Source organism: Onychostruthus taczanowskii, unplaced genomic scaffold (assembly GCF_017590055.1).
Source record: "Onychostruthus taczanowskii isolate IOZ18803 unplaced genomic scaffold, ASM1759005v1 scaffold192, whole genome shotgun sequence".
Classification (NCBI taxonomy): Eukaryota; Metazoa; Chordata; class Aves; order Passeriformes; family Passeridae; genus Onychostruthus; species Onychostruthus taczanowskii.
Genome location: NW_024499151.1, coordinates 365,795 through 502,283, shown reverse-complemented (window position 1 = coordinate 502,283; position 136,489 = coordinate 365,795). Strand labels below are relative to the sequence as shown.

The following is a 136,489-nucleotide window of genomic DNA, read 5'->3' as shown; positions in this document are numbered from 1 at the left end:
GCATCTCTGAATCCTAAAAATGAACCCCAAAAATGAACCCTTGGCACTTTGGGCTGACAGCTCCCCTCTCCTGGAGCTTGTGCCTGCTGAGGAAAAGAACAGCCTTGGGGTGCTTTGGTAAAAATTCCTTATTTTCTTGGTAAAAATCCTTTATTTTCCTGGTAAAAATCTTTATTTTCTTGGTAAAAAATCATTATTTTCTTTGGTAGAAATCCTTTCTTCTCCTTGGTAAAGATGCTTGATTCTCTTTGATGAAGATACTTTATTTGCTTTGGTAAAGATTGTTTGTTTTCTTGGGTAAAAATTTGTTATTTTCTTTGGTAAAAATCCTTTCTTTTCTTTGGTAAACATCTTTATTTTCTCTGGTAAAGATTCTTTATTTGCTTTGGTAAAAAGTCTTTATTCTCTTTGGTAAAAATTCCTTATTGTCTTTTCCTTTGTCATGGAGTGGGGATTAACAGCAAGAACTGGAGGGGTCCTGTAGGGTTTTTACATCCCTGAACCCCAAAACTGAACCCTAAAAATGAACCCTGAGCACTTCTCCTGGAGCAAGTAACTGATGAGGAAAAGCAGATTTGTTTGGTAAAGATTCTTTATTCTCTTTGGTAAAGATTCTTTACTTTCTTTTCCTGTGTCGTGTCTTAAACATTTCCAGCAAAGAAGCTTCTGCCATTTCTTATGAGTGACCTATTCCAACAGTCAGTTCTCACAGTGGTGAGTTTTGCTCTTTAGTCTGAATGGAATTTCCTCTGGAGAAGCTAATGCCCATTGGTTCTCATCCTGCCACGTGCACCCTTGTGAAGAACGTACTACAGATTTCCCTGTAGAACCATCCAGATATCAGAAAAATGTGATTAAATACTATCTGAGCCTTCTTTCCACTAAAATTTATCTTCTCCAAACCTTTAAACATCATAGTGGCCTGTTTTCAGTCTCTGTCTTGAACTGCAGGAAACAAATCTGGACACAAAGTGCAGCAGTAGCATAAAATTACTGAGTACACTGGATTCAAGGTGGATGACATGATCAGACCCCAATCTCTACTGGTGCCTGTACTGGTGCTTACCGGTGCTACTGAAGCCATACTTCACTTCAGATAGAGAAGTTCATATGCATCTTTTTAAAATCTCATTCAGCCTGTCACTGCCTCCCTGAGTGGTGGCTGGAGTACTGCCTCTCTGCCCATTTCGGTGCCAACTTCAATCAAGTTTGTTGAAGGTGGATTCAGTTCCATGATGTAGATTGTTTATAAAGATATTTAACAGCATTGGCCATACTACCAACTTCTTGGGAACTCCACATTACAACCAGTCTGACTTGGAGCCATTACACCCACTGTTTGAACTGCAGCCACTTTTTGTCCTATCTTGTGTTTCATCTATCCAGTTTGTCTGTCTCACTTCTTCAAAAAAAAATTTGAGGTAGACTGTGGTGAACACCTTGCTAAAATAAAAGGAGGATGACCTCATCCTTAATCCTTGGCTTTCTGCTTGCCACTAATTTACAAATTTCCTGCTCATGACATCTTCTGCCACTTGTAGCACCAGGCTTGCTTTTGCTTTCCTAAGAGAACCTCTGCATGTCAAAGAAGTACCTATGTATTTCTTTCTGGGAATTATTCTGCCCCCTTTCATTTTTGAACTTGAGTTCTTTCAGTAGCACATTTAAATAAGACTGTTTAAAAACACTTAAGTGTTGTTTTTATGTCTATTCCTATTCCCACCTAGGAGAATGGACTACTTTTGTACTGCAGGAAGGCTGTCTCTGAAAATGTCTCAGTACCCTTCCAAGCAGCAACTTTATTCTCCAAGGAAGTCTCCTACGGGATCCTTATCAGGAGTTCCCTGATCAAGTGGAGCAATATGTACTATGCCAAATTCATTCATTAGATGATAGGAAGGTAGATAGCATAAGATAAAATATTTTACTTGATTTAGTAAAATTCAAAGGAAAGAGTAAATATTTGCCCACATTTAAGTCCCAGCACTACATTTTCTTATAAATCACCGTGCAATCAAATACTTGATTTGAATGAGAGAGAAGTCACTTCAAAAAAAGCATGCCAAAGGCCTCTAAGTGTCAAGTGAGTTGCAGAAAGTAGTACAAAATAGAAAATATACACAAAAATATAACTTGATCTGGATGTCCTCTCTTTGTAAGCTATTCAACTTCAGTCAGATCACTTTAGATCACTAACAAATGTCAGTACAAAATAATAAATCTAAGCAATTGTTTGAGTGACAGCCAAGCAGTCATACATTACTTTAAGACATAATAGGATATTAATAATTTAAAGCATGTTAACATTGACAAACTGTTTTTTAAGAAATTGAACTCAATTAAAAGAGAAACATGGTGAAGAAAAAAAAAAAAAAAAATCATTATTTTCTTTTCCTTTGTTATGAAGTGGGGATTAACAGCAAGAATTGGTGTGGTCCTGCAGGGTTTGAACCCAAAAAATGAGCCCTGGGCACTTTGGGTTGGCAGCTCCTGTGTCCTGGAACATTTACCTGCTGAGGAAAAGCAGGTTTGTTTGGTAGAGATTCTTTATTCTCTTTGGCAAAGATTATTTATTTTCTTTTCATTTGTTATGGAGTGGGGATAAACAGCAAAAACTGGGGGGGTCCTGCAGGGTTTGAACCCAAAAAATGAACCCTGGGCACTTTGGGCTGGCAGCTCCCTTCTCCTTTCTTCACCTACTGAGGAAAAGCAGATTTGTTTGGTAAAGATTCTTCATTTTCTTTGGTAAAGATTCTTTATTTTCTTGGTAAAAAAATTCATTATTTTCTTTGGTAGAAATCCTTTATTCTCCTTGGTAAAGATCCTTTGGGGAAGAGATTTTGTTTTCTTTTCCTGTGTTGAGGAGTGGGGATTAATGGCAAGAATTGAGGGGGGCCTGCAGGGTTTGGGCATCTCTGAACCCCAAAACTGAACCCCAAAAATGAACCCCAAAAATGAACCCTAAAATTTAACTTTAAAAATGAGCCCTGGGCACTTTGGGTTGGCAGCTCCTGGCTCTGGGACCATGTACCTGCTGAGGAAAAGCAGATTTTTTTGGTGAAGATCGGTTTGTTTGGTGAAGTTTCTTTATTATCTTTGGTTTTAAAAAATCATTATTTTCTTTGATAAAAAAGTTTTTATTCTCTTTGGTAAAAAATCCTTTATTTTCTTGGGTAAAAATGCTTTATTTTCTTTTCCTTTAGTTGTGAGGTGCGAATTAAGAGCAAGAATTTGGCATGGGGGGTGGTCCTGAAGAGTTTGGGCATCTCTGAGCCCCAAAACTGAACGCTGAAACTGAACCCTAAAAATGAACCCTGAAACTGAACCCTAAAAATGAACCCCAAAAATGAGCCCTGGGCACTTTGGGTTGGCAGCTCCATTCACCTGCTGAGGAAAAGCAGATTTGTTTGGTAGAGATTCTTCATTTTCTTTGGTAAAGATTCTTTTCTTTGGTAAATATTCTTTATTTTCTTTTCCTAAAGTTTTCCTTTGTCGTGGAGTGAGGATTAACAGCAAGAATTGGGGAGGTGGGTCCTGTAGGAATCTCTGAACCCTAAAAATGGGGTTTGGCCGCCTCAGAAACCTGAAGTCATCAGGGCGGTAATTCAGATTATTCCCACCAAAAAATCCTGCCAGGATGCTTTTCTCTGGCTAAAAAACTAAAATTAGGGCAGTTGCAGTCCCTGAATTAATCACTGTGCAGATAAACTGGAGGAAAAGCGATTAAAAGGCTCAGAAATTAATTTTGCAGTTGATTTTGTGTTGTGGCTTTCATGTGCAACATCTGAAAACAGGACCTGGATCTGATCTGGTTTGATTTTGTGGTGATAATTCAGATTATTCCCACCTAAAAAATCAGATCATTCAGATTTTGTGGTGATAATTCAGATTTTCCCACATAAAAATCAGATAATTCAGATTTTGTGGTGATAATTCAGATTATTCCCACCTAAAAATCAGATAATTCAGATTTTGTGGTGATAATTCAGATTATTCCCACCTAAAAATCAGATAATTCAGATTTTGTGGTGATAATTCAGATTATTCCCACCTAAAAATCAGATCATTCAGATTTTGTGGTGATCATTCAGATTATTCCCACCTGAAAATCAGATAATTCAAATTTTGTGGTGATCATTCAGATTATTCCCACCTAAAAAATTAGATAATTCAGATTTTGTGGTGATCATTCAGATTATTCCCACCTAAAAAATTAGATAATTCAGATTTTGTGGTGATCATTCAGATTATTCCCACCTAAAAATCAGATAATTCAGATTTTGTGGTAATAATTCAGATTATTCCCACCTAAAAATCCTGCCAGGATGCTTTTCCTGGCTAAAAAAAGCTAAAATTAGGCCAGTTGCAGTCCCTGATTTCATCACTGTGCAGATAAACAGGAGAAAAATCAGATTTAAAGGTCAAAACTTAATTTTTCTGTTTATTTTGTGTTGTGGGCGTCAGGTGCAGCATCTGGATTTTGGAAAACAGGACCTGGATTTGCTCTGAGGCTGATCCTGCTCCGCTTCGGTCACCCCACAGCAAAATTCCTTTAAAAAGGGGTGGGCACTGCTTGGAGCTGTGTTCAGGGAGGTTTTTATCATAAATAAAAACAGTTCTGGAATATTCTGGAAGGTCTGCAGGGGTTTAGGGCAGGGTTGGGGCAAGGCTGAGGGGAAAGGGGATGAGCAGGGCTGGAATTGCAGCCCTTGGGAATTCCAGGGAGCAGAGAGCCAGGGACAGCTCAGGGCTGGGGTTTGGGGATGAGGAGGCACCAGAGAGGAGGAATTCCCCACAAATTCCCTACAAAATTCCCTTCCAAAGGGACAGGAGAGGCCTCAGAGTCCCCAGCTGGGATGTGGGATCCACCTGGATCACCTGGGCTGCTCCTTCCCTCTCCTTGGGCCAGCTCTGATCCCATCCTGGCACAGGGATCCCATCCTGGCACTCAGATCTCTCCCTGATCCCATCCTGGCACAGGAATCCCTCCCTGGCACTCAGATCTCTCTCTGTGTCCATCCTAGCCCTAAAATCTCCCACCTCATCCCATCCTGGCATTCACATTTCTCCCTGATCCCATCCTGGCACAGGGATCCCATCCTGGCACAGGGATCCCATCCTGGCACTCAAATCTCCCACCTCATCCCATCCTGGCACAGGAATATCTCACTGGCACTCAGATTTCCCTCTGATCCCATCCTGGCACTCACATCTCCCACCTGGTTCCATCCTGGCACAGGGATCTCTGTCTGTGATCCCATCCTGGCCCTAAAATCTCCCTCTGTGCCCATCCTGGCACAGGGATCCCATCCTAGCACTCAGATCTCCCTCTGATCCCATTCTGGCACAGGGATCCCATCCTGGCACTCACATCTCCCACCTGGTTCCATCCTGACACAGGGATCTCTGTCTGTGATCCCATCCTGGCCCTAAAATTTCCCTCTAATCCCATCCTGGGACTCAGATCTCCCCCTGAGCCCATCCTGGCACAGGGATGTCCCTCTTTGATCCCATCCTGGCACTCAAGTCTCCCACCTGGTTCCATCCTGGCACACGGATCTCTGTCTGTGATCCCATCCTGGCCCTAAAATTTCACTCTAATCCCATCCCGGGACTCAGATCTCCATCTGATCCCATCCTGGCACAGGGATCCCATCCTGGCACTCAGATCTCCCTCTGTGTCCATCCTAGCCCTAAAATCTCCCACCTGATCCCATCCTGGCACAGGGATCTCCTTCTTTGACCCCATCCTGGCACAGGGATCTCCCTCTGTGATCCCATCGTGGCACTCAAGTCTCCCTCTGTGCCCAACCTGGCACTCAGATTCCACCTGGAATCAAAAGGAGCCGAGGTTTTGATGGGAATTTTCCCCTCCCTGAACCCCGGGGCTGATCTGTGGTGGGACAAACCCAGCAAGCTCCAAACACTCCAGAAAAAAATGGGAATTCCTTTAATGGGAATTCTCTTCCCATTAAAATTATTCCCATTAAAATTATTCCCATTAGAATTATTCCCATTAGAATTATAACTGTTAAATTTTTTCCCATTAAAATTACTCAAATTTAAATTATTCCCATTCACATTATTCCCATAAAAAATATTTCCATTCACATTATTCCTATAAAATATATTTCCATTAAAAATATTCCCATTCTAATTATTCCCATTCAAAGTATTCCCATTAATATTATTCCCATGAAAATCATTCCCATTATTCCCATTCTAATTATTCCCATTCTAATTACTCCCATTCAAAGTATTCCCATTAATATTATTCCCATAAAAATCATTCCCATTCACATTATTCCCATTAAAATGATTTCCATTCACATCATTCCCATAAAAAATTCTTTCCATTAAAATTTTTCCCACCTTTTTGAAGCCCAGTTACAGGTGAGGGTTTTTCAGAGTTCCCTGGAAGTGCAGCCCCTGTGGGATCCTCCCTTAGGATGGGATTTCTCTCCCCTTGCCAATGGGAATCTTTCTTCCTCTTAAAATTCAAGCTCATATATTGTTCCACATTCCCCCAAATCCTGGAAATCCTCCAGATTTTTCCCAGCCTGTATTGGGATCTGCAGAGAATTTTCATCCCAGTGACAGCAACACCAAGGCACAGGGATTTGGACAAAAAAAAAATCTGATTTTTCTTCCCTAAAAATCCAAAATGTCTCCGTCTCTGGGTATCCAGGATTGTCCTGAGTTGTCCTTGGAATTCTGGTGCCTCCAGATCTTTAAACTGCCCTGGGAAATGAGAAAAATTAGGATCTGGATGTCTTGGAAATTCCTGGCTTGACTAATTAATTACTTTAACTCATTAATTCCTGGTTTAATTGAGCTCCTCAGCTCAGGAGTCCCCTAAAATAATCAGATTGTTGGAGAGCCCTGAAATAATCGAGGTTTAATTGAAGTTTCTGTGATAAACTGGGATTGGATCATCCCCTGGATCAGGAATCTCTCCCCTCACCAATGGGGGAATTTTGTTTCTCCTTAGAATTCAAGCTCATATTTTGCTCCACATTCCCCCAAATCCTGGAAATCCTCCAGATTTTTCCCAGCCTGTATTGGGATCTGCAGAGAATTTTCATCCCAGTGACAGCAACACCAAGGCACAGGGATTTGGACAAAAAAAAAATCTGATTTTTCTTCCCTAAAAATCAAAAACTCTTTCATCTCTGGGTATCCAGGGTTATCCTTGGGGTTCTGGTGCCTCCAGATCCTCAAATTGCCTTGAGAAATGAGAAAATTCAGGATCTGAATCTCTTGGAAGTTCCTGGTTTAACTGGCAGACACTTCCTCAGCTCAGGAGTCCCCTAAAATAATCAAATTGTGGCAAACCCCTGAAATAATCATGTTTTAATCAAAGTTTCTGTGTTAAACTGGGATTGGAGTGGGGAAGGGAAGTAGAAGTGGGGAAAAAAATGTTTGGATATTTTGGATCTTAATTAATAATTTAAAAATCCAGCTAAAAATCCACTTATTCCCAAGGAACTGCTGCTGGGATGGATTTTTTCCCTTCCTCAAAAGGAATTTGAGTTCTTATAGAATCATAAAAATCCTGGAATGGGTTGAGAAGGAAGGGATCTTAAAAGTCATCCCATTCCAACACAATCCTGAGCCCCACAGCACATTGCTGATGCCAGGGATCACCTCAGGAAGGGGGAGTTTTGCTGTGGATTTAAATGGTCTCAGGATTTCAGGATTTCACCCCAAAGAAATGGAGACAAACAAAAGATATTGGTTCTTATTTCTCTGCCCCTCAGTTTTTATCCAAGCAGAAGAGAAAGTTCTGCCTGCAGGAACCTGCTGAGAAACCAGGCACTAGTGAGGTGCCTAAAGCAGCATTTTTCCAAACATTCATGGAATCAAGGAATGGTTTGGGTTGGAATGGACCTCAAAGCTCATCCCATCCCACTCATTCCTTGGGCAGGGACACCTTCCCCTGTGCCAGGCTGCTCCAGCCCCAGTGTCCAGCCTTCCCCTGGGAATTGTCTCTCTCCAGGTTTCCTGGGGCTCCTTCAGGCCCTGCAAGGCCACCCTGAGCTCAGCCCAAAGCTTCTCCTGTGCAGCTGAACAATCCCAGCTGTGCCAGCCTTTCCTGCCAGCAGAGCTGCTCCATCCCTCTGCTCATCCTGGAGCCTCCTCTGGGCTCTCTGCAGCAGCTCCAGCTCCTCCCAGGGCTGGGATCAGCAGAGGGATCACCCCCAGAGCTAAGGGATGATCCAATCTCATTTTCCCAGTGCTCAAATCCCAGGACAGCATCGGGTTTAGGCCTGAGCAGAGCCCAGCTCTGGGTATCCAAAGCAGCAGAGAATCTGAAAAATAGAAAAGATAAATCCTGAGCCATCAGTCCCACAGGGAAAGGAGCAAACCCACCCAGGACAAACCCCAAAAAGGGATTTTTGCAGCAGAAATTCCCCTGTCCCCAGCTCTCCCCAGCGATTTCTCAGCAGTTCTGTAAATCCAAGGACGACATTCCTTGGTGACTTCTGGCATTATTCCCATAAAAATTATTCCCATTCACATTATTCCCATTAAAATAATTTCCATTCACATTATTGCCATAAAAATTATTCCCGTCTTGGTTTTTGTCCTTCCCTGCCTGTCCCACTCTCCCTTCCCATCAGTGCCAGCAGTTTTAATCAAGGGATGATCTTTGGGGTACAATTTCCAAGTGATGGGGGGGCTGAAATGAGAAAAGGAAATTCCCTTAGTATGTGGATCTGTGTCTATCCCACTTATTTCTGGGAGAAGCTGCTGAAAATTTAGGAAAATCATTCCACACCTCCTCCAACAGGAGCCACGTTCACCTCCCAAAACATTCACAGCATGGATTGTCCTCTTGGGAAAGAAAAAACTCTGGTGAAGAACGGGAAGGGCTTTTAGGGCCCTAAAGGGAATGGGGTTTTTCCCACTGTTATCACAAGAGGATCCTAAAAGCAATGGGGTTTTAAGCCCCATTATCACCTCAGGATCCTACAGAATTTGGGATTTTACCTACAATTATCACCTGAGGATCCTTAAAGCACCGGGTTTTAGCGATTTTCATCTGAGGATCCTAAAAGCAATGGGGGTTTAGCCATTATCACCTGAGGCTGCTACAGGATTCGGGATTTTACCCACTGTTATCACATGAGGAGCCTAAAAGCAATGGGTTTTAGCGATTATCATCTGAGGATCCTAAAAGCAATGGGGGTTTAGCCATTATCACCTGAGGCTGCTACAGGATTCGGGATTTTACCCACTGTTATCACCTGAGGATCCTGAAGAATTTGGGATTTCGCAGTTATTACCTGAAGATCCTAAAGGATTTGGGATTTTACCAACTGTTATCACCAGAGGATCCTAAAAGCAATGGGGGTTTAAGCTCCATTATCACCTGAGGATCCTAAAAGTGATTGAGGTTTGGCCATTATTACCTGAAGTTCCTAAAGGATTTGGGATTTTATCCACTGTTATCACCTGAGTATCCTAAAAGCGATGGGGGTTTAAGCCCCATTATCACCTGAGGATCCTAGAGGATTTGGGATTTTACCCACTGTTATCACCTGAGGATCCTAAAAGTGATTGGGGTTTAGCCATTATCACCTGAAGATCCTAAAGGACTTAGGATTTTACCTACCACTTTCACCTGAGGATCCTAAAAATGATTGTGTTTTAGCCATTATCGCCTGAGGATCCTACAGGTTTTGGGATTTTGCCCACTGTTACCACATGAAAGTCCTAAAAGTGATAGGGTTTAGTCATTATCACCTGAGCATCCTAAAGGATTTAGGGTTTTAAACTCCATTATCACTGAAGATCCTAAAGGATTTGGGATTTTAAGCACCGTTATCAGCTGAGGATCCTAAAGGGGCTGCAAGTCCTTGGGAGGTTTTTCCAGGACCCCAAATAATCCGATTTTTGGGGTTATTTCTCTCTTCCTTCTCTACCTGGGATGAGCTCCGGCACTTCCCCTGCAGGGATTTGGGCACTTCCCAATCCTTGGGAGTCAGGGAATTCCCACCACCTGTCCCACCCCATTCCTGGTGGCATTTTGGGTGATTTCCCATCGTGTGAGAGACACCAGTGCAGGAAATCAGGACAAAATCATCTTTTTCTTTATTTTCTGCCCCTTTTCCTGTGCAATGTTTCATTAAAAAAACCCCAAAAATTAATTTAATTTACAGGATTTTTTTTCCAGCTCCGGCAATGATTCCAAAGCAATAAATACTCGCAGGGATAATTCACCAACCTGATAAAAACACATTTCTGATGGTGTTTTAAGCGTGTTTTGCCTCTAGCAGTGAACCAGCAGCTCCGTGAATGAACGGGATTTGTAGGATCGGGGATTTTTTGGGCATAAATTAAAGGAATTCAGGTGCAAAATGGAAAAGCCTGGGCAGGGAATATTGTTCAGGCTGGTTCAAATTCACCCCGAAATTGTTGCTGCTCTCTCTGGCGCTTCCAAAGCTTTCCTTGGTTATGGTGTGGGGAAAAAATCGGGATTTTGTGCTCGAGGGATGCCGTGGAGGATGGAAATTCCCTTGGGTTTTGTTTCCAGCGGATGTAAACTGGTGTCAAAATACAAATTGGGGAAGTTGTAACAGCGGTGGCGATTCCCAAAAACGATCCCAAAACCCTGTCTGAGCGCCCGTCTGAAATTTAGGGATGCTAAAAACCTCATTTTGGGAGAAGCAGCATCAGCTTCGCGTGGTTTCCATTCCCAAAAGCTGCTTCATTCCCGTTTTTTCCCGAGCAACACGAGGACAATCAGCATCACTGAGAGCTGCTCTCCTTATCACGCGAAAATAAAATTAGAAAGGAGAGGATGAAGAGAATTGGCTAAAAAAATACAGAAAAAAACTACAAAAAAACCACTAAACTGGAAAAAAAAAATCCAAATAAAACCAAACTCAGCCAGGTGCGGGCGGTGCTAATGGGGCTGTAAAATAAACAGCTCGATCTGCACCAAAATATCAAAATATCCTCCCCGCGGTGCTCGCCCTGGCTGCTCTCTCTGATTTAACTCCTCACCTTCCCTCGCCAAAGCTTCCGTGCAGGGAAAAAGAAAATTATCGCCTTTAACCCACATTAAACCCTAGTAACGCCGGGAATTTATGGGGGAAAATATAAATATTGTGGATTTTCTGTTAAATCGTGGCTTTTTCTGGGTCTCCCCACGCGCGTGGGGCGCGTTTGTGTTTATTTCGTGTTTATTTCGTGTTTATTCCGTGTTTATTTCGTGTTTACAAGGAGCTCGAATTAAGGCGAGATGCAAAGCGGGGAGTGAAATTCAGCTCAAAATATTCATGAATTTAAATATAAAATCCTCCCCAGCTCTTGAGTAAAAAAAAAAAAAAAAAAAAAAAAGAACCAATTAAACGCTATTTTTTGACGTTTTAGCAGACGGATGCGCATCAGTAAAATAACTCTTCTTATCTCTGCCATGCCCGTAAAAAGTTATCAGCCATTAATTCAGCCCAGATGGGTTTTAAACTGTGGTTTGTAACAGCCGTTCGCCTGGATATTTCTCATTTTTTCCCCCCCTTAAAATAGAAAAGAAAATTAAATTCGGCAGCGAAAAAGTGGAAAACACGGGATTAAAAACAAATTCAAATAAAGAAAAAAAATTTAAAAATTAGAAAAAATTAGGAATTTGGCGCGAAATAGTTCAAGCACCAAATTCGGCTGCTTAAAAACAGGGACCTGTTGCAAGTGCGGCGGGCGGACGCTTTTTTTTGGGGGGGACAGAACCCGAAAGTGACGCTGGGCAGTGCCAGGATGGGCATCCCCGGGTGGCCCCGCCGAGGGACAGCGGGACGGGGGCACCGGAGCCCGGGGGATGCGGGAAAAGCTTCGCTCCCGCCGGGAATTCGGGACCCCGGCGCATCCCTGTGCCCGCAGCACTCTCCCCGCCGGTTTAATTAGTTTTTGTTTCAGTTTAATTGCGTTAAAGCCCGCGGCATCAAAGGCAGGGGACTCGCTGGTGCTGCGACCCCAAAGCGGCACAGCCGAGCATCCCCCGGTCCCCGGGGCTCCGGGGGGGCAGGAGGGACCGGGCTGGGAGCAGCTCCCGAGGCTGTAGTGGCCGCTCGTCCCAAATCCCAAATTCTAGCCCCAAATCCCAAATCCCGGAGCGCTGTCCCGGGCATGCGGGAGGTCTCAGTCCCGTTGGGGACAGGAGGGGCCGTGGTGGGCGCAGCTCCCGAGGTCGCAGCGGCCGCTCCCAAATCCCAATCCCGACCCCAAATCCCAATCCCAATCCCAAATCCCAATCCCGATCCCAAATCCCAATCCCGGGGTCCCCCCCGCGCCCCCCGCCCCGGTGCTGCTCGGCCGGCGGGCGGCGCGCGCCCTCCAGCGGCCACGGCGGGAACTGCACCCAGCGCGCCCCCGGCGCGGCTCCCCCGACGGGAGCGGCCCCGGGGGGACCCCGCGACCACCCCACCCATCCCTTCATCCATCCCTTCATCCATCCCTTCATCCATCCCTCCATCCCTCCATCCCTTCATCCATCCATCCATCCATCCATCCATCCATCCATCCATCCATCCATCCATCCATCCATCCCTCCCCCGCCGCTCTGAGCTGCCGGGGCTGGCGGAGGGGGAGGCGGCCCGCGGGTGGCCGCGGGGAGGGGCGGATGAGAGGGGTGAGAGTTGGCGGAGGGAAGCGCAAAGACAGCGCCGAGAGCGCGGCGGGGACGGGTCGGGATCGCCCCATTCCCGGTCTGGGTTCCGGCAGTGGCAGGGGCGGGGCGGGATCGCCCCATTCCCGGTCTGGGTTCCGGCAGCGCCAGGGACGGGTCGGGATCGCCCCGTTCCCGGTCTGGGTTCCGGCAGCGCCAGGGACGGGTCGGGATCGCCCCATTCCCGGTCTGGGTTACGCTCGCGGAATCGGCGAAAAAAAAAAAAAAGAAATTAAAATGATTTTTTAAAAGCCACCAAAACCAAAAAACCCCAGCCCGACCCGGCAGCCCCGCCTCCACCCAGCATCCTCGCTACCGGCTCCGCGGGCTCACAGCGACCGGCGGCTGGCGACCCGACCCGCTGGTGGCCGAGCTGTCCCCGGCGGTGCTGTCCCCGCGCTGGGCTGTGCAGAGGAGAGGGAGGAGGAGGAGGAGGAAGGCTGGCAGGGATGGCCCTGGCTGGGAGCGCCGCCACCGCCCCACCGAACCCAGCGGCGCCGGGCGCCCCTCGGGGCCGCGCTCTCGTCCGGGGAGCGGCGGGGACACCAAACCGGCGGTGGCCGTGTCCGGGACCCCCCCCCACCCCACCCCGGTGTCGCCGGCAAAAGCTCCGGAGCAGAGAGCACCGGCAGCTCGCCCGGGGAGACGCGGGGGCCACCGGGGGAGGCGCGGGGGCCACCGGGGGAGGAGCGGGGCGGTGTCTGCGGCTCTGCGGGCACCTTGCGGGCAACCGGGGCGGCCGCTCCGTGAGCCACGGGCTCCCGGGAGCCTCGGCGGGCGGGCGGGCACGGCCGGGGGGTCGCAGGAGCGGGGGGCGGGCGGCTGCTACTCTGTGTCATCATAGAACACTGTTCAGTCATGTAATACCAACAGATGAAAATATAGCTGCGGAGCCGCGGGGCCCCGGGGGACGAGGCGCGGTCGCGGTGTCCCCGCCGAGCCGGCGCTCGCTCCGCGCCGATCCCGGGAGCCCCCGGCCCGCGGCCGCGCCCCGGTAGGGCCGTGATTGGCCGGTGCCCTCCCCGTATGCAAAGCACCGGGGGAATGACATTCCTCCGCACGCCTCCGCCGCCCCGACTCGCTCCCGGCCACCTCCAGCCAGCCCGGCGGCCGCCGGCCGGGCGCGCTCGCACCGCGGCCCCGCGCATCCATCCCGCCGGGAATTCTCCGTGCCCGCGGGAAGCTGCCGGCTCTGGAAACGAGCTCGGGCCGAGCGGAGGCGGGAGCTGCTCGCTAAAGCCGGCCGGCAGCTCCGGGGCTGGATCGCGGCCGCTGCTTTCCGCCTCTGTCGCCGCCGCGGGGTCACCCCCTCCCGCCGCCGCCGCCTCGTTTTGCGGAAGGAAAGATTGCACCCGTTCAAAAGTAGAGATTTCGCTGAGTGGGGAGGGTTTTTTTTTTTTTTTTAATTTTTTTTTTTTTTTTGGTCGCTCTTAGAATTTTTCTTTTTCTGCTGTCGCCGGTGGTTTTTGGGTTTCTGTGTGAGCGGCGGGCTCCATCCCGCAGGACGAAGGGGAGAAGGAAAAAGCCGTGTTTGCCAAAGCAGCCTTCCACCTGCTGCGGTTCAAATATTGTTAAGCAGCCGGTTCCTGCGGCCGAATTAGAGGAAGACTGCCTGAGATACTGAAAAAAAAAAAAAAAAAAAGAGAGAGAGAGAGAGAGAGAGAATTGGCAACGAGCGCCGAAGTTGTTGCAGACTGTTGGTTTGACTGCTGAGGAGGACGTGAGTGGGAGAGAGAGAGCGCTGTTGCACACACAAAACCACAGAGAGAACCCACAATTTAACCAACATCCCCAAGCCCGAGTTTGCAGCTGTTGGATCTCTCAGCTCCGGCGCTTGCGATCGGCTGTGACTTTTCTTTAAATTAATGAAAGGCGTTATACCAAAGATAGAGATCTGAAGCTTGAATGTCATGCACTGAGCTTTTATTTTCTTTTTTATTTCTTTTTTTTTTCTTGTTTTTTTTCCCCCTTTTTGCGCAAGAATGATTGAAAGGTCATGACACGAGCGCTCTTAGAGCAACGACAAGCAAACTACTGAAGCTCATTTTCAAGGCTGCTTTAGGAGAAAAAAAAAAAAAGAAAGAAAGAAAGAAAGAAAAGAAAATCTCGCGGAGAACATTAATGGATTCCGGTTGTGTTTAAATTCTCTACAGATTCTATTGTAAATATTTGATGAAGTCCGGTAGATGTGCATGTGCGTGAGTGTGTGGCCGTGAATTTATACGCATTTGTAGCCAGCCGACCTTTGCTCAGCAAGCCGAGCCCGCGATCCGCCTCCTCCGAAGAACAGCCCCGAATTTCCCTCCAAGAGCGATTTTTGCCTCCAGAAGACGCCGGCTCCTTTTGGTTTCTCTTGGGACCGCAGAGAAATCACCTGGAAGGACCTGGAGAGCGCAGGCTCTGCTCGTCTTTCCGACCGCCTCTGTGCTCGCTCTCCTCCCCTGTTTTTACTTCTCCCGGGCACTTTGGGATGAGCTTTGGCCCCGCTCACTTTCCGCGCCCCGGCCGCGGTAAAACCGCACGACCCTCGCTCTTATCGGATTAACGGGATCTGTTCCGCCGGGCCAGGAAGCCGAGAGTTCAGGCTATCAGCAAAAAAAAAAAAAAAAAAAATATATATATAACTGGGGGGACTGGCGCAGGACCACCTTCTCGGCGGGGGCTCATCCCGCTCCCGTTTATGTCGGTCCCCAGAGCGCGGCTCGCCGAGGAGTCGCGCTCGCGTGGCCGCTTTGTAGGAACTCAGTGGAGGTGTTGTGTGGCTCTAAAGGCTTGTTGTGATGCGTATCCCCGTAGATACCAGCACCAGCCGCCGCTTCACGCCGCCCTCCACCACGCTGAGCCCGGGGAAGATGAGCGAGCCGCTGGCGCTGCCCGGCGCCGAGCACAGCGGGGCTTTGCCGGGGAAGCTGCGCAGCGCCGACCGCAGCATGGTGGAGGTCCTGGCGGATCACCCCGGGGAGCTGGTGCGCACCGACAGCCCCAACTTCCTCTGCTCCGTGCTGCCCACGCACTGGCGCTGCAACAAGACGCTGCCCATCGCCTTCAAGGTAGGTGCGGGGCAGGGGTGGGTGGGGATGGGGGGAAAAAAGCGGGGGAAGGATGCGGGGATGGGGGCTCGGATCTGCTCCCGGCTCGTTCCGTGCTTCCCTCCTTCCATCCTTTACTTTCCCTCCTTCCTTCTATCCTTCCCTTCCCTTCCCTTCCCTTCCCTTCCCTTCCCTTCTTCCTTCCATCCCTTCCCTTCTCTCTTCCATCCCTCCTTCCATCCTTTTCTTCCCCTCATACACAAGAAATTTGCATGGCTACGGTTTCAGAACTCACATTTCAGGTTTCATACAGAATTTTAAATGTGTATGCCAAAGTCTCCTATAGATGCTGAGTGAAAACTCCACTAGCTCTTTTTGATCTCTTTTAGCACAGAACATGTCATCCTTTGCATGTTATTACCATATCACTAGCTTGCCTTCCTTAAATCTTGCTTCTTCCTGATATACTGATATCTTATTCTATTTGTGCTCCATTTTTTAACCTTGTATCAGCATTTCATAGTACCTATATTTACTTAAAAATGCTTTTTCATTTTGATTTCACCATAAGATATCCTAATTTTAAAGGGTTTTGTCTGTTTTTATTTATGTCTTTGCACTTTTCTAAACTTTAATTTTTCTTGCCCACATTCCCTCCTTCCATCCTTTACTTTCCCTCCTTCCTTCTATCCTTCCCTTCCCTTCCCTTCCCTTCCCTTCCCTTCCCTTCCCTTCCCTTCCCTTCTTCCTTCCATCCCTTCCCTTCTCTCTTCCATCCCTCCTTCCATCCTTTTCTTCCCCTCCTTTCTTTCATCATTTCCTTCCTTCTATCCTTTTCTTCCCCTCCTTCCTTCCACCCTTTCCTTCTTTCCATCCCTTCCCTTTTTCCCTCCATCATTTCCTTTCCCTCTTTCCTTCCATCACTTCCCTCCTTCTTTCCATCCTTTCCTTTCTCTCCTTCCATCCTTTCCTTTCCTTTCCTTCCTTCTATCCTTTCCTTTCCCTCCTTCCTGCCACCCTTTCCTTCTTTCCATCCCTTCCCTTTTTCCTTCCATTCTTTCCTTTCCCTCCTTACATTCTTTCCTTTCCCTCCTTCCTGCCACCCTTTCCTTCTTTCCATTCCTTCCCTTTTCCCTTCCTTCCATCCTTTCCTTTCCCTCTTTCCCTCCATCCTTCCCATCCTTCCCGCTCCGGCCGCGCTCGGGGCAGGAGCGGGGGCAGCCTGGGAATGCCAAGGGCCGGGAAAAGCTCCCTGCAGCCTCTGCCTCCCTCTCCTCCCCACTCGGAACTCCGGCAGTGACAGGCGGTTCTGCTCAAGGGGGGAAAACAGAAATAAATACATTTTATTCCCAAAAGCCGGCCCCGCGGAGTTTGGCTGCCCTGGGAGCAGATGCCGCAGCTGGACACGGGCGGCCCAGAACTAAAGGAGCCCCGGGATCCCCCAAAAGTCGCCCAGGGTGGTGGCCATCCTTTCCTTTCTCTCCTTCCATCCTTTCCTTTCCTTTCCTTCCTTCTATCCTTTCCTTTCCCTCCTTCCTGCCACCCTTTCCTTCTTTCCATTCCTTCCCTTTTCCCTTCCTTCCATCCTTTCCTTTCCCTCTTTCCCTCCATCCTTCCCATCCTTCCCGCTCCGGCCGCGCTCGGGGCAGGAGCGGGGGCAGCCTGGGAATGCCAAGGGCCGGGAAAAGCTCCCTGCAGCCTCTGCCTCCCTCTCCTCCCCACTCGGAACTCCGGCAGTGACAGGCGGTTCTGCTCAAGGGGGGAAAACAGAAATAAATACATTTTATTCCCAAAAGCCGGCCCCGCGGAGTTTGGCTGCCCTGGGAGCAGATGCCGCAGCTGGACACGGGCGGCCCAGAACTAAAGGAGCCCCGGGATCCCCCAAAAGTCGCCCAGGGTGGTGGCAGGTCCCTCTGTCCCTCTGTCCCTCTGCCACACAGCCGCCCGCAGCCCCGGCCCCGCTCGGGACGTGCCGGGTTTCCCCTGCCAGGGACTCTCGGAGGGACAAAACACCACAAAACAGCCCAGCGACAATCCCCAAACCCACATTTCCTCTTTTACTGGCCCGGTTCAACAACAGCAAAAGTCGCGGCCTAACCCGGGCACCCCGCTGGGGAATTCTCCCCGCCTTTGCAGAGTCCCTTGCTTTATAAACCCAAGTAAAATCCGGGAAAAGAAGGGCAGAGGGAATGGGAGAGAACATCCCGGGCTCCCTCCTGCCCCGAGCCGTGCGGGGGATGCTTGTGGCGCTTTCCTCCCTTCCCGTTACCCGGCTCCCAGGAAAATCCTGCTCCCTTGGAGTAAAATCCTCCTCCCTTGGAGTAAATTCTTCCTCCGTTGGAGTAAAATCCTTCTCCCTTGGAGTAAAATCCTCCTCAATGGAGTAAAATCCTCCTCCCTTGGAGTAAATTTCTCCCCCCCTCGCTCACGCTGGTTTTTTGACCCGGGACTGTGGCTGACTCCCTGAACTCGCTGTTTTCTCTGAAAATTGGCTCCCGAGCGAGGAGGAAAAGGGAATTCTTCTCGTTATTCTTCTCGTTATCCTTTTATCCGAGCCGGGAGCCGCACGGACACGCAGCTCCTGGGAGCCCCGGGGGTTGATTTAGGATCGGGATTTGCCAAGCCCGAGCTTTTTTTTTTTTTTTTTTTTTTTTTTTTGCGGTCACTAAACCCCGGCTGCTTCGGCATAACTTTTTTTGTGTGTGTGTGTGTGTTGAAGGCCACCAGACTGGAGCCTTTGCTGTGTTTTGGGGAGAGGAGAAACGAGGGAGAAGGGAATCAGCCCAGCTTCGGGAATTCCAGCTGAGGAGAGAAAAGTTTTATTGTGTCTGCTCTCGTTTTCCGCAGATAAGAGCGGGGCAAAGGGAGGAACCGATCACGGGGTCACTTCCTAAATTCCCACATTTAGATTAATTATTACACTCTTCCCCACGCACCGGGCTCTTAATTAGCCGGGAAGTTTTCCTGCTGGAAAAATCCGGGAGTGAAAGGCGCTCTGCCCCGCCGGGAAGGGAGATGAGAGAAATCCCGATTTTTCCTGGGGGATCCCAGGCCGGGTGACATCCCGGAGGAAGGACAGCAGAGGTGGCTCTTCCCTCTCCTGCCTGATTCCCATCCCATCCCTGGGAATGCCGCGGTGATGTGGAAATCGCCCCTGGAAAAAATTCCAGGGGGTTTCAGAGATGCCCGCAGCCGCTTTCCCTCCTCTGTCCCCAGCAGTCTCAGCGCTCATCCCGCTCCAAACGCAGCTTCTCCAGGAGCTTGGAAAACTGGGATAATTCCACCTGGAAATAGTCAGGAGAAAAATTAAAATTTAAAAAAAAAATTATCAAACCCACCCGAAAATTAGGAGAAGGTTTCCTTAGGAGAGCCTGGAAGGGTGGGCTGGGAGGCACCTGCTGCCTCCGTGTTCTTCATTTCCCCCCCCAAATTCTCTCTCTGTTCATGGCTGAGAAATAAATCCTGAGAGGATTTGCTACATCTCAGTGGTTTTCTACTAAATATTAAGTATTTGCAAAGCCATCTTTAAAAAATCTGGATTTTTCAGATCGTTTGGACCAGGGGGGAAAAAAAAATCACTTCGGATCATTCCTCTGCTGCCAATATTTTAGTTTGTATCTGACAAAATGCACTGGGTTTTATCGAGTATTTGTTATTTTTATTCATTGTAGGAATAAAAAGAGGCAGGCAGAGAGGTTTTCTCCTCACATTTAGAAAAATCACTAGAAAAATCTGCAGGATTGGGATATGAGTTCAAACCAAAATGATCAATTTTCATTGTTTTTTCCTGAATTTAAGAATGATTCTGAGAAATTTAAAAAATAATTCACAATAACCAACAAGGTGCCATATAAATTCATTGTCCAAGTGCTGTTAAGAATCCAAATCTTCACTTAAGAGGCCAATTTGGATTAATTGATGCAGGAGAAGTAAATTTAGATACCCCACAGCACTGCAAGCCTGATATTTTTCTTGCTCCTCGGGAAATACAAATTTTAGAGGTAAAAAGTACAACCAAGTCCTTGATAACTCCAGTAACCAGTCACAGCTTATCTGTTTAGTCTTTTTTCTAATGTAAATATTTGTATTTCTGTTCCTATTGTCTGTGACTTTCGAGCTCAGTTTCTTTTCCGGGCTGGGTCAGTTTTTTACTCATTTTTAAGATTTTTCTTCCCGTTTTTTGTCGCCGAGGTTGGGATTTGAAAGCTTTAAAATATTTCTGTCAGAGACAACTGGCCCTGGACCCATGAAAAACTTTGTGAAAGCTTAAAATCCGGGCATAAATTCCCTTAAATTCAATATTTGCATGGCAGGGGAATGCCCTGATTTTCGCTTTTTCCTGTTTTTGTTTATGAGATGTGGATGTATCAAAGTTTTTGCAGGATTTTTTTAAGAAGTGGCTGCAGGGTTGCTGATTTTGTGAGGATTTCCAAGCTTCAACATTTCCAGCAGGGCCTCATTTCTGCCAAAATCAGGGAAATCTGAAAAGCCGAGCTGAGTGCAGGCCCAAAAAACCAAATTACAGCACGGAGGGGAGAACAAAAACCCAAAAATCAGGGCCAGGGAGGAACGGGGAAAGAGGAAGTAAAAATCAAGATGTAAAGAGGGAATTTTGACCCAGAGATTTTAGCTTTGCATGTGGAAGTGAAAATCAGGGTTGGGGGTGAGCAAAGAGAAAGGACAGAAGTGAAAAGCTCAGCCTCCTGTGGATAAAAAAAAAAAAATAAAAAGCTGGGAAATACCTGAAAATGGGGAATTCTCTCGTATTTTGGGAGGTGGTTGAGGCTGGGGAATAAAAGTCAGGGCTGGATGGAGTAAAGGAGCTGCTGATCCTGTTTTTAAAGAGCAAACAGATCAGAAAAGAGAAATAAAATCAGGTTGTGACAAACTTCAGCCAATTGTAACTGCCTGGACTGAAGTCAGAAAATGTTAAGAGGAAGGAAAATCTCGAGCTGCAACTCAGAGGACGCAACGCAGGGCTGGTTCCTCTTCCAGAGGGCAAAAGAGGAATTAAAAACGAGCTGGATTTTTATCTCTGGGTTTGTTTTTTGGGGTTTTGGGGGAGGCAGTGCTGTGGAATTAGCAAAACAGCAATAGGCTCTAAAGAAAATCAGACAAAATAATTCAAGCTCTGATTTTTGGCAGAGGACATGGAGAGAGATCCCAGATGTCCATGGAGTTCCAGCAGGTTGAATTTGCTTGGGGAATTCAAGGAGCTACAAGAAAAATCAAATTTTTCATCATCAAACCAGTGTGAACAGTTAAAAAAAAATCAGAATCTTTACATTCAGAAATCTTTATATTTCTCATCAAAATCCCAGCGAATCCTGTGTTCTTAAAGGTTTGATGGACTCTGACACCAAAGAGCACAAATATTTTGGGGAAAGAGGAAAGTCCTTAGTTCAGGTCATGATTTCCATCTATCCATTCGAGAGTGAGGTCTGAAAATTATTTGCTTTATGCTCCTGAAAGAAAGAAAGGAATTGTTCAGTAAATTGGGATTAAACATTTGATTGAGGCCTGATTTTCCACGGCCTTGCTCTGGATTTCTGCTTGGGCAGCTCTGTTAAGAGCTCCTGATATAAATCAAACCATTGGGTGCTGCTACTTGAATTTATTCATTGACAATTACAGAGATTTTGGAAAGCTCATTTTCTGTATTTTTCATCTCAGAGCATTTTTCATTTCACGTCATGCTGGGTGTTTCAGAGGTGCATCAAGGAAGAAAAATTTCTGCCCAACCATTGGGAAAAATCAGGTCTAAAATGGTAGAAATCCACAATGAGGAGTAAAAATAAGATGCATTTTAAAGAATATAAGTTATGGTAATACAATGATATTTTAAAAACTCACTATCTTAGGTCCTTTGGTTCTCCAGGAAATGGGGAGAAGAATTTTTTATCCAGGTTGGAACACATTTTAGCGCAGCAACAAATCAACCACCACGCTACCATTTAGCAGCGGGCATGTGTGGAATTTATCATTTCAGAGCTCAGAATCTGTAATCAAATTGAAAATCCTTGATTAGAGAATGACGAGGGTGCCAACACTTGGGGGAAGAAGAGAATTCCCATCCCAGCAGATCGGGAATAACTCCCAACACCCGCTTGGCCCACCCAGATTTTCACCGCGGCTTCTTCCCCTTGCTTTGACTTCTCAATGAAACAGAGGAAACTGAGGGTTCTGCTCTTGCTGGCACAGGTGGTGGCCCTGGGGGACGTTCCCGACGGGACCCTGGTGACGGTGATGGCCGGGAATGACGAGAATTACTCGGCGGAGCTGCGCAACGCCACGGCCGCCATGAAGAACCAGGTGGCGCGCTTCAACGACCTGCGCTTCGTGGGCAGGAGCGGCAGAGGTACGGGGGGTGCTCCAGCTCCATCTCCTGCCCCTGGACAGGAGCTAGGAGTCGTTATCCACCAGGGAACGCTGGAAAATCCAGCGCAGTTCCATTCCAAAGGCGCGGGACGGGTTTCCGCGTTTCCGTCCGCGTCGCTCTGATTTTTAAGCGGTGAAATCCCGTTGGGGAAAAAAGATGAAAACCCACCCAGAGAGTGACATTTTGACTCTGGTAGCCACCCTTGCTAATTTAGGCAGCACAATGTTACCCGTGGTTAGGTTTAAGTGGCAGATTTTCAATTTAAAATGAGAATTTTCATCTTGCGGTCGTCTCGGGGCTCCGCAGCACTCTCTGCAAAAACTGATTTTTGCAACAGAGAGAATCAGGCTAAAATACAAATAATTCCCACTTAGACCTAAAAATTTCACAGGTTCCTGACCTGCTGAAGGCTCTTTCTGTGACCTTTTTTCCTCTCAAAATTCAAGTCACGGCAGTTGATGTCTCCTGCAATATGGAGAGGAGAGACCAGGCAGGGCAGAGGGGTTCAAAATCTCATTTATCTCTGCCATAACCAGTAGTTACTGGTAGAAATAAAAAGGCTTTTGGAGCATAAATAACAAATAAGAGTTGAAGCTGAATTAGAGTGGAATTATATAAAAATATTAGGAAACTGCAAATAGCACCTGACACGTTGCCTGTGAGTGGGCAGGTGCACAAAGTTTGATCCCAAAAAAATTAGCAGAATACCCTTTAAAACCTCACTCCTTAATCTTAAATCCCATAAATTCCAAGACAAGCACTTAAACAAATAGGATGGTGAGGGGACTTTAGGGAGGTTGGGTCAAGCCCCCAAAGAGAAGCCAGTGAGTTGGGGCTCAGAAAAAGCTCAGGAGGAACAGTCTCAAGGTCAGGGATGAAAATCCATCACATTTCCAGTATGAATTCAGGTGTGAATACGGAATTTTATGAATACTTGTGAATACGGAATTTTATTCCGTATTTTCCTTCTGTTTGTCTTTAAAATTGGAACGGGGCGTTGCGCTATTCTGGCATTATTCCACAACAATTTAGTGACAGGGCAGCACCTCCTGAACTTCAGGAGGTCTCATTTTGGAGCAATTTGTGCTCTGGTGTCCCTCAGAAGTCAGGGAATGCTGCCCCTTCCTCACCACTTTCCCCTCCCTCTGTTCCCATGTGACACCCGAGCTGTGTCCTGGTTCCACACAGGGATTCCTGATTTTCAGGAGAGTCCCAAAGCTGACCCACTTCTGGCTTTTATTCCAAACGGGAGATGTGTCAGGCTGGAGAGCGAGGAAGTTCTCCTGATTATACACAACAGCCTTTCCTCGCCTTTGAAGTGAAAAGCACCCGTGGACACCCTTCCAACACAAACAGCGCCACAACACCGCGAAAGCGCGGCCCTGCCGCAGCACTAAATACATTTTAGGAATAAAATCCCCATCCAGTTTTCCTCTGGGTGCTGCAGCGTTTTTAGCTGAGGGTACAGAGGCAGCTGCCTCTCAAATTGTGTTGTTTGGGCCGTCTTCAAATGGAAAACACCCGCAGCTGAGAACGTCGCCTTGTAATGCCAGCGAGGAATAATAATAGGGTAATGCAGAGCAAATTATATCCATTTACTGAAAACATGAGAGATGCTGTAATGTCTAAAAGTATCAGTCATTAAACGTGGTCATTTGGAATATTAAAGGTACCACCTTTTCAGTAAATGGAATTTGCATTATGATTCAGAGCTGACTGTTTAGAAGATTCAAATGAATAGCTGGCAGAGTGCTGGAGAAGCTCATAAAAACAAACCTGTAGTTCAGTTCCTGGCCATGGTAATGAGGCTGGAAATCATAACAGGCAACTGGGGGAGCCTCAAGGTCAAAATCCAGCAGCTGGGACACAACAGGCCCTATTTCTTGGGAACAGGGAACCCTTTTCCTGCTCCTTTAGCTGCTCACACACCAACCTGGGCTTTCCAGGTGTGCTATCCAGACCCAGGTGCTGAGGATCCTTTAAGTGGATTTGGGAATGCTGCGTGCTCTTAGTCAGGCTCCCAGGTTCAACATCCTCACCTGCCCATCTTTGGGGCGGTGACTAATGGATGCTTTTGTTTACTCCTCCGCCAGGGGATTGTTTTCCAAAGGTGGGGATTGTTTGCCTTTGTGCGGGATTTGGGAGCTGCTGTTCTGCGGCATTTGCACAAAGCCTGCAGCAGGAGGTGGCTGCTTCAAAGGGCACTGCTGCCTTTGATACTTGGCTGCAGGAAAATGAACCCCGACTTTGTTTGCCATGGAATATTTGAGCTGGGATCAGCTCAGTGCCACCGGTGATAATGCGGTGCCAGGGGCGTTGTGCGAGCAGGGACTGAGAGTTCACCTCGGTTCAGGCCACAATGGAGGCTCCTTCTGTCCCTCAGGGGATTTAAAATCCTTGTTTTAAATCCCTGATGGAGAATCAGGAATGGTTTTGAGTGGTGATCATCAGATCCCCATTAAAATCCCCTCAGCAGTCACAGCTCTGTCCCTTCCGAGGAGGAAATTCCCATTATTGACACACTTCATAAATAATTTCAATTTCTTCCGTGAAATGCAGCAAGACAGTCTGTATCAAAGATTATTTTCCGTGCTTTCCTCCTGGTTTTGAGAGGGTCACAGCGAATCCCCCTGATCTGGGGGCTGATTTCCCCTCATCAATATTTGGCACCAAATATCAGCCAAAGTTTCAGCCTCATTCCGTGCCCAGCACTCAGGGTTTGCCCTGTGCTGCTCAGCCTTGTTTTGAGCTAAAAACCCAAAACATTTGATTTTCTTCGCACCCAAAATAGAAGTGAGACTGTCACAGGTTACCCAAAACTCGGAGATGTGATAGGAAAGCAATTTGGCTTTTTCTTCCTCAACCAAAGAGATTTCCATTGGATTTGGCTGGGATCCAAGGCTCCGATTCCTCAGCCCAGTTGGAGAATGCTGCTGGGCAAACCTGCCCGTCTGGCTCGGGAGTCATTTCGGGAAGAAAAATGTCCTTTTAAAACTCCAGCCAATCTCAGCCTCCCCCCTTGGCCTGATTACCTGCTTAAAACAAAATTAATCTTGATTTTTCGCCCTCCGTTCGCGAACATTCCAAGCTTCCAACTGGTCCTGCTGCAACGTATCCCTGTTTTTTTAGTGGATAAAGAACCGGTTTAGGTCACTCTGATGAAATGGATCTGATGCAAAAAGCCTGACATTGTAGAAGTTCATTGGCTAAAATTAAAAATAAATAGTTATTTTGGAGAGGGAAAGCTCTGTGGCTTGGGGAACATGACATATTTTCCTCATGGAATCATTAATCCCAGTTCCTATCTTCTTGAAGAGGATGTAAGATTCCAAAAATCCCAACAAATAAACATGTTTTCCAGATGAAAATGATTATTAATGGGTTATCCTAAGAGTAGCTAATGGAGAAGTGTCTTGGCTTGCTGCAGGAGATCTCAATCTAAACCTGAGAGTTGCAGCTCCAGGAGAGTTTTAAAAACTGCACCTTGGGAAGGATGGAAAATTAAATCCATGCGGATATTTCCTCAGGATTAGAGGAACTGGAGTAAATTTTGTGGTATTTTTCAATTTCCACAGAGCCAAAGCAGGTGTAGCTTTGTAGAACACGAGAGGTTTTTACCAAGCACAATTTCTGCCCTCAGGACTCTTCCCTCTTGATATCATTCCCAGGGAAAAAAAATTCACTCTGAGACAAAAATCTCAAAAATACTCAAACTCCAAAAATTACTGGCCGGGATTCCAAATCCAATTATTTTTATTGGTCTCCCCAAGCCAGAATTTTGCTCCTTCTGTGCAGGCTGTGTTATTTGAGCACTCGGTTGAAACGGGTTTTATTTTTTTGACTGAAATGCACTCAAAATTATAAAAGTATGTGCAAAACAGAGGATGCTGCCCTTCAGCAGGGTCATAAAACCAGTATTAAGCAGGCGTCCAGGTTCTGATCCAAGCCTTTGGAATGCTGAAGGGGACGTGGGATCAGATCCTGGAGTCACAACAAGCAGAGTTTCCCAGATGGGATGAAAATAGGAGAAATTAATCAGCAATCAACAGGAAAAAAATGTCAATTGATAGAGTTTTAAAACAAGTATTTATTTGGAGTTTGGATTGAAAAGGATGTGGCATTTGAAGGATGCTACAGCAAGTGGAAGGGAATGGGAATTTTCTTTGGCTTTTGGGAAGAAATTGAGGGTGGGGAGGGGCTGGGATGGATTTCCCAGAGCAGCTGTGGCTGCCCCTGGATCCCTGGAAGTGTCCAAGGCCAGGCTGGAGCAGCCTGGGACAGTGGAAGGTGTCGCTGCCCGGGGAACTGGATGAGTTTTATTGTTCCCTCCAATCCCAAACCATTCCATGATTTCATGACTCAGTGAAAGGAAGGGGTGGTGCCCTGGGTGTGTGTTAGAGGCTCATTGTGCTTCCATGACTCTTCTCCAAGGACTCTTCTCCCTCCATTCTGTGCTGAATGGTGAATTTCCCCCTGAAAACCAGAGGCCAGGAGCGGTACATTTATTTTGAAGTGATTTAGGGTGGCTTGGTTGTGTCATTAATTTGAGCCAAGATTTCTGTGCAATCCCAGTGAGGCTGAGCAGCAAACCCAGCCCTGCAAGGGGATGGAAACCTTGGCAGGGAAGTAGTGGAAGGAGGGAAGGAGAGGAAAAGCCTTTCCCAGTGCCTGAGGTGCCTTGGGCTTGCTCCGAGCAGCTCGGGTTGTGCAAATCTCCAGTTGTGGAATTAACCCCATGGATGGTGCTGCTCCTCACAGGGGTTGGACTCCCAAAAACCATCCAGGCTGGCCTTTGGCAGGGATGGGATGGCAGGAGAAGGGAGAGGAAAAGCCTCTCCCAGTGCCCAGGGTTCCTTGGACACACTCACTCCAAGCAGCTGGATTTAGGAATCCCTGACTGAGGAATGAACCCCATGGATGATGCTGCTCCTCACAGGGGTTGGACTCCCAAAAATTATCCTGTGGGATGAGGCTGAGCAGCAAACCAAGCTCTACAAAGGGATGGAAACCTCAGTGCCAGGAGAAAAGGAGAGGAGAAGCTTTTCCCAGTGCTCAGAATTCCATGGGCACTGCTCGGAGCAGCCAGGGGTATGAATTTCCAATTGTGGAATCAACCCCATGGATGATGCTGCTCCCCACAGGGCTTGGACTCCCAAAAACCATCCTGAGAGATGAGGCTGAGCAGCAAACCCAGCCCTCCAAAGGGATAAAAAGCTCAGCAGGGATGTGGTGGCAGGAGAAGCAGGGAAAATCCTTTCCCAGTGGCTGAAGTTCCTTGGGCTTGCTCTGAGCAGCCGGATTCAAGAATTCCTGATTGAGGAATTAACCCCATGGATGATGCTGCTCCTCACAGGGGTTGGACTCCCAAAAACCATCCTGTAGGATGAGACTGAGCAGCAAACCAAGCTCTACAAAGGGATGGAAACCTCAGTGCCAGGAGAAAAGGAGAGGAGAAGCTTTTCCCAGTGCTCAGAATTCCATGGGCATTGCTCGGAGCAGCCAGGGGTATGAATTTCCAATTGTGGAATCAACCCCATGGATGATGCTGCTCCCCACAGGGCTTGGACTCCCAAAAACCATCCTGAGAGATGAGGCTGAGCAGCAAACCCAGCCCTCCAAAGGGATAAAAAGCTCAGCAGGGATGTGGTGGCAGGAGAAGCAGGGAAAATCCTTTCCCAGTGGCTGAAGTTCCTTGGGCTTGCTCTGAGCAGCCGGATTCAAGAATTCCTGATTGAGGAATTAACCCCATGGATGATGCTGCTCCTCACAGGGGTTGGACTCCCAAAAAAACATTTTCTGAATGAGGCTGAGCAGCAAACCCAGCTCTCCAAAGGGATGGAAAGCTCCATGCCAGGAGGAAAGGAGGGGAGAAGCTTTTCCCAGTGCCCAAGGAGCTCCCTCACTCCGAGCAGCTGGATTTTGGAATCCACAACTGGGAAATTAACCCCATGGATGATGCTGCTCCTCACAGGGCTTGGACTCCCAAAAAACATCCCATGGGACGAGGCTGAGCATGCCTACAATGGCTCTGCCAGCTCCCAAAAACCCCTCTCTGCCTCGTTACTAAAAATTTCATCGCGGCGAATAAACTCCCGCTCCGAACGCGTCAACAGGAGAAAAATAATGGCAGAGGGCTCGGAGGACTTCCTGTCTCCGGGAGCATTCCTGCTGTAAACAGTGGCCATGCCAAGTGCTGAACCACTGCCCTCAGTCCAATAACAATAAATCTATTTTTTGGTTCTGCTCAGCTCCGCTTGCACATTTTTGCAGCGGCGAGGATGAGGCAGACGCCACGCTCGGAGCGTTTTCCCAAATTTTTTTTCTTTGCCCTGATAAAAGGGCTTCCCAGAATGTTGTTTAGGGAAAACAAAGTACCTCTCTAGATGAAAAGGTTACATAGTTTCGAGAGATCTGTTTGCCCTGCAGCTTTTTTTCTTGTCGGTTTTATATTTGTTTTTAAATTTGTTTTTATTTTGCTGTTTGGTTTTTGGTGCCACCCTTCAGAACTCCTGGAGTTCTGGTCAAAATATACAGATTTTTGTGGGTGTGTGTGTCCCCATATCTCAACTCCAATAAGAGCAACTATTTTGTCACCAAAATAAAACCCTGCTGGGAGATAAATCAGACTTAGGGCTGGCCAGAGAACTTGAGCAGGAGTGAGGATGCTGCAAATCAGTGGCTCACAATCGCTGTCAGGAGAGTCTTTTCCAGCACAGTCATGTGCATAAACCCTCATCCAGCTGAATCAGTCTCTGTTCCCTTCCAAAAACACTTTAGAAGCAGAGAAAAAATACTAAAAATAGGCTTTTTGAATATTTTTTTTATTATGTTAACACTATGTCTCTCCATCTTTTTTGCCCCCATCCTGCTCCCCAATGTTTTTCCCACCATATTATGTCCAGAGAGTTTTCTCAGCCTCTCTGAATGATTTCCTTCATCTCTGCTCCCTTTCCTCCCTCTCTGGATGATATTTCTGGGAGTCCCCTTGGAGAGCTGCAGCCTCTGGGCACAGGGTGGGAATTCCTTGCAAACTTTTAGCACCAGGGCAGCTCTGGGGCTCAGAAAAGGATGCAAGGAAGGATCCTAAATTCCTAAACTCCTAAATTCCTGTTGCCTTTTCCCACCGAAGGTGTGTGGGGAGGAGGTTCTGGAGAGGGAAGGAGCTGCCTGGAGGGCTCAGTGCCATCAGAGCTCTCCAGCGGGGCGGTGCTTGGAGCTGTGCGTTCACATCAGTTCCCTGAAATTTAGGGAGGAACTGAGGAAAAGCTTTGGCAAAGCCACAAACTTTCCACAGGCTGGATTTTGTGCGCAAAGCCCTGCTCACCTCCAAGGCCACGGAGCTGGAAGCTGGCAGCTCCCAGCCTGGTAATGGCAGCGTTATCCCCCTCCCAGATATCCATCAAGTGACCCCGGGGCTTTTCCGAGCTCTGGGATCGATGGGAGCTGCATTAGTGGCATGACAGCACTGAGACTCCTTGCTCCAAGCAAATCAGCTCCGAGGAAAGAGCTCCAGGGCAGCTGCTGGGCTCTGAGAGCTCCTGGAGGAAGGCTCAGGTTGGGATTGATCTGCTTCAGGTGGAATTCAGGGGGTGATCTCCTCACCCTGCACAGCTCCTGAAAGGTGCCTGTGCTCAGCTGGGCTGGGGTCTGTCTGCAGCAGCACTGACACAGCCAGAGCACACAGCCTGCAGCTGCACCGAGGGAATGCAGGCTGGAGAGCAGGAAAGAGTTTTTCCAGCAAGGTGATAAAGCTCTGGAATGGCTGCCCGGGGAGGTGCTGCAGTCACCATCCCTGGGGGTGTTTAACACAGCCTGGATGTGGCACTGGGGGCCAGGGTTTGGCTGGGCTGTTGGGGCTGGGCTGGACCCGATGGTCTTGAACATCTCTTCCAACCCAGGGATTCTGTGATTCTGAGAATTCTGGGGATTCTGGGAATTCTGCGATTTGAATCCTGTGATTCTGTGAGTTGTGTGAACTTCTCACTGCAGGAACAGCCCTGATGGTGGTGGAAAGCTTCCTTGCCTTTCCTGCTCAGACAGGGCATTGTTGCTCTTCCAGGGAATCCACACCTTCCCCGCTCCCTGCAGCTGCAGCCTCTGCCTGCAGCCGTGCCCAGGGTTTGTTCCCAGCTCCTGCCATGGAACCGTGCAATGGGGTGGGAAGGATGGGACCATAAAGATCACCTCATTCCAAGCCCACTGCCATGGGCAGGGATAATTTTCCTTATCCCATGTTGTTCAGAACCACATCCAAGCTGGACTTGGGCACTGCCAGGGATCTAGGGCAGCCACAGCTGCTCTGGGCATCCCCTCCCTCCCAGGGAAGGATTTCTTCCCAAGATCCCATCTCTCCTCTGCCCTCTGGCACTGGGAGCCATTCCCTGTGTCCTGGCACTGCAAAAGGGAGAGGGACTGAGGTCAAATCCAGGTCTCCAAGGGATTTTTCCAAGCTCACAGGACAACGCACCAGGCCATGAATGGGATGTGCCCAAACCACAACAGCCATGGCATGAGGTTTGCCTGGTGTGAGGATCAGGCAAAGGATGAGAAAAGTGCTTTGAGGGGAGAAGGAGTCACAGGTTGAAACAGAAAAGCAGCCAGAGAATCCTGGAATCCCTGAATGGTTTGGGTTGGGAGGGACTTTAAGGATCATCCAGTGCCACCCCTGCCATGGCAGGGACACCTTCCCCTGTGCCAGGCTGCTCCAGCCCCAGTGTCCAACCTGGCCTTGAGCACTGCCAGGGATCCAGGGGCAGCCCCAGCTGCTCTGGGAATTCCATTCCAACCCCTCAGCACCTTCCCAGGGAACAATTCCTTCCTAAAATCCAATATCAGCCTTCCTTCTCTCAGTTTGAAGCCATTCCCTGAGTCCTGTCCCTCCATTCCTTGGAGAAGAGGGGAGGGGACAGAGGCTGCAGGTCAAGGCCAGCTGGGCTGAGGCCTCGAGGCCTTGGGGGTGCTTTTCAGGGATTTCTCCAGAAATCCCCATGGACTGGGGGAAGGGGAGAGCTGAGAGGTGTAATTTGGGATTTAATCCCACTTCAGAAGGATAAATCCGCTTGTGAACCTGGGCCTTAACCTCTCTCTGTCTCTGTCATCCCTATAAAGTCTGGGGGATAATTTCTACCTCAAAAAACTGATGAATGGTGTCAAATTAAAGCTGGGCTCAGGACTATCATTAGACTTAAGGATCCCAAAGCATTTTCAGTGAGAAGGTGGGAGAAGCTTTGCAGTGGAGCCATTTCATCCTGAACTGTCCTTTCCACCTGCTCTTCCTGTTTTTTTGCCTTTCCCCGAGCTCCTCAGCAGTGACACAGCAGCCAGGACAGTTTGTGGGATGCACTTTGTGGAGGTCAGCTCATTTCTGAGCACTCCACAAGCAGCCCAAGCTCTGCCCCCAACAAGCACTTTATTTAAAACAAAAATTATTTTGAGAAAAAAAAAAAATCCCTGATATTTAGATCACAGCTTGGAAGCAAAGATTCTGGTTTGGGGAGCCCATATGTAGAAGCATCATAAATTTCCATTAGAGCCATTTTTGGGGGAAAAAAATAACTCCACTCCCTCCAAATGTGTGTTCAGGCATGATGTTTGTGGAAATTGAGTATCTCTAATTCAAGCCTTCAGATATTTTAATAATAATTATTGTTTCTGAGGGCTGCAGCTGAGATCTCCTTGTGGTGCCACTTGTGCAGGGGCCAGGCACCCCAAGCCCTTCATTCCTGCTGGGCTGTAATTACTGTCCCCACCCAAATTCATCAGAATTTTATGGTGGATACTGCAGCAGCTCCACTTAGAGGTAGAGGCTGCTTGGCTTTTCCATTAAATGTTCTTTCTTCCCCCCCGCTCCGTGCATTTCATGCTTTAATCCATTTTGGAAACTTGATCTGCAGGCTTGCAGTCTCAGGCAGCATCTCACCCCAAAAATTCAGCTCCAACAGGTCAATGGGGTTGTTTTTGAGGACAAAAAAGCCCATTCAGCAGATGCTGGTGTCAATCTGGTGCACAGAAACATCCACAGGAGCCACCACAAAGACCCAAAGCTGGGATTGCCACGGCAGCTCAGGGTGCTGAGACACAAATGAGGCTCCTGGCAGCCAAATTCTTCCCAGAGCTGGAAACCCACCCTGGAATTTGCCATCAGCACCCAGGGCATTCCTGAGGCGTTGCTGTTTGGGGTTGTTGGGGTTGGCAGAGGTGACTCGTGGCTGTGTCAGCTCCTGGGCGTCACCCTCGGGTGGATTTTGTGTCCCTGTGTCCCCTCAGGTGAGAGCCCACCTGAGAGCTGCCCCAGGGAGGAGCTGCAGAGAGCCCAGAGGAGGCTCCAGGATGAGCAGAGGGATGGAGCAACTCCGCTGGCAGGAAAGGCTGGCACAGCTGGGATTGTTCAGCTGCACAGGAGAAGCTTTGGGCTGAGCTCAGGGTGGCCTTGCAGGGCCTGAAGGAGCCCCAGGAAACCTGGAGAGAGACAATTCCCAGGGGAGGCAGGGGCAGCACCCAGGGAATGGATGGCAGTGCCAGAGGGCAGGGCTGGATGGGATCTGGGCAATGAGGAATTGTTCCCTGGCAGGGTGGGCAGGGGCTGGGATGGAATTCCCAGAGCAGCTGGGGCTGCCCCTGGATCCCTGGCAGTGCCCAAGGCCAGGCTGGACACTGGGGCTGGAGCAGCCTGGCACAGGGGAAGGTGTCCCTGCCATGGCAGGGGTGGGATGAGATGATTTTTAAGGTTTCTCCAACCCAAACCATTCAGGAATTCTGTTGCAGGACACCCTGCCTTCAGAGGCCTCCTCTTTTTTACAGCCTCTCTCATTTCCAACCTCTCCCAGATTCTCAGGTATTTTCCTACTTCAGCTCCTCCCTGATCAATGGCCACGACATTTCCTACCCATACAACTCAACTGCCACATATTTTCATTCTCTAAACACAAACTGAGCTTTTGTGGCCTCTCTGCTTGAGCACATTGACAGGAAAATCACACCAAGGCGGCAGAAGCAGCGGCCTGAGAGAGGGACAGCAAGAATCCAGTTGTAAAACTCCTGTTTTCCGTGAAATCTATGAACTTTTCCAAGGAATTCCCACCAAATCCAAGCTGATGGAGGACAGAAGTGCCATTAGGTGCCCTTTTCCACACGTGCCAGGCTGGCAGGGCAGGGAGCAGCCCAGGATGGTGTCACCACCCCAGCCCACGGCCCGGGGAAGTGAAACCCCTCAGCAGCACAGAAGTGAAACTGGCTGCACACAAATTGTCAGATTGGAGGGTAAACATCTCTCCCCCCACCCAAAAAAAACCCCAAAAACCCACAGACAGAAAAAACCAGTGGCTGTTTTAGTGAGCTCAGTGCCAGGGAGAGGCTTCTGAGGGCTCCGGGGGAAATGCTGAAGGTGTTGCCTGCTGCAGGGAGGGAGAAAAAAGCAGCACTGAGGCAGAAATGTGGTTTGAAATTGGCACTGACACGTTTTGGCATGCTGGGTGCTCATCCCATCCTTTCTCAGAGGGAAGGGATTGGAATGTTGGTACCACTGCAGCACAAGAGAAGAGGGGGAAAGTGATTTTAGAACCTGCCTGCCACCTCCTTGAGGCAGCTGAGATTTCAGGGGGCAGCCCCAGACTCCTCCAGGAGAGCTTCCAAAGATATTTGTGCTTTTTTGGTATCCTGGGATCCACTTAAAACTCTTCTGAGGATCCCCCAGAGTCTTTTCATCCCTTGATTCAGGCACTTGCTAGCCCAGGCAGCAGCCCCAGCCTCCTGGCCATGCTGATTTTTCTCTTTCCATGGCATCTGCATCTACCTCAGACTCCTCCCAGGCATTTTTGGGGAGCCTTTTCACCTCTCCTCCAAGGAACTGAAATCCCAGGTAGCAGCAAAACTCAGAGCCTGGGTTATATTGATTTGAACAGCCAGAAAGTAATGTAAATAAACAATGGAACTGTAACAAATAATTAAAAATAATAACAAACAAATAATGGAAATAACAAACAAATAGAAAATAACACCAAGAGCAACAGCAGGTCCCACATCTGCCTGGGTCAATATTTCATGTCTGCAGCTCAGGATGATATTTTTGACTTCTGAAAGAAGCAAATGATCAGGGAAAACCTCCCCAAGAGTGACAGGGACTTCCCTTATCACCCAGATAAATTCAAATTCAATCTGAGTGCCTGCTGAGCCTGACAATGTCTCTATTACTTGATTTCGGTGATGTAATTTGGGTTGCTCAATGTAATTCCTGTGTTGCCTGAGGTTAAAAGTGCCAAAATAATTGGTGCATTTTGGCTGAGCACTGTTATTTTGATTTCACCAAAAGAATTGAAAGGATTCCAGCCCAAGACAAAAACTTCTGGGAATGCCACGGCAGCCTCTGCTGCTTTCCAGGCCAGAATTGGAATTGTTGGCCAGGGAAAAATGTGGAGAAAGGGAGGAAAAGAGTGTGAAGGGCATGTCTGGGGTGCTGCAGGGAGCTGGGGAGGAAAAGCCAGCATCAGCCATGTTTTTGCAAGAATGAGCTGCTTTTCCAGCTTTATTGGGGGGAAAAAAATCAGGATTTGGGAGTTGGAGAGGAAGGGAAAAGGGAAAAGCCAGGACCAGTCATGTCCCTGCAGGAATGAGCTGCTTTTCCAAAAATATTGTAAAAAAAAATCAGGATCTGGGAGCTGTGGAGGAAAAGAAATGCAAAAGCCATGTTCATGCAGGAATGAGCTACTTTCCCAAAAAATATTGTTTAAAAAAATCAGGATTTGGGAGCTGGGAAGGAAAAGGAAGAGGAAAAATTGAGGACCAGACATCTCCCTGCAGGAATGAACTGCTTTCCCACAAATATTGGGGAGAAAAAAATCAGGATTTGGGAGCTGGGAAGGAAAAGGAAGAGGAAAAATTGAGGACCGGGCATCTCCCTGCAGGAACAAGCTGCTTTTCCACATTTATCATGAAAAAAAAACAGGATTTGGGAGCTGGGAAGGAAAGGAAAAGGGAATATCCAGGATCAGCCATGTCCCTGCAGGAATGAACTGCTTTCCCACAAATATTGGGGAGAAAAAAATCAGGATTTGGGAGCTGAGAAGGAAAGGAAAAGGTAAAAGCCAGGACCAGCCATGTCTCTGTAGGAATGAACTGCTTTCCCACAAATATTGGGGAGAACAAAATCAGGATTTGGGAGCTGGGAAGGAAAGGAAAAGGGAACATCCAGGATCAGCCATGTCCCTGCAGGAATGAACTGCTTTTCCACCTTTATTGTGAAAAAAATTCCAGTATTCCTGGGGGTTCCAGTTTGCAGCAGGACCCCTTTTGGCCCCGTAGAAATCCAGAACAAAACATTTATTGATTTAGAGCGCTGGAGAATTCCTCTGAGTAAGGAGCTGCTGTGTAAACACTGAGAGAACTTCCTGGAGTGAGAAATGCTCCCAAGGTCAGCTTTATCCTGCTTTGGCAGCAGGGAAGAGGGTGTATTTCCCAAATTTCCAGTTTGACACGTGCTTAAACCTGAAAAAAAAACCCCCATAAAAATACACAAACAGCTCCCCGTGAATGATTCACACAGGCAGCTCTTGGAGTCATGGAATGGTTTGGGTTGGGAAGGATCTTCAAAATCACCCAGTGCCATGGGCAGGGACACCTTCCTCTGTCCCAGGGTGCTCCAGGCTGGCCTTGGGCACTGCCAGGGATGGGACAGCCACAACTTTTCTGTGCCCCACTCTCACAGGGAGGAATTCCTTCCCAAAATCCCATCCAACCCTGCCCTCCTCCATCCTAAACCATTTCTGCCCCTCCATCCCTTGTCCCAAGTCCCTCTCCAGCTGTTTTGGAGCTCCTTTAGGCCCTGGAAAAGGCTCTAAGTTCTCCCTGGTGCATTTTTTTGGGCCGCCACCCTCATTTGGGTGTTTGGACCGTTGGTCTGCGGTGGTGACAATTTACAAATCCTCTGCAGCTGAGGTGAATAACAGCTTTATTTCGTATTTAAATCCAGTGGCATCTGTGGTGCTGCTGGTAAACAAATCATCTTTTTTTTTTTTTTTTTTTTTTTTTTTTTTAAACAAAAATTTTTTTTTTTTTTTTTTTTTTTTTTTTTTTTTTTTTTTTTTTTTTTTTTTTTATGCCTCTTGCTCCAGCTGCAGTTTTGTTTGGTTTGGTTTTTTTTGGTTTGTTTTTTTTTTTTTTTTCTTCTGATGAAACAGCACCAGATCAAACATCAGAGGCAAAGTTTTACAAAGTTTTATTCTGTGCCAAACCATCACTGGTGGCTGGAGAAAAAAGCCACAATCCTGTGCCACCTGAGCACAGACTTTTGCCTCGTGCAGGCTTTGAACACCTGCAAAAAACCTTTCACTCCCAGGATGAGCAGCTGTTAATTCACGAAGGGTCAAGTGATTTCAGCCCTTCTCAACTTATTGATCTGATTTGCAGGGCTCAGAGATAAGAGCCAGCAAACAAATTTGCCCCAGTGTCTGGGAGGTGACGTTTGGGAACGGGTATGGAATGTGTGGATGGCATCCTGGAGATGTTTCAATGCAGGAGAGCTCCTGGCTTTGGCAGAGAGCCAGGGAGGTGCTGTGAGGAGCCAGAAAAATGGGGGAAATGGATCATTTAGCGTGGTTTGATACTGGCACAAAGGGGCTAAAAGGTAGAAAATGGATAAAAAACCTCCGAAATAAAATCATCCTGTTTCTTCCTAAACCTGGAATTCTCTCCTTAATAGAACAGAAATGTCTGTAATGTCATTTGAGTTGCATTTGTGCCTCACATTTCATAGTTTTCCACCTATGTCTTTTGTCCTTGTCAGCACAGACATTCTTGGCTGCTTTCCTTCTTTTTTTTTTCCCCTTCTTTTTCTTTAATAATTTACTGTAATGATTTTTTTAAAACAAAAAGAAAAAAAAACCCAAACACCAAACTAAATTTAACGGCACAAAGGTTTATTAGAACAAAGCCCAAAGTAAAAGGCAGTGATGACACCAACGTCATCTCTTTGCCTTTTTCTCCCTAATCCACAGGCAAATTTCTGAAAGTTTCACTCCATTTATTCTGTTCCCACTGGGATGACCCTTTATCCATGGATTCAGTGGCTTTTTCAAAGGATCAAAATGAAGTGAGAGGTTCAAGGTCAGGGATGTAGGTTCTGGACAGGGATCTTCATTCTTTCCAAAATATAATTCCCTGTATCACTAAATACAACACCTAGACCACTGAAACTGAGAGAGAATTTAAAAATAGACTTTATTTACTGGACTAATCTGCAGTATTGCCTTCTGACTTCCAGTCTGGGGTTTCTTTTGTCAACTGCTCTGCTAGAACACGGAATTCATCTCTTTAGAAGGCTCTGGAGAGGTTTCTATAGAGAAAATAAATGCAGGAAAAACCCCAACAACAATGCAGCAAAACGTGGCCATAATTCCAGTCTGCAAGACCAGAATAATGAAGAAGAGGGAGCTGATTTTGGTTTTTTAAAAAGATTTTTCCAAAACAGACTTGACCGAGCCCGTGTGGGGGTGTGACATGGGCTGGAGGTATATCTGCAGATTGGAGATGATATTAATTAGAGATTCCATCTCTTTTCCCACCACTTCTCACTCCCTGTTCCCTCTACCCATGCAGCCACTTTTATTAGAAGTGTTCCTCCCCCTGCAGCCCCAGCTGATGGTGACAGCGCTCAGGGATGACTCAGGCAGGACACAGGAGCTTCATGTGACCGTGGTGTCACCCAGGATTCATGTTCTCCCCTGGGTTCCTCCCAGACATTCCCAGGGCAGCAGCTCACCAGCCTCTTGCTCCCTCTAGAGCTCTGCAGGGCGGTCCTGGAGACCGCTGGGATCCTGCTGAGGGGAGCTGGTTCTGCTCCAGCCCTGGAGGGGGATGGACCTGGAATGGGGCTCCAAATTCCTGGATTTCAGAGCAGGGCATAGGCAGAGGCTTTGCTCTTGGAGGTTGATCATGGAATCATGGAGAGGACTGGGTTGAAGGGACGATATCAGAGAATTCCAGAATCCCTGAGGCTGGAAAAACCCTCCCAGCCCAGGCAGTGCCAGCTGTGCCCCATGGCCACCTTGTCCCCAGCCCAGAGCACTCAGTGCCACCCCCAGGGGACACCTGCAGGGATGGGCACTGCAAAGCTCCCTGGGCAGCCCCTGCCAAGGCCTGAGCACCCTTTCCATGGGCAAATTCCTGCTGCTGTCCCAGCTGAACCTGCCCTGGCCCAGCCTGAGGCTGTTCCTTCTTGAACTTCATTCTTTGTTTTTCCTCAGAAGTTCTCTGTTTTGCCCAGTCTCAAGGGATCTCCTGAGCAATCCTATAAATGTGGGGACAACTCAGAATCCATCTGAGGTGGTGGAGTCCCCATCCCTGGAGGTGGCACTGAGTGCTCTGGGCTGGGGACAAGGTGGCCATGGGGCACAGCTGGCACTGCCTTGGCTGGGAGGGCTTTGCCAGCAGCAGGGATTCTGGAATTCCATGACTTCAGCTGCCAAATCAGTGACACTTGAAGGCACTTTTGAAGACCAGTCTCTACCAACCCCCCCAAAAGTGTGTCCAGGTAACATTTCCAGCCTCAGCCTTGTATTCCAGCCAGGGCTGCTCGTGTTCCCATTGCTTTTTCTGGAAGGGCTCTGACCTTACACCTCTTGCAATAACAAACATTCCCAAGAGACTTTTTTCCTATCCTGGTTGGGAGGGAAGAGCTGATAGGAGCAGTGAATCCTGGGCTGTGCCCTCACATATTTGAGACCTTGATATCTATGGGAAGGGTTTCCAAAGGCAAACTCTGTCCCATCTCTGGAGAATTTCATCCTTGTGCTCATAAGGTGACTGTATCAGGAGCCACCAGGGATAGTTATAGAGGGAAACGGGGTCTGAAGTGGCTCTTGTACCCCAAAACCCCTTTCATCCTCATCAAAGTGTCCCAGGATGACCCCAGAATGATTGGCTTCCATCCACGCAGCCCTGGGCTGATTTCTGGGTGGTTTTCCATCAATCTATGGGAATGTTGAACCCAGAGGCTCTCGGATTTTGATGTTGGCTCACGGTGCTGGTTTGCTGTCACTGCTGTGACACTTTCAGTGTGACTTTTGGAGGCACCCAAACAAGGGCAGAGTTTCAGGATGACTTTTGGGAGTGTTTGGTCCCTTTTTCCAGTCACCAGCGAGGTCAGGTCCTCTGTGCCTGACTCAGTTTTGGGCAATCTGTCTGTGCAGACACCCTGGGTGTATTATGCAAGTGTTGTTGGAAATAAAATCTGTAGCATAACACATAAAACCCAGGAGATGTTTATGGCCCTGCTGTCATCCCAAACCAGGAATACCCACAAACCCCACATTTAACTCCCAATCCCTCCAATCCAACCTTTGTTAACCAGCCCCATAAACGATGAATAATTCAGGAGTGATAAAACCACTCAATAAAGCTGGATGGAAAGGGGACAGAAGGAGCAGGGAGGAAAAGACAGGTGGAATTTTTGTGAGCAGCAGTGACCCAGGTTTATAGTTCCAGGGGCTGTGGTTAACCAGGATGTGGTTCATGGGCACAAGGAGTGACCCAAGTGTCCTCCTGCTCTGCCAGTCCATTTCACACCCCCACACAGGCTTGGTTGAGTTTGTTCTGGAAAAAAATCTTTTAAAAAAACCAAAATCAGCTCCATCTTCTTCATTATTCTGGTCTTGTAGACTGGAATTATGGCCACGTTTTGCTGCATTGTTGTTGGGGTTTTTCCTGCATTTATTTTCTCTATAGAAACCTCTCCAGAGCCTTCTAAAGAGATGAATTCCGTGTTCTAGCAGAGCAGTTGACAAAAGAAACCCCAGACTGGAAGTCAGAAGGCAATACTGCAGATTAGTCCAGTAAATAAAGTCTATTTTTAAATTCTCTCTCAGTTTCAGTGGTCTAGGTGTTGTATTTAGTGATACAGGGAATTATATTTTGGAAAGGAGGAAGATCCCTGTCCATTTTACATTTCTATTTAATTTTCTATTGAAATTTCTATTGAAATTTAGTCTTATTTATAGAGCAATTTCTATTTAATTTCTACATTTCTATTGAAATTTCTATTGAAATTTAACCTCATTTATAGAGCTATTTCTATTTCATTTTTACATTTCTATTTAATATGCTATTTACATTTCTGTTGAAATTTCTCTTTAAAATTAGCCTTATTTATAGAGCTATTTCTATTTCATTTTTACATTTGTATTTAATATCCTATTTAACATTCTATTTACCTTTCTATTGAAGTTTCTATTAAAATTTCTATTGAAATGTCTATCAAAATACAGCCTTTTAAATAGAGCTATTTCTATTTAATTTTTACATTTCTATTGAAATTTGTATTGAAATTTGGCCTAATTTATAGAGCTATTTCTATTTCATTTTTACATTTCTATTGAAATTTCTATTAAAATTTAGCCTTATTTATAGAGCTATTTATATTTAATGTTTACATTTCTATTGAAATTTCTATTGAAATTCAGCCTTATTTATAGAGCTACATCTATTTCATTTTTACATTTCTATTTAATATCCTATTTACACGGAAATTTCTATTGATGTTTCTGTAGAAATTTGGCCTTATTTATAGAGCTATTTCTATTTCATTTTTACATTTCTATTTAATATCCTATTTACAAGGAAATTTCTACTGATATTTCTATTGAAATTTGGCCCTATTTATAGAGCTATTTCTACTGAATTTTTCCATTTCTACTGAAATTTGGCCATATTTATAGAGCTAACTGAAGCAAACAATAAAAATCTGTGGGAGGGTATAAACTCCTCACTGGGGCTGGGGCCAGGGGGTGAAATGAGGGTGAGGGAGGAAGAACCTCAATTTCCTCACAGCAATTCCTGGTTGCCCTCTCGGGGTGACGTCCCCTTGTCTCTGGCTGGTCCAGAGGTCCCTGCCAGCCCTGAGTCCCCTGATGATGACAGAACCATGCTGGAGCTGCTGCCAGGCAGTGTTTTACTGCTGCCAAGGCCAGCACCATCAGCTGAGGTCTTCTCAAAGATGCAGAATGTTATTTCTGCTCTTTCACAAATTCCACGAGTAAATGCAGGGGTAGTGTTGAGTATTGTATTCTTTTTTGCCAGGGTCAGGATTCAATGTGTGAGAGGGTATTTTTTGTTGGGATGCACAGAAAGTCTCAAATTCTCAGTAACCAGGGTTCCAACAGGGTAGCAGAACTTTTCCCAAAACAGAGCCATGCTGTGCACAGAAGAGCTTGGGAAAGGCCTTCACAATTTTCTTGCTGAATAACAGAGAAACTGAGCCTTGTCCTCTGCTGAGGCTTCATAAAATATTTTAATTCTCTGTGGACGAGATGTAGGGATTTTTATTTTTCATTTTTTTCCATTCCCTTCTTTCTTGGCATTGCAGTAGCAGCTGATTTTCAGAGCTCCACAAGATGGAATTGATCTCCTGCTGGCCTCAGCCATGGAGTGTGGGATTTTACAGCCTGCCTGGGGGATCTGAGCACCCACTTCCCTTGGGTTTCAAAAGTACTCCTGCTCAGATTCCCGTGGCAGTTTTGGAAAAGCCAGCCACGATTTCCCAACCTCCCTGAACGAACTCCCTTTAGAGAGCCCAGGTAACACACCAGAGTCAGGAACATCAGATAAACCTTGACTCTTCGGGGTAACCGCCTGTTTTTTTACAAACAGAGTGTAGATGATTTAAATACAAATTAATTTTGTTTCCCCGAAAGCTTTGAGCAGTTGCCACAGAGGGAATGAATCCAGCACCAGCATTCTACACCCCATAAAACCTTTCAGTGCCTTGCAGGGTGTTCGAGCTCTACCAGAAACGAGGAGTTTGCTGTTCTCAACACTTGCTCAGGGATTTATTTTTTTTTGTACTCAGTAACATTTTCCTTTTTTCTGTTGCAGGGAAAAGCTTCACTCTGACTATCACAGTCTTCACAAATCCTCCCCAAGTAGCCACGTACCACAGAGCCATCAAGATCACAGTGGATGGACCTCGGGAACCCCGAAGTAAGTGAGCTCAGGAGAGAATTCCCAGAGGGATAAACTGATTTAATATAGGGGCTCATCCCCATCCACACGAAATCCAGCAGCATGTGAAAAAATAGGAATGTTTTCAGCTTTAAAATGGTTTTTATCCTGCCTTCCTGACGTGCTCTTTCTCACTGGTGTCCAGCTGATCCAGTGACTTGCATTTCTGAAATACCCAGCCAGGCCTGGCTTGGCCCAAACCCAAGAGCTGACTGAAGGGATGCTGGGAAAAGGTGGGCAGCAGTACCTGGCACATCATTTCTTGCTTTTCAAATGTTAAGGGCATTTTAAAGCATTGAAAACCAATATGGCATCGATCAAACCCCTCAGACTCAGCCACTCTGCAAACAGGAATAAATGCCATGGTTTGCTGCTTGCTGGAGTTCCCTGAGCCTCAGCTGTGGGACAGCTTGGGAGAAGCCATTGATTTACACAGACAGCAAATCCTTTCTTTCCTTTTTTCTTTTCTTTCTTTCTTTCTTTCTTTCTTTCTTTCTTTCTTTCTTTCTTTCTTTCTTTCTTTCTTTCTTTCTTTCTTTCTTTCTTTCTTTCTTTCTTTCTTTCTTTCTTTCTTTCTTTCTTTCTTTCTTTCTTTCTTTCTTTCTTTCTTTCTTTCTTTCTTTCTTTCTTTCTTTCTTTCTTTCTTTCTTTCTTTCTTTCTTTCTTTCTTTCTTTCTTTCTTTCTTTCTTTCTTTCTTTCTTTCTTTCTTTCTTTTTCCTTCCTTCCTTCCTTCCTTCCTTCCTTCCTTCCTTCCTTCCTTCCTTCCTTCCCTCCTTCCCTCCCTCTCTCTCTTTCTCTCTTTCTCTCTTTCTTGCTTTCCTCTTTTTCCTACACTTTTTAGAAATAATAAAGCACAAGGAGGAGCGAAAGGATTTGATGTTCCCAGGGAATGCCCAAGCCCTGCACACAGGGAGTTGTTTTGTTCAGGTGCTGAGAGCAGACGTTTCTCTCTGGCTGAAATGGGAGTGAGGGTGGAGCAGATGTGCAAGGAGACATCACAGAATCAGGGAATGGTTTGTGGTGGAAGGAGTCTTGAAGATCATTTCATTCCACCTCAGTCACCTTCCCCTGTGCCAGGCTGCTCCAGCCCCAGTGTCCAGCCTGGCCTTGGGCACTGCCAGGGATCCAGGGGCAGCCCCAGCTGCTCTGGGAATTCCATCCCAGCCCCTGCCCACCCTGCCAGGGAACAATTCCTCATTGCCCAGATCCCATCCAGCCCTGCCCTCTGGCACTGGCAGCCATTCCCTGGCTCCTGTCCCTCCATCCCCTGGAAATTGTCTCTCTCCAGGTTTCCTGGGGCTCCTTCAGGCCCTGCAAGGCCACCCTGAGCTCAGCCCAAAGCTTCTCCTGTGCAGCTGAACACTGCCAGCTGTGCCAGCCTTTCCTGCCAGCAGAGCTGCTCCATCCCTCTGCTCATCAGAGGCAATCCTTGGCCTCAGTCACCACCCCAAAGAGGCATTTGCATATTGTTATCAAAATGTAAATTGAGGTTTGGGATGAGTTTCTCGCTCCCCTCCCACACCCTTGGCAGAAGTTCTGGACGTTGCTTAAGTGGAATTGTCCCAGGAGAACAGAGCAGCAGGACTCAAACACCCTCCAGGGAATGAGACTCACAGCTTGGGGCTGCTTAACCAGGAAAGAAATGTTTCATCCTTCAGCTAAAATAGCTTAGAAAACTCAGGTTTTCTTCTGGAGCCTTCATTTACCTGAGTTGCATCATGATCCATGTTTTTAGTGGAAAATTCTGACATATTTTTTGGATTTGAGGACAGGCCTTAAAACAAATACTCTGTCAGAGTAAAGCTTCTTATTTATTTATTTATTCTTATTTCTTTGGTTTGTTGTTTGGGTTTTTTTATTTAAATTGTGGTTGAATGGTCCCTGAAAAATATCCTCAGTGAACCAGGCAGCTGCGCACATAAAAAAGATATTTGCGTATGCAAATTCCAGATTTGCATATGCAATTACCTGGGCATACTCACGGTTTGCAGACAATGAGTAAACTCTAGCTCTTTGAATATGCATCTGCTTGAAACAAAATCCTCCTGCAGGCAAAGCTTCTGTTGGAAATCAATTCTACAGTTGGTAGAAGAGTTAATATTTAATGAGATGCTGCATTTTAAGAAGGAAGTGGAGATAGGATCCACACGGAAGCAGCGCTCGGATCTGCCCGACCCAAATGCATGCAAAGGCTTCCTTGGAATTCATATCCCTTGTTTTAGGGAAATGAACTGCACACAGTGGGAGGTTTGAGGCACCTCACGAGGAAAGATTGGGCTCCCCCCGGCAGGAATTCACAGCTTTTTTACTGCTGAGTCATTCATGACACAGCACAAAGGGATTGTGGGATCATTGAATGGTTTGGGGTGGAAGGGATTGAAGCTCATCCAGCTCCACCTCTGCCATGGCAGGGACACCTTCCCCTGTGCCAGGCTGCTCCAGCCCCAGTGTCCAGCCTGGCCTTGGGCACTGCCAGGGATCCAGGGCAGCCACAGCTGCTCTGGGCATCCCCTCCCTCCCAGGGAAGGATTTCTTCCCAAGATCCCATCCCTCCTCTGCCCGCTGGCACTGGGAGCCATTCCCTGTGTCCTGACACTGCAAAAGGGAGAGGGACTGAGGTCAAATCCAGGTCTCCAAGGGATTTTTCCAAGCTCACAGGACAACGCACCAGGCCATGAATGGGATGTGCCCAAACCACAACAGCCATGGCATGAGGTTTGCCTGGTGTGAGGATCAGGCAAAGGAAGAGAAAAGTGCTTTGAGGGGAGAAGGAATCACAGGTTCTAACAGAAAAGCAGCCAGAGAATACCAGAATCCCAGAATAGTTTTGGTTGGGAGGGATTTTAGGGATCATCCAGTGCCACCCCTGCCATGGCAGGGACACCTTCCCCTGTGCTAGGCTGCTCCAGCCCCAGTGTCCAGCCTGGCCTTGGCACTGCCAGGGATCCAGGGGCAGCCCCAGCTGCTCTGGGCAACCTCTCCCAAGGCCTCACCACACCCTGGGGGAAGAATTTCTTCCCAAAATCCCATCCAACCCTGCCATCTGTTTAAAACCATTCCCCTTTTCCTGTCACTCTTTGCCTGCACAAAAAGTCCTTCTCCTTTCCTTTTAGAAGCTCTGAGCTCTCCCTGGAGCCTTCTCCTCGCCAGGCCCAACACCCCCAGCTCTCCCAGCTTTTCCAATGATTCTATTTTGCTCCCTTCATTTTTAAGTGGGCTTCAAATTCCTCAAATTTGACTTCTCACCAATATTTCCAAATCACATCAACAACCACTAGGGTGTTTTTTCCCTGAGTTCCTTTGATGGAGACATGGATTGGCCTGGATCTGTGGTGAGCCCTGTCAAACCAGGCCTGCCATGGCCTGAAGGGATTTAGAAGGATATCAGCCTTCTTGGATTGGGATGGGAATCAAAGCAAACACTGCTGGATTTGAGTGTTTTCCTTTCAGTAATAGATATTTGGGAACATTCTCCCAGATCCATGGCTCACTCACTCACTTGGGCTGAAGGAATTCCAAACAGGCCAAGATGTGTTTTCTCCTGATTCACAAGAGATCTGTGGAGCAATGGGAACAAAATGAGATCCTCCTGTCTTCCAGAGATCTAGACAAACCTGCTGAGCTCCAAAACCAACTCCAACAACAGTTTTTGATTAATTTCCTAAAACCAACTCAAACAACAATTTTTTGATTCATTTCCTTCATGGCTTTGATGGTTCTCAGACAGCCTGGATTCCAATAAGTGCAAGGGGCCGGGGGAAATTCAGATTAAGGATTAGAAACAATTTTGTCCCTCACAGAATAATCAGGAGTTGGAATGAGCTGCCCAGGGAAGTGATGGAGTCACTATCACTGGAATTGTCCCAGAGGAGTCTGGATGTGGCCCTTGGGGACATGGATTGGGGTGATGCTGGTGGTGCTAAAGGTGGGACTGGGTGATCTTGAGGGGCTCTTCCAACCTTTCTGGGATTCTGTGGCTTTTGGGCTCTCTGGGATGTGTGGAGGTGACAACAGGTGACAATAACGCTGTCACAGTGGGCCACCTTTGCTCTGCAAAGGCCTGTGGACATTGTGTTCCTGCACACCCCATCATCCATGGTTGCTGGGATGTCCAGCTCTTTGGCCAGCAGCACGTCTAAATTTGCCCTCCAAATTGTGATAAATTCCTATTGGTGGGAATTTCACATTTTCCTTTTTGTCCCATTGGATTCCAGTCTTTTCCTACCCAGAGAAAACTTCTCAAATTGTCACAGCTCATAAAGAGAGCCAAGGTACTTAAAAACCTGGCTCTTCCTCCCCTGCTTTCATTATGGATTTTTTAAACCTCTTTTGAACTGAGCATTTTTATTCCCCACTTCTGAATAAATGCTTATTTTCAATTTTTTAATTTTTTTTTTTTTTCTGAAAAGAAATCCTGCTGCACTGTCAGGGAGAAGGGCAGGATGACCTAACCCATCATTTTCTTCTCCAACTTCTCTGATTCTATGATTCATAAAGCAATTTCTGTTTTTATGAGCAAGGTCCATGGGGAAAATCATTAGCAGAAACCAGATCAAGAGTAGTGCTCCTGATGAAAATACTTTTGGTTAGGAAACTTGGTAGAAATAGTCTGAGTCCCAAATTAAATATTTCCCTTAGGCCATTTGACCTGCTGTGTACATCTGCTGAAAAATTAGGTTTTATTCTTCTTTTGACTGCTTTTTTCTGCTTTTCCTCATTGAATTGTTTTAACCTGCATAGCTCTGAAAAATTCACTCATGGCCCAGGTGCCTGAAAGTGATGTGAAAGGAAAAGGCTATATGGATTTAGCCTAAAGTTAAGATGGGCATTAAATGTGATTATTCCCTGTTGGATATGTAGTTTTCCCAAATACTTTTTGGGGAAAAAAAATATCCAAGAGTGGGATGCTGAGGGGTGTGGACAGAGGGAATAATTTGCTGAGCAGGGGTTGAGAAGGAGCCTGAAAAGCTGCTGGTTCTGTTCTGAAGGAAATCTCATCCTACCTGAGGTCATTTTTAGGGAAACCTCAAGAACCTTTTCCTAATATAACAATAACAAAAGTCAAACTCTTCTCCAAAAAACCCTTTTCATTATTTCAGTGGGCTGAAATAATATAAATGCTTTTATTTCTTTCTCATTTTCTGCTGCAAGTTTCTGCCTCATTTTGGAAGCTGAGACTGAATTGTACCAAATAACAACTTAGAAACCATAAAAAATGAACCATTTTGTTACTGGAAAATACCCAACATTTACATTTCAGTGGTGGATTAGGATTAAATTTTAGTGGAAGGATTCAGATCCTTCCACTCACTTGGAGTTACAGGGGCTGAGAGTTATGTAGGAGAAAAGACACGAAGGAGGTCCCAGCCCTGGGAGGAGCTGGAGCTGCTGCAGAGAGCCCAGAGGAGGCTCCAGGATGAGCAGAGGGATGGAGCAGTTCTGCTGGCAGGAAAGGCTGGCACAGCTGGGATTGTTCAGCTGCACAGGAGAAGCTTTGGGCTGAGCTCAGGGTGGCCTTGCAGGGCCTGAAGGAGCCCCAGGAAACCTGGAGAGAGACAATTTCCAGGGGATGCAGGGACAGCACCCAGGGAATCGCTGCCAGTGCCAGAGGGCAGGGCTGGGTGGGATCTGGGGAATGAGGAATTGTTCCCTGGCAGGGTGGGCAGGGGCTGGGATGGAATTCCCAGAGCAGCTGGGGCTGCCCCTGGATCCCTGGCAGTGCCAAGGCCAGGCTGGACACTGGGGCTGGAGCAGCCTGGCAGAAAGGAAGGTGTCCCTGCCATGGCACTGGCTGATCTTTAATGTCCCTCCCACCCCAAACCATTCCATGATATGAATTCTGTACAAAAGCAGTCACCTTTTTTCCAATACACGCTTCCTTTTTTTTTTTTTTTTTTTTTTTAATTTTGCACAAAGCTTACAAATCTCTGAATTCTAACAGATAAAGGATCTCATTAAGGAAAGACAGGAATTCTTGATTTCAAGGCCTTTTATCTGGAGACAAAACTGAAATGTGATTATTTCATGGCACTCCTCCAGCCTAAACTTTCCTAAGCCTAAGCTTTTTTTTCTCAGGTTTTCTTCCTTCTATCCCATCTAACCCTGCTCTCTGACACTTTATAGCCATTCCCCATTTTTCTGTCACTCCATGCCCTGGTGAGAATCCCTCTCCAGCATTTTTGTAGCCCCTTTATGTATTTATTGAATTTAACTGGTTTGCAATGCAAAGGACTGTTCAATTTATAGGAATTCCTGGCACAGAGCAGTGCTGGTGAGGATCCTTTCTGTCCTATCAATAAGTTCAACCTCAGTAGGTTTTTAACACTCCTATCTTTGAGGATTCATGGTGCAGACACTCCTTTTCCATACGGGAAGGGATTATTTTCCCTGGCATTCATCAGTCTCTCTGCTGAGGCTGGAGGGTTGGGATTGGGTGATATGAGGCAGGGAATTTGTAATTTATTTAGTTCAATGAAATGGTCAAATACGTGGAGCAGGAAACCTGGTGACAACATTGCTTTTCTGGGAGTGCAGTAGATCCTACAGAATTGCTTCCCAAATAATTTTGGGGTTTTTAAAATGAAACACAGAAGTGTTGACAGGCCAAGCTCCTTCTTTGAGAAATCAGTGACTTGGGAAGCCAAAGCTGCTGCACTGTGGGTTAGGAATGAAGTCAAGTCTGACCCAGTCCTGCAGAAATTATTTCAACCTCTTTTCTTAAAGTCACTTCATCCCACACAGCTCTTTTTTCACCCCTCTTGAATTAACATGACTTTCAAGCTAATAATTTTGGTGACCCTCCTTGATGTTTCTGTGCTGAAATCAGGGGGAAGGGCTCTGAACTGTGACAAAACCACAATCAGCTGAACGTAGATTATTTCTGAACGTGCCTCACTAGGCCTGACTTTCTCTTGCCAACTGCACTCTCTACAAAGGTTTTGTAGCTGTTAAAAGCAGCGAAGAAGAACAAAATCTTTGGGGACAAGAACATTTTCCATAGGAATAGGAAAATATGAGGGGAAAAAAGGATTTGAGGCAGAGGCTGGGGCTGGGAAAGGATGGGCCTGGAGTTGGATCCCTCAGTGGAGGTGCCTGTTGTGGGTTTTAAGGAATTATTTTGTGGAGTGGAGGTGCCTGTTGTGGGTTTTAGGGAGTTATTTTGCCTTTCCCCTTCCCAGAAGGAGATTTGCTGGCAAAGCTGGGCTGTTGGAGCATCAATCCCGCTGTCCCTCAGGACTGGCAGAGTTTTCCTTTAGAGTTTTCCTTCTCTCTGTGATCTGATCTCTCCTTCCTCAGCTCCTCAGGGGACTGGGAGAAGGGAGAGGGAAACTTTCACCCCTCCTGGAGAGCTCAGACACTTCTGTTTGCTAAAGAAGATTTTAGCAGTGCAGGATCTTTTTTAAAGCCTCAGTTCTTGAGGAGATTCCTTATTTAGGGGTTCCCCAAAACACCACGAGTGTAAGGGAAAGGCTGGAAGAAGCTACATGGCATTTTCAGTGAACAGCTCCTATTTTCTTCTTGAAATAAAGCTACAAAGAGTGGAAATATGTTGGAGTTCTGGCTGCTGAGAATTTGAGACTCTCTGTGCTGCCAGGCACTGATCCCCAGGAGAACACTGCATTGACCTGAGGCCCTGGAGAAGCTTCCAAAATGGAATGACAGAACTGGGATTGTGGGTGTGCAGTTTGGGTAGAAGTGTGTGATATCACAGGGTGGAAAACTTAGAGTTTGGGGCTTTAGAATATAGTAATATATATGGAGCAAGCCAAAAACTGGCAAAAATCCACCTGCACTGCAGCTCCTCCCAGTTTTGCCGTCCCCTGGATTATCAGCTGGAGCGTTCCCTCCTTGCAGCCCCACACAAAACACCACAGGCTTTTGCTTCATGGTGGTGAAGAATGGAAAAAAGGCTTTACTTTGGCTCTGCATCTCCATTTATGCTCCTGCTCTTTGGGAATACTGCAATGGCTGCCCGGGGAGGTTCTGCAGTCACCATCCCTGGAGGTGTTTAACAAAGCCTGGATGTGGCACTGGGGGCCTGGGTTTAGTTGAGCTGTTGGGGCTGGGTTGGACTCGATAGTCTTGAAGGTCTCTTCCAACCCAGGGATTCTGGGAATTCTGTGGAATTGCAGTGAGGAAATGCATTTTCTCTCAGTGTTCATGAGAAATCTCGCTCAGGCTGATCCTGTGCCTGTGCTGTGTGAGTGTGTGCAAAGCAGGAGTGACAGAATGCCTGGGAGAGAATTGTGTTCTTCCAGTGCCCAAAGGGGCTCCAGGAGAGCTGCAGAGGGATTTTTCACAGGGCAGGACACTGGGAATGGCTTTAAGCTGAAGGAGAGCAGGGATGGATGGGATATTGGGAAGGAATTGTTCCCTGGGAGGGTGGACAGGTTCTGGAATAGAAGCTGAATAGATCCCTGGAAGGGTCCAAGGACAGACTGGAATAACATGGGATAGTAGATGGTGTCCCTGCCCATGACAGGGATCTTTAAGGTCCCTTCCAACCCACACCATTCCATGATTCCATGAGAGGCCATCTCAGCTCTTCTTGGAATCATCAGGGCAGGTGTTGTCTGTCCTACAAGGACACAATGTCCTCATAAATCACTTAAACACATCCTAAAGAGACAGAAGGATGGGAACATCTTCCCTGCCTTCCTTAATCATGGAACAGGTTAGGAACAGCATGTAAAAATGGGAGGAGGCAGCAGAAAGAATTTCCCCCGTCATAAACAAAACATGGAGACACTTTAATTTTATTTTTCTAATAGTGCCTGACCTTTGTTCCTTTATTCTTCCTTTGAGTTTGGAGCTCGAGTCCCACATCCACCAGGCCACCTTCTGGGGCTGACCAGTCCAGAAAAGCCAGGCTGTGTCACAACCCTCAGCACATAAAGCTGCAGGAAAGGGAAAAAAAAAAACCAAACCAAAAACATTTATGGGACAGTGTTGATTTTATTATTAAGGATTCTGTTTGTCTGATTCCTCCCTCCAGCCAGCACCACGGGCTGTTCCTCATTACCTGCCCCACGTATCTTCCCAATCTCACCACAAAGAGTTTGGGTTGACCACACCACTTCCCTCTTGAAAGTTAATCCAGTTTGACTCACCCTGAGCAGCTCGGCTGAGCCAAGGAAAACAAGGCAAAGAATAACCTGCTTGTATCCACTTTGGAAACTTCTCAGAGGCCCTGCTTTCAGAGTGCTCCACAGTAGCTCACTATATCTCCCTGCAGCTGCAGAGAAAATCAGGGAAGCAAAAAAAAAAAAAAAAAAAAAAAAAAGGGTTCCAGAAGTTAAAATAAAGCCCAGGCAGAACCACGTGAAATTTATGAGTTCACAGTGCAGCGTTAGTGCAGAGGAGGAACCCACTGATTAAAATAGCCAAACTCATTTCTGTGGAAAACCAGGAATTTTCAGCTATTGTGTGGCAGCAGCAGGCATTGGGTTTGGTAAAAGCAAAGGTCTGAAGTTCAAGGGAGTGTGTGTAGCCCCAGTTATGCTCTTTTCTTGGGCAGGAGCAAAGCTCCACGTGGTCAAAGTGTGAGCAGTCAGCACCTACAGGGAGTAAATTGAATTTGGTGTTGCCAAATTGCCCTGGTTTATATAAACACCGAGGCACAGGACCTGATCTTGAAGGTGCAGGTGCCTTGTTCAGCCCTGGCTGAGGGTGAGTGATGGGGACCTTTCACTGCCTCGAGACATTTGTGATGAAATGTTCCTGTCTGAGCAATTCCTCTGCTGTTTGTACAACCACTGCCCTGTATGGAGTCACTGCACAGGTGACAAATGTCCTCACCCCTGGCTTTTCCTGCTCGGTGTCTTGGTTTGAAAAGCCAAGTGTCTGCTAAGGAAGGCAGGATCCTCCCTTGAAATGTAAAATGTAAACCTTCTCCCTCTGAATTATTATAATTTTGAAATTAAGGGGCTCTCAGGCAAAAATATGGGAGCAGGAATAACAGTTCTTTAGTAGGAAAATTAAAAATACAAATGCAATAGTACAAAAAAACCCCAAAAAAAAAAAAAACACCACTGCCAGAGTCAGAACAGACCCTGCCCCCCTGTGTGTCAGGGTGGTGGCACAGTCCCATCCCATGGGGGCTCAGCCCTCCTGCAGTGCCAGCTGTGCTTCTGCTGGAGCAGGGATCCTGCACAAGGCTGCAGTTTTCCTCTGCAGCTCCAGGGCTGCTGGAGATGGGCCTGCTCTTCCTCTGGGAATGCAGGGCAGGAGAAAGCTGCTCCCAAGGGAATGCAGTAGTCAGAGGCTGCTGTGCTGTTCCAGGCTCAGATTGTATCCAGGTAGGAATGCTTGGCTCCTCCCCTGGGCGGAGCATCTCCCCATGGGATGCTGGAATTTGATCAGCCCTGCAGGGACACTCCCTGGCCATGGACAGCAGAGATCTCCTGGAGGGAGGATTGGTTGTGGGCGAGATAAAGAAAAAACTGCCCAAAGAACAGAGAGAACTGCTCCACTTCTGACAGATGGAAATAGAATTCACACCCCCATTTCCAGCCTAAGACACTCAGGATGAGGGAGGGGCTCCAGAAACGTGATTGAGGTGCCTGAGTGAGGTCTCTATGTCCAGCAGAAACCTTCTCCCAAGGGCTGCTCTTGTACCTCGAGTCCTGGTGCAGTTTTGGGTGTCTTAACAGAAGATCAAAACCTCTTGGAGAGTGTCCCAAGGAAGTTCTCAAGGTGGGGAAGGCTCTGGAGAGGCTGAGGGCATTGGGTTTATCCTGCTGGAGCAGAGGACACTGAGGGCAGAGCTCCATGGGGCCAACTCCTGCTGGAGCTGGGCCAGGAGAGATTTAGGTTGGATTTTAGGGAAAGGTTCTTCCCCAGAGGCTGCTGGCACTGCCCAGGCTGCCCAGGGAATGGGCACGGCCCCGAGGCTGCCAGAGCTCCAGGAGCCTTTGGCCAGCGCTGCCAGGGATGCCCAGGCTGGGCTTGGTGGGCTCTGGGCAGAATTGGGAGTTGGATCATCCTTGTGGATCCCTCCTAACTCAGGATATTCCAGGATTCCACATGTTTTCAGCAGCTTCCCCTTGGAGAGAGGAGTTTTTTTGTGCCTGTATTTTATTTTTTCTTGGTTTCTCCTTGAGCTGGTGCTGGGCTGCTTGGGGCTCATCCTGCACCTTCTCTCTCAGACAAATCTCCAGCTCTGCTGCCTCAGCCGAGGCTGGAGGGGATTCCTGGGGCACTTTGGGAAGATGCAAGAAAGAAACAAAAGAGGCTTTTGGCAAAGCATTGCTGGGCTTGTGACTCATTCAAACATTGACGAGGGCTTGGGTTTTGGAAGCTGAGATGAGGGAAAGGGAAAAGAAAGCAAAGGTTGTAATTTTACAAACTCATTCAAATTTCGTGATCAACTTCTTCCGTCCAAACCCCAAACGCTTCATGACTTTTACTTCACTGCCATGACCTAATTCCTGGGGTTAATTCCAGGCAATAATTACACTTCCACAAGAGGGAGGGCACAGATTCAGCAAAAGCTGAGGTGGATCTACCCAAAATAATTGTGGTTTTAGTGGAAATACGCTTGTGCTTTGCTGTTTGTACCTCACAGGCCTCACCAGCAGAGCTGGGGGAGAGGAGAAAAAATTCCTGCCTCAGAAATGTGTCAGGATTGCTTTTTGTGGATTTGGGAGCTTGGGATAGACCTGAGGATTTTATGTGTTCATCAGGAGGAGGGAAAGTGAGAGACACCCTGGAAGGCTGTGGAGAGAGGGAATGCAGAGCCTCCACTCATCCTTTTTCCCAGGAATGTTCCCCTGGAGCTCTCCTGACACAACTGGGCCGAGTTTCAGTGATGGACAGGGCTCCCAGCCTGAAATTAGAGCAGAAAATTGGAAATTGGAAGCCCAAGGAGGGCATGGAGTCTCCATCTCCAGAGACATTCCAGCCCCACATGGATGTGTTGGTGTGTCAGCTGCTCCAGGTGGCCCTGCCTGCACTGGGGGAGCTCCAGAAGACCCTTCCCACCCGGAAAATTATGGGATTCTGTGAGCTGAATTTCATTTTCGAGACTATTTCAGGCAAGAGGGTCTGGATCTGGAGTCTCCCACTGCTCAGGTTTGTCCTGGTACAGAATTTCTTCTTTTTACAAATATTCCTCTACCTGTGTTTAACTAAAAATCTAAAATAATTTTTAAATTATTTTAAAAAGGGGAGCTATGGAAAAATATCTTGTCAAAATCTTGTTTAACTACAGTGAAAACACATAGGGAAAAAATTCCAGGACTTCCAAAGGAGGTGCAAGGAGCTCCCTGGGGTTTCCCAGGTGAAATAGGGAGAGCAGGAATCTGTAAATCCTGGTTCACCTTTTTGATGTCCCTTGGTGGAAAATTGAAATGCTCAGCACAGGATTGGACCATAAACATCATTTTACCTGCAGTTATTCCAAGGGAGGAGCAGATTTTTCCAGCCAGGCTGAGCTTTGCAGAGGAACTGAGAAGAGAATTCAGCTGGAAGGGGTTCCCAGTGCCCCAGAGTTCCTCTAGATCAGCCTGGCCACAGAGTCAGGGCCTCATTCCCACATTTCCCAGCCCCAGCACTGCTCCTGCTGCTCATTACAGACAGGCCACTAGAGAATATTATAATATATAATACATAATATATTATATATTATATATTTTATATATTGTATAATATATAATATACACTATATATTATATATGATATATTTAATGTATAACATATAATATATAGAAATATAATATAATATATAATACAGTATATATTATATATATTGTATAATACATAATATAATGTATTATATATTATATATTATATATTATATATTATATATTATATATAAGGAAAGGTAAAGGTTCCTTGGCCTCTGCTTAACCCAATTTTTCCTTATGTATTATATATTATATATTATATTATATATATTGTATAATATATAATATATAGTATATAGTATATAGTATAATATATAATATATAATATACATAATACATAATACATAATACATAAGGAAAGGTAAAGGTTCCTTGGCCTCTGCTTAACCCAATTTTGCCTCTCTGAGCCTGAAAGCATCTAAGGATTCCTGCAAAAATGCCAAAAAAATTTAAGGGAAAATTCAGTATTTCAAAGGAAGATAAATGTTCCTTGGCCTGTTCTGCCTCTCTGAGCTCGAAAGCATCTAAGGATGTCTGCAAAAATAAATTTTTTTAAAAAATCAAAGGAAAATTCCAAATTTCAAAGGAAGGTAAAGGTCCTTTGGCCTCTGCTTTACCCAATTCTGCCTCTCTGAGCCTGAAAGGCATCTAAGGATGCCTATGAAAATCCCCAAAAATTAAAGGAAAATTCAATATTTCAAAAGAAGGTAAAAGTTCCTTGGCCTATTTTGCCTCTCTGAGCCTGAAAAGATCTAAGGATGCCTGCAGAAATCCCAAACAAAATTAAAAGAAAATTCAAAATTTCAAAAATTCAGACATTTCAATTTCACTTCCTTGGCCTCTGCTTTACCCAGTTCTGCCTCCCTGAGCCTGAAAGTATCTAAGGAAGCCTGAAAAATAAATAAATAAATAAATAAATAAATAAATAAATAAATAAAGGATTAAAGGAAAATTCAAAATTTCAAGAGAAAATTTCAAGGAAATTTTATTTCTTTTCCTGCACTTGTGCATCCCAGCCTGAGCCTCCACTGCCAGCAGCATTCCCATGGAATAGGGGCTGCCAGGACACTTTGCTGCTGCCATTTCCCCATCCCCAACGCCAACATCTGGCTGCAGGCCAGGGCTGAGTGTTCCAGGGCTCTCCCAGGCTGTAAAACTGCATCTCCCTGCCATTCCATAAAATTGCATTTCCCTGCCATTAAAAGGGGAAGCACTTTCATCTTGCCTCGCTGTCAAAGGCTTGGAAGAACCAATGCCCTCCCTATACAATATTCCAAAAAAAATATTCCATGGCAAAATATTATTCCATGTCAAAAAAATATTCCGTGTCAAAAAGTCCTCCTGACCTCACTCAGGCAGCATTTGGAAGGGATAATCTAAAAAAAAAAGTCAAAAAGCCCCCAAATCCTGTGGTTTAGCCAAGCTGGCTGCGTGTCCTGTTTATTGCAGCATCCCAAACACCAACCCTGCAAGCTGAGGGGGGAAAATGTTTGTTTTTCTTTTCTCTGTTAATTGATCTTTTTCTCTTTGAATTGATTCCCCTGCAAGCTGAGGGGGAAAATGTTCATTTTTCTTTTCTCTTCAAGAGAAAGAGTTTTGGTTTTGGTTTGTTAATTTGAGATTTTACTGATTTTGAGATTAATTTATAATTAATGTATTAAGGAGCGTGGTGGTTTGGTGTTGGTTAATTCCTAATTATTTATTTTTTGTTGTGAGGTAGAATTAGAAGGAAGGTAAAGCAGATTTAAAACTTCAAATGGGTATAAAGAAAAATTTATTAACAGTAACTAAAAGAGGGGAATAAGAATTTCTGTCTCTCTCTTAATCCTTGTGAAAAATCTCTGGGGAGGGGAAGAAGGCAGTGGTTCTACATTGTGTGAGCTCTGTGCCAAGGTTTTCCTTCAACAGCTGGAAGTTTGAGTGATTTTCACCAAGATTTGTGGCCAAAGTGCTTCAGCAGAGCCAAAGCAGCTTCTAAACACCTTCCTGCTGCTCTTTTTCATCCTGGAAAAGGGAGCTCTGGGCTTGTGGCCACCTCACGGGGCTGGCAGCAGAGTGGCTGTCACAGGGTCACCTCCTGGCCCTGGGCAGGGCACCTCATTCCTCTGGCATTCCATTTTCCACCTGGAAAAAGGGTTAATAACAGTGCTGCCTGTCCCAGGGGTGAGCTGAGGATATTTTGTCTGCTCCAGCAAGGTGTTTAGAGGGGAACTTCAAAGCACAGCTAATAAACACCAAAATACAGGTCGCCCTCACAAAGGGCTGCCTGTGCTTTGAGAGTAGCTTGGGAGGAATATTTATATTTGTTACGTTTTTCTGACACACTTCTTCACTTCTCTCCTGCAGAGCTCTGGTGCCAAACAGGTTCTGTGCAGTCAGAGGAGGAGAAATAATAAATAGATTTTTCTGGCTGGGGACAGGGAGGGTAAAGAGGCACTTTTGGAGCTGCATCTTGAGGTGACAATTGCCTGGCCTTGATTCTGAGTGCTTCCCACTCAAAATTAAAATGGAGCCGCACAAAAGCAGCAGGGTTCTCCTGAGGAAGAACCCGTTGGTGCTGCTCTTTCTCCCAAATGGAATTTCCACAAATTCAAGGGATGAGACAGATCTTGGCTGTGCCCCTGCACTGCTGGGAATCCCAGGATGTGGAAAAGGGCCCACACAGGAGGATGGAACACCCCCAAAATTCAGATTGATGCTCTGAAGCATCACGGGAAGGGGTCCAAGTTTCACTCAGTGGATGCAAGGTTTGAAGATATCATGGAAATCAGGAGGAATTTTGGACATCAGGAGGAATTTTGTCCCAGACAGGGTTGTTAAAGGTTCAGATGTGCTGCCCAGGGAGGTTTGGAGTGCACATCCCTGGAGATTCCAGCAGGGCACAAGGAGGGGACTGGGCACAGCTGGGATTCCATGGGACCCTGGATTTCCAACCTCAGGGATTTTGGGATTCTGTGAGACAGGCAGAGATCCTCCCACATCCTGGAGCAGCCTGGCACTGCAGGGTCAGGAGAGGTGGGAAGGGAAGGGGAGGTCCCAGGGGGTGAAGCTTGGCCTTCCTGCTCTCCTGTAAAAGCAGGAGGTGCCTGAGGAGGATCTGAAACCAGGAATGAATGCCAGCGTGGGGCTGCAGCTGGAAGGATGTGGCTCTTGGCTCTGCCAGCCCTGGGTTGATCCTGCTGGAGCTTAAAATAATCCCAATGGATGAGGTATTTTTCACAACTAGTGTGACTCCACAAGCTGGCGTCCACATCCAGGGTCAGGAGCCCAAGGCTGGAGGAACTTCCAGCTTTTCTCTGCTGACAAATGCAGCATTTGCTCCCGACCAAGCAGAAAGTCAGATAAAAGTCCTTTTCATCTGTCTTTGCTTCTCCCCTCCTTTTTTACTTCTATTTTATTTTTTTAAAGCCCTAATGGGTCTCTTTAATGATGAAACCACTGCTATATAATATGTCTTTTTTATATTTTAATTCCTCCCCCTCCCCTTGGGATAATTTACAGCACAGTGTGGAATCTGAGACAGTTCAAGCTGTGCCAAAGGGCCTGGCAATGGGAAGAAATGCCGAGCCACTGAGATTTGGAACCATAAGACGAGTTATAAAATTTAATTTTAGAAATGCAGCTACTGGGAACTGCTTTTAAATGCACATTTTCCTTTTAGTGCATGAAATGGGCCTGTGTCTTGATTGAGCTGTCAGGGTGGCTTGAAAGAGTTCTCTGTAGAGGAAGGGGCCTAGAGGGCTCTGCAGAGAAATTTTTGCTGCTTATTCAGTGATATTCAACATTGAGAGAGGGATTTTTAGGAATGCTTATGGATTAAAAGTTAAGGGGGGGAGTGTGGAATAAGGAGTAGTGGACAAAAAAAATAAAATAATGCCTACTTTTTATATGATCACAGAATGGTTTGGGTTGGAAAAGACCTTAAAGGTCATCTCATTCCACCCCTGCCATGGCAGGGACACCTTCCCCTGTGCCAGGCTGCTCCAGCCCCAGTGTCCAGCCTGGCCTTGGGCACTGCCAGGGATCCAGGGGCAGCCCCAGCTGCTCTGGGAATTCCATCCCAGCCCCTGCCCCCCCTGCCAGGGAACAATTCCTCATTCCCAATATCCTATCTAACCCTGCCTTCCTTTATCTTAAGGTCATTCCCCTTTTCTTGTCACAAGTTCCCCAGTTTCTTCAAGTAGAAAAATGAAGATGTTTGAGCTCTGGGCTGGAGATTTGGGCTGCTTTCCTGGCAGGAGAGCAGGAAACATAAGGCACAAAGATCCATGAGGCACTGGATGTCCTGAGACAAATCCAGTGTGCAGAAATCATAGAATCATAGAATAGAACCATGGAATATGAGCTGAAGGAACCCACAGGGATCACCCAGTGCCACCCCTGGCCCTGCCCAGACCCCCCAACAACCCCACCCTGGTCATCCCTGGCAGCGCTGGCCAAAGGCTCCTGGAGCTGGCAGCCTCGGGGCTGGGACCTTTGAAAAATCTGGGAGAGCTGGGATTGTTCAGCTGCACAGGAGAAGCTTTGGGCTGAGCTCAGGGTGGCCTTGCAGGGCCTGAAGGAGCCCCAGGAAACCTGGAGAGAGACAATTCCCAGGGGATGCAGGGACAGCACACAGGGAATGGCTCCCAGTGCCAGAGGGCAGGGCTGGATGGGATCTGGGCAATGAGGAATTGTTTCCTGGCAGGGTGGGCAGGGGCTGGGATGGAATTCCCAGAGCAGCTGGGGCTGCCCCTGGATCCCTGGCAGTGCCCAAGGCCAGGCTGGACACTGCGGCTGGAGCAGCCTGGGACAGTGGAAAGTAGAAATGTGTCACCTCAGTCCTTCCAGCTGAATCTGGATGTGTCCCAGTGCTGTCCTCATTCTCTGGGACCTTTCCTGTCCCATCCCTGCCCTGGAGCTCCATGGGGACTGTGCTCCAAGGGCTGCTCTGGGAAGTGCTGGACCCTATAATTCCCACGTGGCCATGCCCAAGTCCCCTGTGCCCTGCTGATGCTCGAAATTCATCATTTCCTCTCTTGGAGCTGAGTGTCTGATGGGACCTCTTGTTCCTGGAGGTCCAAGTGGCACCAAGAGAAACCTCATTATGCCAGTTCCAGTTCTGCCGGTGTTTATTTCCCATTCCTATCCATAAAACCATTGCAAAAGAACCCAAAACCAGGATTTGATTTGGTTTGTTATTTTTCAGCCCTGTAGCACTTGTCTGGTTGTGGTGCCTGGTGACAATCTGGGATGGAATTTTTGAGGAGTTATCCTAGTGCAGGTTTAGCACAGGGGCTGTTTCCTACTTTTAGAAACCATGGGGAAGGTAGAAAGTCCCTGAAATTTTTGGTGGCTCTGGTTCTTCAGCCCTGGGCACATCTCAGGCTGCTCCACAATAAGACTGCAAAAATTTAGAGGTTTCCACAATAAGACTGCAAAACTTTCCTTTCAGACAGTCCCAGATTAGGACTTTCACCAGCAGATCAGGGATTGCAAAAACCAGGAAAAAAAATGAAAAATAAACCAAAACCAACCAACCTCATGTACCAAGTGAGCTTTTCTGATCTTTTTCCCACCCCTCCCACACTAGGACATCGGCAGAAAATAGATGAGCAGACAAAGCCCGGCAGCTTGTCCTTTTCTGAGCGCCTGAGCGAGTTGGAGCAGTTGCGTCGCACGGCCATGAGGGTCAGCCCACACCACCCAGCCCCCACACCCAACCCTCGAGCCTCCTTGAACCACAGCACAGCTTTTAACCCTCAGCCTCAGAGTCAGATTCAGGGTAAGTACCCAAAATCCTCCCCCTGCTCGCCCACCTCCATCCCTGCAGCATGTGGGGGCTCATGGCCCTGCTGTGCTTTCATCTCTTTGGGGCTCTCCTTGGAGATCTTTGACACATGAGAGTGTTTAAGGAGTGAAAAGAGGAGATTTTTTTCATGGGTGTTTGGATTTTGGGAAGCCTGGATATTTGAATTCGGGAATTTGGGAAGCCTGGCAGGTTTTAAGAGGTCCATTCTAATCCTCCTTGCCATGTGCACCTCCATCCCTGCAGCCTGTGGGGGTTCATGGCCCTGTTGTGGTTCCAACTCTTTGGGGCTCTCCTTGGAGATCTTTGACACATGAGGGTGTTTAAGGGGTGAAAAGACGAGTTTTTTCGTAGATGTTTGGATTTTGGGGAGCCTGGCAGGTTTCAAGAGTTGATTCTAGTCCTCTATCCCATGACCAATGGGGGATTGCAGCCCTGCTCTGCTTCCACTTCTGAGCTCTCCTTGGAGATCTTGACAAGTGAGAACCTTTGAGGAGTGAAAAGAGGGGTTTCCCAATGGATGTTTGGATTTTGGGAAGCCTGGATGTTTGAGTTTGGGAATTTGGGGATGTTTTAAGAGGTCCATTCTAATCCTCCTTGCGCTCGCCTACCTCCACTCCGTGGCCTACACAGGCTCATGGACCCACTGTGCTTCCATCTCTTTGGGGCTCCCCTTGGAGATCTTTGACACATGAGAGTGTTTAAGGAGTGAAAAGAGGGGCTTCCCAATGGATGTTTGGATTTTGGGAAGCCTGGCAGGTTTTAATGAGTCCATTCTAATCCTCCCTGTGCTCGCCCACCTCCACCCCGCGGCCTACGGGGGCTCACAGCCCTGCTCTGCTTCCATTCCTTCTCGGCTCTCCTTGAAGTTCTTTGACATGTCAGAGCCTTTGAGGAGTGAAAAGAGGGGTTTCCCAATGGATGTTTGGATTTTGGGAAGCCTGGATGTTTGAGTTTGGGAATTTGGGGATGTTTTAAGAGGTCCATTCTAATCCTCCCTGTGCTCGCCCACCTCCACCCCGTGGCCTACACAGGCTCATGGCCCCACTGTGGGACTCCATGGCCCCATCTTTCAGTGACTCTCCTTGGAGATCTTTGGATCTTTGACACATGAGAGTGTTTAAGGAGTGAAAAGAGGGGCTTCCCAATGGATGTTTGGATTTTGGGAAGCCTGGCAGGTTTTAAGGGGCCGGTTCTGTATCTTTCCAGTGTCAGCACAGCTCATGGGTTTTGTTTGCCTCAACCTGCAGAGCCGTTGTTGTCTTGCAAAGTCAGGCCTTGTTCCAGATGTATTTCCCAATGGACATTTGTCCATGAGGGTGCTGGAGAGAGAGGGAAATGCTGTCAAAACCTTGCTTTGACCTTTCCCAGGAAGGCAACAGCAAAGAGAGCTTTGCAAAGTGCTTCATCCCCCCACCTCTGAGTGCTGAGGCATTCCTAGTCCAGTGTCAGCACAGCTCATGGGTTTTGTTTGCCTCAACCTGCAGAGCCGTTGTTGTCTTGCAAAGTCAGGCCTTGTTCCAGATGTATTTCCCAATGGACATTTGTCCATGAGGGTGCTGGAGAGAGAGGGAAATGCTGTCAAAACCTTGATTTGACCTTTCCCAGTAAGGCAGCAGCAAAGAGATCTTTGCAAAGTGCTTCATCCCCCCACAATTACCTCTGAGTGCTGAGGCATTCCCAGGACAGGCTGCTTTGGAGGTGTTTCTGTGCCTGGTGGTTTTCCAGGGGGTTTTGGTGGAATGAAAACCTGCAAAAGGGTCACTCAGGAGTCTGATTTCCTTCCAGGCTCGGATGAAACCGAGTCATCCAACTTGGAATCTTATCTGGCATCCCCTGGGGCTGAGTCTGTCCCTGCCAAAATTCCTGCTGAAATTTGGGCAGTGGGTCAGGTCACCGAGCACTATCAAAATGCAGATTCATGGGGAGATAGACCCAAAAAAGTGGGACAGTGTTGGTTTTAGCAGGTGCTGTTCCTAACAGAGTTTTCCTCTCTTCTTCCAGCCAGAAGGAAATGGGCTCAGTCAAGGTTCTCTGCTGGGATTTGGAGAGGAATAGTTACAGGGAATTGGGATAAGTTCTTATTTTGGGATTTATTTCTGAGAGCAGGGCGCTCTTTCCTGCAGGCAGGAAAGGTTATCACTCACTTCAGGCAACTCTTGGAACTTCCCTTTATTCCCAGGGTTTAGTAGAATTATTGCAAATCTGCTGGGTTTGGGGTGTTTTTGGCAATCATAGAATCAGGGAATGGTTTGGAATGAGTTCAAAAGGACCTTAAAGATCATTTTCTTTCAACCCAAACCATGGGCAGGGACACCTTCCACTACCCCAGGCTGCTCCAAGCCCAGTCCAAGCTGGCCTTGGATGCTTCCAAGGATGGAGCAGCCACACAAGGGTGTTTTTGGCAATCATAGAATCAGGGAATGGTTTGGAATGAGTTCAAAAGGACCTTAAAGATCATTTTCTTTCAACCCAAACCATGGGCAGGGACACCTTCCACTATCCCAGGCTGCTCCAACCCAGTCCAAGCTGGCCTTGGATGCTTCCAGGGATGGAGCAGCCACACACTTCTGTGGACAAGCTGCCTTCCTCACAGGGAAGATTTTCTCCCCAAAATCCCAATCTAACCATACTAAACCCTACTGATTTTACTACTAAAAATCAACCAGTGATCACGTGCTCTACAAAGCAAAAAGAAACTGGAAGCACCACGCAGCTCCTTCCCCTGGCTGGAGCAATTCCAGGTCAGCTCAGGTGAAGGATCCCACCCCTCACACCCCACTCACTTCTCTCCCTGATTTGCAGAGCAAACCACGCTGGGTTTCTCCAGCTCATGGCTCTGTTCCTATAAAAAAATTCCCAAATTTTATTGTGGCTGCTCAGCAGAGCAGACGTGGGTGGAGGTATTGGTGGCAGCCTCACATTCTTCAGCCTCTTGGGAACACTTTCTGCCTGGCAGAGTATCAGGTTTAACACTCAGGATCCCTTTTCCCTGCTTCCCTGTGGAATTCCTGATGGGTTTTTCATGCAGGGCCTGGACCCAGCTGCTCCCTCTGGGAATAGCTGTAGGAGGTGGTTGGGCTTTGCTGGTTCCAACAGGAATTAACGTTTCGCCTGTGGATGCAGCTCAGCCATGGATGTTTCCTCATGGATATTCTCCTCTTCTCCTGCTTCCACTCTCCCTCCCAAACGGGTGTTGTCCATTGAGGATGGGATTGTTGAGGTTTGCAGTGGATATCAGGAAAATAAACCCCAAACTGAAGCCTCTCTCATTTGTCTGTTGCCATCACCTTTTAACTTTCAAGGCTCATCTTTTCAGGGCCACGTTATCACAGCAGAGAAAGCAGTGATGGGGTGGGGAAAAGCTCCAGGACCATCATTGTTCCCTTGGTGATCAAAGTGTGATTGGATTAGGGTTTATCTTCTGGGATATTCATTTCTTGTTATTATTATTATTTTTGGTTATTCAGTTTCAGAGCAGAGGCCTCCAAAACAAGGAAGGGAAGAACCCAAACCAATCTGGGATTCCATGATTCCATGAGAACCAAAACAATTCTGAACCATTTCACACCTTCCTCCCCATTTTGCATCCTGAAGCATTTCCGGTGAAACTTTCTCACCAAAGAGAGGACAAAGTGCTTTTTATAAGACCAAACCCCCATCCATTACTGAATTCCAAGCAGTATCCCAAAATTTTGCTTTAACTCCCACCAGTAGGAGCCACAAGCTGCTCCTCTACTCATCCAAACCCACTTATCTTTCAAAAAAAACCCCCAAAACTAAAATAGACAGAGCAGTTCTTGGATTGCAAGGGGCAGGTTGCCATGCCACTAAACCACTGTTTATTTGTTGAGGTTTTCAGCTAGAAAAGGATTGAGGGCAATTTTAACTTCCTATTTTAGCAAGTCTCAAACAGGAGAATAAATCCTTTTGTTCGGGTACAAATAAAATAAATAGAATAAAGAATAACAAAAAGAATACATCAAGAATAATAAAAAGAATAATATAAAGAATACAAAAATAAAACAAATAAAACCTTTTGTGTCACGGATACAAATCCACATTAAGAGTTGAATTCAGAGCCCATAAATTGCTTTAATTGAATTTTTATGCTTCTTTCATATCACAAGGAGGGAGCCACATCCACCTGTTCCCTTGGAAGTTCTAACCATGGCCAATTCCCAGACCAAAGGGGAACAGGAGGGGAGGAAAAGCTTCCACCACATGGTTTAAGTTCAGAGATTATTTCATGGCAGAACCGAGTGTAAAATGTCAAAGGATTTGACCTCCACACACAGAAAAAGGAGATCCCGACCTCAACTCACCCCTTCCTTTGTGCAGAGGGGAAAACAAAAGCCAGGCAGAGCCATGTGAGCTGTGCTGAGGAGTTCAGAGCCTTAAAAAGCAGTTATATTTATATTTATATATATATTTATATTTATATTTATCTATATATCTATGTATCTATATATTTATATTTCTATATATTTCTGTTTCTATTTCTATTTCTATAATTTATTTATGCATATATTTATATTTACTATGCATTTATATAATTTATATTATATATTTATTTATACTAAATATAAAAATATAATATATATATAATATATGTTTTAAGGTTGAGTTTCTCCCAACACCAGCCTGGACCAGACAGTAAATCCAAAATTCTTAATTTTATGGTGGTTAAAGTTAACCAGAGTGGGTAATTTCAAAAAAAATATGAACATAAGGTTCCTTTACAGCAGAATTTTCTGTAGGGCCAACAGAAATATTTGAAAATTCAGACCCAGAAGATTCTTGTGGCGGCATCGATGTGAAGTTAATGAATTGCATAAATAAATGGGGTTAGGAATAGCATCCAAAAATGTGCAATTAAATAACTTTTTTTTTTTAATTAGCCAAAAAAATCTTCACAGAATCATAGAACCAAAAAAATGGTTTGGGTTGGAAAAGAACCAAATGTGCAATTAAATAACTTTTTTTTTTTTTTAATTAGTCAAAAAAGTCTTCACAGACTCGTAGAACCAAAAAATGGTTTGGGTTGGAAAACCAACCAGTTTTCAAACCAACCAGGGACACCTCCACTGGTCCAGGTTGCTCCACGCTCCATCCAACCTGGCCTTGAATATTCTCCATTATTTTCCCACTGTTTGGATGTTTTCACTTGGGGATTTATTAATTATTTATTGAAAAAAAAAAAATTAAATCAAGCCGTTTTCTCTAGGGAAAACAAATAATCACTTTAAGCTACACCTCTGGTTCTTTTTTAAGGCTTTGATAACCTTAAAATACCTGAGTTTGCTTTTTTTAAAGCAAATTTTGTAACCTTAGATGTTCAGTTTCCCACTTTTATGACCAAATCTAAAATCCCTGGAAACGAGAGGCTGGAATAAAATTGCTGACAGCTCTTGAAGGGAAGAATTAGCCCTGAAAACAAAGCAAGGGAGATCATTTAAAGCTCAGCTCTTTGAATTAACACCAAACACGAGGACTGAGGGATTATTTTGCTACGAGCTGGGCTTTTGTCTTCCTCCAGGTGCACCACACTTTGTTTAAGAGACATTTCAAGGTCCTTGCTATCGGGATCTTGGACAAAAAAACACAGCCTGGCTTTATCAGGGTTCCCAGGAACCCGTGAAAAGCAGGAGGAGAGTCAAGGGCAGCACTGAAACCAGGAATTACAACCAGGGAATTACGAGAGCTTTGTTCCTTCTCTGCCTGCATCAACCCCCAATTTTTAATATTTTAATTTTTAATTTCACTTCATAAGCTGTGTGTTAATCGAAGCAGAAGAATTTGCAGAGTTTCAGAAGGGATTGATGGGGTGGTCACTCTGCCCTCACATTTTGCTGCTAGAAAATGCAATTTTCAGGCAATTTTGGGCATTGGGGTTGGCGTGCTCGCAGCTCCCAGACAGATCCAGAGGCTTCCAGGGTCAGGGAATTCCCAGCTCTTCCCCTTGTGCCACAGGTTAAAAACTGATTCCTTCCATTCCCTTTGGACACCCTGGTGTTTCACCCAGCATGTGGTGCTTTCCCAGCAGATCATCCCCTTCCCACTGGATTAAAAACCTCTCCATCCCAAAAAATACTCCCTGGGATGTCCAGCCAGTGCTGCCTGAGCTCAGCACTTTTCCTTCCTGCCCTGGATTGGGCTGGATCCAGCACTTCTGGATGTTCTCTCCACCCCCAGAATCTTTCCCCACCACGATTTATCCATCTTGATCACAGAAGATCCCCTTTAATGGACCCTCCTCCATCTCCTGGCATGGGAATTTCCACTGGGATCCTGCTCTGGGTGAGGAGGAGGAAATGATCTTCCTCCTTCCCACTCCCTTCCGTGCCAGCAGCCGCCAAAAAGTGAAAAGAAGGAGCTGAAGCCACCCCATGGTGTGGACCCAGAGCTCCAGTGCCACAGCCACAGGAAATTTGTGGGGATGCTTTCCCAAAATATTTTGCCAACCAGATCTGTGGAGCTGGCAGGGCTCCAAGTGGCTCCATCAAAAAAAGGGAATATTATATTACAATATATTATATATCTATTCTATTCTATTCTATTCCATTCCATACCATTCCATTTAGACAGAAATATCTTTTACCTGAGAGTGGAGGATGTGATTTTCAATTATTGCTCAGCAGATGATATTGATATAGAAATCCATCAGTAACTTCCAGAGTTTTCCTTTCTAAGGAGCACTTTTGCAGTGCCATCAGCTGCAGATCCACCTTGGTGTCCATTTGTGGTGTCACAAACCAGTTTGCATCCAAACTGATGAGCACACCAGCTGGGTTAGCATGCACAGAACAATTCCTCTGGAATTCTGGCCCATGGAAATCCACTCTGAGGAAAAATCCCTGCTTTTTCACACCTCCCTACTACAAATCTAGATAAAAAACTACTGTTTTGTAGAATTACAGGATGATTTGGGTTGGAAGGGGCTTTAAAGATATCTCTGTGGCTGCCCCTGGATCCCTGGCAGTGCCCAAGGCCAGGTTGGACACTGGGGCTGGAGCAGCCTGGCACAGGGGAAGGTGTCCCTGCCATGGCAGGGGTGGGATGGGATAATTTTTAAGGTCCTTTCCAACACAAACCATTCCATGACTCCATGAGTCTCAACCCTTTCCTCTGCTGTATCTCAGTCTCCAGATAAAGCCTTTCCCTGCATACTCCAGCTCCCACATGGACCTCCAGGTCCTCAGCAATTCCCTGGATAAATCCCACCTGTGCTGGAGTCTCCATTGCCTTTCCAGCACCAGGATCTGTCTGGCTCCTCTAGAATCCCTTCCCTTCAGCCACAGATTTGTCCCTCCTTCATTCACAAAATTCACAGATTCCCAGAATTCCCAGAATCCCTGGGTTGGAAGAGACCTCCAAGCCCATGGAGTCCAGCCCAGCCCCAGCAGCTCAGCCAAAGCCTGGCCCCCAGTGCCACATCCAGGCTGTGTCAAACACCCCCAGGGATGGTGACTGCAGCACCTCCCCGGGCAGCCATTCCAGAACTTTATCACCTTGCTGGAAAAACTCTTTCCTGCTCTCCAGCCTGCATTCCCTTGGTTTAGCTCCCACATGGACCTCCAGGTCCTCAGCAATTCCCTGGATAAATCCCACCTGTGCTGGAGTCTCCATTGCCTTTCCAGCACCAGGATCTGTCTGGCTCCTCTAGAATCCCTTCCCTTCAGCCACAGATTTGTCCCTCCTTCGTTCACAGAATTCACAGATTCCCAGAATTCCCAAAATCCCTGGGTTGGGAGAGACCTTCAAGCCCATGGAGCCCAGCCCAGCCCCAGCAGCTCAGCCAAAGCCTGGCCCCCAGTGCCACATCCAGGCTGTGTCAAACACCCCCAGGGATGGTGACTGCAGCACCTCCCCGGGCAGCCATTCCAGAACTTTATCACCTTGCTGGAAAAACTCTTTCCTGCTCTCCAGCCTGCATTCCCTTGGTTTAGCTCCCACACGGAGCAGAGCGAGGTGAGGATCCAATTCCTCAACACCTGCCCGTGTTCCCAGCAGCATTCCCAGCTCAAGGGCCTCAACCTTGCTCAAGAGCCTCACATCCAGCTTGGAAAATAAAACAAAAAAACAAAACCAGAGGCTTGAAATTGTTTGGCTTTTCCATCAACTAATGGAAAGAGTTATGTCATGGTGGTTAACCCGCAAGATTTCCAAGTGTCGATATATTTGAGATACCAATCTTCATATTCCAAATGCCTGGCACTTCCTGGGATTGAAAAAGCAACAAATATGTTCTCAGTCCCCAAGTAACACCTTCACTTCCACCAATTTTTTCTTCTGCTTTTTTCCCACGTTTATCCCACCACACTGAGCATCCTCAAGGATAACTCCAAGTAACAAAAAGGAAATCTTGGGTTTCAAGCAGAGAAGTTGAGAGATCTGTACTTTGTTCTACGTTTTGACAGTAATTCCATTATTTTTTTAGGCAAATAATTGAGTTTGATTTTTTTACAGAGCATTTAGGAAAACTCAAGAAGCAAAAAGGTGTTTCAGGAGGGTTTTTATAGGTGTCCAAGCACCTAAACCATGGAGAAACCAGTCCCAGCTATGGAGCTGCCTTTGGAAAACCCTCTCCCTGAATCTTTAGGCAGCTCCAAAATTGGGCAGCTCATGCCCAGGCACAGTTTTATTTTTGTTAATCAGTCCATGTCTTTTACCACAGAAGAGCTGATGGATCCTGAGAGCAGAGCTGGCAGGCAGGGACAAGTATTCCCAGTTCAGTTTTGGACTTGCACAGCGATTCCTTCTGGTTTGTTTGGTTTGATCCCCTTCCACTCCCTGAGCCCTTCTCCGTTATATCCTTGGGAAAGTGGAGCTGATCTCTGACCCAGGGCAGGAATTTCCTGCCAGGATTCTCCCAGAGAATTTCCTGGGCTCACTCCTTGCTCCTTTATCTCTCTCAGCTCTCCAAGGTGGAGCCTCTCCCTGCTCTTCTCCTTGTTTTTGGGGTAGCATCTTTCAGCTCTACTTCAGGGGACATTTCTGTCTCCTGGGGTTCTCCCTTTTCCATGGAAACACCTCAGTCTTGCTCCCTCCTCTTTCCCAGGGCTAATCGCATCTCATCCTGGAGGTGTTTAAAGCAAATATCTCTGCCTGCCCCCAGCAGCTCTACTTCAGGGGACATTTCTGTCTCCTGGGGTTCTCCCTTTTCCATGGAAACACCTCAGTCTTGCTCCCTGCTCTTTCCCAGGGCTAATCGCATCTCATCCTGCAAATCTCTCTGCCTGTCCCCATGGCAGGTTTAAACTGGATATTGGGAAGGAATTGTTTCCCGTGAAGGTGAGGAAGCCCTGGAATAGAATTTCCAGAGCAGCTGCTTATCCGTGGAAGTGCCCAAGGAGCAATGTGGGACAGGGGAAGGTGTCCCTGCCCATGGCAGGGGTTGGAACAAAATTCTCTTTAAGGTCCCTTCAGATCCAAACCATTCCATGATTCTGAAGTTTGGATGGCAAACATTCAGCATTTGAGATTTTATTGTGTTTGGGGTTATTCCCCACTGGCCCTCAAAGCATTTTCTTGGCCTTTGAATGTCCCAGTCATGAGGAAGATTAAAAGCACTGATTGCAAAACCCTGCTAAATCAAATCTGAGTTCTTTACAGACAAACCCAGTTTCTTTCCACAGCATTCTCCTCTTTAATCCCCTCTTGGCAGAACACGCCAAGGTTTGGATAGCAGAGCTCAAATTACCTTCCGTGGTAAATAAAACAAACAAGAAATAAATAAATAAGGGCTCCTTACCCTAAAAACAAACACCCACTGAAAACAGCTTCTCCTTCACCTGGTGCTGCCCAGGTGCCAGAAGATGCCACTTGGATTTTGTAATTCAAGGGAGTTCTTTGGCCTCAAATTCTGAATTGAACATCTCCAAACTTGAGCTGTTGTTGGGGGCCGGGCTCTGCTCGCAGGGAACAGGGACAGAGAGGGAACAGCCTCAAGCTGTGCCAGGGGAGGTTGAGTTGGATAATTAGGAAAAATTGTAATTAGGAAAAATTTCTTCCTGGAAAAGGCAGTCAGGCCTTGGCAGGGGCTGCCCAGGGAGGTTTGGAGGTGTCCAAGGAAGGTCTGAACATGGCATTGGGTGCTCTGGGCTGAGTGGGCTTCAGCAGCCGCACGATCTTGGAGGTCTTTTCCAACCTTCATTCTGGGATTTATCCACAGCTCGGGGATTCAAAGCCTCCTCTGCCAGGCCTTTAGCAGGACATGGCATCCAGCAGGATCATTCCCTGAGGAGCCCACGTGGTGCCAGCGCTCACAGGGCTCCTTTTATGCGGCTGAGTACACACAACACCCTTAGCAAACTCATCGCTGAGCTCTCCCTGTGTATTCAGCCTATTATGACCCCAACAAACGGGGATTGTTCACAGGTGAGGAACAATGGGCTGGGATGTGCAGTCAATGACCTGGGGAAGTGCATATTAGATAATCAAATTGGCTCGGTCTGACCATCCCCAGCCTATTTGTACAGCTCTTCTCTTAAAAGCATCGAGAAACAAGAGGATGTTTAAGAGGGCCATTAAAAATTCGAGGGTTTGCTCTCAGGTTGGGTTTGATTTCCAGCAAGAAGCTCCCAGGTCTGTGTCAGAGGTTGCTTTGGTTGGTCTGTGAGGGGCAAAATGCTCAGTTCAATATCAGGGATTCTGGGAGCTCCCAGGGTTTGGTGCTCAGCTTCAGGAACTTTCAGGGATATTTACCCAGAGAGATGTTTGGAATGTCTTTGGTCAAGTACACAAAAATGGGATGGAAATGGAAATAATTGGAAGCAGAAACTATGGGAGTTGTCATCCTCTGTCAGAAATTGCTTGGATTTGAAGGCTTAAAATCATCCAGTGCCACCCCTGCCATGGCAGGGACACCTTCCCCTGTGCCAGGCTGCTCCAGCCCCAGTGTCCAGCCTGGCCTTGGGCACTGCCAGGGATCCAGGGGCAGCCCCAGCTGCTCTGGGAATTCCATCCCAGCCCCTGCCCACCCTGCCAGGGAACAATTCCTCATTCCCCAGATCCCATCCAGCCCTGCCCTCTGGCACTGGCAGCCATTCCCTGGCTCCTGTCCCTGCATCCCCTGGGAATTGTCTCTCTCCAGGTTTCCTGGGGCTCCTTCAGGCCCTGCAAGGCCCCCCTGAGCTCAGCCCAAAGCTTCTCCTGTGCAGCTGAACAATCCCACCTCTTCCTGGCCTTTTGCACATTTAATTACAATTATCAATTGTTTTACGTATGCATTGGCCAATTTGGGCTCTCTCAGCTTCTTGCAAATTAAATTCAGGTGATCAACACCAAGAAAAATCAATGAAACCAAAATTCCTTGGCATAGAAATAATTCCTGTAAATTCCTGCATCCTCTGGCCCATAGGAAAGACAACTCTGAGTGAAAGGGAACTCTTGAATTTCTTGGGGTGATGATTTACAGCTGCCTGAGCAAAGGGAGCACTGGTGATGCTTTCAGCTCTCATTGCATAAAGGTGGATTTCATTTTCCAAACCCCACATCCAAACAATGCTCCTCATCCTGCAACCTGTGAATAACTGCTCCAAAGCACAGTAAATATCCTTTGAGATCCTTGAGAGCTACATAAATATGAGCAATTTTCCATGCAAAACCACTGGCAAATTTGAATTCAGTATTAATTAGTTCATGGGAGAGGGAATCTACCAGCAAACAGGAGCTGCTCTGCCACTCAGCAGAAAAGTGAGCACTTGTGTTAACTTGAAAAGGACAAAAGTGGGAAAGTGGGACTGGCAGGAAAGGTCATGGGGCACAGCTGGCACTGCCTGGGCTGGCAGGGCTTTGCCAGCACCAGGAATTCCATGGAAAGGAAAGGAGACATCTCAAGTGAGGGAAACCCATCCCTGGGTGTTTGTGCCAGGCTCTTGTGCCCAGGGTGGTCTCCAGCATCCAGCTGGGGGAAGGAAGGAAGGAAGGAAGGAAGGAAGAAAGAAAAGAAAAGAAAAGAAAAGAAAAGAAAAGAAAAGAAAAGAAAAGAAAAGAAAAGAAAAGAAAAGAAAAGAAAAGAAAAGAAAAGAAAAGAAAAGAAAAGAAAAGAAAAGAAAAGAAAAGAAAAGAAAAGAAAAGAAAAGAAAAGAAAAGAAAAACAGCTGTGCTAATCCCTGTGCTTGTTTAATCATGTTCAGAGCTCCCACACTCCCATGGCAGGGCAGGGTTTTGTTTCAGGAGGGTGGTGCCTACCGAGGGCACGTCCATGTGATTTTTGTATTTGTACATTAAACATTTCCCCAAGATGTAATTCCTTCCCTCCTGCACTCAGAATAAAGAGGCTTTACGAGGCGAGCTGCCTGCAGAAAGCCAGCAGAGGAGGGCTGTTGGGGCAAGATAGGGCACATGGAAATGTGTCTGAGCTGGCTGCTCCACCCAGCCTCTCATCTCCAGAGAAAAAAAAAGCCCGAAATGTTTCCAAGCAGGCAGCGAGGCCAGGTCTGATGAGCACAGACGGTCTGCAGGCATCTGCCCAAGGAGCTGACGCTTGGCTGGTACATCCTCCTCTGATTTATGGTGTGTGTGTGTGTCTTAAGCCTTAAATTGTTGAGTCTCTGGCTGGCTGCAGTGGGATTACAGGAGGCTGGCGGTGTGTTTGCAGCTCGCAGAGCTGGCGCTGATACCGGGGCTCTTGGCACCCTCTCAACCCCAATCTCACACCTGGCTGAGACAATGAGGGCCTTGTTGCACACATCTCCACCAAGGGCTGTCATCCCACTTCTTCTTCATGTTGGAAGGAGGAAAAAAAAAAAAATAAAGAGAGGACTGAGGGAGTGCTGTCTCCTCAGGAGGCAGGCTGGGACGGAGCTTATCCCTCCTTGCTGTGTGGGAAAATATATCTGAGTTTCTAAAAGGTTTTTGATGTTTCAGAGGTTCAGAATTGCTAAGGGAGAAGGAGAATTTTAGGGGATCTGGGGCAGACACCTCAGGGAGAGATGGAGAGAGATTATTTGCAAGGAATGGAGCAACAGGAGAAAGGGAAACAGCTTCAGACTGAGAGTAGGATTAGATTAAATATCAGATATTTGCCTTGGTTGTTCATCCTTGCCCTCGTGTTCTCCCTTCAGCCACTCTTTGTCCTCCAGTTCTTCAATACAGATATCTTAGAAGTGCCTCTTGTGGAAGCTGGAATGGTTAAGAACTTTCTCCTGCCCTTTCTGGTTTGTCATTCCTGGTGCCGAGCTGGTGGCAGAGGGAGGCAGGGGGTGCACGCCTGTCCTGGGCAGGTTTTTCCATTTAACCTGTTCATGTAGGAGAGCTGGGAAGGGGCTGGAGAATTGCTGAGGGAGCTGGGAAGGGGCTGGAGAATTTCTGAGGAGCTGGGAAGGGGCTGGAGAATTGCTGAGGGAGCTGGGAAGGGGCTGAGCCTGGAGCAAAGGAGGCTCAGGGGGCCCTTGTGGCTCTGCACAAGTCCCTGCCAGGAGGGGACAGCCGGGGGGGTCGGGCTCTGCTCCAGGGAACAGGGACAGGAGCAGAGGGAACGGCCTCAGGCTGGGCCAGGGCAGGCTCAGCTGGGCCAGCAGCAGGAATTTGCCCATGGAAAGGGTGCTCAGGCCTTGGCAGGGGCTGCCCAGGGAGCTTTGCAGGTGTCCCCTGGAGGTGGCACTGAGTGCTCTGGGCTGGGGACAAGGTGGCCATGGGGCACAGCTGGCACTGGATGATTTTGGAGATCTTTCCCAGCCTCGATGTTCCCTTGATTCTCTGACTGTGTCATCCTTGCTGCAGCCTCCACTCTTTACCCCAAAACATCTTCTTGAGCAGAAAAGTAGGGAGGGAAAAGGGAGAGGGAGGCACCTCCACCCTGCTCGTACCCAGCGAGGTGGAAAAGGGTCCAAATTCCACCAAAACACAGCTCTTTGCTCTCCTCAGTGACCCAGCTGAGGCTGTGCCCTTGCTGGGCTGGTCTGCAGCAGGAAAATGAGGTTTGAACTGCGTGAGGAGCAGCAGAGACGGCGGAGCTCCTGCTGCCCGTGCCTGCACGCCTGTGCTGCAGCGGCAGGAAAAGGCCCCGGGTGAGAAAGGCAGACAGCAGCTCGATGTTATCTCCTGCAAGCTCTCCCAGGCCAGTGGTGGCCACTCTCCAGCTCTGCTGGGCTCCTGGTGGCTCCTCCAGCCTCCACAAACACAGTCCTGCCTCAGGGGCCCAAACCCTCCCAGCATCTGCCCGCTGTTTGTCTGGCTTTGCCTCCTCTGTCTCATGCCGCGCTTATCTGGGAGCTCAGGCTGGCTCGGGGAGAGGCGAGGATGGGAAGAGCTGCTGGAGCGTTGGAATTTGAAGTGTAGGGAATTCTCAGGGCTTGTAAGATGGAGCTTGAAATGAAACACGAGGTTTGGTGTGAAAAGGCTTAGGTGCTAAAAGCAAAAATGTGGGTTTGTGGTTTGAAGTAGGGACGCTTTAAGCAGAATAAAGTTTAGAGGTTTTGAGTGTAAGATATAGAAAATATTAAAAATAGTTACAAAAGTAAATAAAAAATTTGGAAAGAAAGAAAGAAGGAAAGAGGGGAGGGGAGGGAAGGAAAGGAAAGGAAAGGAAAGGAAAGGAAAGGAAAGGAAAGGAAAGGAAAGGAAAGGAAAGGAAAGGAAAGGAAAGGAAAGGACTGTAAGTTTGTGTGTTATAACGTGATTAGCTAAGAAAGCTCACACTGTACCATGAATCCATAAGATTAAATATTTTAAGATTAAGTCAAAAACATAAATATCCTTGCTAGCAGTGTTTTATTAATCAAGAAATCTTTTAAAAGTCTTGTAACTAGAAGTCTTATGACCCTCTAAGCCATGCAGTAAAGATGTGAGCCAAACTCACCCTTCCTATCTATACAGAAGATCAAAATAAATCAGATCATTAAAACAACTCCAAAGTCCCATCTCAAATTCCTTCCAAAATCCCCATACTGGAGGATGGGGGGATGAACCCTTTCCTCTTTAATTCCCTGGCAGGAGGTGCCAGTGCAGCTCCAAAATCATTTTGGGATCACAGTGGGGAAAAAATGAGTAATGCATCATCTTAATTGAACCAGATGAAAGAGCTGTACAAATAAACAAAGGGTTTTTTTTTTTTTTTGGTGCTGTTTTGTTTCTCTGGCGGCCTCAAAATATCAACAACTGCAAAACAACACCAGCAAATGTAGAATTGTGGGTGAATTCAAACTAATTGTTTCCAAATGTTGCTGGGTTTTGTTTTGTTTTTTTTTTTAATTTTGGAAATGCAGATATTAAAAAAAATATTTAAATTCAATAGTAATAATAATTCAATTTTTGAAGTTTTTTCACCATGAGCAAATCCCCAATATAAACAACAGGAACCTTGGTTTTGTGCCATTGCGTTGGGTTTTTACATTAAACATAAAAAATATTTGCTCTTACCCCTATTTAAATAATATTTGCTTACATATCAAGATTATGTTTAGCTTTGAGATCGTTCCTGAAATGGGAAAAGTTCCTTTTACTCAGAGTAAAAGACGACTCTCCTTGCCACAGCTGCCCAAAACTGCTCTGCTCAGCACATTTGGGGCAGTTCAGATGTGCTCAGCTGAGTTTCTAAAAACTTTTTGATGTTTCAGAGGCTCAGAATTGCTAAGGGAGAACCAGAATTTTACAGGGTATTTTGGGGCAGACAGGCTGGTCATGGGGTTGCGTTTAAAAAGAGATTTTAGCAAGCTGGGCTTTTCAAATCCAGACGTTTCTGGTAGCTAAAGGTCAGGTTTTGGTATCTAAAGGTCAATTTTGAAGTTGTTTAATACAGAAAGTGAAACTCCTATTTATGTAAAACATCCAGCATTTCCTGTTCCATAAAAGAAATCTTCCTCAGCCTGGCAAAACAACAGCACTTTGTTGGTTCATACTGGGAATTACTGAATTTCTTCCACACCGGGACATTTTGCAACATCTGACATGTGTTGACACCTCTTTTCTCTACAGGATTACAACTTTCCTTCCACGCTGTTATTCCTCACTCCACCCTTGCTGCTCACACCTCCCTGCACACAAACCTGCAGTCAGGAGAGGGATGGAAGGACACAACATTTTGGGAAGCAGGGCAGGGATTGTCCCTCTGTGCTGAGGCCCCTCCAGGGCTGTGTCCAGTTCTGCTCCTGCAGGAGAGACCTGGAGGGGCTGGAGCGTGTCCAGGGCAGGGAACGGAGCTGGGAAGGGGCTGGAGAATTGCTGAGGAAGCTGGGAAGGGGCTGGAGAATTGCTGAGGAAGCTGGGAAGGGGCTGGAGAATTGCTGAGGAAGCTGGGAAGGGGCTGGAGAATTGCTGAGGGAGCTGGGAAGGGCTGAGCCTGGAGCAAAGGAGGCTCAGGGGGCCCTTGTGGCTCTGCACAAGTCCCTGCCAGGAGGGGACAGCCGGGGGGGTCGGGCTCTGCTCCAGGGAACAGGGACAGGAGCAGAGGGAACGGCCTCAGGCTGGGCCAGGGCAGGCTCAGCTGGGCCAGCAGCAGGAATTTGCCCATGGAAAGGGTGCTCAGGCCTTGGCAGGGGCTGCCCAGGGAGCTTTGCAGTGCCCATCCCTGCAGGTGTCCCCTGGGGGTGGCACTGAGTGCTCTGGGCTGGGGACAAGGTGGCCATGGGGCACAGCTGGCACTGCCTGGGCTGGGAGGGCTCTGCCAACACGAGGGATTTGGGCATTCTGTGTGGTTGTCCCAGGTTTCCCACAGAAGAAGCTCCAGGAGAAGGGGCAGGGACATGTCCAGGACTTGGGACATCAGCAGCTGCCCCCAGGTCTCCTCCCAGCACCACTGACAGGTGAATCCCCTTTTTGGGGCAGTCTGTGGCAGAGTCTGTGTCCAGAGCATTTCTGGCTGATCCCTGAGCATTCCCAGCCCTCTGCCTGCTTCTTCAGGGCTGTCACTTTTGGCACCTTGCTCTGGAAGGACACTGAAGGGATTCTGTGTTGGTTGATTTGATTTTCTCCTTGTCACCTTTAGAAACACCAGAGAGAAGCACTTGGACCCTCAAATCTCCTGTTCCCTTCCCCTTCAGATTTAGAACCAGCTTGTTCTGAGCAGGAACAGCACCCATGGAGCAGCTGGGGCTGGGCCAGGAGGGATTTAGGTTGGATTTTAGGGAAAGGTTCTTCCCCAGAGGCTGCTGGCACTGCCCAGGCTGCCCAGGGAATGGGCACGGCCCCGAGGCTGCCAGAGCTCCAGGAGCCTTTGGCCAGCACTGCCAGGGATGCCCAGCCTGGGCTTGGGGGGGGTCTGGGCAATCTGAGATTGGTGATTCTGTGGGTTCTGCCAGAGCTCCAGGAGCCTTTGGCCAGCACTGCCAGGGATGCCCAGCCTGGGCTTGGGGGGGGTCTGGGCAATCTGAGATTGGTGACTCTGTGGGTTTATTCCCACTTCAGGATATTCCATCATTCCATCAAATCCAGAAGGACATTTCCTTTAGTCCAGCAGAGGAGATGTTCCAGCCGAGCTGGACCCAGTGAGTTTCTTGTACCCTCATCCCACAGCCTTGAGCAGGGAGATGAGTCCTGGCCTTCCTCCCATGGAGATGAGTCCTGGCCTTCCTCCCATCCTTCCCCCCTGGGCTGGGCCCCTCCAACCCCTCAGCTCCAGGCTGGCTCAGGGGACAGGTCCTGCTGTCACCTCCTGTGGCCATGGGTCGGGTGGAAGGGGCTGCTGAGGGATTTTGGAGAGGAAGCAAAGCATTTCTTTGGGATTTTAGATGGATTTCTGGCATGAGGCTCTGAGCTGGGGCTTTCAGCACAAACTTCTGGGCTTGACTCATTTCCTAGCTGGGTTCTGCAGATCTCAGACCAGCCTGTGAGATTTTTGGGGAGCAGATCCCTTAGGAGAGCTTCCAACAAGTCTGGTTTTGTTTAGGACCATAACCAGTTCCTCAGTTGCCTTTTCAAACCCAGTCTGAGCGTGGTTCCAAGTCAGGCTGTCTGTACAAGCAGATGTTCACGTGGAGAAGACCTCACCTCCCCTTGCAAATCAAAGCTGCACTCTGGAGAGAGCTTTCATTCAGCAGCATTTCTCTCAAGGTGACCTCAGCTGTTCAAGAATGAAGGTTGCATTTGAAATGTCACTTATTTCCTCAGTCTAATGAGCCAGGGTGTCTTTAGATCATCAGAGGTCTGCTCATTACCAAAAGTTGTTTTTAATCCTGATCTGTGATGGGATTTAAAAGAATCCAAGCAGATTTTTGTCTGCCTTCCTGAACAAGGGTTTGGGGGGTGACTCGGTGCCTCTGGATGAATTCGCCTTTATTAGTTTCTAGGCTTTCTTCTGAGCACTTGGGATGGCATCATGAAAGTGGAAATGGCTGTTATCTTCAAAGGCCTCTTTTGTACTGACAAAACTTCACCTTGCCCACTGTATTAACAATCTATTGCCATCCTAATTAGTTCACATCAAGGTCAGTGTTTGGTGGGGAATAAAATGACTGTAAGCTCCAGAGAGCAAGTTTTTCTTCCACTGCTTTCATGCTGGAAAAGAGGAGGGAGCAGTGAAAGTGGAAAAGAGGAGATTGATGAGAACTTTTTCTTTATCTTTAGGCTAAAGGACTTGGGTACGGAGTAATTAATTCACAGCGTCAGGAACAACCTGTGGGACACCTGAGGCCACGTTGTGTTCACCCATTTATCCCCCAGTGAGCTGCAGAAACTCCTTCACTCCATTCTCCTTTTCTTTAAGGCATTGATTTCCCAGAGGGAATAAAACATCCAAGGGGCTTCCAGACTTGGATTTGTTTGAAATGCAGACCCAGAGTTGGGAATGTTTTACTGTGACAGGAACTTGTGAAAGGCATTGATTTCCCAGAGGGAATAAAACATCCAAGGGGCTTCCAGACTTGCATTTGTTTGAAATGCAGACCCAGAGCTGGGAATGTTTTACTGTGAGGAACTTGTGACAGCTCAGAGCAGCTGGGGCTGCCCTTGGATCCCTGGCAGTGCCAGGTTGGACACTGGGGCTGGAGCAGCCTGGGACAGGGGAAGGTGTCCCTGCCATGGCAGGGGTGGGATGAGATGAGTTTTAAGGTGTGGGACTGCACTCCAGGGGATCAGGACACCCTCACAGGAGCAGCAGGGTCGGGTCCAGCCCATGGCTGTGAAAGCTTTGCCCAGGAGAGGAAGGTGCAGCTTTGGCACCAGAATATGAGAAGGATTTAAAGCTCTTAGAGTGTCCAAAGGAGGGACATGAGGATGATGAAGGGTCTGGAGGGGCCACATGAGGAGAGGTTGTGTGAATTTGGATTGTCCAGCTGGAGCAGAGGGGGCTGAGGTCAGACTTCACTGGGACTGCAGCTCGTCCCAAGGGACAGCTCTGATCTCTGCTCTGGGACAGGGACAGCACCCTGGGATTGGGCCAGGAAGAATTTAGGTTGGATTTTAGGGAAAGGTTCTTGCCCAGAGGCTGCTGGCACTGCCCAGGCTGCCCAGGGAATGGGCACGGCCCCGAGGCTGCCAGAGCTCCAGGAGCCTTTGGCCAGCGCTGCCAGGGATGCCCAGGCTGGGATTTCGGGGGGGCTGGGCAGGGCAGGGGTGGCACTGGGTGATCCCTGGGGGTTTATTCCCACTCAGGATATTCCATAATTCCATGATTTAACCACATGTCTGCAAGCAGTGACTCAGTGGGGCTTCCAGGCGCTGGCTCAGGGAATATCTCTCCATTTCCTGCAGTCCTGCTTCGCCCCATGAAAGAGAAACTTCTGAGGTCTGTCCAGGCTGGGATTTCATTTCACTGAGCTGCAGCCATCTGTGCATTGTGTGTCTGACACAGTCATCGGGTATCTCTGCCATCGAGGAGAAAAATAGCTGTTCCCGGGCTGTGATTCACCCTGCTGGCTCGGCTGGGATGATCCCTTAGGGTGAAACATCTTGAACCCCACAGTGTCTGCTCTGCCCTGCTGGCAGCAAAGTCTGCAGTCTAGACAGGTAGCTCCGAGGTCGGCACCTCTCAGGTGGGCTGGGTGCTGCCCCGGGAGCTGGGGCAGCACAGACAGCGTTAATTCGCTTTATTCACAATTAACAGCTCGTGTTCAGTCTGCGTTCTCAGGGCACGGTTATAGGAATGTGCCCTCTGTTGACGGAGGAACAAAACTATCCTTGGTGTCCTTAAAAAGGAAAAAAAGCCCAGGAGTTTGTTTCTTTCCTCAATTAGGTAAAAAGACACCTCATAGAGCCTGGGGGGCTTCACCTCAAACTTAAGGATAGCAAATTGGACAGGAGCCAAAAAGTCCCGCCTGAGCAATTTTCTAGAAAAAGAAGAGAACAAAGAAACTAATCGCTTTTGTGAGGTGTTTTACCAGGAGCAGGAACTTCTTGCACCTAGCTCAGTTTTTCTCTGTAAAGAGTTTTGTTATTTTGCCTTTTATTAAAACTTTTTGCTTCCAACACTGCCACAGAAGCCATCCTGCTGATTTTCTGCCTTCTAAGGTAGCTGAGCAATCTCAGGTGTGATACAGACCTCCAAAAGCTTATGAGACCTGGCTCAAGGAGACCAAATATCCCAGGATTTCCCTGAGCGCTGCCCCCGCCTGAGCCCGGCACGGGAATGAAGCAGCACAAAGCAAATAAATCTCCCCGAGCTGTGGCTGTGGGTGAACTCTGCCTGCCGGGGTGACACCAGGTGATTCCCACGTGCTGTGACTCAGCTGAAGCCGAGCCTTGCCCTCGCCGTGCTCCAGCTCAAGCCAGGATTGCAGAATTCCTGGGGGGGCAGCAGGAATTCATCACTGCGAGCCATTCCCGCAGCTGGAGCGGCTCGGGGACAGCAGCGTGTGGCACCTGGGGCAGCTGAAGGCACAGGAGGGCACAGGAGGGGTCACCTGAGAGGGTTTGGCAGCTGAAGGCACAGGAGGGGACAGAAGGTGTCACCTGGCAGGGTTTGGCTCCTGAAGGCACAGGAGGTGTCACCTGGCAGGGTTTGGCAGTGGGAGAGCTCCCACAGGTGATTCCCTTGCAGATCAGAAGGGATCCTGGATCCCGCTGGAGCAGCTGAAGGTTCTGGAGGGCACAGGTGGCACAGGAGGTGTCACCTGGCAGGGTTTGGCACCTGAAGGCTGTGGAAGGACACAGGAGGTGGCACCTGGCAGGGTTTGGCAGTGGGAGAGCTCCCACAGGTGATTCCCTTGCAGATCAGAGGGGATCCTGGATTCCCCTGGAGCAGCTGAAGGTTCTGGAGGGCACAGGAAGTGTCACCTGGTAGGGTTTGGCACCTGAAGGCACAGGAGGGCACAGGAGGTGTCACCTGGCAGGGTTTGGGAGCTGAAGGAACAGGAGGGGACAGAAGGTGTCACCTGGCAGGCTTTGGCACCTGAAGGCTGTGGAGGGCACAGGAGGGGCCACCTGGAAGGGTTTGGCAACTGAAGGCACAGGAGGGGACAGAAGGTGTCACCTGGCAGGCTTTGGCACCTGAAGGCTGTGGAGGGCACAGGAGGGGCCACCTGGAAGGGTTTGGCAACTGAAGGCACAGGAGGGGACAGAAGGTGTCACCTGGCAGGCTTTGGCACCTGAAGGCTGTGGAGGGCACAGGAGGGGCCACCTGGAAGGGTTTGGCAACTGAAGGCACAGGAGGGGACAGAAGGTGTCACCTGGCAGGCTTTGGCACCTGAAGGCTGTGGAGGGCACAGGAGGGGCCACCTGGAAGGGTTTGGCAACTGAAGGCACAGGAGGGGACAGAAGGTGTCACCTGGCAGGCTTTGGCACCTGAAGGCTGTGGAGGGCACAGGAGGGGCCACCTGGAAGGGTTTGGCAACTGAAGGCACAGGAGGGGACAGAAGGTGTCACCTGGCAGGCTTTGGCACCTGAAGGCTGTGGAGGGCACAGGAGGGGCCACCTGGAAGGGTTTGGCAACTGAAGGCACAGGAGGGGACAGAAGGTGTCACCTGGCAGGCTTTGGCACCTGAAGGCTGTGGAGGGCACAGGAGGGGCCACCTGGAAGGGTTTGGCAACTGAAGGCACAGGAGGGGACAGAAGGTGTCACCTGGCAGGCTTTGGCACCTGAAGGCTGTGGAGGGCACAGGAGGGGCCACCTGGAAGGGTTTGGCAACTGAAGGCACAGGAGGGGACAGAAGGTGTCACCTGGCAGGCTTTGGCACCTGAAGGCTGTGGAAGGGCACAGGAGGTGGCACCTGGCAGGGTTTGGCAGTGGGAGAGCTCCCACAGGTGATTCCCTTGCAGATCAGAGGGGATCCTGGATTCCCCTGGAGCAGCGGAAGGTTCTGGAGGGCACAGGAAGTGTCACCTGGCAGGGTTTGGCCCCTGAGGGCTGTGGAGGGCACAGGAGGGGCCACCTGGAAGGGTTTGGCACCTGAAGGCACAGGAGGCTTTGGCAGCTCCCACAGGTGAATCCCCCTCAGATCGGATGGATTGCACTTCTCCCTGCGGATTTCAGGGGACAACAAGGGACAGCAGTGACCGCTCCAGGAGGTGCCATCCCCGCGTCCCCGTGCAGGTCACCAAGGACGCTGTGCCCTCCCACACAGGGACGCGGGTGTCACCGCCCGGGAGGGCACAGGGGTGGCACCAGCTGTCCCCACTGTGTCCCTGCAGTCCCGCTGTCCGTCCGGGCTTGGGGACAAACTCAGACAGGGCAGGACACGGCAGCGACACCGAGTCTGGCGGCTGCTCCGGGCAGCAGGGGAAGGTCAAGGCTGAATTTTTCTTTTTTTTTTTCATTCCTCCCCGGAGCGGGGAGGGAGGGAGGGAAGAGGAGGACGGGGGTGGCACGGAGTCTCCCTCCTGAACAAATACCTGCAGCTCTCGGGCTGACTCACACCTGCCAGACAAAGAACAATGCATCTTTAATTCGCAAAGCTCGCCGAGCTGTCAGCGGCTCCGGTGCCCAGAAGGGCCCGTCCCGCTCTCCCCGCAGCAGCACAGGGATGGTTTGTGTCTCACCGAGTTTGCACTGGGGCAGCAGTGATGGTGAAATTCTGCTTTTCGCACCGCGGGGCTGCCTGCACTGCCTGCTGCTTGCTGGTTTTAGGGGAGCCCAGAGAATGCTGCTGGTTTATTTGGGGTGCACGACGCGTGAAAAGCTCTGAGAAGCTCCCTCGGGCAGCATTAAACTTGAGGGATAAACATTATCTGTATAAACATACCCAAATATCCCCAGTTGCTTTCTCCTGCTGCCCTTAACACCATCTCCAAATATCTTGCTGTCACTGCAGCACCAACTTCCTTGTCACTCATGTGAGGAGAATGAAGGAAAATTTTTAAAAACACCCTTTGGGATGCACTCCTTTGGTTTTCCTCCTTCCCTGGCAGCTCTTTCTAAAGAAAAACTGGTGAAAAAATCTTCACCAGCACAGCTGGAACAGCCTCAGCCCCCTCCCTTGGAAAGTTTCTGATGCCTCAGCGTGGAGAAACTCCCTCATCCCCCATCCCAAAGGTTTTTTAGAGGCTCCAAACCCCCTCCAGCCTTCTCAAAACCCCAGGAGAGTGAAATTTTGTAGTGAAACAAAGCGAAAGCAAGCACTGAGTCTGGGAGGTGCCTGCCCAAGATCCCTCCCGCAGGGAATAGCCGGGGATTTGGGAGCCTCTCCCACCCCAGCCCCGTCTGTCACTGTCACTCCCAGCCAGAAGGAGCTGTCACCTGTCAGCAGCCCCTGAGACAGCAGGGACAGAGCTCCTCTTTTATAAATTCCCATGGAAAGGACGAACCCTTGGCACGCCGTCCCCGGGGGTGGCTCCGCGCTGTGCCCCCGGTGCCACAGGCTGGCACCGGGATGGGACCCACCCGGCAGGGGCAAAAAAAAAAAAAAAAGGAGCCGCTGGTGGAATTTTACAGTCGGCTCGGTAATTTTCCAGCTCCGAGAATGCCAGCCTTGTGCGGCCGCTGCCCTGCCCGGGATGGACTCGGCTTTTGGAAAGTCCCCCTTATTTATGCTAATGACTAATTGCTTCAGCTGCCGGCACCGCCACACCTTGCTCGCTGGGCTGGGGATTTGCTGCGTCCCGAAGGAGGCAGCGAGAGGGCGATTGAGTCATTTTGGATGCCTGGCTTCTGAGGGAGACGAGGTGGGAGTCATTCCACATCATTTCCCGATTTTTTTTTTGTGCTTCCCGCTGCTCCACCTGGAGCTGCTGGGGCAGGGGAAGGAGAGGGAAGAGAGGCAGAGACGGGAACGAGGTGATGGCAAAAGCAGGGAAGGAGGAAAGGCCAAAGTGGAAATTTATTTATTTCTTTTTTTAGGGCAGCTTTTGGCATCTTTCTGCCGAGCTGAAAAGTACACGGAGTATTTCTGTGCTCACAGGTCATTTCCTCGATTGGGCAAGACACCTCTGTGAATGAACAAGCCCAGTCAAGAGTTCCTTGCCTCACACTCCGAGGGAAGAAGGCAAAGTGACACCAGAAAAAAAAAAAAAAGTTTCCCTTTGGAACGATTAGAAAATCTAATTCAGATCAGATTTACAGATTTATATTCTATATTTTATATTTTTTATATTTTAATTTTTTACATATATTTTATATTTTATGCTCCCGGGTGCCCCAGGGTGGCACCCCCGGGCTGCTCCCGGCTCTCACCCAGCTCCAGGCCGGATCTGCCGAGCCGCTTTTGGGCTTTGTTGCGTGTGAGTGACAGAAATTTGTGCAACCCGCGAGAGAAAAGCCTGGCAGCAGCGGTTTCGCAACTCCCGCGGCCGTGCCGGGGATGGGGGGAGGATTTTGTGGGACAGGAATCGTGGGTGATGGAGTGAGCAGCGCTCAGGGCTGCCCGCGCCGCCTCTGCCCCTCCTGGCTGGGCAAAAATCACCTGGAGGAGGTGACTGGGGCAGGGAATCGCGGCTGGGAGAGGGCAGGTGTGATTTGGGAGGGTGGAAGGCGAGGGAGGGCAGGCAGCCCGGCAGGAAGGGAATGAGAGGAGGATGAAGGGAATGAGAGGAGGATGAAGGCGGCAGTGAGAGGGAATGAGAGGAGGATGAAGGTGGGAATGAGAGGAGGATGAAGGCGGGAATGAGAGGGGGATGAAGGCGGGAATGAGAGGGGGATGAAGGTGGGAATAAGAGGGGGATGAAGGGAATGAGAGGGGGATAAAGGTGGCAGAGAGAGGGAATGAGGGATTGAGAGGAGGATGAAGGGAATGAGAGGGGGATGAAGGTGGGAATCAAAGGGGGATGAAGGTGGCAGTGAGAGGAAGATGAAAATAATGAGAGGAGGATGAAGGCAATAAGAGGGGGATGAAGGTGGGAATGAGAGGAGGATGAAGGGAGTGAGAGGGAGATGAAGGCAGCAGTCTGGCCCGCTCCGAGGTGTACCTGCTCCGAGCCCTGACTCCCACCGTGCCGCTGCTTCCCGCAGCTGCCAGGATCGCGGGATCCCGCCGGGAGCCGGGCTGGGAGCAGCGGGAGTGTGTGACCTGTGGGGACACACCGGGCTGTGACTGCGGGGACACAACGAGCTGTGACTGCGGGGACACACCGGGACACACCGGGCTGTGACTGCTGGGACACACCGGGCTGTGACTGCGGGGACACAGAACTGTGACTGTAGGGACACACCGGGCTGTGACGACACACTGAGCTGTGACTGTGGGGACACACCGGGCTGTGACTGTGGGGACACACCGAGCTCTCCCGGGTCACAGTGAGCTCAGCCACATCCACACTTCCCTGGCAGCCCCTGACGCTCTGGGATCTGTCCCTGCTTTGGGTTTGGAGCTTTTAACAACGCTGTTTTCTGGTCAGGATATAGAGACCTTGTGGGGGTTTCCTTTTCCTTGCAGGCAGTGTGCTGTGGTTGGTTTGTTTGCTGTATGGAAATAGGCAGTGTGCTGTGGTTGGTTTGTTTGCTGTATTGAGGGAGGGGGTTTTTGCTGTGGCCTCAAAGAAAAATCTGACCTGGGATTTATGAATCACCCGCTGAAAATTGCTGATTTATGGCTTCCTAGGGCTGCCGGGATAACAACGTTTTTGGAGGGATCCTTTAATTTTTCCAAGAGAAGTCGTGGCTGCCCCTGGATCCCTGGTAGTGCCCAAGGCCAGGCTGGACACTGGGGCTGGAGCAGCCTGGCACAGTGGAAGGTGTCCCTGCCATGGCAGGGGTGGCACTGGGTGGGATTTAAGGTCCTTCCCAACCAAACCACTCTGGGATTTTGTGATTCCATGAGGTGTGCCGTATATTGTGCCCCCTCCAGAACAGAATCACGTGGAATTACCATCCCAGGACTTTCTGTTTCTATGTCCCAGAGATTTCTGCATCCTCTGTGCTTTGGGGCAGTTTCCCACCGTGTCCTGTGAGAGCTCAGGAGCTGTGCTGTGCTTTTGGCAGAGGCCTTGACCCTTCATCTTGTGCGGTGTGAAGGAAGTTCTTATAATCCCAGAATGGTTTGGGATGGAAAGGACCTTAAATCTCCTCTTTCTGCACCCTGCCCTGAGCACGACACCATTCAGGGGATCAGGTTACTCTGCATTATGTCCTGGGCTGTCAAGAACAGCTTCGGAGCCAAACTCTGCTCTGTGTCACACCCAGGAAAGGACAGGAAAGGTTCCTGTGGCTGGCAGGTGTTTGTTTGTCCCCTTTCCCCGGGCAGGTCCTGCTGAGCAGGAATGGCTCCAGGTCTGGGTGGATCCACCAGGGGCTGCGAGGATGGGAAGGGCCTGGAGGGGCTGTCCGAGGAGAGACCGGGGGGGATTCGGATTGTCCAGCTGGAGCAGAGGAGACCGAGGGGAGACTCAGTGGGATTGCAGCTCATCCCAAGGGACAGCTCTGATCTCTGCTCTGGGACAGGGACAGCACCCAGGGAGCAGCTGGAGGGATTTAGGTTGGATTTCAGGAATTTTCTTCCCCAGAGGCTGCTGGCACTGCCCAGGCTGCCCAGGGAATGGGCACGGCCCCGAGGCTGCCAGAGCTCCAGGAGCCTTTGGCCAGCGCTGCCAGGGATGCCCAGGGTGGGATTTGGGGGGTCTGGGCAGGGCAGGGTGGCACTGGGTGATTCCCACTCAGGATATCCCAACATTCCGTGCCCCCTCCTGTGCACCCAGCGCTGCCAGGGATGCCCAGGCTGGGATTTTGGGGGTCTGGGCAGGGCAGGGGTGGCACGGGGTGATTCCCACTCAGGATATTCCATCATTCCGTGCCCCCTCCTGTGCATCCCTCTCTTGGACACCCACAGTGCCCTGGGATGCATTTTTAGGCAATTCCCCGTTGGGAACAAGCAGGAGCCGTTCCCAGAGCGCTGTGAGGGCTCGGGGAAGCCGCAGCTCGGGGTTTTTGGGGGGTTTTTGGGGGGATTTGGGGAGGTCCGGGGGGGGTCCGGGGGCTCCGCTGCCCGGAGCGCCAGCGCCACCCAGCGGCCACAGCGCGCAACTGCCCCCGCGGGCACAGCTGGGCCAGCGAACATCTGGAGAAACATCTGGGGAAACAGCTGGAAAACCAGCCGGGAAACCCGCCCGAAGGGGAGACCCGCTCTCGGCAGTTGTTTTCACCCCGTCCCTCCCCCCCCCACCCAGAGCGCGCTTGGTTAAATCGTTAAAGGTTGCGCAACATCTGCGCGGGTTAATTACAGCTGTTAATTACAGCTGCTGAGCGCCCGGAGAACGCGGCGATTTCGGGGCAATAAAACAAGACGAGGCACGAAAGATGATGGTTCAATAGTCGGTGCTTAATGGGGTGTTAGGCGGGAGGGAAGGGGACGGGAGAGCTCGTGACTGCAGGAGAGAGGTGTGAATTATTGCACCATAATTCTGGCCCTGCAGGGGCTGGGTGCAATTAATAATTGTTCTCATGTTTGAAATGCGTTTTCTCACACCATAAAAAAGCAGAAATGGAAAGTAATCGCTAGTGGGAGAAGCGCTGGGAGGAGCGGGCAGAGACTTCCCTGGGTTTGTGTTGTTTTGAGCTGCTTTTCAATGATTTGGGGGATCCTGCCGTGCCGACCCAAAACTCTTCGGGTTATTTGTGTTGAAGTAGCTCTGCCTGGAAATCTCTTCACAGATATTCCAAGCTGGGAAGCAGCTCCCGTTTATTTGCAGCAGATTTTCACCAGATTCACTTCACCCACTTCAGTTCCCCATGACAAGCTACCTGAGCCCTCTTTATTTGGAAAGCAGGTAAGACTTTGTTGCTTTTTTTTTTTTTTATGGGTTTAATTCCAACCCATTCCAGATTAATTTTGGGAAACCTGAAAACTGAAGGAAAGCAGGTATCCTCAAAATAAAATACTGTTTGAGGCCCTTGATCCAGCAGCTGGAAATGCAAACTTTACTGGGAGCTGGGTCTGCCTCTTGGTACTGAAATTGGGCCATAAAAATGCACTTCCAGGGATGCTTTTCTCCACTTTTTATTAAAAAGAACTGGGAGGGTGGTGCCTGGGGTTATCAGCACAACCTGCTTTCGTGTGTGTACATCTATAATTCACTATATTAACATCCCTCAATAGAGAGCAGCCCCTTAACCAGGCTGATGGCAAAAAGGGAATCTTTAAGAGCGAGTTCAGGGATTGGGAATGCAGGTACCAAGACAGAAAATTGATTGGTTGTTTGAACCTTCACTTAAGAAAGACTTAATGGGATGAGGAGATTAATAAAGGGGGTCTCTGGGGCTGCTGGCATTGCTTTAGGGACCCCAGAGGTCAAGATAACAGGAAATGGATGGGGCAGGTCAGGTACTTCCAGGATTTTTGTGGACGTTCTTACAGAGATTTCAGTTCATTATTTGATTTTTAGTCAAGAAGTGGCTTTTGTGCACTGATGTTTTTCCTTCTGGGATGCATTGGGATGAGCACATGGCCCCAGAGCCACGGGCAGGGCCTGAGCCCAGCAATTCCCCTCACAGGAGGCACAACTTCTGCCCTGGGCAGGGACCGAGCTGGAGCAGAGCCCAGGCAGGGGCTTGAGTCTCCTCCGTGGCACATTCCAGGATATTATCCCACAATCCTGAGCTCTGGGGTGACCCAAAGGTGGCACCGGTGACCCCCAGGGTGCCTCCAGCCTCACCCGTCCTGGGGTGCTCATGTCAGTGGCACTGAAAGAAAGAAACCAGATTTAAATCCTCTTCTCTCAGTGGTTTAAACCTGTGACAAGATCCTGCTTCCTTCATCTTGTCAGGCGTCTTCCTGCTGGTGTCTGTGGGATGCTGGAATCCTGGTATTCTGGTGTGCTGGAATTCTGGGATTGTGGGATTCCGATATTTGGAGATTCTGGGATTCCTGGATTCTGAGAGTCCAAGATTCCAGGATTCCAGAATTTCAAGATTCCAGGATTCTTGGGTTCTGGGGTTCTGGAATTCTGAGATTCCAAGATTCTGGAATTCTGGGATTGTGCTGTTCTGGGATTCTGGAATTCTGAGATTCTGGGATTCCAAGATTCCAGGATTTTAGGATTGCAGGCTTCTGGGATTCTGAGATTCCGGGATTCTGGTGTTCTGTGATTCCAGGATTCTGGGCATCCGAGATTCCAGGATTCCAGAGTTTGGGGATTCTGGGATTCTGAGATTCTAGAATTCTGGGATTCTGAGACTCCGGGACTTCGGGATTGCAGGCTTCTGGCATTTGGGATTCTGAGATTCTAGAATTCTGGGATTCCGAGACTCCGGGACTTCGGGATTGCAGACTTCTGGCATTCTGGGATTCTGAGATTCTGGGATTCTGACTTGGGATTCTGGGATTCCAAGATTCCATTATTTTGGGATTGCAGGCTTCTGGGATTCCGAGGTTCTGGAATTCTGGGATTCCAGAATTCTGGGATTCTGAGATTCCAGGATTCTGACTTGGGATTCCAAGATTCCGGGATTCTTGGGATTTTGGAATTCCGGGATTCTGAGATTCCAAGATACCAGGATTTCGGGATTGCAGGCTTCTGAGATTCCGGGATTCTGGTGCTCTGGAATTCTGGTGTTCCAAGATTCTGAGATTCTGGGATTTCGGAATTCTAGGATTCCAGGATTCTGGAATTCCAGGATTCTGGAATTCTGGGATTCTGAGATTCCAGTATTCTGGGATTCCAGGATTCCAGGGTGCAGCTGAGCAGACCCCTCGAAAAGGGGGTGACAGAGGGACCCGTGGCAGAGCACAGCCAGGGTTCCTGGGCAGGACTGGATGAGGCACTTTCCATGCCCTGGCTGGGATTCCCTACTGGAATTCTGCTGCTGGGATTCCAGGACTCGGGAGAGATCCTGAAATCCATGGATTGCCTGCTGAAATTCAGGAGCAGTGACTGAATAACTCCATTTCAGAGCCAAAAGCTGCAGTGCCACCCCAAGTCCTGGCTCGCTCTTTGGGGCGTTTATTTTATTTGGGATGATTTGGGGCGTTTATTTTATTTGGGATGATTTGGGGCATTTATTTTATTTGGGATGATTTGGGGCATTTATTTTATTTGTGATGATTTGGGGTGTTTATTTTATTTGGGAAGATTTGGGGCGTTTATTTTATTTGGGATGATTTGGGGCGTTTATTTTAATGCCACCCCCAGAGATTGGATTCCCTCCTGTCCCTCGCTGTGCCCTTTAATAAACTCTGACCATAAATTAACAGCCAGGTGATGCTGCAATTCAGAACACAACAGCTTTTGTGCTCTTTTTGTTCCTCTTGAAGCCCATTTGATGCAGTTGGATGTTGCTTTTTTACCAACATGAGTCAACTGATTTTATTTTGAAGGATGGCTGCCTGAAAAAAAAATTAAATATTAATAATATCTGAATTTGAACTTGTTACTCAGCAGAAAAATCCAATTTCAATCTGCAACTTCACCAGTGGCTTTTGAGAAGCTGGGGGTTTTGTGTAAATCCTGCCTCGTAAACAGATGGAACAAACAAAATGTAAAACTCATCTCCTTAAAGAACAACAAAAGAATATTTTCCAGATGGGCATTCTGATGAGAGATCAAAGTCCTCATCTCAGACTTGGGAAATTTTCCCTTCCTTGCTGGTATCAGTTTTATCTGCATGCAGATCATCCAGAATTAGTTTTGGGGTTTTTTTGTTTGGTGTTTTTTTTTTTGAACAAAGGCAATTGTCTTAAAGGAGCTGCAGGGGGATGCTCTTAAAGCTGAAGAAAATAGAAAAGATTTTACTAAAAATAGGGGGGGAAATTGGGTGGGTAAAGGGGAGAGGAAACTGTTTGATTCCTTTGGTTTATAAAAAAATGAGATATTTCAAAATCTCAGCTTCACCTGCAAAATGAAACAAGCAGGAAAGAATTGAGGCAACTGATTTGGACCAATTCCTTTTTGGGCTTCTTTGATTCCAAACCTCATCCAAATGGGCCCTGTGGCCAGAGAAGAATCCCTTGGTGGTTTTATGGAGTCTGCATCCGCCAGGAACTGCAGTGACAAGGGGGGAATGCAGGGACAGCACCCAGGGAATGGCTTCAAAGTAGGATTTGATGGGATCTTGGCAATGAGGAATTGCTCCCTGGCAGGGTGGGCAGGGGCTGGGATGGAATTCCCAGAGCAGCTGGGGCTGCCCCTGGATCCCTGGCAGTGCCCAAGGCCAGGCTGGACACTGGGGCTGGAGCAGCCTGGCACAGGGGAAGGTGTCCCTGCCATGGCAGGGGGGCACTGGGTGGGATTTGAGGTCTCCTTGATGCCCTGCATGACAATTTGTGGCTAAAAGAGCTGTGAACACGCAGCCCCAAAGACTGAGGAGGAGTTTTCTCCTTGGAAATGTTAATCTGGTTTTCCATCTCTTCTTCTCTGGTGTTAGGGCATGGTTTGGACTTGATAATTTAAAGGTCTGTTCCAAATGAGAGATTCTGTGTGTAATTTTGTGTGTAGTTTTTCCTGCTTGGTATTAATGGGAAACAGCAAAAAAGCTTTGCAAGGAAAAAAAAATTAAAATAAAATGAAATAAATTGAAATGAAATAAAATAATAAAAAATGAATAAAATAAAATAAAATAAAATAAAATAAAATAAAATAAAATAAAATAAAGGTATAGAAAGAAACCATGGGTGTGTTTGTGCTTGCAGACAGCCGGCAGGTGCAGCCCTCTCCTCCCTGGTCCTACGACCAGTCCTACCAGTACCTGGGCTCCATCGCCACGCCCGCCGTGCACCCGGCCACGCCCATCTCACCTGGCCGGGCGGGCGGCATGACCTCGCTCACGGCCGAGCTCTCCAGCCGCCTCTCCGGTAAGGACACGGCCCCGGGGGAAAACTATCCCCCTGTCCCCACCCCTGCTGCCCCCAAGCCAAGGGGACCTTCCCTGGTGGCACTGTCCCCACCCCTGGTTCTCCATGACAAAGGGACGTTCTCCAGTGACAGACTTGTGGCTTTGTCCCCAACCCTGGGCTGTCCATGCAAAGGGGACCTTCTCTGGTGGCAAACTGGTGGCACTGTCCCCACCCCTGGTTCTCCATGACAAAGGGACGCTCCCCCAGGGGGAAACTGCTGGCTCTGTACCCACCCTGCAATCTGGCTGCCAAGGGGACCTTCCCTGGTGGAAAACTGGTGGCCCTGTCCCAAATCCTGTGCCTTCCATGACAAAGGGACGTTCTCCAGTGACAGACTTGTGGCTTTGTCCCCAACCCTGGGCTGTCCATGCAAAGGGGACCTTCTCTGGTGGCAAACTGGTGGCACTGTCCCCACCCCTGGTTCTCCATGACAAAGGGACGCTCCCCCAGGGGGAAACTGCTGGCCCTGTCCCCACCCTGCCCTCTCCGTGCCAAGGGGACCTTCCCTGGTGGCAAACTGGTGGCTCTGTACCCAACCCTGCTGTCCCCACGCCAAGGGGACCTTCCCTGGTGGAAAGCTGGTGGCCCTGTCCCCAACCCTGTGTTCTCCATGACAAAGGGACATTCTCCAGTGACAGACTTGTGGCTTTGTCCCCAACCCTGGGCTGTCCATGCGAAGGGGACCTTCTCTAGTGGCAAATTGGTGGCCCTGTCCCTACCCCTGCTGCCCCTAAGCCAAGGGGACCTTCCCCAGCAACAAACTGGTGGTCCTGTCCCCAATCCTGGGTTCTCCATGCCAAGGGGACCTTCCCTGGTGACAAACTGGTGGTCCTGTCCCCAATCCTGGGTCCTCCATGCCAAGGGGACCTTCCCTGATGGAAAACTGGTGGCCCTGTACCCAGTCCTGCACCTTCCATGACAAAGGGACATTCTCCAGTGGCAAACCCGTGGCTTTGTCCCCAACCCTGGGCTCTCCATGCCAAAGGGACCTTCCCGGCCAAGGGGACCTTCCCTGATGGAAAACTGGTGGCCCTGTACCCAGTCCTGCACCTTCCATGACAAAGGGACATTCTCCAGTGTCAAACCTGTGGCTTTGTCCCCAACCCTGGGCTCTCCATGCCAAGGGGACCTTCCCCAGTAGCAAACTGGTGGCCCTGTCCCCACCCCTGGGCCTTCCATGCCAAAGGGACCTTCCCTGGTGACAACCTGTGGCCCAGGTGCTGCCCCAGCCCCTCAGGGGCTCTCTGGGCAAAGCTCATTCCGAGGTTTTGGGGATTTGTGGGAAGAGCAGAGAAAGAGAGAGTTTTAATGAATGAGCTGTGCTTGTGACAAACCAATCCCAGACTGGGCTGGGAAGGATCTCAAAGGTCATGGAGTGCCAGCTGTGCCCCATGGCCACCTTGTCCCCAGCCCAGAGCATGAGTGCCACCTCCAGCCCTTCCCTGGTGACCCCCACCCCCTCCCTGGGCAGCTCTTCCCAAGGCCTGACCACCCTTTCCAGGAGGAAATTCCCTCTGGTGTCCAGCCTGAATCCCAGACTGGGATTTGGGGTTTGGGGTGGGAGGAACCTTAAAGCCCATCTCGTTCCCACCCCTGCCAGGGACAGGGACACTTCTCACTGCCCAGGTTGCTCCTGGGGTTGGGAGACCAACAGAGTTTGTCAAAAAAGAAGGAAAATTAGGAAAAGCAGCACTTTGAAGGTTTAGGGAGCAATTAAAATTATTTAGATTGCCAAGGAAAGGATGGTATTCCAAGATATTCCAGGATATTCCAGCTCTGTTTCCTTCCTTCCCTCTAAATCCAGAGCAGAGCACAGCAGGTTTTGGGTGGACATTGGCTGCAGGATGGTGGGGTTGGACATTTTAGATGTTGCACTGGATTTTCTTGTTTTCCATGTCCATCAAATTGTCCTGCAGAGCTTTAGAAGCCACCAGAAAAATGGGAGTGAAAGCCAACCCGATTCCACCCAGTTTAACCGTCCCTGACCTGCACATCTTGAAGCAATCTGTGTGTGCAGCAGCAGGAATTTTTCTATAAAGGAGTGAGAGCCATATCATTCTAATTTGCATACAGCTTTTGCAAAAATCCCTCCTTTAGCTCCACATCTTGCTCTCGTTTGAAGGCTCAGGGCTTCTTCTGAGATCAGAGGGAAGCACTTGAACGTGCTCCAGCCTGCTCTGTTGTTGTCATGTAGAGCTTGCTTTGAAAGCCTCACACCAAATCTAAATTATTTGTTAGTTCTGGGTGGTAAGTGCATTGTAGAGAGGACTGAAAGCATGGGGAACTTTTCAGAAAAAGGCATTTCTTCTTTTTAAAGGAAGTCTCTAAAATGTATCATTCTTTATTTACACAGAATTAGAAATCAAAAATCTAAAAAATTAGAATTCCCGTTAGTTCTCCTCCAGGATCCCCAGGTTCTTTTCCACAGAGCTGCTTTTTGTGCCCATGGCCACAGGGATTTTCCTTGGAGCTGGCAGAGCTTCTCATGCCTTGTGAAGGAACCTAGAAAGGTTTTGTTCCCACGTCAGCATCCTTCTTTTCCTGTTCTAATTCCTTACATTAAATGTCATTCAGCATTCCTGGGAAAATCCATCACAACCTTTTCTGTCACCCACACTTGAAAAGAAAATTTCTCTTTGGCAGAACAAAGAGCAAATTTGAGGAGGATTTTAGGCCCTCCCAACTTAAGACCTGGTGTCTCCAAGGAAAAAACAACAATGTGGGATATTTGAACCATCTTGACATTAAATGTCATTACTCTGCTTTTTGCCAGGGCAGAACAAACTCTCCTGTGATTCACGATGTATCCAGGCAATTTTAGGAAGTTTCTCAGGAATGAGGTGTGGAAGTAACATTTAAAATCTGGCAGATGCCACCTTAACCTTGCCTCCTCCAGAGCTCCTGCAGCTCCATCCCATCGTGTGTTTTCCCATGTTAAACCTAAAGGTGACAGGGTTTAGGGGAATTGAATGTGTTCCCATTAATTTGGGGGAAAAAAAAAAGGATGGTAAATTCTGAAGGAAGCAAACAGCAAGCTCAGAGCTCTCCTGAGAAATTAAGAGGAGCTCCTCAAGGTGGGCTGATGTGTCCTGATGAGCTTTCAGAGCTTGGCTCTGGAGCGTGTCTGCTCCAAGAATCCCAGACTCAGTCTGCTCCAGCTTGGAATCTGGGGAGAGCCAAGAGCTTTGTTTTCCCTCTGCTCCTCCTCAGGAGTATTTCCTTCAGCACACGGCTCCTCGGCTGCAGACTCCACGCCCTGGCTGCCAGGAGAAGTTGTCTTTCTTCTGGAAAGATTTTTTTTTTTTCCGTAATTATTGTTGTTATCTTAACCAGGAAGAGCTGGCAGCTCTGGGGATGAGACCTTCCATTAACCTGAGTCATGGTGAGGATCCTTCCTAAAGAGGATCTGCTCCTCTTGTTTAATCCAGGCAGGGAAAGAGAGGATGGGACTGGACGTAATTCCATGGATGTCAGAAAAAGCAGAGCAGGATCTGACTCTCCTGTGGAACATTTCAGAGTGAGACAAGAGGGGCTGTGCCAGGGAGGCTCAGCTGGGACAGCAGCAGGAATTTGCCCATGGAAAGGGTGCTCAGGCCTTGGCAGGGGCTGCCCAGGGAGCTTTGCAGTGCCCATCCCTGCAGGTGTCCCCTGGGGGTGGCACTGAGTGCTCTGGGCTGGGGACAAGGTGGCCATGGGGCACAGCTGGCACTGCCTGGGCTGGGAGGGCTGTGCCAGCACCAGGGATTCTGTAAGCAGCTGGGGAAGGGGCTGGAGCCCCAGGAGGGGCTGAGGGAGCTGGGAAAGGAGCTCAGACTGGAGAAAAGGAGGCTCAGGGGGGACCTTTGAAGGGAACAGGGACAGGAGCAGAGGGAACGGCCTCAGGCTGGGCCAGGGCAGGAATTTCCCCATGGAAAGGGTTCTCAGACCTTGGCAGAGGCTGCCCAAGGAAGTCTGGAATGCCCATCCCTGCAGGTGCCCAGGGAAGGCCTGGACGTGGCACTCAGGGCAACAAGCTGGGCACGGGGCACAGCCAGGCCTCGACGATCTCAGAGGCTCCTCCCGACCCGATGAATTCTGAGCATCCCATAACATTCCTCTGCCTCCCTTCCCTCCCCTTCCCCCAGGAGCCTCCGACCTGACGGCGTTCAGCGACCCCCGGGTGGGCATCGACCGCTCCTTCCCGGCGCTGCCGTCCATCTCCGACCCTCGCATGCACTACCCGGGCGCCTTCACCTACACGCCCACGCCCGTCAGCTCCGCCATCGGCATCGGCATGTCGGCCATGTCCACGGCCACCAGGTACCACACGTACCTCCCGCCGCCCTACCCCGGCTCCTCCCAGGCTCAGGGCAGCCCCTTCCAGACCAGCTCCCCCTCCTACCACCTGTACTACGGCACCTCGGCCGGCTCCTACCAGTTCTCCATGATCTCGGGCGGGGACCGCTCGCCGCCGCGCATCCACCCGCCCTGCACCAACGCCTCCACGGGCTCCACGCTGCTCAACCCCAACCTGCCCAACCAAAGCGACGTGGTGGAGGCCGAAGGCAGCCACAGCAACTCGCCCACCAACATGGCCAGCACGGCCAGGCTGGAGGAGGCCGTGTGGAGGCCGTACTGAGGAGGTCGGAAGGAGCTCGAGGGTCAGGACTGACGGACTTCCCATTTCCCGGCGCCCGGAGGGATGCCAGAAACTTCCCCGCCGCGTTCATCCACGAGTTTCAGGAGCAAACCCTTCGGAAGTCAGCGCTGCCAGGGGTGGTGGCTCTCGTCGCCAGGCCCTGGTGGAGCCGCGTCGCTCCGGCAAAGAATTCCCGGCAGGAGAACGAGCTTCTGGGAAGGAGGACGGCCCAGCTGGTGGTGCAGAGGTAGCGAGGGTGGGTAGAAGGGTATCCAGCCTGATTCCAGGCCTGTGGCTTCCCAACGTGCCTGGGCTTGAAGGTCTCCACAGCCCTAAAAGAGAGTTTTGGTTAATTTCTATTTTTAAGACTTAAAACCTTAAAAAAACCCCCAAATCTCAGCGAGTTTACTGCATCTTAGGGACATCTTAAGTGTAAGGAAGTATAGGAAGATTCCCAGAGGGAAACTGTGAACGCTTCTGTTTTAGCAATGCTGTGAATGAGAGGTTTTATATGTTGGACTTCATTCTTTCTTTTTCTTTGTTTTGTTTGTATATTCCAAAGAATATGGAGTTTTTTTATTACTGGGGTTTTTTGTTTTGTTTTGTTTTGGGTTTAGGTTTTTTGGTGTTTTTTGGTTTTGTTGGGATTTTTTTTTAGGATGCAGCTCATCCTGCTTTGCATCTTATTTGTTTTATTTCTCTTGGCACCTTATAAATTGCAAAAAAAAAAAAAAAAAAAGATTTTGCTCTTTATTTTGTTTTAATCATGCTTGCTTCTTTCTTGCTTTGTCAACTGAAAGAATCAGCCCCTTTTTCAATGAGTTAATTTAACTTTTTATCTCTTTGACTTTTTTTTTTTTTTTTAACACAATGGCTACAGCCTTGGGTCATTTTCAACTACTGTATTTCTTTGATGAGTTCATTGATATTTATGCCTGATATTTAGACTTTTCTTATTTGTTGATACTATTATTATTTAAATATGCCTATATTAAAAAAAAATATCAGCAATTGCCTTTTTTTGGTAGCAGCCAAAGTCAAATTTCTCATGTTGAAAAAGGCTGGAATAACGATGGGCAAAAGTGACCTCTTAATTCCCTAAAAATATTGTTTACAATTATCTCTCTCTCATTTTACTCAGCTTAGGTCCTCAAAGGCATTGAGGTGCCCAGTTCCTGCTGGAAGGCACCAAAATCCCTGGGAATTTCTGTACCTTTCCAAGTGGTGGAGTCATCTCTCCCTCCCCCTACTTTGTCACCAGTGGTGGCCCTCAGGATCAGGAATCAGGATGTAGATACTTCCTAAGGCAAATTCAATATTCCCTAATTAAATACCCACCCACTGGAGTGACAGGACACAGGGAATGGCTCCCACTGCCAGAGGGCAGGGCTGGATGGGAACTGGGAAGGAATTGTTCCCTGGCAGGGTGGAGAGGCCCTTCCCAAAGAAGCTGGGGTTGCCCCTGGATCCCTGGAATTGTCCAAGGCCAGGTTGGAGCACCCTGGGACAGTGGAAGGTGTCCCTGCCCGTGGCAATTTTGGTGAATGAGCTTCAAGATCCCCTCCCAACCTAAACCATTCCCTGGTTCTGTGACTCCCACGGCAAGGGGGAAGTCCTGGCTCGGACGGAATCCGGGTGAGATTTGCTCCCAGGATTTCCGTGCGGCACAAAAGCCACGTTCCAATCTGCCGGCAAACACATCCCTTCCTGGAAAGCTCCAGAAAAGCCAGGGCCTGGACAACCCTTTCCTCCTCTTCTGGGAGTAGAGGAGGGGTATTTAAAGGTGGTGTAGCCAATGTGGTGCCCTGTAGTAAATCTACAAGGGTTTTACGAGGAGCAGGTTCAGCTCGGAGCCGTCACCGCTGCCCGTCACCCCAGCACAAACATATCAGATGTCACTGTAACGTTTTTGGCACTATTTTATTGAGGGTTTGCTCTGAATGCAGCTCTTGTACTACTCCTGAACTCCAAACTGCTGATGTTGACACGTGTGCGTCCCAAATGAGCTGATTATTATTTAATGTACCTCTCAAACCAGAGAAACAATTGCAGGTCAACTCAGAGAGTATTTGAAAGCAGGGCTTCAGATCAGTGTTTGATGTTTTAAAAAAAAAATTTAAAAGTTAAAAGGATTCAAATTAAAAAGATCCTTGGCTGCAGGCAGCAAAACAGCTGGACTTATTTAAAACCATTTGTTTTTCAAGTTTTCTCTTTTTTATATATATATATATATGATTTTGCTTCTTTGTTTGAGTTGGATGCAGTAGCACTTTGGTATTGAAAAGAATCAAAGAATTTCCATTGTCAATAAGGTCGTTTTTGTGTAGAAAATAGGGAGTGTTTCAAGAGATCTGAGCAAAAGCCCAGAATGTTTCTGTTAAAACTCATGGCCTTGTGCTTTTCATTTAATGAAATATCTTTATATTTCCAGAGTTTGCTCTGAAAAAAAAAAGACAGAAAACATCCAAATTCTATCAGAAATATATACTGAAAGTCTGGAGACCCTGCTGAATTCAGAAATACAGAGACCCCCCAGTTGTAGCATTTCCATAGTTGGATTCTCTCAATATCCTAAATATCCTAATTCTCTTCAATATCCTAAAAAAAGAGTCCCACGTCACTGAGCAGTAGCTCTGTTGCAGAATCCATTCGGCACATTCTGTGCAATTCAAACCCTAATTTTTTACAGCTCTCAATTAAAATGGTAATTGATTACAGCTCTCACATCTGCCTTGTGACTGGACCACCAAAGTTCACAGAGCTGGGAGTGGAAACACAGCAGGGAGGGAGGGGAGAGGAGCTGGGAGGAGCCAGGAAGGGCCAGGTGACCTGGAGAGGGAATTTTAACAAAAGCAGGGAGTGATAGGAGGAGGAGGATGGTATTAAGATGAATGAGGGCAGGGTTACGTGGGATATTTGGAATAAATTCATCCCTGTGAAATTTGTGAGGCCCTGGCACAGGGTGCCCAGAGAGGTTGTGGATTCCCCTTCCCTGGCAGTGCCCAAGGCCAGGCTGGACACTGGGGCTGGAGCAGCCTGGGACAGGGGAAGGTGTCCCTGCCATGGCAGGGGTGGCACTGGATGGGCTTTGAGGGCACTTCCAACCCAAACTATTCCATGATTTGATGATTCCATGACTTCAGAAGTGAGCTCAGTGTGGTCACCACGCTGCCAGGACTGTGGGACACCACAACCTCCTTTCTGCCTCAGCCCTTTCAACCCCCAGAATCAAAACCCACCCACCCTGGAAGGTGAAAAACCAGGGATTCACAGGAACAGGGAGCTGGCAACTCTCAGACTCTAAATCAAACATTTCTTCTGTCTGTGCCTCTCCTTTGTCTCCACTCATGCTGAAGGTGAGGTTGAATTTGGCTCTCCCTGCTGTGAACAGGATGAGGAAATACAGAACTGGTCACCACCACTTTCCCCTGTGCCCTTGTTGACACTTTTTTTTTGGAATTTCTCAGTGTTTCCTGTGTTTTTATTGCCATAAACCAAATTTTGGAGTCCAGCCTCTCTGGGTATGTCCAGCACTGCAAAGGAAAGGAAAAGCCAAGTTCATTATCCCTGCCAATTAATCTGTTTAATTAATCACTGTGGGTTTCAGTGTATTCACTCATCAGAAACCACATTTTACTCACATATTTGGTTTTGTAGCCATCACTACGGATGGCACAGTTTTTCAAGGCTGTGAAAATGCTCTCACATCTTTCCTCTTATATTTTAAGAGCACATAACAGGCAGAAAAAAAAAGACATTTGGATAAAACATTTCCCCCATTCCCATCTCCAAATTGGAGTGCATAAATATATATTTTTTATATGGATATAATGTATATATTTATATAGCTTTAACATCCTGGGAGCTGAATGGAATCAGAAAAATAAAATTCTTGTGCTTCTGCTCTGGAGCTGCAGTCAGCTGGGTGCTTTAGGTACCTCACCCTCCCAAAATTCAGCTCCTGGCTGTCCTTACTCTCAACTTGGGTGCTCCTTTCACAAGACACAGCCCCTTGTCCATGTCAAACATGTTCAACGTAAATTTTACTGGCTCTGAGGACAAATATTTCCCTCTCCAAGAACATTTAAATTCATTTAAGAGTTCCTGCTCACTCCCAGGGCATTGCAGAGGGAAGGGTTTGATTTGCACAGATTCTCCGCCAGGAAGGAGAGAAATCCTCTCCTCCAAACAGCCTTTGCCAAAACATCCCAAATTTCCTGCGCTCTTGAAACATTCACTGCTGCTTCCTGGGTGTCCTTTTCCGTGGGTGTGTTTGAAATTCAGGGAGGAATGGATGGGTTTTCTGTCCTCGGAGCGAAACTCTGCCGTGTTTTCCTGCCTCGTTCCATTTTGCCGCTGGGTTTTTGTTCACCTCGCTGGGTCAGTCCCAACCACTGGGAGTTTTTCTCCTTGTCCTTCGAGGGTTGCATCCCCAGAGTTACTTGTATTTATGTCTGTAAATAGATTTCCAAAGCTTCCTAGCCAAAATATTTAGTGCTTGTAATTACTCTGCGTTTTTCACTTTTTTTTTTTTTCCTGTGTTTTTAATGAACTTACCTTTGTGTTTGCTGAAATACTGTAGTGAGACTTATTTCTTTTCTAAATTAGTTATTTTTAGGCTTCAAGAGGAACTACATTTTATTCACTTTTGTAAACAGTTATAGCATGGTCTCTATCCAACATCCTTCACATTTTGTGGTAGGGGAGAAACAAACATGCAAAAAAAAAAAAAAAAATCTGTGGGTTATTTGTGGTATTTTGGGTTGGACAATTCCAGCTCTTTTTAAAACCAAAATTTCAGTGTGAGGTGGGGAGGCTGAGGGGGGACACAGCCCCCAGAGTGGCACCAAAGGGAATTTGTTCAGCATTTTCTGGCTATGTTTACAAAACATTTTCCCTTTCACGCTGAACTTTTCCTGAAGGAGAAACCATCAGGTTGGGGATTTTTTTGGGAGGTTGATTACCAGGGATTTTCCTTCCTGGGGAGGGAGGGAGGGAGGGCAGGGGGTGGCTGCTGATTTTTGGAACCAGATAGGAAAAGAGAATAGAGTAGGTTTTATTTTCCCCCCCCACTCCAGGAATCTCTAGATAGCACCCCGGGGTAAATTTTGCTGTCCACAGGGATGGCTGTGTCCAGCACCACAGGAGAATTCATTACAACTACCCAGAGCAGCTGGACTGCTGCAGTAGTTCTAATGAACACTTTTCTTCCTTTCCTTTCTTTTCTTTCTTTCTTTCTTTCTTTCTTTGTACCACAGTTTCCTCTGTAAATTCAATATCATAATTAGTGTGAATGACAAATAAAATGTTTGACAAGTATGCACGTGGGCCTGGTGCATTTTTTTTTATCTGGGAGAAGAAAAAAAACCCTCTCAGGGAAAAAGGAGCCATCAGGAGGAGGGTGCCGAGCGTGTGGCACTCACAACATCAAAAATAGGTTGCCATGCTTTTGGTTTTTCAATTATTACTTTCCTTTTTGTCAAAATGGTATTTTCCTGCTGTGGAGTAAGCTGGTGAAAGGCCTGAAATGCAATGGGACACCAAAGCAAGAGGGAAATTTACAGTGAGGCTGCCCAGAGATTCCCCTGGATCCCTGGCAGTGCCCCAGGCCAGGCTGGACACTGGGGCTGGAGCAGCCTGGCACAGTGGAAGGTGTCCCTGCCATGGCAGGGTGGCACTGGGTGGGATTTGAGCCCCCTCCCAACCCAAACCATTCCATGATTCCATGAAATGAGGTTTTGCATCTACAGAAGTCCAATAATTGCATTTTATCCCTGGCTTCTCAATTAAATTTCAGCATTTCAAAACAAAAAGGTAAATGAAACATTACTACGGATGTACCAAGCTTTCAAAATTAGCAAAATACATTGAAAGTTCATTTTGAAAAACTCTGTGTCCAGGCATCTGTAGCTATAGACAAAAAACCTTCTAATATTGGCTCTGAACAACATATTGCATGATATTAAAGAAGTTTTCAGTAATATCCTTCTCCACAATAACCAGGGAGTGACACAATGGTTGGGGTTGGAAGGGACCTTAAAGATCACCCAGTTCCACGTCCCCTGCCATGGGCAGGGACAGCTTCCAGACTAGGCTGTTATATATATTTATACATATATATTTTTATCTATAAATTATATATACAATGACTGGTTTTCAGCTGCCCCTCTCAGTGAAATTAAAAACCAGCTACAAAGCAAAGTATCAAAGGTGCATTTTTCTTCTGCCAGCTCACAGAGTAGCCCCCCCATCTCTCAAACCATAATCCACATTATCTATTTCAAATTAAGGCCAAAACACTGAGAGGAAACAGTGACTGGATCCCAAGGGCCTCTTTAGAGGTACAAATTTCAGCACCCCCATCTCTGATGTGGTTTTTGGTTTTCCTCCTCAGCGTGGCCCCTCACATTTCTTTCCAGCACGACCCTAAAATACTGCACTTGTATTTCTGAAGAGACTCCCCTGCAGATTCCTCCCCTGCCCCCGTGAAACCCAAGAGCCTTTCCCTCGAGGTGCAGGACGAGGCAGAGCACGTGTTTATTTTGTCGCTGGTTTTGACACGCAGGAAAAGAAGCCACAAATAGCAATAGTCAAAACAAACCCAAAAATATGACACCCAAGGGCATCTCAGCAGGAATATCTGCTGCTGGGTTTTGACGACTGCTCAAAAGAGATTTCTGCTCTTCTGATCAGAGCAGGCTGCTGGAATTTAAAGATTTTGTAAAGAACAGAGCAGCAGAGCTCTGGTTGTGGAGAGGAAGGGAAGGCAGATCCATGGATCCCACTCTGAGCTGATCCATGGATCCCACTCTGAGCAGATCCAAGGATCCCACTCTGAGCTGATCCATGGGTCCCACTTTGAGCTGATCCAGGGATCCCACTCTGAATGGATCCATGGATCCTACTTTGAGCAGACCCATGGATCACATTTTGAGCAGATCTGTGGATCCCACTCTGAACAGATCCACGGATCCCACTCTGAACAGATCCATGGATCACACACTGAGGAGATCCATGTCCCACACTGAGCAGCTCCATGGAGCCCAGTTTGAGAAGATCCATAGATCCCACTCTGAGCTGATCCATGGGTCCCACTCTGAGCAGCTCTGTGGATCTCACTTTGAGAAGATCCATGGATCCCACTTTGAGCAGACCCATAGATCCCACTCTGAACAGATCTGTGGATCTCACTCAGAACAGATCCATGGATCCCACTCTGAGCAGACCCATGGATCCCACAATGAGCAGCTCCACAAATCCCATTCTGAGCAGACCCATGGATCCCACTCTGAATGGATCCATGGATCCCGCTCTGAGCAGCTCCATGGATCCCACACTGAGCAGCTCCATGGATCCCACTCTGAGCAGATCCATAGATCCCACTCCCTGTCCTCCTCCTTGCCAGGCAGCTGGACTGAGGAGAATCCCTCCCATCCCCAAATTCCCCAGTTTCCAGCGTGGTTGTGCCACTCTGAGCAGTGGCACCTGCTCGATGCTGGCTGAGGGGTGGGCGCAGGAGCAGCTCCCTCTCCTGCCCCTCTGCATTCTTCCCTGCCCAGGAAAAGAGGGAGCTCAGAGCCCATGGGAAGCCAGGGCAGCCCTTGGGACCCAGAGGTGACCCCACCACACCAGTTTGGGCAACTGGGAATGTCCAGCTCAACCTCCCCCGCCCCGTGTGTCTGCTGGAGAGCGAGGAGGAGGAGGAAAGGGCACGGAAGGTGATGAAGACCAAGGCTGGAGGCCGCAGGTGGTGAGAGGAGGGGCTGCCAAGGATGAATGCAAAATGTTGTTGACTTCTTGTGGCACTTCACACCCAGCTTTTAATGAGCTGTAATTACAGAGGCCACTGTCCCCGGAGCTCTCCCACAGCCTGCCTGTGAGGGCTCATTAAGCACCATCAGCCCTCAAGGCACCGTCCAGCTCCACACAGGTGTCCTGGGAAAATAACCCAGCTGTGTGTCCAACCCCACACAGGTGTCCTGGGAAAACAACCTAGCTGTGTGTCCAGATCCACAGGGATGTCCTGGATCAATAACCCAGCTGTGTGTCCAAATTTACACAGGCATCCTGGATCAATAACCCAGCTGTGTGTCCAGCCCCACAGGGATTTTCTGGCTCAATAACACAGGCGTATGTCCAAATCCAGAGGAATTTTCCAGATAAACAGGCCAGGTGTGTGTTCAAATCCACAGGGATTTTCTGGATAAGCAGCCCAGGTGTGTGTCCAAATCCACACAGGTGTCCTGGACAAATAACCCAGGTGTGTGTCCAGCCCCACAGGGATTTTCTGGATCAATAACCCAGGTGTGTGTCCAGCTCCACACAGGTGTCCTGGGAAAATAACCCAGCTGTGTGTCCAACCCCACACAGGTGTCCTGGGAAAATAACCTAGCTGTGTGTCCAGATCCACAGGGATGTCCTGGATCAATAACCCAGCTGTGTGTCCAAATTTACACAGATGTCCTGGATCAATAACCCAGGTGTATGTCCAAATCCAGAGGAATTTTCCAGATAAACAGGCCAGGTGTGTGTTCAAATCCACAGGGATTTTCTGGATAAGCAGCCCAGGTGTGTGTCCAAATCCACACAGGTGTCCTGGACAAATAACCCAGGTGTGTGTCCAGCCCCACAGGGATGTCCTGGATCAATAACCCAGGTGTATGTCCAAATCCAGAGGAATTTTCCAGATAAACAGGCCAGGTGTGTGTCCAAATCCACACAGGTGTCCTGGACAAATAACCCAGGTGTGGGTCCAGCCCCACAGGGATTTTCTGGATCAATATCCCAGCTGTGTGTCCAGCCCCACTGGGATGTCCTGGATCAATAACCCAGGTGTATGTCCAAATCCAGAGGAATTTTCCAGATAAACAGGCCAGGGGTGTGTTCAAATCCACAGGGATTTTCTGGATAAGCAGCCCAGGGGTGTGTCCAAATCCACACAGGTGTCCTGGACAAATAACCCAGGTGTGGGTCCAGCCCCACAGGGATTTTCTGGATCAATATCCCAGCTGTGTGTCCAGCCCCACTGGGATGTCCTGGATCAATAACCCAGGTGTATGTCCAAATCCAGAGGAATTTTCCAGATAAACAGGCCAGGGGTGTGTTCAAATCCACAGGGATTTTCTGGATAAGCAGCCCAGGGGTGTGTCCAAATCCACACAGGTGTCCTGGACAAATAACCCAGGTGTGGGTCCAGCCCCACAGGGATTTTCTGGATCAATATCCCAGCTGTGTGTCCAGCCCCACTGGGATGTCCTGGATCAATAACCCAGGTGTATGTCCAAATCCAGAGGAATTTTCCAGATAAACAGGCCAGGGGTGTGTTCAAATCCACAGGGATTTTCTGGATAAGCAGCCCAGGGGTGTGTCCAAATCCACACAGGTGTCCTGGACAAATAACCCAGGTGTGGGTCCAGCCCCACAGGGATTTTCTGGATCAATATCCCAGCTGTGTGTCCAGCCCCACTGGGATGTCCTGGATCAATAACCCAGGTGTATGTCCAAATCCAGAGGAATTTTCCAGATAAACAGGCCAGGGGTGTGTTCAAATCCACAGGGATTTTCTGGATAAGCAGCCCAGGGGTGTGTCCAAATCCACACAGGTGTCCTGGACAAATAACCCAGGTGTGGGTCCAGCCCCACAGGGATTTTCTGGATCAATATCCCAGCTGTGTGTCCAGCCCCACTGGGATGTCCTGGATCAATAACCCAGGTGTATGTCCAAATCCAGAGGAATTTTCCAGATAAACAGGCCAGGGGTGTGTTCAAATCCACAGGGATTTTCTGGATAAGCAGCCCAGGGGTGTGTCCAAATCCACACAGGTGTCCTGGACAAATAACCCAGGTGTGGGTCCAGCCCCACAGGGATTTTCTGGATCAATATCCCAGCTGTGTGTCCAGCCCCACTGGGATGTCCTGGATCAATAACCCAGGTGTATGTCCAAATCCAGAGGAATTTTCCAGATAAACAGGCCAGGGGTGTGTTCAAATCCACAGGGATTTTCTGGATAAGCAGCCCAGGGGTGTGTCCAAATCCACACAGGTGTCCTGGACAAATAACCCAGGTGTGGGTCCAGCCCCACAGGGATTTTCTGGATCAATATCCCAGCTGTGTGTCCAGCCCCACTGGGATGTCCTGGATCAATAACCCAGGTGTATGTCCAAATCCAGAGGAATTTTCCAGATAAACAGGCCAGGGGTGTGTTCAAATCCACAGGGATTTTCTGGATAAGCAGCCCAGGGGTGTGTCCAAATCCACACAGGTGTCCTGGACAAATAACCCAGGTGTGGGTCCAGCCCCACAGGGATTTTCTGGACAAATAACCCAGCTGTGTGTCCAGCCCCACAGGGATTTTCTGGATCAATAACCCAGCTGTGTGTCCAGCCCCACAGGAATTTTCTGGATCAATAACCCAGCTGTGTTCCCTTGGGTGCACACAGCTTCTCCCCTTCCCAGTGGCTACGGGCCCCTTGTGGATCCGTGGGGCAGGAGCGAGATCCCTTTCCCTGGAAAGCTGTTCTGGCTCAGCGTGCGTGGTCACAGAGCAGACAATAAACTGCATTATCTGCTCCCAGACAGAGCTTGTTCACAACCTCCAGAGCTCAGAAATCTGCCACTGCTGCCACTGTAATGGCCCTGTGCCTTCCAGACATGACTAAAATCTGACTCAGCCCAGCACTGTAAAAGGGCCAAAAATAGGATTTTTCCTTGTCCCCACTTTTTTTTTTTTTTTTTTTTTTTTTTTTTTTTTTTTTTTTTTTGCAACACTGAGTTTCTTCCAGGGCTGTGGGATGATTTGGGAATATCTTAATCATTACTCTACATGATGCCTCAGGTTTCACTTTTATATTTTTCACATTCTGTGCTGCTTTAGTGTGTGGGTCTGAGCTTCATATGAGGGGATGGTGAGCTCTGTGCACAGAGCAGGGAGACAACAATTCCTTCTCTAGCTGGGCACCAAGGACAAATGATCCAAATCTCAGCCCAGGAGCACAAACCCCGTGGGCTGCAGAGAGAAAAACAAGCAGGATGGGAGTGCAGCGGCTGAGCTGGAATTGGACACTGAACTGCAATCTGCACATGAACCATGGGGGGAATGAATTTTTAAAGTTTGACAGAAGGCTCACACCGTGTACACCTGTGTGCAAACCTTGAGACAAGAAATGCTGACTCAGAAATGCCCTGGAATAGGACAGACATTGTTGGAGAGAAATGGAGCTAGAAACAAGTTTCAAAAGGCGGCCTTGAAAATAAGACCAAATACTTTGGAGAAACAGAACTGTGAAAGATGAATTGTGGTGGGACCCACGAGGGGTCATTTTAGAGGATTGGCTTTAAGGCATTTACAGCGTGGTGTGGCTAAAGCTGATGGGCCAAGAAACACTTATAGTGCATTGTAATTAGGAAATAATTGGCTTCTGATTGTGAATTATACCATCTGTATTGTCTCACCCTTCTCATGAGACTGAAAATGGAATAAAAGTTTTTCAAGCACCTCTCAGTTGCCCCATCTCTGGGTCAGAAAAGGGCCTAATCCAACAAACCAGAGCTGATCCCAGGGAGAGACCCCGGGAGCGCTCGTGCATTTTGGGGCCATTTGGGTTCATCCTGGGTGCAGCCCTGGCTGGGCTCTTGTGCTGCCCAAGGTGGATCCATGGAGGAGATCCTTGGAATCAATCCCTGCTTTATTCTTTAGCTCTGCCCAGCCTCTGCTCTGGGTCAGCCTGCACAAGGCACCACAAGCACCCCACGTTCTCCTGGCAGAGCCCCACCTCTGCTCCCTGTTTTTGCTCCCAATAACTCTGCCACCGGGATGCCCTGTGGAGCAGCACTTTGAAGTGTAGGCAGGAAAGGAATGTCCGAATTCCAGCTCATCCCAACTCCTGCCTGCTGGGGGAGGGAGGCACGGCGCAGATAAAAGCGTGTTTAACCCTGAGGAGAAGGAAAATAAAAGCCCAGAACCTCCAGGTCCCCAGTGGAATGTCTAGCTACTGAATTAGGAAGCTTGTTTGCTGGTTTTAGGTTACAGGGACACCTCGAAGTCTCCCAGACTGGATTAGTCAGCACGAGTCACTGTCTGGGAATTGTTTGGGTTTTTTCGACAGGAGGATAAAACAATTTAAGGAGAAAATCTAATCCACAGATTTCCAACCCAGCCTGCTTGCGGAGCAGGGAGGGGGCAGCGCTGCGCTGAGGGCTTTGGAAAAACCTCATTTTCCTGAGGGAAGTGTGAAAAACGGAGGAGAAGATAAAGAATTTTTGTAAAGTTTAATAAGGGATAAAATAAGAGACGGAATTACGATTTTGGGGCTGGATGAGTGCAAGTTGTTCTATTTTAGAATGGAAAAATCAGAACTTTCTGCACCAAAAAAAATCAAAACTTTATGCACCGAAAATCAAAACTTTATGCACCAAGAATCAAAATTTTCTGCAGATGGCAAAAATCTCTCAGTGTAGTCCAGAAAAATGGTTCAGTGGCATCCTTTTGAAAATGATGAAAGCTGAATGATCTCTGTTGCCAAAGGCTGGAGCCTGACAATCCTGGGAATGCTGGCCCTTCCAGGATTGTCACTTTGTGGGAAGCAGCACGACAAGGCTGGGCTGAGTCAGCAGCTTGCACCACAGCCCAGCCCAAATATTTCCAAGCAGCTCCAGGTGTGAGAGGCAGAAATCCAGGGATTTTTGGTTGATTTTCAGTGCTGCCCACTGGGTCACCTGGATGATTTTTGCAGCTCTAAGGTGTTAAAGGTGCTGTTTTACCTCAGTCCTGCCTTTCCCAGTCTGATCCCATCAGTCTGAGCTGATTTTTGGGATCCCTTTTGGGATTTCTGTACTGCCCAACTTGCCTGGGTCTTCAGCTGTATCACCTGCTGGAAAATATCCACCTCCTTTCTCAGTGTCCCATGGCCAAGCTGGACATTTTCAACTTCCTAAAACCTTCCACGCACCTTAACTCTCATTAAGGCACCACATAAAACATTCCAGAAGTTTCCAAATGTGGTTCCACTACAGATGAGAAATGACTCTCCCATGGAGTCCCCTCTCTGTGGGTGGTGAGTTTTCCACGTCTCAAGGCTTTTAGGACCACAGAACACTCAGAGAAGAGTGTTCTGTGAGGGATGTTTTTGTGCCTGTTTGCAGTAATACCAACAGGGATGTTGAGATGTGCCTCCCACACAAATCCAGTTTTGGTGGCACAGGAGGGAAGAGGGAGTTGGGGGAGAAGAGGGCCAAGCAGGAGGTCAAATTTATTCCAGATTTTTAAATAAGTAAAATTATATTTCCAATCTCTTATCCCTTCCAGGTGGATATTGCAATTAGGAAACAGAAAAAAGCTCAAGGAGACAAACCCCAGTTTTGTTAAGTGAATGAGGTTTTTAATTGGCTGTTAAAAAGACACCAGAACAGTCCCCAAATTGTGGTTTCTCTAGTTGTAAAAAGTTGGGAAAAAAAACAAACCAAACCGAAAACTCCTGAATGTTTCTTCTATCCTTGATAAAACAAACATGTTAGAGCTAAACCATCCTAGGAATTAGGTTCTCTTCTGTGCTGCTGATGAAGGCAAATACCTCAAGGAGGAGAACAATCTCATTTGCTCCCAGCTGCTGCTCAGCATTTCTCTCAATTCAACTGCTCAGGTGCCTCTTTTCTCATCTGTGCCACCACTCACACTCTCCTTGTCCCTGAGTGACTTCTGTGTGCTGAGTGATGATCTCAGCACAGACTGTACCTAACTCAGGGTTTATCCCTGCCTTCTCCACTTGCTGGAGCAAAATGCCTCCCTCCCCGTGCCTCAGTTTCCTCCTTGCACAAGTGACACTGATCTTTGAGAAGCCCTTTGAGCTCCGTGGATGAAACGGGTCACAGTTGTTGTTATTGTTGTCTCCATTAGAAAAACATGTCCATAAATCATCTTTCAGGAATAGTGAGGCAGGTTTCATTGGCTCCAGAGCTGAGTGACTGAACAGAGAAGAATTTCCTTCTTTGGCATTTTCCCCTAGTTTTAATAACTTTGAACTCTTGCTTTAGATCTTGTTTACATTAGGCTGGTTCAGTAACTGTGTGTCTCCCTCCAGCAATTGTCTCCCTCTTCCCCACCTTCCTCAGGTATTTGGTTTAGGTACCAAACATCTGACTCAGGTCTTCCTGGAGAATGGCTGAGCTGGGGTGGATGGAAGAAATCATTTTTCCCTGCCAGAGAGGAGAGGGACTTAATGGGGTAAACAGTCAGAGGCCACAACTGTTATGGACACAGGCCCTGGGGACAAAACCCCCCTTGGCTGTTTCCACACCCTCTGGAAGTGTTAAACACAAACTGTACAGATGGCATTGCTGAGACAATTTGGGTCAGAGGATGGGAGTGGGTCCTTCAAAGCTGAACAAGCTCTGGGGCTGCAAAGGTCACAGCTCTGCTTTGGGCTGGGGTGGCCTCACCTCGAGTCCTGGGAGCAGCTTTGGGCAGCACAATGTGAAAAGGACATTAATGCTCTCAGAGAGTGTCCAGAGCAGGGATACAGAGATGGTGAAGGGTCTGGAGGGGCTGAAGGATCTCGGCTTGTCCTGGAGAAAAGGAGACTGAGAGGGGATTCATTGGGGTCTACAGCTCCTGCTAAGGGACAGCAGAGATCAGAATCTCTGCTCCCTGTGACCTGACAGCACCCAGGGAGTGCCTGGGGCTGGGCCAGGGCCGGGTTAGCTTGGATTTTAGGGAAAGGTTCTTGCCCAGAGGCTGCTGGCACTGCCCAGGCTGCCCAGGGAATGGGCACGGCCCCGAGGCTGCCAGAGCTCCAGGAGCCTTTGGCCAGCACTGCCAGCGATGCCCAGGCTGGGATTTTGGGGCTCTGGGCAGGGCAGGGTGGCACTGGGTGATCCTGGTGGGTACCTAACTCAGGAAACTCTCGGGATCCTTCTAACTCGGGCTATTCTCTAACTCTGCACGATCCACCTGTGCACAGAAACAGAACCCCCCAGGCTCAGCAAGGCTGCTCCTGCTTCACTTTGGCTCTGCCAGGCTGTGCCAGGGAAGGGATGAGGCCACTGCTTGTACAGTCCTGGCCAGTTCTGCTCTCCTCTATCGGTCCGAGAGGGGAGCATTCCCTGCGGAGCGCAGGCAGGAGGGGGACAGGGCAGGGCGGCAGGGAAGAGGCTCCCGAAGTGCCGCGGCCGCTGTGGCTCACTGAAATTCCCGGCAGATGGAGCCCGACTCCAGGCGATGCTGCCTCAGCCTTACTCGCTCTGCGCACCCAGCTGGAAACAGCTCTGTCAAACCCAGCTTGGGTTTTAGTGCTGGGGAAACAGCTCCTGGGAAACAGCTCTGTCAAACCCAGCCTGGGTTTTAGTGCTGGGGAAACAGCTCTGTCAAACCCAGCCTGGGTTTTAGTGCTGGGGAAACAGCTCCTGGGAAACAGCTCTGTCAAACCCAGCCTGGGTTTTAGTGCTGGGGAAACAGCTCTGTCAAACCCAGCCTGGGTTTTAGTGCTGGGGAAACAGCTCCTGGGAAACAGCTCTGTCAAACCCAGCCTGGGTTTTAGTGCTTGGGTTTTAGTGCTGGGGAAACAGCTCTGTCAAACCCAGCCTGGGTTTTAGTGCTGGGGAAACAGCTCCTGGGAAACAGCTCTGTCAAACCCAGACTGGTGTTCGGGTTCCGCAGCGGTCACAGAATCACTGAATTAGCAGGGTTGGAAGAGACCTTTGTGAAAAACGCGTTCGCTCTCCTGTGAAAATTTAAAAAGTTTAATAAAGGACAACAGGAGACAAGGACCGTAGAGCAAAGGTTATTACTCAGCCAAAGAGCACCCTGTGATCTTCAGGGATACCCCTTAAATACCTTTTCATTACATCAACCTGTGTCATATTCATAGATCCTTATGCACACTAAACTTTCCTCCAAACTAGTTTACATGTTCCAAGGACTGTTCAGCATATCTTCCTCTTGGGTCCACTTTTTTAGAGCATGCACATTCCTTGGGTGTGGTTTTAGTCCTTTTTTATCATCATTTTCAGTTTTTGGGCCCTGGCCCACTCTGCCTTCAGAGGGTGAGTGCTGATAGCTGGCAGATCTGGGTAGGTCCTCGTCCTGTGTTCACTGGGTGTTATCCCATCCCAGCAGGCATTTTAACACAAACATATCAGCTGTTTCACTAAGCTTCATTAACAACAGAAATAAACCGCATATCTTTATAACAAAGTTACTTTAGCACCACACATATAAAATCCACTTGAATATTTGTGAGAAATCAGTATTATAATATGTATCTGTTACACCATCAAGGTCATCCTGTAGCACTGGAGCACCTCCAGGATCACCCCAAACGCTGGCCCCAAGGGGGACATCCAGACTCCTCCTGAACACTCCCACAAACAGTGACTCCAAACCTCTCTGGGCAGCTCAGCCCAAAGCCTGACCACTCTGGAAAAGCAAATTTTTTTCAGAGCTCCAATCTGGATCTCCCGTGGAACAACTTGTGGCCATTTCCTCTCCTCACTTCCCTTGGGAAACGGCAGCAGAGCTCAAACCCCTTTGCTGTGAGGGAGCTGGCAAATCAATGAGGTGTCCCCTGAGCCTCCTCCGGGCTAAACAACCCAACTGGTGGAGAATTCCCCCAAACCTGCTAGCCACTCATATATTTCCACCCTGATATTTCCCTCTCTCTCAGCTGGGCTGGCAAACAACAGGTTTGGAGTTATGATTTGTTCTCAGGCTGCCCTTTCAAAGGGATATCACTCTCCATGTAGAGAGAAACTTTCTCCTCTGGCTGCGGGAAAGCACTTTGTCCTGATGTTTTCCCATGGGGACGTGTCTTGGACATTACAGTCTTCTCCAAATGACAGCTCTGTGTCGTGTTTGCCATCTTGTGGGGAAAGCTTATTGTCGCTGCCGTCATCCCCTTGGGACAGCTCTTTGTCACTGTCACTGTCCCCTCAGCACAGCTCTTCTTTGTGGGTGTCTTCACCCGGGGACAGCTCCTTGTAACCCGAGTTATCCCCTCGGGAGAGCTCGTTGTCATCTTCTACTAGGGACAGCTCCCAGCCACTGATGTTTGCCCCTGGGAAGAGCTTGATGGCCTCTTCCACTTGGGACAGCTCCTGGTCACTTGTGCTGTCCCCTGGGAGGAGCTCACTGTCATCTTCCACCTTGGACAGCTCCTGGTCACTCTTGCTGTCCCCTCAAAAGACCTCGGTGTCTTCATTCACCTGGGGCAGCTCCTGGTCACTGCAATTTTCCCCTTGGGACATGTCACTTTCATTTTCCTGTGGGGATTCCTGTTTCTTAAGGTCATCTCTCCCTTGGGACAGCTCTTTGTCCCTCTCCCATTGGAGCAGGTCTTTTTCAAGTGAGTGTAAGTATTCTTATTCTTATTATTGTAAGTATTCTTCTTATTCTTATTATTGTAAGTATTTGTAAGTATTCTTCTTATTCTTATTGTGCTTCTCCTTGCTACTCTTCTTCATCTTTTCTTCTTCTGTGTATTTTAAAATTCAAATTCTTATTCTTACTAATCTTCTTCTGTGCGTTTTTAAACACAAATTATTATTATTATTATTATCACTCTTCTGTATTTTAAAATTCTTAGTCCTCTTCTTAATCTTATTCCTATTCCTTTTTCTTCTCCATCTACTGTATATTTTTAAAATTCTTACTCTTATTACTATTCTTCTTCTATGTACTTTTAAATTATTCCTCTTCCTCTTCATCTTTGTCTTCCTCATCTTCATCATTGTCTTCTTTACCTTCATCGTCTTCTTTGTCATCTTTATTTTCTTCTTTTTCATAATTTTCTTCATCTTCTTCACCTTTGTCTTGGTTTGAAAAGACAGGTGTCTGCTAAGGAAGGCAGGAGCCTTCCTTGAAATAGAAAATGTAAATCTCCTCCCACCAAATTATTATCATTTTGAAATTAAGAGGCTCTCAGGCAAAGGTATGGGAATAGGAATAACAATTCTTTACTAGGAAAATTACAAATGCAATAGTACAAACAAACAGAAAAAAAACCCACTGCCAGAGTCAGAACATGCCCTGACAGCCTGTGGGTCAGGGTGGTCCTGCCTTTGGCTGCTCAAGGTGCTCTGGTGGCAGCCTGATGAGCATTTGTGAGCAGGAACAGGACCAGGAGATGGAGGTGGCCTGGGACAGAGATGGCTCCCTGGGCAGAGCAAAGATTCTGGCTCCTCCACTGGCCTCTCCTTCCTGCCTCATCCCTCACTCTTGGCTTCCTCTGCAGGCTCAGCAGTTGGCTTTGGGCAGCAGGGGACTTGGGGTCCCCCTTCCCTTGTCCATCTCTTCATCCATCCCAGCCATCCTCCGCCGCAGAGCCATCCAGGGAGCTGCTTCCTCCCGACAGGCAGCAGCTCCCTGGGCGCTGTTTGCCTCCTTTGGGACAGTTCCCTGGAACTGCCCTGTGCCACTCGGCAGAGCTGTGTCCTCATCTGCTTCCAGAAGGTGACACAGACCACAAACACCGGGAAGAACACAAATACTAAGATGATGATAAATAGGAATGCACAGTAGAAAACTAATAAAAATTTTTAAAAATGTATTGAAGAACAGTAATAGGAATAAGAATCTACGATGAAAACATGGACAAGAAGAAACGGTGCCCAACTCCCAGCTTCTGGAATCCAATATTGTTTCATGGTCACTAAGTTGGTTGCAGCAAGAATCTGCACATGAAGTATTTTTAATGTGAGGACAGGAGTTACTCTGTTTTTTCTCCTTGTGTGCTGCAATGCAGCCCCAGAAAGGAGAGGTGCTTTTGTGCCTGTGTGCACACACGTCTGAAGCGTGTGAGTCCTCCACTTGTTCCACACCAATTCTGAAGCCTTGTACTCAGCTGTTGATTTTTTTCCTTGTTACTGCTCAGTTATGCTTCAAAGTTTCTAAAATTGAAATAAGACAAATAAAAATAAAAAGCACAAGAAGCAAATTTAAGTTTAAAAAGACAAGTGTATTTCTTGTCCCATCGCACACCCCCGGCTCGGTATCAGCACAGGGGATTTGGCCCGGGGGTAGCCGTGTGACTGTGCAGCTTCCCAGGAGAGCCGCTCTCTGAGGAGGAAGCAGCTCCCTGGGTCTGTCTGCGCTGGATGCCAACAGCGATCAAGGCCGACAGTGACAGACAAGGATAGCGACGTGGAAAAGGCCAACGCCAACTCCCAGTCGCCAGCCACTTGCACAGCTGGCCGGAGGGCAAGAGACGTATCTGAGAGAAGTACTGGGAGTCCAGGAAATGTCTCGGCGTGGAGCCAGGAGCAACCAAGAGCTGTACAAATGCCAGGTGCGTGTGAGAGTTTGGGAAGTTTCCCAGTAAAGGGGCGGCACACAGCAAGAGCTCTGCGAACGGGAAGAAACAGTCATAAACCGGGAACTGTACCAGTGGGGAGAGGAGAGTGAGATGTAGCAAGAGGTGTGCGAGAGGGAAGAATGTGTGCTGAGCCAATAGATATCCCAATGGGAAACAAATGTGAGTAGGCAGCAATAGTTGGGATGGGGAGAAGACAAGAGATCCTCCATGCCATCCCTGTAAAGGGGAGTGAGTGTGGATATGGATATGTGAGTGTCCCAGAGGATTCCCAATAGGACGATGACTGAGAGCTTTCCTAGAGGGAAGATGAGTGGTACCAAGAGCTCTCACCAAGGGAATAAGATGTGCACTCCTACATGTCCCGATGGGAAGACAGGAGAGAACTGGGATTGTCCAGGCAAGAGACAGCAGTGCCAAGGAGCTGTGCCAAGGAGCAGACGTTGCAGCCCAAGAGCTGCCCTGGTGGGACAATGGGAGAGAGCGAAAGCTTTCCCAATGGGAGGAAGATGTGAGCAGGCAGGAGCTGTCCCAATGGAGAAATGGCATCAGCTCTGAGATGTGGGCCAGAGCCTTGCTAGCAGTGAGTGCCGAGGAGCCTCAGCCTCAGCTCTGCCAGCCCCGTGGGCACAGAGGTGGCAGCAGAGGCAGTGCCTGCCCTAACCAGCGCCTCTCCTTCCCTCCAGAGTCCCCCGGAGGCCGAGCCGGCAGCTGCTGCCCCAGCGGGAGCTGCTGAGGAGGAGTCCCCCGAGCCTCTCCTGTCCCAAGGAGAAGAGTTGGAAGACCAAGAGCAGTTGCTAAGGAAGGACAATGTGAGCTCCAGTTCTAGGGGGAAGCCTGTGTGCCCAGTGAAGGATGAGAACACCCAGCCTTGTCCCTCATCCTACCATGAGGAGCTGTCCCAAGTAGAAGAGGTCATCGAGCCCTCTCCAACTGGCAGCAATGCTGAGCCAGAGCTGTCCTCAGTGGAAAAGGCAATCGAGGACATTCCAGAGGACAGCAGAAGTGACCAGGAGCTGTCCTCAGTGGAAGAGGACATCCAGGTCTCTCCAGAGGACAGCGCAAGTGACCTGGAGCTATCCTCAGTGACAGAGGACATTGAGGTCCTTCCAGAGAACAGGATGAGTGACCCGGGGCTCTGACAGAGAAGACAAAGACAAAGAAGAAAACGAAGAAGAGAGAGATGACATGGCAGATGAAGAAGACAAAGACAGTGAAGAAGACAAAGACAAAAGAGGTGAAGAAGAAGAAGAGGACAAAGAGGAAGAAGACAAAGATTAAGAAGACAAGTCAGAGAAGGCTTAGAATAGATACAAGAAGAGTAGTAATAAGAATTTAGAAATACTTAGAAGAAGAAGATGAAGAATAGGAATAGGAATAAGAAATAAAAATATGTAGAATAAGAAGAAAAAGAAGAATAGAAATAGGAATAGGAATAAGAATTTAAAAATATATAGAAGTAGCAGAGAAGAAGAGTAATAAGAAATTGTAGTAAGAAGAAAACAAAGACAGCCCCGCTGGGACAACGCTGCCCGTGGCCCGGGAGCCGGGCTGGGGCTGTTCCTCAGCAGCCCTGCCTGCCTGCAGCAGCCTTGTGCCGGGCGGGAGGGCTTCCCCCGCCGCAGCCCCAGCCGAGGCAGCAGCAGCTCTGTGCTGCTCCCGACACATCCCTGCGGCAGCAGCTGCACGGGGCTGTGCGGCCCAAGAGCCCAAATCAGCGCAGGCAGCTCTGCAGCAGCAGCTCTGCGGCTCTGCTGCTCCTGCTGGGCAGCCCTGGCTGGAGCCGCTCTGGGCACCTCCAGCCTCAGGGCTGCTCCAGGCCACAGCCTTTCTCCGGGATCAGGTTTTCTTTCTTCTGGGATAACTCTCACAGATTCCCCAAATAGAGCCCAAATCAGCGCAGGCAGCTCTGCAGCAGCAGCTCTGCGGCTCTGCTGCTCCTGCTGGGCAGCCCTGGCTGGAGCCGCTCTGGGCACCTCCAGTCTCGGGCTGCTCCTGGGCTGCTCATGGGCTTTCCACGGCCTTTCACCGGGATTAGGTTTGCTTTCTTCTGGGATAACTCTCACAGATTCCTCAAATCCCTGAGTTGGCAAAGCCCTCCCAGCCCAGGCAGTGCCAGCTGTGCCCCATGCCCACCTCGTCCCCAGCCCAGAGCGCTCAGTGCCACTGTGGGATTCACATTCTCCGAACAGAGAGAGACAATTCTCTCAGATTTTTTCCTGCAGAAGCAGTGAAAAGAATGATCAAAAGAACTCTTATCTCATTTGCTGCTGCTGTGTTTGCGCACAAGTGGAAGGCATTTTGGAAGATTGCTTACCTGAAGGGATTTGGTAATTGGATTCTGGTGTGTTTTGTTTTCTTGACCAATCTCTGCAAGCTGTGTCCTGACTGTCGGTCAGAAGACAGTCACGAGATTTGTTCAGTTGAGTTCTTGTTCAGTTTCAGTTTATTTGCAGTGTAATATAGTATAGAATAATGTAGTATAATAATGTAATTAATTATCCGTCTTTTGCTCTTTCTACAATATTGCCTCTCACCTTTTCTCGTGTCATTCCTGAGCAACAGTGACGCGTCACCTCCAGGCCTTCCTTGGCCACCTGCAGGAATTGGCACTCCAAATTTCCCTGGGCAGCTCTTCCCAAGGCCTGAGCACCCTTTCCATGCCTTTCTTGCTCCTGGTGTCCAACCTGCGCCTCCCCTGGCACAACTTGAGGCCATTTCCTCTCATCCTGTTCCTGTTCCCTGGGAGCAGAGCCCGATCCCCACCTGGCTGCCCCCTCCTGGCAGGGGTACAGAAGGATTGTTGGAATCCTGGATGCTGAGAATTTTAAACTTTCCGTGCTGAAAGGCACAGACTCGCAGAGAGCACTGCATTTGACCTGAGGCGGTCCCACCTGGCTGCCCCCTCCTGGCAGGGGTACAGAAGGATTGTTGGAATCCTGGATGCTGAGAATTTTAAACTTTTCGTGCTGAAAGGCACAGACTCGCTGAAAGCACTGCATTTGACCTGAGGCTGTGGAGAAGGCTGCCAAAATTGATTATTAGCACTGGGTTTATGGGCGTGTAGTTGGTTAGAAGTGTGTAATATCAGAGGGTGGAAAACTTAAGAGTGTGGGGTTTTAGAATATAGAAATCAATATGAAGCAAGATGGAGGTTTTAGGGTGGAGACAGGTTGTTCTTCTTCACCTTCTTCCTTCTTCTCCATGGGTTTGGGTGGTATTTTGTAATTGGACAGAAAAGTCTGCATTGAGGGCTTCGAGTGATCAGTTATTGGGAACTGGGAAAAGGGAAAATAATCTAGGTGTCATTTCGTAATTGGATAGTTTAGCCTTAAAAGACCTTGTAACAAAAGATGGTTAGCCATTTTGTGCCTTGCTAATGAAAGGCTGCAGAACTCTCAGTTGTGAGGCTGTTACACTGATAAGAAACAATAAACACCTGAGTCCAAACACGAAACACCGTCCCAAGTGCCTTCAATCTTCAATCCCGACCTCGACAGAGGTGGAAAATACCAACAGAGAATGCACAAAGGATTGTTCCTTTATTGGGCCCTCTCCTCCTCCTCTCTGCTTTCCAAGACCAAATAAGAATCACTGAAGGATGACAAATCCCACATGAGTATTTGGGACTGGGTTTTCACCCACTTCTGCTGTCCACAGCGACAGCCAAGTGTCCCCCTCCTCCCTTGCCCAAAATCCAACAGCAGAGAGTCCCTAGGCCAGCGTTCCTCTCTGTGGGAGCAGCAGGAGGGAAGTCTGAGGACTTCTGCAGCCCTGAGAGAGGGGAAGGCAGCAATTCTCCTTTCTTTCTGTCTTTTCCACACCAAAGGAGACTCCTGCAATGGGAAATGGAATTGTTCATGGTGGAGCTGCCCTGCAGGGCTCCAGCCCAGAGGAGAGGCCTGGGGGACATCAGGTGTGCTCCCAGCTGCAGGTTGGGCTCTCCCCTGGGTCAGGGCAGTGAAGCAGAGAGAAACCATCCAGCCAGAGGTGAGGTTTGTCAAGAGCTGTGGAGCACAGACCAGAGGCAGCACTGACAACAGGTTCCAAGTGTTCAAACAGGCCTAATTCTTCCCAAAATGCAACGATTTAGTCTGTGGTACTGCTGTAATGTGTGACCTACACTGCTCCCCTAAATCCTACAGACTTTTACCATTGATGGAAGCCTTTTATTTAGTCTGTGGTATTGTAAGTGTGTGGCCTACACTGCTCCCCTAAATCCTACAAACTTTTACCATTGATGGATGCCTTTTCCTTGGAAGGGACAACCGACTTTCCAGCGTGCAAGACACACAAACACACACACACAATTTAAGAAGGAGTAAATAATGCAATACAATCATTATAAAAGGATTGGCCAATAGCAGAACTTAAAATCACACTGCAGAATCTCTGCTGGTTTTTGCTTTTCCAGCTTGGCTGTTGTCCATCACAGAAGCAATAAACAGAGGCATCTTCAGGTCACTTCATTCTCTTTGCCACATCCAAATAAGCGTATTCAATCTCCTGGTCAGCAGGGCACGTGTTTGTGAATTCATCTCTTGCATATGCATTTTTCAAGTATCTGGAAATCCCTGTCATTTCAGGTGGGAAGTGAAAATTTCGGTATTTTTTTGCAACGACCTTTCATTACAAGAAAAAAGGATAAAGAAGAAAAACATCATTACACACACAATCTGCAAAAAAACCCAAACATCCCAAGCCTACTCTTTATGCCCATTTTTAATTTCCAGCATGTGAGTCTGGTGTTGTTGGTGACTAAGGGGAAAGAAGAGGCAAAGACCTAAAAAGAAGATATGGGGTGGAGAAAGTTGCTGAACTCCCTGTAAAGGATTTGTTTTGTGCCTGTATCTCTATTTCTGTCTATATCTTGCCAAAGATACACAAAGCCATGTGGACCAGTAAAACAAACTGGAAGAGGTACAGGTTAACCCAGCAAACTTAAGCCAGAATGAACAAAATAAACCTACAGAAATAAACTGGCCCACACTTGAAAACCATCACAGAAACAGGAAAAATATTAATTAAAAGCCTTAATTTCAAATGATCAGGGAAGACGACTCTTGGCTGAGCCCTGATGCCTGCCTGCAGACAGCAGGGGTGATGTGGCAGTGTGACATCGCTCCTGTGTCCCTCTCCAGACATGCCCCTGACCCGAGGGGATTCTCCCCCGTGCTGGCCCCGGCTGCCTCCCAAGGTTTGCCATGCCTGAGTGTGGGAGAGGGCTCATCCCTGGCTCATCCCTGGCTGCTGTCTGCAGTAGGATCAGCCAGGGGATGGCTGGGCAAAGTTTTCACCTGTGGAGGTGTTGGAAAGAGATTGGATCCCCTCTTGCTGTGACAGAGCAGAGTCTAACAGGAAACTTCCTGAAGTGACCTTGTTGTTTGAAAACCAGTGAAATTCCAGTGTGGTCATTTCTCTTCCAGAGCTTTGCAGAGTAGAATCACGGAATCACAGAATGGTTTGGGTTGGAAGGGACCTTAAAGATCATCTTGTTCCACCCCTGCCATGGCAGGGACACCTTCCCCTGTCCCAGGCTGCTCCAGCCCCAGTGTCCAACCTGGCCTTGGGCACTGCCAGGGATCCAGGGGCAGCCCCAGCTGCTCTGGGCACCCTGTGCCAGGGAGGAACTCCTTCCCAATACCCTATTTAACCCTTCTCTCCTTCAAGTCAAGGCCATTTCCCCTTGTCCTGGCACGCCATGTCCTTGTGGAAAACCCCTCTCCAGCCTTCTGGGCTGTGACAACACCAGTCCCAGGCCACTGGAGCTGTTCAGATGTGTGTGGATGCTCCACAGTCCTGCAAGAGGAGGCTGGGAGCCTTGCCTGGGAGGCCTGGGAGGCCACCCTGTCAGAACTGGAAATAAAATACAGGAGAGACAAAAATTGGGATGGACAATACGAGGTAACCTTCCTTGGCTGCGGTCATGCGCACTTTGCTTGTGAAACGCAGATGAGAACTGCCCTGAATCCAGCACTCATCTCATCCCTGTGGCTGGGAGAAGCTCAGCCACTGCAGTCACAGCACAGATATGGAACAGCTCTTCCAGACCTGCAGCCATCAAACTGAGGGTCACCCTGGCTGTGCTGTAAGGAAACGGCCTCGGTGTCCCTGGCCGTGCCCCCAGAATAGAGAAAGGATCCCTCTGCCATCTAGTGTTGGAAGCCAGAGCACAGGGAATATTCCTCTGCTTGTTTGGAGAAGTCCTGACCCCCAGGAGAGCACTGCTTTTAACCTTCCTGCATGGAGAAAGCTTCCAAGACTCTGGGATTAATTGGAAGCTGTGTGTGTGAAATAGACAGTAGGAGAGTTTATCACAGGGTGAAACACTCAGAGGTTTGGGGTTTTAGTATGGAGGTGGATGGGAGACAAGATGGAGGATTTGGGGCATTGTCTGATCTGCTTCTTGTTCTTCATCTGCTCCATTTTCTGCAGTGTTGGAGGCACAGGGTGATTGGTTAGAAAGAGCCACAATCAGATGTTGTGTGAACAGACAAATAATTCGTTATTGGTAGAAAGGTAGAAACAAAATATGTTCTAAAAGTTAATTGAACAAAATAGCTTTAAAAGACCTTCAGGCTCTGTGTCTTGTGGCTTTTGGTGTCTTCCTCTTTGTACTCTGAGATGCAGAGGTGTACTAAACTATTGATAAAAGAAAAATAAACAACAACCTGAAGACCAAAATCCAAAAGTCCTGTCCGTCTCTCAATCCTAGCACAAAACTTTTTAAGGTTCTTTTTAAGGTTCTCCCCTCCAAGGGAATTTTTTGGTGGGGGGTTTCTACAATCTAGAAAAGGATATCAGCTGCTTCTCTCCAGGAGGCTAAAAAAGCAAATGCAAACCTTGATAATGTGGAGCTTTGGTAGGAGGTTGCAATCTGCTAAAGTGAGCTCATCTCCATCCAGGAATTTCCGGCTGGAAGCAGTGATCTCCTCCGTGCTGTAAGCATCGATTTCATCAGGCAAGGGGCTATTTAAATAGTTGTCCAGCTTCTTCAGGGCTTTAAGCAAAGATTTTTCCAGATCTGGGTTAAGACAATAAAAAGATCATTCAAGCCTGTACCAAGGTCCTTGTGACACCAAGCGACTCCTGCATCCTGTCTCCTGGCACCAGCCCAGACATCTGGCTGTGCCAGCTCCTGCAATTCCTTGATCCTAGGCTTAAACCTTAATGCTGGGATAAGGGCTCTAAGGAGCTAAAGGGAGTTCTGGGAAAAACCCATCCTGGGGCTGTGTTACCAGGAATGGCTCCTCAAACCGCTCTGTGGGGTGGGGTTTGGCACCATGGCCAGGCCCTGACTTCACACTGACTCCTGCCCCGGGGCCAGTGCTTGCCCAAGGCAGGCAGCACGGCTGGAGTGACAACAGCAGGACCCTGGGATGCCACTTTGGGGTGTTCAAAGCCAGGCAGGGAAGCACAGCTGGAGTGACAACAGCAGGACCCTGGGATGCCACTTTGGGGTGTTCAAAGCCAGGCAGGGCAGCAGGGCTGGAGTGACAACAGCAGGACCCTGGGATGCCACTTTGGGGTGTTCAAAGCCAGGCAGGGAAGCACAGCTGGAGTGACAACAGCAGGACCCTGGGATGCCACTTTGGGGTGTTCAAAGCCAGGCAGGGCAGCAGGGCTGGAGTGACAACAGCAGGACCCTGGGATGCCACTTTGGGGTGTTCAAAGCCAACCCAAGGAACAGAGAGCTGAAGGACAGAGACAGAATCCTGGAATGGTTTGGGGTGGGAGGAACCTCAAAGCCCATCCAGGGCCACCCCTGCCACAGCAGGGACACCTTCCACTGTCCCAGGCTGCTCCAAGCCCCATCCAGCCTGGACTTGGACACTTCCAGGGATGGGGAGACCACATCCAACCTGTGCCAGGGCCTCACCACCCTCACAGGAAAGGATTTTTCCCCAATATTTCATCTCACCCTGCCTTCCTCCAGCCTAGGGCCATTCATGGTGGTCATGAGGGTTCTGCTTTAGGGATGTGCCAATGGCTGGAGTCCTCATAATTTATGGAATCCCTCCCTTCCAGCGGGCTGGGCTTTTGGCAGAGCTGTGGGGACCTTCCACTGTCCCAGGCTGCTCCAAGCCCCATCCAGCCTGGACTTGGACACTTCCAGGGATGGGGAGACCACATCCAACCTGTGCCAGGGCCTCACCACCCTCACAGGAAAGGATTTTTCCCCAATATTTCATCTCACCCTGCCTTCCTCCAGCCTAGGGCCATTCATGGTGGTCATGAGGGTTCTGCTTTAGGGATGTGCCAATGGCTGGAGTCCTCATAATTTATGGAAATAGGAATCCCTCCCTTTTGGGCTTTTGGCAGAGCTGTGGGAAAGGTGCAGCCTCACAGACCCCAGAGCTGAAGGAGTGAGGAGAGGCTGGAATTGGTGCTGCCATGGTGACAGCAGTATCTGCTTTCACCAACTCTTGGAATCCTCCATTAAAGAAGGATTTCCACAGATTTCCAAAGCTTCAACCCTCTGGAATAACACTTCAACCTGAGCTGGAAATGGGACATCTCCAGCAGTGTCCTACAGCTGCACAGGTCTGGTTCCTCCCTCCCAGGGCTGAAGACAGCACTGCAGCACCTACTTTCATTTGCATCTTTTCTCGGGTTCTTTATAAATGCAGAGAATTTTGCAAAGACGTCATTTCCTGCAGAGTTCGACTCGGGGTGCTTCGGTGCAAGTTTGGGATACCTGAGAAGTTCAGAGAAACAAAAAGAAGTGACCCAATTATCCTTTATTTTTGTCTCCACTAATTAATACACTTTTATTTGTAGGGTGACAACATAGAGCCACACAGGACTCAAAGGGAACTTAAACTAAATCCTAAACTGAAAATCACTTATTTTAAACGCTACCTAAATAATCTTTTCCTGATTTTTATTGTTGCAAGCACTGCCCAAACACCCCAGGGTGTCTCCCAGGCTTTCTCCTCCAGAGGTGAGGCTGCCTGGTAGGTGGATCCTGCCATGAGGAGGAGTGCAGGGAAAATCCCCACTCTCAGGAGCTGCTGCTCCTCTCGGGCCCCTGGCCCAGCCCACTGAGGCCATCAGCAGCTAGCAGCAGCCATTCCAGGAGCTGGAGCTGCCAGGGATGGAGAAAAATGGAAAAAAAAAAAGTGGAGGCAAGCAGCTGCTTCCCTGGTTTAAGTTAAGTTTGGCTGCTTGAGAAGGGAGCACAGGGAGAGGACTGATACCCCAGAGGAGAAGAGGTCTCTGGTTTAGGGGACACAGTGCTGGGACAATGGAGGGACAGAGGGGTTTGGGCGAGGTGGGAAGAGCTGCTGGGGTGGGGGAGGACAAATCCAAAACTCAGACCCTCATGTGGACCCCCGTGGACACTCAAAGAGCCCCAGCACTGAGGTGTTCACTGCCCTCAGCTTCACAGAATCCCAGAATCACCAGGTTGGAAAATACCTTCAGACCATCCAGTGCCACCATCCCCACCCCAAACCATGTCCCCGGGGCCACATCCAGATGACTGGAACCCTTCCAGAGATGATGATCCACTCTGGGCAACTTATTCCAATGCCTGAGCACTCTTGAAGGGAAAACATTTTTCCAATCTCCAATCTGAACCTCCCTTGGCATAACTTGAGGCCATTTCCTCAAGGACATGACCTGGGCCATGGCAGAAGAGCCCGACCCCACCTCGCAGCAGTGTCCTTCAGGTGGTTTTAGAGAGCAGCAAGGTCACCCTGAGCTTCCACCTGCCTGCACCCAGGAAGCACAATGATCTGCGTGGTGTGAAGAGGGGGGAGCCTCAGACGAGGCCAGGTCGGAGCAGGGAACAGGTCAGGTTTCCCCAGGATGGATTCCATGCCCCGGGAATGACCCAGCAGCGAGCTCGGGATGAAGGACAGCAGTGGGAACAGCACAGCCGTGACCTGGGGACAGCCTGGGGACACCCCAGTGACATTCCAGCTCTGTTTCAGAGTCCCCCTGAGCTGGAGCAGCCCCTGGGATCTCCCCTGCAGCCCTGAGGGGTCGGGAATGCGGTACCGGGGCGGCGCCAGCTTCTCCTCCAGGAACTCCTCGATCTTGTTGACATCGGTCTTCACCTCCCCATCAAAGGTCATGAACGGGGGGTTGGTGCCCGGGGCCAGGTTCTGCAGGTCTGCAGGTTTTCTGGAAAAGAAAAAGCCATAAAAAGTCCCTCTCCCTCCTTTTTAGGAGGCACTGGAAGGGGCTTTAAGGTCTCCCCAGAACTGTTTCTTCTCCAGGCTGGACACACTCAGCTCTCCCAGCCTGGCAGAAAAGAGTCATCATTTAAAATCCCTGTTTTGGGAAAGTTGTGCTACACAGTTAAAAGGTCAGAATTAAAAATGACAATCTCACCTTTTCAGATCCACGGTTGTGACATTAAAAATGACACCTTTGAGCCACAGGATCATAAAGAGGCGCTGAGAGAACGGGCAGTTCCCAATACTTTCCCCATCACTGCCGGCCTACAATTGGAAAAATTATAAACACATTTGTGTGTAAATCACAGCAGTCCCTCCAGAGGAAACAGCCTCCACCTCGTTTGTCTATGTGTTCATAAATCTGCACGAGTCACTGCAAGATTAAAATGAGTTAAATCACTTTATGACCACAGGAAAGGAACAGGGAAATATTTACCAGCCTAAACAGAGATATGATGTCTAAAGCACTGAAGGGAACAAGCAGAATAAATCAATTAATTTAGAATTTCAACCTGAAGGGCTCTGGGAGCCCTGGAGAAGGTGGCCATGGAAGTGCTGCTCTCAGGTAATTTATGTTGCAATTTGTTAAGAGGCTTTGTTAAAAGGAGGAAAAGTCTTGCAGAGGTGCTGCTGAGTGAGACTTGGTGTAACACTGCAAGAGATCAGGGGTCTCATTTTTAAGCCCTTCACATGATTCTCCTAATGCACAGCTTTAAAACTGAGATTAAATCAGGGGCAGAAGTATTAAAACCCAAGTGTCTCACAGTTAATAGGTTAATTCATTAGGATTTGCAGTCCTTATCAACCCAACAAGACACACAAATCAAACCAGTTCTGTTTGTCCTTTTCCCCTCGCTCAGTGCTATCAAACAAATCTCAAATACATCAAAAACTCCTCAATAAACAAACACACACTGCACAGTGCCCACCTTCACAAAGAGCTCAGTGCTATCAAACCCCAAATATATCAAAAACTCCTCCATAAAGACACACTGCACAGTGCCCACCTTCACAAAGAGCTCAGTGCTATCAAACAAATCTCAAATACATCAAAAACTCCTCAATAAACAAACACACACTGCACAGTGCCCACCTTCACAAAGAGCTCAGTGCTATCAAACAAATCTCAAATACAGCAAAAACTCCTCCATAAACAAACACACACTATCAAACAAATCTCAAATGCAGCAAAAAGTCCTCCTGAGTTTTGGTTGGTTTTTTTTTTTTTTTAACAAACACTGCCCAGTGCTCACCTTCACAAAGAGCTCAGTGCTATCAAACAAATCTCAAATGCAACAAAAAGTCCTCCTGAGTTTTGGTTTGTTTTTTTTTTAACAAACACTGCCCAGTGCTCACCTTCACAAAGAGCTCGATGGCTGGAAGAAAGGACCTGGCCTGGGGCTGGCAGGAGCTGGAGGGATGCATGGCAAGGGCTGGATAAATTGTCTGGTTCTCCCTGTGAACCTGAGGAACCTCCCTGGACAAATCCCTGTGCTCTCTTCCCCCACAACCACTGGGAGTGCCTCCAGCACTGCCAGGGGATGAGAATTCTCAAAAATGCTGGGCCAGCTGCACTGCTGGCTTAGAAAAGCCTTGTTTGTGTCAGGAAAGCCTCGTTTTGTAGGTGGCAAAGCTGAGAGCTGCTCAAAAGTTGCCATTGTGGTTTTCCTCCCACTCTGCAGTGCTGAGCAGCTGCCAGCAGCCAGGAGACACAAAACTGCTGTGGATCTTGGAAAATGGAGCCTGAAATGCTGCCAGCAGGGCTTAGAATGGTGGATGTGCATTTAAATGTGCATTTAAATGTGCATTTTAATGCACAACAGCTCCATCTGGTCTCATCCTGCCTCTGGTGCCAGGTGTTACCCACCCCGAAGGGAAAAGGAGGGGAAGAGTCTGATGGTGACCCCTCGGTGCTGGGAATGGGCACCCCCACCCTGTGCCAGGCTGTGCCCAGGGCAGGAGCAGAGCCTGGGACACTGCTGGGGACAGGCCCTGTGGGGAGGAGCAGCCAGGGACACCTGAGATGAGCTGGATGCCACCAGCTCCTTCCTGCTGGAACCATGGCTGCTGAGAATTCCAGACTCTCTGTGCTGCCAGGCACTGACCCCCAGGAGAGCACTGCACTGACCTGAGGGCCTGGAGAAGCTTCCAAAATTCAATAATAAAACTGAGATTGTGGGTGTGCAGTTTGAATAGAAGTGTGTGATATCACAGGCTGGGAAACTCAGAGTTTAAGGGTTTAGAATGCAGTAACAGATATCAAGCAAGATGGAGGGTTTAGGGTGGAGGCTGCTCCTTCTTCTTCACCTTCTTCTCCTTGGGTTTGGGTGGTTTTGTGTCATTGGATAAAAAAGTCCCCATTGCGGGCACGGGTGGTTGGGTATTGGGTTAAAAGTGAAAATAATTGAGGTGTCATTTCTTAATTGGACAGTCTATCCTTCAAAGGCCTTGCAGAGAGAGAGATTTAGCCATTTTGTAGCTTGTTAGTAGAACGCTGTAGAACTCACACTTTGCAATCCAGATAAGAACCAATAAACATCCGAGTCTGAACACAAAATGCCTGGAGCGCTTCAATCCTGACCGTGACAGAGGCAGACAAGGAGCCAAGAACCAGCTCCTTCCCAGATGGATCTCTGGAGGTGCAGGAGCTGCCACAACCCTGCTGCCCTTGCCCAGCTGTGCTGCCAGCTGTGCACCCAACCCCATCCCAGACCGGTTTGGGCTGGGAGGGACCTCAAAGCCTCCAGTGCCACCCCTGCCATGGCAGGGACACCTTCCACTGTGCCAGGCTGCTCCAAACCCCATCCAACCTGGCCTTGGGCACTGCCAGGGGTGGAGAATCCACAACCTCAGTGGGCAGCCGGTGCCAGGGCCTGGCAGGCTGTGCTGGGTATGCTGCTCCCTGAGGGTCCTCTGAGCCGGAGGGTGAAGAAAATCAGAGGAACTTTGGGCAGCTGGCCCAGCCCTGGCAGAGCTGAGGTGACCGAGGGTCCTCCTGAGGATGCAGGGAGATGTTTGTCCTGTGGAGCAGCAGGATCCTGCTGCGGTGGCACCTGGAGTGCCTTTGGCACCACCAGGCACCAGCTGTGCCCAGGGTGAGCTCGGGGACAGGGAGGGGACAGGGACAGGGCCTGGAGCTCCGTGACACCCACAGGGCTGGGAGCTCTGCAGGGAGAACCTCAGGGGGTTTGGCTGATACTGGCACAGGAGCTCAGGCGGATCCCAGAATCAGAATCCCAGAATTCAGGCTCAGGAGCTCAGGCTGATCCCACTATCCCAAAATTCAGCCTCAGGAGCTCAGGCTGACCCCAGAATCCCGGCTCAGGAGCTCAGGCTGACCCCAGAATTCAGGCTCAGGAGCTCAGGCTGATCCCACTATCCCAAAATTCAGGCTCAGGAGCTCAGGCTGACCCCACAACCCCAGAATTCCAGAGGTGGGAAGAACCTTTCAGCACCATCCAGCCCCAGCAGCATCACCCCAAAGCCTGTCCCCAAGGCCACATCCAGACTCCTCTGGGACAATCCCAGTGACTCCAAACCTCCCTGGGCAGCTCAGCCCAAGGCCTGACCACTTTTGTGGTATAAATTATATGAATTTATATAGAATTATATATATAATTAATATATAATATTAACATATAATATTAATATATAATATATATATTTAATATATAAATATATAATTATATATGATATATAATATATAATTAATATATAATATATAATTAATATATAATATATAATTCTATAAACTTTATTAAAAAATTATATTTTTTTATAAATTTTGTATACAATTTTATATACATTTTATATAAAATTTGGATACATTTCTATAAATTGTAAAAAGTATATAAATGTATGTAAATTTATATAATAATTCGTCGTAATTCTATATAAATTTTGTATAAAATTTATTATTTTATATTAACTTTATATTAAAATACATATAATTTTATCTAAATTGTATATAAATTTTAGATAAATTTACACGCATCCCATAAAGTATATACATTTATATTTAGACTTTTTTATTTATATACAAATTCTTTCCAGTGTCCCAGCTGAGCCTGCCCTGGCCCAGCCTGAGGCCGTTCCCTCCTTCCCAGCTCCCTCATCCCCTCCTGCTGTTTTCCACACCTTCCATGTCTATTTTCCAGTTGTGTTCTGGCAGTGTGCTGTGACAGATACCTTCTTTTAACTACAAAAATTATGAAATCTAAGGTTTAATTTTATTTTTTTCATGATTTAAAGGTTGCTCAATGCCCCCCTCCATCCCTGGAGGTGCCCAAGGCCAGGCTGGAGCAGCCTGGGACAGTGCAAGGTGTCCCTGCCCGGGGTGGCACTGGCTGATCCCCAAGGTCCCTCCCTTAGGAACCACTCTGATTCCATGAACCATCTACTCCTGGAGGACACCAAGTGGTTTTTAAACTTCTGCACAGTGTTTCTGCAGATTTCTACGTTATTAAAGCACTGAAAACGCCACCAAATTTACTTCTGTTTCAGCAACATTAAAAAAACACATATTAAAATTATATAGTGGTTGTATAAAAGGTTTTAAAAATTCAAAATGACTTCTGTCTGGCAACAGTACTACTGTTAAAAATGCCATAAAAATTAAAATTATAATTAATTTCTGTTCACTCAATGCAACTCTAATGCACTTTTTAACATTTCAGATTATATTTGGGTCAGATCACATCCAGTCCAAAGCTTTTTGTCAGGAAGGGATCACCTGGAATTTTCTCTTTTTTCATTCCATGGGCTGGAGAACAAACACCCAAAAACTGAATTCTAAAGAACCCTTGTGATGCCACCTACTGTGCTTGAAATGTTGCACTTCAGATGCTGAAATTGTAATTCCAGGCTGAATTTTAAGATACAGCAGCTGCAATTAAAAATACATTTTCAGGGAGAAAGTCCCAATTTTTCCACTTATTATTCCAATTGCTTTTCAACAGCCCCAGAGCTCTGCCAACCCACCAACACCCAGCACTAAAATCAGATATTTCAGCTGCTGTTTATTTTCTCAGCCAAACAGCAGGAAAAAAAAATGTTTAAATGAAAACGTGGCTGGTGATTTTTTGCAGATAAATTGTATTTTTGGCACTTCCAGGGCTGATTCTCGCTGTGTGTGACATCCCCAAAGGGAAGTTCAACAAGAGAGGTGTGAAAACAGCAGCTGGACACTCCTTCAGTTAAAGAAAAAGGGATTTTCCCTTCATTTTTTCCACTTAATAAGCACTTTCCACTATCCCAGGTTGCTTCAATTAAGTTATTATTATTTATTTATAAGTTATTATTCTTTATAAGTTATTATTCTTTATAAGTTATTATTATTTATTTATAAGTTGTTTCCCTCCTTCTCAGGGACTCAGGGGAAAAAACCTTCAGGGCAGCATCCAGGCACTGTGAACTCAGTACTGAACAAAAAAAGGAATGAAAAATCTGCTCCTCACTTAAAATCAAACAGAAATTCTATTCACAGGCCATGGGCAGGGCTGAGGGAATGCCAGAGGATTTTTGGAAGTGTTTTTATAAAAGCCTGGGGGGATTAAAGGCTTTTGGCCAAAGCTGGGCCTAAAGGAGACAGCAGGGGAAGGGGATGGAAGGAACTGGGAGCAGGTGAAGGTGAGGAAAGGAATGAACTTTACACCTGCACAGAAATAAATTAACTTTACACTGAAGGTGAAGAAATTAATTAACTTTACACCTGCACAGAAAGAATTAACTTTTTACTGAAGGTGAAGAAAGGAAATAACTTTACACCTGCACAGAAAGGAATTCACTTTACACTGCACAGAAAGGAATTTAATTTATACTGGAGGTGAAGAAAGGAATTAACTTTACACCTGCACAGAAGGGAATTAACTTTACACTGAAGGTGAAGAAATTAATTAACTTTACACCTGCACAGAATGGAATTAACTTTACACTGGAGATGAGGAAAGGATTTAACTTTACACTGAAGGTGAAGAAAGGAAATAACTTTACACCTGCACAGAAAGGAATTAACTTTACACTGCACAGAAACAAATTAACTTTACACCTGCACAGAAAGGAATTTACTTTACACTGGAGATGAAGAAAGGAAATAACTTTACACCTATACAGAAAGGAATTAACTTTACACTGCAGGTGAAGAAAGGATTAACTTTACACCTGTACAGAAAGGAATTCACTTTACACTGGAGGCAAAGAAAGGAATTATCTTTACACTGGAGGTGAAGAAAGGAGTTAACTTTACACCTGCATAGAAGGGAATTAAGTTTACACCTGCACAGAAAGGAATTACCTTTACACTGAAGCTGAAAAAAGGAATTCATTTTACGCCTGCTCAGAAAGGAATTACCTTTCCACCTGCTCAGAAATTAATTACCTTTACACCTGCACAGCCTCAGGAGCACAGGACACCCCTGAGCTGCTGGTGGTGATCAGGGATCAGAGAATTGGCTCAAGGCTGAGTTTATCTCCAGCATCAGCTGAGACAGGGCAGGGCTGCTCTGATCTTAATCCAGGCTCTGGGCTGGGATCCTGCCTGCAGAAATGAGGAAACTCTTCCTCCCTCACATTTTCAACCTTGGGCAGGTTTGTCCTGGCCATGGATGATGTCCTAACAGCCAACAATTCCATTTTTAAGCCTTCCCGTTCTGATTTGGTTTCTGGGATTTGATATTCTTGCTTTCATGCAGTGTTGGAGTCAATCTCCTCCATTATTTTATTTCAGGTTTCATGATTTGTGTGCTCAATAAAATTCTCAGCTGGAAATGGCTCTTTGAATGCTCCTGGCCACGTCCAGGATTAAAAAGGTTGGATATTTATGGGATATATTTAACATATTATTTATGTTATAGGATTTTTAAAACATTTTATTTATGGGATATTTATGGCTTTTAAGTTATTTATGTTATGGGATATTTATTATTTATTTATGGGATATTATTTATGTTATGGGATATTTTTAACATATTTATTTATTTATGGGACATTTATGACTTTAAGTTATGTTATGGGATGTTTCTTATTTATTTATGGGATATTATTTATGTTATGGGATATTTTTGACATATTATTTTTAGCATATTATTGATGTTGGATTTTTATGGGCTCTCTCCCTCAGCCCTGTTTTTATGTCCTGAGCAGTGCTCACAGCTCCAGGGGGTGACATCCCTCTGGAAATTCCAATTCTCTCCAGACAACTGAGAGGACACTGAGGCTGAAGCTGTAATTTCATAGAGTTATGGAATGGTTTGGGTTGGAAAGGACCCTAAAACTCATCCAGCCCCAGTGTCCAGCCTGGCCTTGGGCACTGCCAGGGATCCAGGGGCAGCCCCAGATTTTTGGGAATTCCATCCCAGGGCCTCCCCACCCTGCCAGGGCAGGATTTTCCCTCTGGATCCAGCTCCCTCTCTCCCCTGTGTGCCTCAGGACAGAGAAAGGCTCTTTTCTCCTCTCCCTGCTTTATTGACAGCCCATGGGCTGCTGGCAAGTAATTACTACAGAAATTAATTGCTTTGTAAATCATTACATGTTTTTGATGCAGAGGGAGAAATTCTCCTTCACTAAGAAGCAATTTTGTGGCACTCAGCTTTTTACCTGTGGCCAGTTGCTTTATAAATAATGAGAAACAAAAGGCCCAAACTCGGCCCTGCTGCTTAATCAAATGACCATTTAAATTTGATTTTGATATTAAAACCAGTATTTCTACACCCTTCCAGTTCTGATAAAGGTGATAAATAAATGAACTATTAAGTGAGAATTCTGTAAAGAGAGCAAAAACCAAGGGAGTGCAGGTAAAAATTAAAATGTGAAATGTCTTGTATTTCATTTTTAGAGGCTGTGGTTTACTAATATTCACCTTATTTACAATTAAGAAATTAAAGATTCAGTTTATGTGTGAAGGCACTTTTTAGGAAAGAGGAAAATGAACAAATTCTGTGATTTTACACAGAATTTGGTTTTTTCTGGTGTTGTCTTGAGCCAGACCTCTCATGGTGTCACAGGAATTTCCAGCCACAGCCATGGCTCTCTGGGTCTTTAAAAAAAATAATCCCTAAAATCCAATGAAATTACAAAGGCAAAATGCAAATTGCAACTTTCTTTCCTCAAATGCGTCTCCCTACACCTGACCTGCATTAAAAAACACTGCAGCAGCTACAGGATTTAGCAGAGAAAAAAAAATAAAATTAAATGGGAAAATTAAATGGGAAAATAAATGGGAAATTAAATTATGGACTGAAAGTCTGAAAAACTTGAGCTGCACTTCAGCAGAGTTGGAATTAATCTTGCCCAATTTGGGAGCATCCTTCTCCCGCAGGAGTAATTGCCATTTTGCAATTTTGGTTTGCATTTTGAGTTGTGCTTGGTTTGTGTCTCACTCAGACCAGATTGGAGTCATCACCATTTGGGTTTTTTTTTTTTTTTATTATCAGCAGATGATGATAATTAATTTTTGTCTTCTTTCAGGAGGGAATTCCTCCCTGTGAGGGCGGGGAGGCTGCCCCATCCCTGGGAGTATCCACAGCCTGCTCTGATCACTCCCTTGAATCCTTCCCCAGTCTCATTTCAATTTTCAAGTTTATTTTCCATCCTTTGCAGCAGTGGGAGAAAACCCAGAACCCTTTAAGCAAAGCCAGGTGCAATCAGTTCCAGCTCAGTGGTTTGGATCTGCCAGCAGCAATTCCCAACCTTCCCTGTGCTGGGAATTCTGCAGGGCCCTGTTTGTATCCAGGTGTTTGTTCTCCAGCCCAAAGCCGTGGAATAAAACCAGAAAAAAAATTCCAGGCGATCCCTTCCTGACAAAAACGTTCCTGGGAACATTCCCAGGTCACAAGCACAGCCCAAAGGCTCTTAACCCTTTATCCTGCTCCAGAACTCGGGTTTATCCCTGCTAATCCCCAGCTCAGCCTGGGCACAAAGCACCTCACATCCCTGGGGAATTCTGGCAGGGAATTACCGCAACAAAAGGGGTTTGTGTTCCTGAGGAGAACAGGGGAAGGGATTACGGGGGATTTCTGGGAGACATCCTGCTCTGCACTGACCCTGCCGCGCAGGAGCGCAAACGCTGCATTAAAAATGGCATCCAAAACTACCTGTATCACCTAAAGAAATAAAAACTGCAAATGATGTTTATAAATCGATATGCATATCAATTTTGTATGGGTGTAATTCATGTGTAGGAAATTATATGTAATAAATTCAGTAAAAACTGAAATTATAAATTGTGTAATAATTAATACATATAAATAGTGTGTATATAAACTATAAATTATATATACTATATATGTATATATAAACTACAAATTATATTTATAAATTGATATGCATATCAATTTTATATGGGTGTAATTTATGTGTAAGACATTATATGTAATAAATTCAGTAAAAACTGAAATTATAAATTGTGTAATAATTAATACATATAAATAGTGTGTATATAAACTATAAATTATATATACTATATATGTATATATAAACTACAAATTATATTTATAAATTGATATGCATATCAATTTTATATGGGTGTAATTTATGTGTAAGACATTATATGTAATAAATTCAGTAAAAACTGAAATTATAAATTGTGTAATAATTAATACATATAAATAGTGTGTATATAAACTATAAATTATATATACTATATATGTATATATAAACTACAAATTATATTTATAAATTGATATGCATATCAATTTTATATGGGTGTAATTTATGTGTAAGACATTATATGTAATAAATTCAGTAAAAACTGAAATTATAAATTGTGTAATAATTAATACATATAAATAGTGTGTATATAAACTATAAATTATATATACTATATATGTATATATAAACTACAAA

At 47.9% G+C, this 136,489-nt stretch overlaps 2 protein-coding genes across 2 annotated transcripts; one reads left to right on the top strand and one right to left on the bottom strand.

Annotated features, from left to right (window-relative positions):
- Positions 1–15,244: 15,244 nt before the first annotated feature.
- On the top strand, positions 15,245–97,743 carry RUNX1 (RUNX family transcription factor 1). The gene is made up of 6 exons (XM_041402109.1): positions 15,245–15,717; positions 21,898–22,054; positions 41,936–42,040; positions 60,261–60,452; positions 92,342–92,503; positions 96,670–97,743. The coding sequence occupies exons 1-6, from the start codon at positions 15,448–15,450 to the stop codon at positions 97,161–97,163; spliced, it is 1,380 nt and encodes a 459-aa protein (XP_041258043.1). The 5' UTR covers positions 15,245–15,447; the 3' UTR covers positions 97,164–97,743.
- Positions 97,744–120,907: 23,164 nt separating this feature from the next.
- CLIC6 (chloride intracellular channel 6) lies at positions 120,908–128,130 on the bottom strand. The gene is made up of 6 exons (XM_041402110.1): positions 128,006–128,130; positions 126,804–126,913; positions 126,468–126,593; positions 125,054–125,160; positions 123,305–123,486; positions 120,908–121,085 (listed from the first exon to the last, which is right to left on the bottom strand). The coding sequence occupies exons 1-6, from the start codon at positions 128,072–128,074 to the stop codon at positions 120,924–120,926; spliced, it is 756 nt and encodes a 251-aa protein (XP_041258044.1). The 5' UTR covers positions 128,075–128,130; the 3' UTR covers positions 120,908–120,923.
- Between the last annotated feature and the right edge of the window lie 8,359 nt (positions 128,131–136,489).

Coding starts and splice junctions, on each gene's coding strand:
- RUNX1 (XM_041402109.1), top strand. CDS start 15,448: ATGCGTATCCCCGTAGATACCAGCACCAGCCGCCGCTTCACGCCGCCC. Junction 22,055..41,935: donor CGTGGGCAGGAGCGGCAGAG/GTACGGGGGGTG, acceptor TTTCTGTTGCAG/GGAAAAGCTTCACTCTGACT. Junction 60,453..92,341: donor GCCTCAGAGTCAGATTCAGG/GTAAGTACCCAA, acceptor TTGTGCTTGCAG/ACAGCCGGCAGGTGCAGCCC.
- CLIC6 (XM_041402110.1), bottom strand. CDS start 128,074: ATGCATCCCTCCAGCTCCTGCCAGCCCCAGGCCAGGTCCTTTCTTCCA. Junction 126,594..126,803: donor ACAACCGTGGATCTGAAAAG/GTGAGATTGTCA, acceptor TTTCTTTTCCAG/AAAACCTGCAGACCTGCAGA. Junction 121,086..123,304: donor CAAAGCTCCACATTATCAAG/GTTTGCATTTGC, acceptor TTGTAATGAAAG/GTCGTTGCAAAAAAATACCG.